Consider the following 144179-nt stretch of genomic DNA (forward strand, 5'->3'; position numbering starts at 1 on the left):
GGTTAATTTGTTTTTACTATAATACTTGCTTAATTTTTTTACTTCACACATGAATTAATGTTTATGGATTAACTTAAATCCTCTAAACTTTTAAAAAATACTCCACACAACCACTGGTTTGCATGATAGCTTAATTTTTTATCATATTTGACAGTATAGCATATTGTATATCATTTTTCAATAAATATTGCCTACATTTAAGCTCGTTTAACAAATATTAGAAGTAAAATTTTAACATTCAGAAGTAATTCAAGTGTAATCGTCCCGTCTCTCCATAATGTTTTTAAAGCAGGTAAATAAAATATTTGTTATCTATCAAAATGACGGAAAGCATTTTGAAATACTATCACTCAGTGCTAAACAAACATTTTTTGATTAAGGCAACATATGTTACATAAATAGGCATATATTATTACAGTGATATTTAACACGTCCATAATATTGCTGCACAAAAGAATCAAGCTTTTGGGGTAATTCATGGTCTGTTGTAAATAATTGTAATGCTTTTACAATTTTAAGTTTCCTTTTATTGTTCGATGGTTGAAGGGCGGGTAGAATAATGTCACTATTGTACACAGTTATTTATTATTGCATCCATAGAGCAAGCCTTTCACTGATTGTTTACAGTTTAACAGAAGTTAAAGCCATAATAATAATAATCGTGCAAAGCATCATGGGGTGTAGGAAAAGGTGGATAGTAAGTACATGTAGCTAATTGTTACTACTGAGTATTTAAATGTATAATTACACTAACAAGGACACTGGAAAATAAAGTGTAAGCGTTAATTCTAATATTATGTGAAATGTCATTTTTTCTCATAAAATCCTTACCTCATTGGAGGCCATGAAGCGACACCCTGAGGACTTCTTTAATCAAGACTGTAGAAGTGCCATCCGGATGGCTCCAAAATTAACTGAGAAGCACATTAACCTGCATAATTTCACAAATATGAGGGTGAAACCAGACACTCCGGTCTTAAGCCAGTCTATACATCATGCAACCTCGATAACAAAACAGAACAAATAACACACATATATCATAGTTGTTAAACTACTGTTTCAACTTCATCCTCAACACAGGTATTCAGTCCACGGTCCATCATCAGAAACTTCAGAGGAAGCTTTACACACTGCCAGATTTTTAGAGGAAATGGATCAACTCTTTGATATTCTGAACTTCAGGTGCAAATGTGGAAATAAACCTGGTAATTAAATGTTTTTCTCTACAACCAGCAAACCACATTGTGATTTTTGTAGATGCCTGAAAGACACCAAATGGTGGAGGAGACCACTCTCCTTTTCCAGCATCATCCGCCTGGGATCCCTGAAGAACAGCATTAGCTGGGAAAAATCCTGGAGATTTGGGTAAATAAAGATCTATTTGGGGTCAAATTAAACAATGGCAGATACAGCTCAGAGCGAAAATAACAAATACAACATTTAAATGTGTCTGTCAAAAGTGGAGACTAAAAATTAATTGATGTGCTTAAAGAAAAAACCTGATCTAAACCTAAATCTGATAAATCCATTACCAAAGTGGTCACTTACTTCCATCATTTACTTCAATCTGTAAGGTCTGGCAAAATACCAGAGTGGGCTTGTTCACAGTGTGAGGGACGTTTTGATGATGCACAAAAACCTGATGGCTGAGGGACTGAAGCACCTCCAAATTAAACCAAGATTGACTTGATGCATTTATATTTTAGTAAAAGGGTACTAATAATGAAGAAAACAGACAATTAGCAAGACTTCTATATTAACCATTTTTCTTGCTGTTACGTTTAGAACCTGTTTTCTGTTATAAGACGCAAAGCAGGGCACCGGTTTCACCCTTCAGACAGAGAACTTTCAGCTGCACTAAGAAGTGCATCAGTGGCGAAACATCATTGTTTTTAATTATAGACCCACAAACTGTGTGACAGACGACTGCTTACAGCTTCTTCAGTCTCCCACTGTGGAGTGTATTGAACAGATAATGCATAATCATATATCACTAGACTGACATGTAGAAAACTTGAACCAAATTTAAATTACTTACCTTTTCTTGCGATGCTAAAACGATTATCGATGCATCTTTTTTTGTGTGTGACTACTTGGTACTTTTAAAGCAAAGTATTTATAATGACCCATAAATAATTTACTTCCAATATCTTTTATTAATAAAACAAATGGAAGTGATTTGGCAAGTCAACTGTAAGGTTATATTTGTCAGCATATGTCCCAACATTGCAAAGAACCAACAGGAAAATAAATGTGTGCCTGTACTAGCAGCATACTTGTAGTAAATTAATACAAACTTCAGCATATTCTGAATCTCTAACATTTAATAATAGACTTCTAACCAATATCCTCCTGTTATTTACAATGAGCAATATAATCCTTCAGACAAAAAATAAATAAACATTTTGCTGTAGCAAAATCACAAACAGCTTTCATAGAAAAATAATGCGTGTTGGACTTACGCCTATTCTGAATAATTAGTAACAAACAAAGCTGCTCTTATACACAAATAATAAAGAGTCTAAGACTTATGACTTGAAATTGTTGCTGTATACCAATCAAAAACAGCTTATACTAAAAAAGTGAATGAACATCTGCAGAGAGCACAGTCAAAATGTAACTTTTTGTGACTGGCACTGCACTTATACACACTGTGACTGTGGAGGGTAGTACAGTAAACCTAAGTATAACGTCATATATCAGATCTGTTCACAGCATATTGATGTGAAAACAAAACAATACAGAAAGCAGCTCTCATACAAAAATAGAAAAAAGGCCACAATGAAATTATGCCAAAGGGTAAAAATGAAAATATGTTAGCTTTTAAAGAAGAGGGTGCCGTTCGGATTTTGCACTCAGCCATTATGCGTCTCTGTTATATGCGCGTTTGAACATATATGTGCGCAGGCGTGTAGTCCTTCTTTACAAACCATGCTAATGAAATTCCACTAATGCCAACATAATTTTCAAGTCTAATTAAAAGAATGTTGTGGTCGATAGTATCAAATGCAGCACTAAGATCAAGTAACACTAATAGAGAGATACAACCACGATCGGATGATAAGAGCAAATCATTTGTGACTCTAATGAGAGCAGTCACAGTTTATGGTACGGTCTAAATCCTGACTGAAAATCCTCGCAGATATCATTTCTTTCTAAAAAGGAACATAGTTGTGAGGATACCGCCTTTTCTAGTATCTTTGACAGAAAGGGTAGATTTGAGATCGGCCTGTAATTGACTAATTCTGTAGGATCAAGTTGCGTTTTTTTAACAAGCGGTTTAATCATAGCCAGCTTAAAATTTTTTGGTACATATCCTAGAGGCAAAGATGAATTGATGATATTAAGAAGAGGATCTATGACCTCTGGAAGCATCTCTTTCAGTAGCTTAGTCGGTATAGGGTCTAACGTACATGTTGTCGATTTAGATGATTTAACAAGTTTAGCGAATTCTTCCTCTTCTATAGCAACGAATGAATCAAATTTTCCAAATTGCTGTGCTGCTTGGAAACATCTGGGGTTAAAGATTTATTTTTCGTTAGTTTAGCCACAATTTCAAATAAATACCTAGGGTTTTGTTTATTTTCTTCTAATAGGGTTGAAAAATAAGCAGATCTAGCAGCTTTTAAAGCCTCTCTGTAAGTAATCGAGCTCTCTTTCCATGAAATGCGGAATACCTCTAGTTTTGTTTTCTTCCAGTTGCGCTCCATTTTTCTGGCTGCTCTCTTAAGGGCCCGAGTGTGCTCGTTGTACCATGGCGTTGGACTATTTTCTTTAATCTTCTTTAAGCGCAAAGGAGAAACTGTGTCTAAAGTGCTGGAAAATAAAGAGTTAAAAGTTTCTGTCGCAATAGTAGTAGTATACTTTATTGTCCTCGAAAGGAAATTTGTTGTGGACTACATGTTGCTGCATAAACATATAAAAAAGACAGTTGATTTAAGACATTACAAATTTAAAATTAACAAGATAAACAGTTATTCAATAATCGTACAGATACAGGCACAAAGGAATTCTTATACCGATTTAGTTTGCACATTGGGACTCTATATCTTCTACCAGAGGGGAGCATTTCATACTGCGAGTACAAAAAGTGAGTTTGGTCCCTCACAATTTTCTGTACCTGATTCAGAATGCAACTCTCATATAAATGTTGAAGATTCAACTGTTCTTCTTGTCCAACAGTTTTTAATGCTGTCGACACCAGGTGTACTAGTTTAGACTTAAGCTGTACATTTAGGTTCCCAAACCATACTGTAATACCATATCTAACTATACTTTCTAAAACAGCTTTGTAGAATAACATCATAATCTTCTTATTAACTCCATAAACGCAATCTACGTAAGAAGTACAGTCTCTGGTGCAGCCGAGTGCAAACCCATTCTGTGTGTGTTTTCCAAGTGAGTGAACTGTCTATATAAACACCCAAATACTTGTAAGTCTGCGTTTGGGTGATGTTTTGGTCATGTATGACCACTTGCCGATGGTCACCTATACATTTTGGGTCGAATATAATCTCCTCCGTTTTCTTTGTATTTATTATTAAATCATTTTTATCACACCAATCAACGAACCTGCTTATTTCTGGCTGGTAGATGTTTCCTATATTATCATCTCCGTAAAGTAAACTTAAAATGGCTGTGTCATCAGAATATTTAAAAATATAGTTTTGTGAATGCTTACTTGAACATTCATTTGAAAAAAGTGTAAAAAGTATTGGTGAACTGACACAGCCTTGTGGAACACCTGTGCTAATGTTGAGTTCTTCTGAGCTATCTGGGATGCTACACGTGTTGTCTTACTCCAACAGAATTAAGAATGTCTTTAAATGCCAATCCCAATGCATCTTTTTCGTTATCTACATGTATATTAAAATCACCAACAATTAGTACTTTATCTGCAACCAGTACTAACTCTGATAGAAAGTCAGCAAATTATTTGATAAAGTCTGTATGGTGCCCTGGTGGCCTGTATACAGTAGCCAACACAAATCTCAAACGTGATTTATCATTTATACTTGATAGTGTTACATTAAGCACCTAGCATGACGTTGTCATACTCAGATTCTATTCAGAATATGAGTCTGATACTGCTCCATTGGGCTGTGATTATGGGGCGTGTTTCAACCGAACCAGGAAAGAAAATACCTCTGCACTCAATTGGATAAACCTACAACCAATCAGAGCAACGGAGTAAGTGTAACATCTTTCCGATCGACAAATGCCTTGATCAAAGTTCTCTGTTCTTCTTCTAAAATGAATGCGCTATCAATATCAGACGCGACACTATAACAGACGCGATGGCGGAATCTACACATCTCAATTCTCCAATGGCAACCACCTTAGTTGTAAACAAATTCAACCCAGGCGCTCTTTGGTGACGTGGATGATTATGTTACTGTTGATCATCTGTCCATCATCATATAAAGCCCGCACTGACAATTTGATTGGTCCAAACAGCTCTGGTTCGAGCATTATAGCTCCACAACGGATCAAGTCCAGATCGAACTTCCCAACCTCAAATGTTGTGGGCGGGGATAAGTTCGGCTGGCATCCAGGCTATTAAGCACCAACACTTCAAAAGAATTTTAACACAAGACTTCTCAGTAATTCTTAAGATATTATAATAAATTTCAGCAACTCCTCCCCCTTAGCCTTTCAGACGAGGCTCACAGTAATCTCAAAACAGACTCATTTAAAGTAATGTAATTGTCTGGTTTTAGCCAGGTTTCTGTCAAACACAGCACATCCAGGTTATAATCTGTAATCATATCATAAACAATAAGTGCTTTTGAAGTAAGGGATCAAATATTTAGCAACCCGAGATTTAACATTTGTTCATCCGCATTATATCTGCTTTTTATTTGTTGAACATCAATTAAAAAAAAATTTGGAGTATTTTGTATGTCCTAATTCGGGGAACAGACACAGTCTCCATATGATGATATCTAGGTGGAAGAGTCTCTATGTGATGGGATTTATCTGATCTCAGTGACGTGAGACAGCTAGCAGACGGTCGGATTAGCCAGTCTGTCTGCTTCCTGACCTGAGCCCCAATTCATGTTATTATTAGAGAGAAGATTATTATTATTATTATTATATTTTTATAATTGTTTATTATTTATCATATTACCTTGGCTTATGTTAGCAGCAAGAGAAGTGACTCAGAAGAGTACTGGGTTTAGCCCGAATGAACTTGTTTTTGGCCATACCGTTTGGGGGCCGTTAGCTTTATTGCAAGATGGCTAGATACCTACTGAACCACCGAAAAAGTTGACTGAGTATGTTGATGGTTTTAAAAGACGAATTGTTGAAGTGGTTAAAGTGGCCAAGGTGAACCTGGAACAAGCACAAGCAAAAATTAAACGCTTGTATGATCGTAGGACGGAACATCGTTCTTTTTGTGTTGGCGATCAGGTGCTGGCCTTGTTGCCCGTTGTTTCATCTCCGTTTAAAGCTAGATTTGGTTAAGTAATTCAGAAACTTTGAGAAATTTGCCAACATTCCTTGAACATCTTCCAACTGAAAAGCATTGTGAATTGGTTGAGTTAATTCGGGAATATTCGTCCTTGTTTTCAGATGTTCCTTCTTAGACACACGTAGTACAACATGACATTGATGTGGGTGATTCCCCTTCAATACGTCAGCGCTTTTGTAGAGTGCCGTGGAAAAAAAGAAAACAGCTTGAGTCAGAGGTTAAGTATTTGATTGATAATAATCTCCCTGTTTGTTAGTAAAAAAAAGGATGGGACATTTAGGTTCTGTACAGATTATAGAAAACTAAATGCAATCACTAAACCAGACTTTTAGTTGTGTATAGTGATTCTTGGGAGGAACATTTAGTCCGAATTCAATCGCCTGAAAGACGCTCAGCTCACCGTGAACCTAGCAAATGTGTGACTTCGGGCCACGGTGACTTATTTAGGACGAAGAACACCTGCGCGCCGGTGATCCCAATCGCGCCGCAATCAACCAGTCACCTGTAAACAATGCAGACGCAACACACACACACACACACACACACACACACACACACACACACACAAAACAAGGAACGGCCGACAGTCTTTGTCTTCCTCTGCTGGTACAACACAAACACATTCAGGCACTATATTACCTCTAACAAAACTCCCAACCTTTTTGATATTATACTGTGTGTTTATACAAATAAAATGGTTTATGAATGAGAAACTGTAATTTGCTGCAGTGAAATAAAAGGTGTTTCACTGCCGCCTCATCAGGTCTTTCAGAGGAATGTTGAAATCTAAACGAAGTCTTAATTTACAACAGTAAAGTCGCTGTATCTTCAGTCTCTGTTGATTCTGATGACTGTGAGTCTCTGTAGTGGATCCTTATTCACCATCAGATGATCATCAGAAGATCAGACTGTCATCTAATACTGGCCAGTCCTAAAATAAAACACACAAACTGTCACATGCAGTATGAGACATCACATATGTCACATATTTTCATAAGAAAACTAACTAGATAAGCTATATTAATTCATTCTCAAACATTATAAAATAGCTTCTATCTGATGCTAAAAATCACTTTACAAAATTAAAAGGACATGAAAAGTCACTTTCACACAACAGACAGCTGATACAGAACCAGCAGAAATTATCATTACACTACGAATTTAATATGAGTTATTTACAAAAAAAGCAAATCTCAGGGAAAGCTGAAAATAACATTAATATTATGTTCACAATCAGTCACAACATTATAAGCACAATTAAACTCATAAAAAACAGTTTAAATTTCAGAGACCTACTGAAGCTGAATTTAAGACTCAATATCTGATGATCTCAGACAAAATATTTACACGTTACTGAACCTTAACCTTTAACTTTTATTTCTAGTGAGTAAATTTGAATTTGAAATTTGAATCAGCCATTTGAAATTTAAGTGAAAATATGATAATGAAAATCGTTAAAAACTATTCTTACCATAGTGTCTCCAGTTTATAATGTGGATCATCCTTCAGATCCTTTAGCAGCTTCACTCCTGAGTCTCCTAGTTTATTCTCAGACAGATGCAGGTCTCTCAGGTGTGAGGGGTTTGATCTCAGAGCTGAAGCCAGAGCAGCACAACCTTCATCTGTGACACCACAATCCTCCAACCTGTAGAGAACAGTGACACACATTAAGCCAATATCCAAAGATAAACATGACCACTTAAAAAAAATAATAATAACATCATAATGTCAATATGAAATATATACACATACTCATTAATTATTAGATTAGAATCATTTATGTTGTTAAAATACACCAGTTAGGATTAAGGGATTGAATACACAGTTTGTAGAGTATAAAAATCATTATTTCTATGGAAAGTCCCCATAAAACATGAGAACCTATGGTGTGTGTGTCGAAGAAGCAGTCGAACAACAGGAGAGATCATCAGTCTGTGAGTGTTTACTTTTCCCAGTAGATTTTAGCGGGGCTCTGTGTTGCTAGGAAGTTTGTTTTGTTTACTGTGTTTTTACTCTGGTAAAAACGCCCGTGTGACGTTGTTTGTGCGTCGTGACTTGTTAGTTTCGCTTGACTAAACAGGAGGGCGGGGCCTAACCAGTTAAAGTATTTATTCTAACAAACTGCTAGTACTTCTTAGAAGAAGCAGTCGAACAACAGCAGAGATCATCAGTCTGTGAGTGTTTACTTTTCCCAGTAGATTTTAGCACGGCTCTGTGTTGCTAGGAAGTTTGTTTGTTTACTGTGTTTTTACTCTGGTAAAAGCGCCCGTGTGACGTTGTTTGTGCGTCGTGACTTATTAGTTTCGCTTGACTAAACAGGAGGGCGGGACCTGCTGTATTCAATAAAGAGGTATTAGGCGTGTATAAAAAAGGTTAGTGCACCGCGGCAGCCCTCGTGTGAAGCCCTCATCGTGTGAAGACCAAAGAGTGTAAAGACCAAAGAGTGTAAAGACCAAAGAGTGTAAAGACCAAAGAGTGTAAAGACCAAAGAGTGTAAAGACCAAAGAGTGTAAAGACCAAAGAGTGTAAAGACCAACGACTCTACCTGTGCGACTCCACCGAGCAAGGACACCGACAAGGCACTTGAGTATTAATTTTCTTGTTTTTTTCCTTTCCTTTCTCTTCTACAAAACTTTTCATCTGATCTGTCTGTTTGTGACCCCTCTTACACTATGTGTTTTCAAATCCCTACTATTACTAACACACGTAAATCAAATGTCACACGTCAGAGGAAGTCCAATCCTAACAACCTGCGTACTTTTCCGGTGTCTTCTAGTACTATATTCTCTTTTCCTATTGGTCTCTGGAATTGCCAGTCCGCTGTAAACAAAGCTGATTTCATTACATCTATTTCTAGTCATTTGGGTCTCAGTCTACTGGCCCTGACTGAGACCTGGATCAGACCAGAGGACACTGCCACACCGGCTGCCCTCTCCACTAAATTCACTTTCTCACACACCCCTCGCCTTACTGGTAGGGGTGGTGGTACTGGTCTGCTCATCTCAAACGATTGGAAATTTGATCATTTACCACCTCTGTGTGACAACAGCTCATTTGAATCACATTCAATTACTATCACTAGCCCTATTAAAATCCATTTTGTAGTTGTATATCGTCCCCCAGGGCAGCTCGGAAGTTTCTTGGAAGAGCTTGATGTGCTACTCTCATCCTTCCCTGAGGATGGTACTCCTCTCATAGTTCTTGGAGACTTCAACATCCACCTAGAAAAACCTCAGGCTGCTGATTTCCACACTCTGCTTGCCTCATTCGACCTCAAGCGAGTATCTACTGCGGCTACTCACCAATCAGGTAATAAATTGGACCTTAGCTACACACGCTACTGCTCCACTGACCATACACTGGTCACTCCACTGCACACCTCAGATCACTTCCTCCTCACTCTCAACATCAACCTGCCACAGAACACAACACACACTCCTCCACAGGTCACCTTTCCGCGAAACCTACGCTCAACTCTCACCCTCTCGTCTATCCTCTCCACAGTAGTCGATTGTCGAGTTCACGCGCGTTCATAGGTAACTAAACCTATGCGCGTGAACTCGACAATCGACTACTGTGGACTTTGACCGAAAACAGGATGTAAATACAGGTATGTGCTCTGGCTGAATTATAATTATAGATTATGCACTATCTACATATTAAACCTTATTCACTCCGAGTCTTTATGGTAGAGAAGATCTTACCACAGTTCCTCCAGTTTACAGTGAGGACTCGCTAGTCCAGCAGAAAACCGCTTCACTCCTGAGTCTCCTAGTTTATTCTTATACATATACAGTTTTCTCAGGTGTGAGGGGTTTGATCTCAGAGCTGAAGCCAGAGCAGCACAACCTTCATCGGTGACACCACAATCACTCAACCTGTAGAGAACAATGACACACATTAAGCCTATATCAAAATATAAACATAACACTTAAAAAATAAAAAATAAACAATGCTGTCAATTTGAAATATATACAAATACTCATTAGTTCAAGTTGTTAAATTACATCAGTTAGTATAAGGGGATTGAATATACAGTTTGTACAGTTTAAAAATCATTATTTCTATGGAAAGTCCCAATAAAACCTAAAAAACCCAACATGTGTGTTTGTGTGTGTGAGAAAGTGTGTGTATGTGTATGTGTGTGTTAGGACTGGGAGAAAAAAATCGATTCACCTAACTATCGCAAGGTTTTGGTTTACAATTTTAATATATATATATTTTTCTATATTCCAGAATCAATATTGATTCAAATTATGCTCGTTTTTTTTTTTTTTAGCAATGCAAAATAAACTCAAAATGCTCTGTTCATTTTGATCTTTAATTTTCGTGTTATACATCAATCGATCCTGTTCAGTTTCTTTTTTTTTTCAGTTTCTATTTTTTTTCTGTATAGTCACAATAAAAATAAAGTGTTTTGCTTTTTGCCAAATAAAGAAAAATTAACATGATGCGAGTTCTGCACTCTCTCTGTCCGTGAACTCCAATTTGAAACGCATTCGAAAATGATCTATAACTCCGCGAAAATACCCACGGGCATAAAGCTTGAGATCGCATCTTTTAAATGAAGTAATTTATATAAAAAACAAATATTCTCATCTTCTGTAATCTGTATGAAAAGAGAGCGATTCCAGTCGAGCTCATTACGAGCTCATTAACTATAATTCGTTTACGCCTACTCACGGAGCGCGCTATTCACAAGATAATGTGTTAAGCCATCTATGCAAAACAGGTAAACGCCCCCAAGCAAATGCATTAAACGCTTCAAGTTTCATCATTCAGTCACCTGTGCGTTGGGAAGATGGCACGATACACTGGTGCGGAAGCCCTTCAGCTCGTCCTGGCTACTAGCGACGAAGAGTCCACATTTTCATCAGAAAAAGAGCGCGACTACTCTGATGACGACCGTTTGTATTTTGAAGAGCGACTTGATCCAGCCGTGGATAGAATTTCGGATGAGTAAGTATTTAGTCTTACTTGCATTAGTTGACAAGCTATTCAATATAAACATGTAGCTTACATATTATACTGGGTGGACTATTTTCCACTTGCCATCCAGAGTATTGACATTTGATATCTACATATATTCAACACGATCTAATTGTGCATATCTATACCATGAATTTAATATCTCGTACCATTTCAACGTCAAAAATGTTTTTTTGTTTGTTTTTTGTGCATATGCTACGCACTGTAAACCTCTTGGTTAGGAAATTTGTATTTGTATGTGTAAATGATATGTTTATATCATTATGTATGAAAGCTAGAATTTAGATTAGGTGTTTAGATTATATTTTGACTAGTTTAAATGCTGCCTCATTATCATTAACGATGCATGCTCGCAAATATCAGTTGTAAATGTGTGTAAATGTGCTGAAATGTGTAAATATACCCAGTTAATGAAGTGCGCAATTGTGTTAGGCTAATGTTTGCGGTGTGCCTCTCCGGTAATGGCCCATTGACACGCATATAGGTGTGACGTTTTGAGGTTTGAGTTCTGTTTTATGAATCTGTTTCTATGTTTTCAGTTTCTGTGATCCGTTTTCCCCTGTCTTTTGTGATTTTGGTTTAGTCCTGTTTTCCCCGGTCTGTTTTATTAGTTCATTTGTGTCAGCTGTGTCTTGTTAATCATCCTGTTTGCCTGTGTATATATACCCCAGTGTTTTACTCAGTCTTGGTCTGTCGTCGTCAGATTATGGTTGTCTTTGTATGGTTAATGTTTGATTCCTGGAGTTTTGTCTTTTGATTTTGTAATCTGAAACCATTTCAGTTCTAATAAATAAATACTTTGTTTTTGAATTACTTAAACCTCGTCTCAGCATCCTGCCTGTTACAACCCTGACAGAATGACAGACCATAACAAAAAAGAAAATGTGCTGGGATCAACTCACAGGGGTAATTAAGGAGAGCCACGACCTGCTGGAGTATACGGTGAAGTTTAGTGATATGGCTAAAGACTGGAATGTATGTGATGAAACCATTATCACAGCATATATGATCGGTGCTATAAGCGTCGATCCTCGTCCACTCCCCGATTTCTCGGGGTTGAGCTGGAGGGAAGCTGTTGCCATCTGCTGGGAAAGTTTTACCCCCCAGTACGCCTCACATCCAGCCAACCCAACCGATTTAGTTCCAGTGCCAGTTCCAGTGCCTGAGCCGTTGGTGCCAGTTCCAAGTCTTGTTCCGAAGCCTGTTCCGAGCCCAGCACATTTTAAAAAGATCACCTGGCCCAGAGCACGAAAACTTATTTCTAATAGTGCTGATCTTGGGTCTAAAATGTTTGACCCACCTTGGGTATCCGTTCGGAGAGCACGCAAGTTTTTTCCACATACCACCAGATCTACTGATCCTCTCATCAGCCCAGCCGAACCTGAGCCTGAATCTGAACCAGTGATGTCTGTTCCTGAGTCTGAGCCGGTGATGTCTGTTCCTGAATCTGAACCAGTGATGTCTGTTCTTGAGTCTGAGCCGGTGGTGTCTGTTCCTGAGCCCGAGCCAGTGGTGTCTGTTCCTGAGCCCGAGCCGGTGGTGTCTGTTCCTGTTCCTGAGCCGGTGGTGTCTGTTCCTGAGCCCGAGTCGGTGGTGTCTGTTCCTGAGTCTGAGCCGGTGATGTCTGTTCCTGAGTCTGAGCCGGTGGGGTCTGTTCCTGAGTCTGAGCCGGTGGTGTCTGTTCCTGAGACTGAACCAGTGATGTCTGTTCCTGAGTCTGAGCCGGTGGTGTCTGTTCCTGTTCCTGAGCCGGTGGTGTCTGTTCCTGAGCCCGAGTCGGTGGTGTCTGTTCCTGAACCTGAGCTGGTGGTGTCTGTTCCAGAGCAAGAGCCAGAACCTGTCAATTTCCCCATTAAAATTTGGGGGGGGGCGCATACCTGCTAGGGGAACAGCGGAGGGTTCTCTGACGCGGTTCCCAATACCACCATGGCCACCTGAAAAAATATCTCCACCATGGCCGCCTGAAGGGTCATCTCCACCATGGCCGCCTGAAGGGTCATCTCCACCATGGCCACCTGAAGGGTCATCTCCACCATGGCCACCTGAAGGGTCATCTCCACCATGGCCACCCGAAGGGTCATCTCCACCATGGCCACCCGAAGGGTCATCTCCACCATGGCCACCTGAAGGGTCATCTCCACCATGGCCACCCGAAAGGTCATCTCCACCATGGCCACCTGAAGGGTCATCTCCATCATGGCCACGCCCACAGCCTGTTCCACCATGGCCACGTCCACAGCCTGCTCCATCATGGCCACGACCACAGCATGTTCCGCCCTGGTCTCCTGACCAACCTGCATCCGTCTGGATCGTCCTGGAGTCTAGGATGCCCACCCTCCCACCCTTTTGGATGTTTTATACGGCGCGAGGACGCGCCTTTGGGGAGGGGGGAGGTACTGTGACGTTTTGAGGTTTGAGTTCTGTTTTATGAATCTGTTTCTATGTTTTCAGTTTCTGTGATCCGTCTTTTGTGATTTTGGTTTAGTCCTGTTTTCCCCGGTCTGTTTTATTAGTTCATTTGTGTCAGCTGTGTCTTGTTAATCATCCTGTTTGCCTGTGTATATATACCCCAGTGTTTTACTCAGTCTTGGTCTGTCGTCGTCAGATTATGGTTGTCTTTGTATGGTTAATGTTTGATTCCTGGAGTTTTGTCTTTTGATTTTGTAATCTGAAACCATTTCAGTTCTAATAAATAAATACTTTGTTTTTGAATTACTTAAACCTCGTCTCAGCATCCTGCCTGTTACAACCCTGACAATAGGCTTATTGCACGCGTCTAAAATTATTTACATCAATTATTCATTATAGACTAATGCTACTATAGTTATATTTATGTAATAATATTCTTCAACTTTTTTAAAAGGAATGTAGCTTCATCACTACCTCTGCCTGCAACTCGGAGTGCGCTTAGCAACACAGTCAGAAATCAGAAAGAGTAAGTACATATTTACCCACTATTTTACAGATGTTAGTTCAATTTTGTTTATACCTAGTGTTAATACAATATGAGCCTGTATGACTTTATTATTTATTTTTGGAGATTGGTTGATGATGTTACATATGTTTTGTGTTATCAGCATTGCTAAATGTCCATGTGCTGGAATAGTACTCTGTAAAATATATGATAATAATAGTTTTTAACTTTTTTTAAAAGGAATGTAGCTTGTTCACTCTCGCCTTCCACTGCAACGAGGACACGCAGCAACAAAAATCAAAAAGAGTAAGTACATATTTACCTACTATTTTACACATGTTAGTTACATTTTGTTTATATACTTAGTGATGATACAAATGTATATGTGCCTGTGTGGCTTTGCAAAAAATGTGTTGTTATGCATGCACAATATAACAATTATTGATTGGTAATGTTAATATAAAAGAGCTTAAATTGTGTTGCTTTATCAGCATTGCTAAATGTCCATCAGTTATGCATGTGCTGGAATAGTACTCTGTAAAATATATGATAATAATAGTTTTCAACTTTTTTTAAAAGGAATGTAGCTTGTTCACTCTCGCCTTCCACTGCAACTCGCAGGACACGCAGCAACGGAAATCAAAAAGAGTAAGTACATATTTATCTACTATTTTTTACCTACTACTGTGGCTTTGCAAAAAATGTGTTATGCATGCACAATATTACAATTATTGATTGGTAATGTTAATATAAAAGAGCTTTTTTTTTTTTTTTATCAACATGCTGATTGCCCTGCCCTGACATGCTGATAGACAAAGAGATCACATAAAACCTGTTTTAGAGACATTGCACTGGCTGCCTGTTAAATTTCGTGTTGATTTTAAAATTCTTATGTTGACTTACAAGGCGTTAAATGGACTTGCTCCGCAATATCTTTCTGATCTATTAGTACCCTACATTCCGACACGTAATCTTCGCTCAGCCGATGCCGGTCTTTTAGTTGTTCCGGTAACGCGCCTAAAAACAATGGGTGATAGAGCGTTTTCTTCGGTTGCCCCAAAGTTATGGAATTCACTGCCCTCACAAATTAGAAGTGCTCCATCTTTGAAATTGTTTAAGTCATTCCTTAAAATGTATTATTTTAAAGAAGCATTTGGGTGAAACGTGATCTCTGTGGTTCTCCATGTGATATATTTTACGGTTTTGCTATATGTTTTGTTTATTGATTGTAATTAGTTTTTTTTTTTTGGGGGGGGGTGTTATAATATTGTTTGTATGCATGCTCTGTAATAGTTTGTATTTTATGCTTATTTTATCTATTTTATTATTGACTATGTAAAGCGCTCTGAGAATTGACTTTTAAAAGCGCTATACAAAATAAAGTTATTATTATTATTATTATTATTACTTTGATCAACCTCAATTAACCTTTATTAATATTATTATTTTTATAGGAATGTGGCAAAGAGGGCCAAGACAAACATTCAGACGAGCTACAAGGAGTCCACTCTGTCATGGAAAACAGAGACTGACATTGATATGGTTCCACAGACTCTGAGTTTCCTGCCTGCCCGGGAACTTGGACCACAGCTGAGTTCTGCTGACACACACACTCGACAGACTCTCTTCAAAATGTTTTTTTTCTGAGAATGCAGTGTCAACTCTGTGCCACAACACCAATGCTCAGGCTGCTGGTGCAATTGCAAAGGGGTGCAAATTTAAATGGACTGATGTCAGCATCAGTGAGATGTACCGCTACATTGGGCTGGTGTTTTACATGGCCATGGTGAAGATGAGCTCCATCAAGGACTACTGGCGGCAAGACAGCCTTTTCCTGCCACAATCATGGCAAGAGAGAGATACCGCACTATTTCATGGAATGTGCACATAAGTAACCCAGATGCAGATAAGGAGAATGACAGAAAGAGGGGTACACCTGAACATGACCGTCTTTTCAGAGTCAAACCTCTCATGGACACTATCCGTCATGCTTGTAAATCCATCTATCATCCTAGAAGAAACTTAGCTGTGGATGAAAGAATGGTGGCATGCAAAGCACACACAGGCATGACACAGTACATGAAAGCTAAGCCAACCAGATGGGGTTTCAAGTTGTTTGTTTTTGCAGACTCCTCAAATGGATACACTTTGGACTTTTCTGTGTACACAGGAAAGAACAACTTTCCCACAGACCATGGACTGTCATATGATGCTGTAACATCTCTTTTAGACTGAAAAAGTTTTAGGCTCTGGGTACCATGTGTACATGATGCAAAGAACATTTGCACAGTTGGTCGCAAGATCTGTATGCTTTGCAAAGGACAGCTTGGTAAAAGGCAGGACACACCTTGGAAATGCCAGGCATGTAATGTTCACTTGTGTCTTCAGTTGAACATGAACTGTTTTCAAAAATGGCACCAAGACATGTAACTGTATTCTCAAAACAATCGGATTGCTTTGATTTCACTACTTAGATCCACCTTTCTGAACTTCCGCTACTAGCCTTAGCCCGCTAGCATAGCAGGCGTGGTCTGCGAGGATAGCGAACTGCCTTTACTTTTGTTTATTTTGCTCACATTTGATTTGCTTAGAGCCCGCATCAACGGGGCATAAGCATTTACTGTGAGATACCTGCCTTTACTTTTATTTATTTATTTATCGCTCACAATTGCTTTGTTTATAGCCGACTGATTATTTATTTTGGCCACATTTGTTTTGCTTAGAGCCCGCATCAACGGGGCATAAGCATTTACTGTGAGATACCTGCCTTTACTTTTGTTTATTTATCGCTCACAATTGCTTTGTTTATAGCCGACTGATTATTTTTTTATTTTGCTCACATTTGATTTGCTTAGAGCAAATTTAGAACATTTAGTTCCTCCACATAGAGGAATTACAATAAAACAGATTGAAAAACAAAACCTTTGAATCTCCTCTAATTCTTTGTTCAGGCTGCCTCACTTGATGGGCCATTAGCCATTGGGGGAGTGTCTATGTCACACCCCTGGTCTGAATCTCATTAATATTGACAGGCCATTACCATTCCCACGCATAAACCTCTTCTGACAAAAAAACTGTCTTACAATGTTTAAATCAATGTATTGTTTTATGTGAACGATTAGGCAGGATGATTTTCACATCATTTTGAAGCCAGAACTGGACAACATCCATTAGTCAAAAGTCTTGTGGACACATATTTAGTATGTGTTTTGTGGTCTTATTTCAGCAACTTTTATTTTTATTTTTTTCAATAACCATGCATAAACATTATTCTCTTAAAAATACAAACACGTACATACATGTTGCTCACATTTTATGGTAGCCCCGTTTGTGCTATATAGAGTAAATTTACACCTTTGCCATTAACATGTTTATAAATAACTGAAAAAAGCACAAATGTCAGGGCATTTCAAAATATCCCAAGGGCCCCAAAAACACCTTGGTCCCGAGGGTTAAACCTTTCTGACGGGATCGCCACCTTATCGTGGTGGAGCAGATTGTGCGTGTCTCCATGAACCCTAGAGCTATGTCGGCAGGATTCTTGTACTCCTGGCAAGGTCACCCAAGCCGAACAGGTCGAAGGGTAGAGACCAGACAAAGAGCGATCCCACTGGCCCTCCAGGTTGGGGGTTGGGCGATGGGCTAACTACCCGTCCCCGGAAAAATAAATTGGTTACAGAAACCGAAACTATGGAAACTCTACCTCTAACTGAACCAAGTCTAACTGACAACCCACTAGTGGGATGTATGAACCGCCTGAGCCAAACTCATCAGAGACCCCGGGGGAATGTAAGAACACTATACCAAACAGAAAAATTGGCACAACTGACCAAAAAGAGGCAGTGCTACTACCTAAGCATTGTTGGTGTATGTGAGAGCCGATGGAATACCTTTGAAGAAGTAACAACTGCCACTGGAAAGACCTTTCTTTATTCAGGCAACCCCAAAGAAGAAGACCCCCACACACACGGAGTCTCACTGAATGGGAACCAATTTCAGAACGGATCATCACAGCCAGGTTTACATCAAAGGGACTTAATATTACATTCATCCAATGCTATGCTCCTACCAACACTGCCGTTTTTGAAGAAAAAGAGGCCATTTACCAACAACTACAGGCTGTCTTTCAGAAGAATCCCAAAAGAGACATCAAGATCCTTATGGGAGATATGAATGCCAAAATTGGAAAGGATAACAGCAACTGGAGAGGAACAATGGGGATAGAAGGATTGGGGCAGATAAATGAGAATGGGCTCCTCTTTGCCAGCTTCTGTTCCCTCAATGAGCTAGTGATCGGAGGCAGTCTCTTCCCACACAAACAAACCCATAAAGCTACCTGGATATCACCAGACCACCTCACTGAAAATCAGATTGACCATCTTGCAATAGACAGGAAATGGAGGAGAGTTCTCCTTGATGTCAGAGCCAAGAGGGGTGCTGATATAGACTCTGACCACCATCTTCTCATGGGAGAACTCAGAATGATACTGGCAGTGAAGATGAAACCTGGGAGCAGGGTTCAAAGAAGGTTTGAGACAAGGAAACTAAAGGATAATAAAATATGCCGGGAAAGGGGAATCCACCTCCGCAAGCGGTTCCAAGCCCTAGCAGAAGGAGAAAACATAAACAACAAATGGGAAAGATGCAAGGTGGCTTTCACAAGCACTTGCGAATCTGTCCTGGGCTACAGTGACCCCAGAAGAAAAGATTGGGTCACAGATGCAACTTGGAGTGAGATCGAAGCCAGACAAGATATCAAAGCAAAACTCAACAGAGAGACAGACAACAACAAGAAGAAATGCCTCCAACAAGACTACCAAGAAAAAAACAGGGTGGTCCGTAAAAGCTGCAACAGGGACAAGAAAGCACAAATAGAGGAGCTGGCCAAGGAAGCAGAAGAAGCAGCCAGAGAAAGGAAAGCCAAGGAGCTGTACAGAATAACCCGCCAGTTGTCTGGGAAAAAACGGACCACAAGCCGGCCTATCAGGGATAAGCAGGGAAGCCTTCTCACCAAAGAGTCCCAGCAATTAGAGAGCTGGAAGGAACATTTCAAAGAGGTCCTGAATAGATTCCCCCCAGTCATAGAGGAAGCGGGAAAAGACCTAAACATCAATGGTGGTAGGATATCAAAAGAGAAAATAAGGAGAGCCTGCAAAAAACTGAAGCTAGGCAGGGCACTGGGGAAGGATAACATCCCACCTGATATACTGAAAGCAGATATCAACGCCTCCACTGATATCCTCCATGGGCTCCTAAATGACAACTGGGAAAAAGAGGAGATTCCCAAAGATTGGAAGGAGGGATTAATTATCACAGTCCCCAAGAAAGGAAATCTCAGCGAATGTAAAAACTGGAGAGGCATTATGCTCCTCTCAGTCCCCAACAGAATCCTCTGCCGAATAATCCTAGATAGAATACAAGAACCACTAGACAAGATTTCCAGGAGAGAACGAGCAGGTTTCTGGAAAAACAACTCCTGTACAGATCACATTGCAACACTCAGAATAATTGTCGAACAATGCATCGAATGGCAGTCATTATTATTAATAAACTTTGTTGACTTTGAAAAGGCCTTTGACAACCTACACAGAAACATTCTGTGGAAGCTGCTCCGACATTATGGAATACCCATAAAATTGGTCAACATCATTAAATGCATGTATGATGGAATCACAGGTCAAGTCACCTCAAATGGTAAACTCTCGGACACGCTCCTTATAAAAACAGGAGTACGTCAAGGCTGCCTACTGTCTCCCCTCCTCTTCCTTATCGCCATCGACTGTACAATGAAAATGTCAGTGGATGGTGAAAGGACAGGACTACAGTGGAACCCTTTTGAGCAACTGGAAGATCTCGATTTTGCTGATGACCTGGCTCTGATCTCAGAAACACATACACACATTCAATGCAAGACCACCAGATTGCATGAACAACATAAACAGATAGGTCTAAGGATAACCGTTGGGAAGACCAAGGTCATGAGACTCAACAACAAAACTCACCAACCAATCACAATTGAGGAGCAATCCCTGGAAGATGTGGTTGAGTTTGTATACCTGGGAAGCAACATCATCACAGATGGAGGAGCTGATAAAGATGTCGAGCTGCGCATCAACAAAGCAAGACATGCCTTTAGAACAGTCCGACCTGTATGTCTCTCTTCCTAGCTCTCTAGAAACACCAAAATCAGAATCTTACAATACAAACGTAAAATCTGTACTGCTATATGTCCTGGAAAACCACCAAATCAATCATCGATAAATTACAAGTGGTCATTAACAATTGTCTCAGATACATGCTGAGGATTTGGTGGCCTAACAAGATATCAAATGTAGACCTGTGGAGACGCATGAACCAGTAGCAAATCCACATTGAAATCAAAACCAGAAAGTGGGGATGGATTGGTCACACACTTAGAAAGGATCAGAGGAACATAGCAAGACAAGCTCTGGACTATAATCCCCAAGGCAAGAGGAAGCAAGGGAGACCTAAATCCAACTGGAGGTGGTCCACACTTGATGAACTGACCAAGTGGGGACCTCCTGGCAAGAAGTAAAGTCCTTAGCACAGAGGAGAGTGAGGTGGAGATCCATGGTGGACGCCCTATGCTCCCAAGGGGGCCAAGAGGATTAAAGAAGAATTAAACCCTTGACAAAATCATATCGCAATATTCAAATCTGTGCTGGCGCTGCCGCTGACCAAGAGAGAGTTGTCATGAAACAGCTTCACAAAAGGTCTTTTCAAGCTCATAACAGCAGAGCCGGCCCGAGGCATAAGCGAACTAAGGCCCCATTTACACTGCATGGTTCAAGTGACGCAATTCCGATTTTTTCTCTCATGTGGCACAGATCGGATATGACCAGTGAACGTGTAAGCAGGAAAAAACCGCATGGATTCTGATTTTCTCAGATCGGATTCAGGCCTCATTCATATGTGGTAATAAATCGGATATGAATCGGATACGTGCATTTGCGTGTGCCATATAAGCAGACAAATCGGATATTCCCCAGTAAATGCGAGTCGTACGTCATTAAAAAAGGGACGTCAACTCAGGTGGACACCACCAACTGCGATCACATGACTTATTAATGGTGCGATGGAGGACGAAGGCTCAACACAGTGGAGTATTTTTTTCTCCGCCTTTCGAGAGCAATGTTTTGCTGATTTTTGAAAATAGTGCGGAAAGCAAAACACTGAATAATTAGAGATGCGCGGATGAGCTCCAACGTCACCCGAATCCGCAGCCAAAAACAAATCATCCACCCGCACCAATAATTTTCTCTGATTTAAGTATCCGTACCCGATGGTCAAATTATGTATTCATACGTGTTGTTACGTGTGAGGATAGATGATCGTCACCTTCAACAGCGGATTCGACGGTTGATGCGCGCATCTAATATGAATGAGCGCTGCTTTTAAATGAACATTTCTTTAAAACAAAATTTATTTGACAATTTTATTTTCTTAATGGCATAAACAGGCTTTACTCCCTTGAAACTTAAACTGGAATGGAACATACTCATATTTTAGAGAATGTAGTTAATATTTTCGTTAATAATTTATCATATCCACTCGCGACCCACCCGAAATTAATCAGAATGTTATTTTTATTAGCCTACTTGACCTGCCCGATCCGCGGATTATCCACAGAGCTCCACCTGCGGATATGACCGCGATCCGCGCATCACTATAATAATTTTGTCTGCTTCTGCATCCATTGCATATCGAGCTGTTTTACTTCGTTTTCCGGGCCAGAACGTCTACATTTGGTTGTTTTGGCAGTGTATAGTGTAAATGCAAATATCGGATACAGGTCACTTTTAAAAGATGATGTAAGCGGGTCGTCAAAAAAAATCGGATATAGTCAGCAAATCTGAATTGGGCATCAAGACCTGCAGTGTAAATGCAGCCTAAGCGGCTGCTTAGGGCCCCCTCGAGTTTTGTTTTGTTTTTACTCAGCTTTTTTTTTTTTACACATTAATTAACTTAAACAAGTGACATGAATGAATTAATGACTAATTCAAGACAAGAAAATTCTGATTTCATGATCAATATACCTGCCTAGGCAAGGCAAGGCAAGGCAAGGCAAGTTTATTTATATAGCACTTTTCATACACAGTGGCAATTCAAAGTGCTTTACATAGAAGAAATTAAAATAATAAAAAGAAATAAGAATAATTAAAACAGTTTAGAAAAATAAAAAATAAAATACAGTACAGTACAAACAGTCGGACGAACATTGGCACAGTGCTCATTCATTAAATGCATAGCTAAACAGATGTGTTTTGAGTCTGGATTTGAAAGTGACTACTGTAGGAGCACGTCTGATCTCTTCTGGAAGCTGGTTCCAGCTGCGGCTGGCATAATAGCTAAAAGCAGACTCGCCATGCTTAGAGTGAACCCTTGGTATTTCTAGCTGATATGATCCTAGTGATCTGAGTGATCTGTTGGGTTTATATTCAGTGAGCATATCTGCAATATATTGAGGTCCTAGGCCATTAAATGATTTATATACCAGTAATAATACTTTAAAATCAATCCTAAATTTAACTGGGAGCCAGTGTAAAGACCTGAGGACTGGTGTGATATGTTCATATTTTCTGGTTCTGCTCAGAATCCTGGCGGCAGCGTTCTGTATGAGCTGCAACTGTCTTATGGTCTTTTTGGGAAGGCCAGTGAGGAGTCCATTACAATAATCCACCCTGCTGGTGATGAAAGCATGAACAAGTTTCTCTAAGTCTTGTCTGGAAACAAAGTATCTAATTCTTGCAATATTTTTCAGATGATAGTATGCTGATTTAGTTATTGCTTTGACATGACTACTGAAACTAAGGTCTGACTCTAGTGTCACACCAAGATTCCTGACTTGATGTTTAGTTGTTTGACCCCTAGAGTGAAGGTATGCGTTCACCTTGAGAACTTCATCTTTGTTTCCAAATGCAATGACTTCAGTTTTGTCTTTGTTTAACTGAAGAAAGTTTTGACACATCCAACTGTTGACTTCATCAATGCATTGGCACAGGGAGTCAATGGGGCTGTAATCGTTAGGCGATAGGGCTAAGTAGAGCTGTGTGTCGTCTGCATAGCTGTGGTAAGCAATTTGGTTCTTTCTCATTATTTGGCTCATTGGGAGCATATACAGGTTGAACAGGAGTGGCGCAAGAATTGAGCCTTGAGGGACTCCGCATGTCATGGATGTCCACTCAGACTTATGATCTCCTATACTCACATAATAACCTCTCCCATCTAAGTATGACCTGAACCATTTTAGGACTTTCCCAGAAAGCCCCACCCAGTTTTCCAGCCTGTCAAGAAGTATGTTATGATCGACAGTGTCAAATGCAGCACTGAGGTCGAGTAATACCAGCACTGATAATTTGCCTGAATCAGTATTTAAGCGAATATCGTTTATTATCTTTATGAGCGCTGTCTCTGTGCTGTGGTGCGGTCGGAAACCAGATTGAAAATTGTCAAAGTATCCATTCGAACATAAGAATTTGTTCAGCTGATTGAAGACAACTTTTTCAATGATCTTGCCTATGAAAGGAAGATTTGAGATCGGCCTATAGTTGCTTAATATGGTCTTATCCATATTGTTCTTTTTCAGGAGGGGCTTGACAACTGCAGTTTTCAGGGAGTTTGGAAAACTCCCAGAGAGAAGTGAGGCATTTACCACTTCTAGAAGATCTGCTTCTAAACTATTTAACACACTTTTGAAAAATGATGTGGGAAGTGTGTCAAGAGCACAGGTTGATGTTTTAAGGTGCTGTACGGTTTCTTCCAAAATTTTGCCATCAATTTCTTTGAAGTCAGACATAGTAACTACTTTCTCAGGTGGTTTGATGGTCTGTCTAACCCCAGGGCAACTCAAGGATGTGCTGATCACCTTTCTGATATTATTGATTTTCTCAGAGAAGAAAGAGGCAAACTCACTGCACTTGTTGTCTGAGAGCATTTCACTGGGAATCTGGCTTGGGGGGTTTGTCAGTCTCTCTACAGTAGCAAAAAGAGTGCGTGTGTTGTTTAAATTACTGTTTATAATATTTGAGAAGAAAGTCTGTCTAGCTTTGCCTAGTTCCATATTAAAAGCATGGATGCTGTCTTTGTAGATGTTATAATGGACTTCAAGTTTTGTCTTCCGCCACATGCGCTCTACTTTTCTGCATTGTCTTTTCATATTTTGCACTGCTGTTGAGTTTCTCCAAGGTGCTTTTTGTCTGCCACTCTTCTTCCTGACTTTAACAGGAGCAATATCATCAATTACACTTTTAACTTTTGAGTTAAAGGAATCAAGGAGAAAATCAACAGAGTCTGCAGATATGCTTGGTGTTAAGGATATAGCCTTCATAAATAGTACACTAGTGTTCTCATTTAAGCATCTCTTCTTGACAGACACAGATCTAGCTTCAGTGGCAGGAGAGATCAATATATCAAAGAAAATACAGAAATGATCAGACAGTGCTACATCCTTAATAACAATCGATGAAATGTTTAGACCCTTACTGATAAGTAAATCTAGAGTGTGTCCACGATTGTGTGTGGGTCCATGAACATGCTGAGTCAGATCAAAAGTTTTTAAAACAGTATTGATTTCTTTTGCCATATTGGTTTCTGCATTATCTATGTGGATGTTTAAATCTCCAGCAATGGCAAAACAGTCAAACTCTGATGTAATTGTTGATAACATTTCTGTAAAGTCCTCAGCAAAGGCTGGAGAGTATTTTGGAGGCCTGTAAATAATGATAAGTAAAATGCGTGGAGCACCTTTTAACACAATACCCAGATATTCGAAAGACAAGTAATTCCCAAATGATTTTTGCTTACATTGATAGATATCTTTAAAAAGAGCAGCTAGACCCCCACCTCTCTTAACAGCTCTGCAGACACTCATAAAAGTAAAGTTCGGGGGGGCTGCTTCATTGAGGATTGTTGCACTGCAGCTGTCTTCTAGCCAGGTTTCATTTAGAAGCATAAAATCCAGATTGTTTGTGGTTATTAAGTCGTTGACTAGAAGTGATTTATTTTTAAGTGAGCGAATGTTAAGGATTGCTAACTTAACAGACTTACTTTTCCCCACAGCAATATTAGTTTGACGTGTAAGAGGCACCAGATTAGTTAGGTTTGCTGTACGGCTATTGAAGGCCTTAGACTTTCTATCTTGTAATAGAACAGCAATAGAGGAAGATACAGGCACACTGGGTTCCCGTTTGTTCTGTAAACATTTGAGAAAGTTACTGTTATCAAAACGGGGACCCGACACATATCACTGAGAGCTGGTATCAGTTGTTTTCGGTTCACCTCGAGCAGATGGAGGAGGGTGTGGGCCCTGGCGTTGTGGCAGAGGCCGAAGAGCTCTCACAGGAGGAGGGGGAGGGCGAGCTGGGCCCGCAGGCTTTGGTGGTAATGGTGCCTGTCTTTTTTTGGTTGGTATTTGGGGGCTTGCAGCAAAAGAGTGGGATAGTCTGGTTCCAGCATACACCAGTTCTTCCATTTTCTGTGAGAAGCACAGGAGTGGAGTTGCTGGGGAGAGGGAGAAAGTGTCTGGTGAAAGGGGCTGTTGCTCTGGTGTTATCGGAGGTTGTGATATGCTGTCCTGGATTCCCTGGCTGTTTTCCAGGAAGTCGTCCTTGGGTGGTGAATCTTGGAGCAGTTCTGATATGTCTGTCTGTGGTGAGCTGTGTGGACAGGGCTCAGCTGATATTGTGTCCGTGAGCAGAGGTTGTTGTGGCGGAGTGGTGTTATCATGTCCATTTTGCTGCTGAAGTGAAGTCCCGTCGTCATTCATACTGTGTCCAGATGTGTGTGTGCCGTTCAGATTGAGTGGATTGGCACACACTGCAGAAGGATGATTGAGGGAGAAGTAGATATTGTCCTTTAACACTCTTGAACCAAGTTTGTTTGGGTGATGGCCATCCCGATGAAAAAGTTGTCTCTGACTCCAGAAAAGATTGAAATTGTCAATGAAGTTTACTCCTTTTATATTGCAGGTTTTTTGCAGCCACGTATTAAGCCCAAGCAACCGTGAAAACCGGTTTGTTCCTCTTGCTGGGAGTGGTCCACTGATGAATGTTTGCACTTTCAGTCTTTTAAGTGTTTCAAAAAGTTCATTGAAATCCTTTTTAAGGAGTTCTGACTGCTCTTTATGAATATCATTCTTCCCCACATGAATGATGAGTCGATTTGCAGTCTTATGTTTCATCAGAATGTTCTGAAGTTCCCTGTTTATATCAGAAGTTGTTGCTTGTGGAAGGCAGCACGTAGTTGTATCCCTGCCGCTAATGTTTCTGATTATGGAGTCCCCCACTATCAGAGTCCTGGGCTCGGCAGCGCTCTGAGCTGAGTGCCGCTGTCTGCTCGACCTTGAGCGCCAGTTAGCATCAGTGTTAGCCACTGGCCCATTCAGTCTGTGTTCGATCACATTCATCACATTTGGGGATTCCTCATTTACATTCATTAGCACTTCAAATCTGTTCTCAAGATGTATAGGCGGTGGTTGGAGACCAGTGTTTGCAATCCTTGTCAGAGCTGTATCTGGGGTAGAGGATGCTACTGCGGCAATATGTGATGCTCGTGACAATCTGATGTCTCGAGTGTCTTTGGGTCTCCCTCCCTGTTTGTGCCATCGATTAGTAAGTCGATCGGCTTGTTTCTCTACCTGTCGAGGAGCACTAGTTTCATGGGACTCACCGGTATGCTGAGGGTGTCCATGATGAAGCTCTGTTGTGTGCTCCGTCTGGTTTGGTGGTCCCGTAAGTAACTTTGTTTCAAGAACTGCAATCCTTTGTAAAAGTCTGTGGCAGTTGGTGCAGCAAGTAGATTTCAGAAGAGGCATTTTCTCTTATCCTTGTAGGCAGTTGTGTTTTCCTTTCCCGGAATGTAAGCTGGTCGGGTAAAAGAATTCTCAGTTTTTGTAGTAATCCAAACTTTGTCGTCTGAGCACTGTGCTGATTTGCTGAAGTTAAAATTAGGTGATAAAAGGAAATAAAATAAAGGAAATAAAATATAAGAAAATAGGAGATAAAATGTAAAAGCGATAGAGCAAAGCGCGGAGCAGTAAGCGAGAGCGTCCGAACAGTAGCTGAGCAGGAAGTCAAAAAAGCTACAACTGTAGCAGCCTACAACTGCTGCTGTGTCTGCCAGTGTTTGAGTCATGCGCATAACCTCGCGTGCATAGACAAATCGTGCGCAAAGTCACGGTAATGTTAAGCCATGTGACAAAAAAATTTATTTGATCAATGATTGATGATTGACATTTAAATCAATGATTTATCCTGTAAATGTAATAATATTCAGAACAGAACAAGAATAAAAAAATAACTATAAACAAGCCAAAACGAAATAATTTAAAGCGAAAGTGAAAGTAAGCGGCGTTGGGCTCACGTATCTCTCTCATTAGAATCAAAATGTTTCAACATTCGCGATGTATTTGGATGGTAAACTATTCTTTATTACTGTCATGAGCTGTAAAGACGAGGACACAAAGAATGCCAGACACAAAGGTTTATTATACACCATATGCAAATCCAGATACTGGAAAGGCTTAAAAGAAAACTCAGGAGTGCACTGGTTAAATTGAATGTCAGTGTAGATTCTTGGGACAGAATAGTCTTCAGAGTTCACACGTTGATACAAGGGCCCTGAATAATACACGATGGCAATACTTGGATCTTAGGAGATATGATGACACACGGAGCTTGATTCAGAAAACCGCGTGCACCCTGGAGATCAAAGGAACGTGGACCCAGGAGTCCTGGGAAACCACCGCTCACAGAAGCTGCTTTGAAAAACCACCGCTCACAGAAGCTGCTTGGAATTCACATATACAGAGAGGTTAATGATGATATGGAGAATACATGCGGAATAGAAAGCTTTCTTGGAACCTGATGGCTAGGCTTAGAAACCGGAAGACTCAGACATCGAGAGACGGTAATTCTCCGCAGGTAATAGGTCACACACAGTAGAATCAGACGGTAAATCTTAGTAGATGCTTGGAAAACACTCAGTAGACACTGACAGTACCTCTCTTGAATATACTCCCTCGATTCTGACGATAACTCTTAGAAGATGATTGGAAAACACTCAGTAGATACTGGCGATGCCTCACTGCAGATACTTGAATCCTAGTAGATGCTTGGGAAACACTCAGTAGACACTGACGATGCCTCTCTTGAATATACTCCCTCGATTCAGACGATAACTCTTAGAAGATGATTGGAAAACACTCAGTAGATACTGGCGATGCCTCACTGCAGATACTTGAATCTTAGTAGATGCTTGGGAAACACTCAGTAGACACTGACAATGCCTCTCTTGAATATACTCTCTCGATTAAGACGATAAGAAGAAGATGATTGGAAAACACTCAGTAGATAATGATGATGCCTCACTGTAGATACTTGAATTATATTCTTGGAATATACTGAAATCACTGAGTGAGGAAACCTGGAATCACTCACGATGATCATCAGAAACTGCAATAACACTCAGAGGGCTCGAGGGACTAACCATGAAACAGTGAACACAACATTAATACCCGGCAGTGAGTGCATGTGAGGGAGCTGAATATAAAGGCTAGTGATGAGGTAATGAGGAGATGGGATTCAACTGCAGTGATGAGGGAAGTGAGTGCAGGTGTGGATCCAGGGGAATGCTGGGAAATGTAGTATGTGACAAGACCAGGGAAAACCAGGGAAATCGTGACAATTATAGTCTTTGTACTTAACTCACGTTCCAATATCAACGGAAAAAAAATCATCCTCTTCACACGTGCAAAAAAGTGCTTGGAAACATTGCAGTGGAGCGAAGCTTACGCTGAATGGTACAAATTGTATTACTGACTATTTAAATAATTTAAATAAATTTTTATATGTTAGGTTGACTATTTTATTATTATATTTTATTACGGCTATAATGAACAGGCTGTGATGTAAAGATTACAATGCTGGAATATGTTGTGTGTGTGTGTGCGTGTGTGTGAGGCGCGGGCGCGATCGAACAGTGGAAACATAAAAACATACTCCGTCATGTTCATACAAGACATCATTCAAGCTGCAAAGTGTTGCAAAACGTTGGAGGATATTTTGCAAATAATTTATTTAATGTGTTTTGTGACAGTTTGTTTTCAGAAGTTTCAAAGAGTTAGTAAAAGAGTAAAGAAAAAGTTAAAACTTTTTATTTAAATAGGCATCTTTTTTATTAAGTATTTATTTTGTATTAATACATAACCTCATTGTATTAATTTATAATGTAACATTATAGTGTGACTCAATAATCGTCAAACAGGTGACTCCGCGTGGTGGGAGAGGGCCCCCAAATCAAATTCTGCTTAGGGACCCCAAAAGGCTTGGGCCGGCACTGCATAACAGTATCATTATTTCTGTGATGCAATAGTTCATATTATCATAGAAGTACTGGGATAAAAGTTTAAAGTTCAAATATAAACACTGATGTCTACGGTAGTGATCAAAATTGAGCAAATCAGCTTTTGTTAGAAACTTGCCGCTTAAAATAATGCATTTATCGATTACATTGTTTCACCACTAGGTGGCGACAAGTGACTGTTAAAAAATGTATTTGTAATTGAATTATTTATTCAAGAGAATGTAGTACTGTATGATACTTCTGAAATAAAACTCAGAAAGATGTGAATTGTTTTTGTACATATGACTCATCTTATTCATCATGTACAGTCTTTACAAGTGTATGAATGAACTTTTCATGTTAAAAAAATATCATTACATAACGTATCAGCACCCAAGGATCGTGATAGTATCAAATTGAGAGATAAGTGTATTGTCCCAGCCCTAGTGCTTGTGTGTGTGTGTGTGTGTGTGTGTGTGTGTGTGTGTGTGTGTGTGTGTGTGTGTGTGAGAGAGTGTGTCAGTGTGTGTGTGTGAGTATGCTTAATCTATTTGTAAAAATTTTACGGAACTCTTAATATTAATGTAATTAATGTCGAATAAAGGCTGTATTAAAGCACTTAAAGACATTTTCTGATTTTCTGTGACCTAATATTTAGTGATAAATATTTATGGGTAATACATTGTTAACAAAGCATTATCTAACTCTTTACATAATTAAACAATAACACTTTGTTAATTACAGTGACAATGAATGAAAACTCACTGGTTGTATATAGTCTCTTGATATATTAACTACAGCTTAAATACTATTATACACTATTCATTAACTAATAACTAATAGTCTGCAAATGATTTATATGCGCTGTGTTACTGTATACTTGTAATAATGTCTTACTATAATTTCAAACTGTTCGACATTAAGTGTAATTGATACTTTTGTGTGTGATGGTGTGATTTTTCCCCCCAAAATAACACATAATAAACAAACTAAAGATGAATATGACTGATAGCATTGTTTTTTTTTTTTTAAGATTTCCCAAGTTATGGCGATAAATTTTTAATTTCTGTTATTTTGGCCATGATAATCATGTAGTGATAAATCTGATATGGTGACAGTCCTGGTTCAAGTGAAACACACACCACTTCTCACTTTTCAGCTGCACACACACATTTTGAGGAAATGCTCACGCTTTTGCAAGGGTCTGTTTGCACAAGCATTACAAGGAAAGTTGATTTACACCAAACATTTGTGATTTAAAAAAACCCTCTTCACTGTAACCTGCATCTGTTGTCTGGTTTGTAGTTCGTCTGGTTAATTTAACTGTTAGTTTTACTGTCTATTGGGAGATAATAATATATTAAGTAAGGCTATAACGATTCCTCTATTAAAGTCGAGTACTCGATTTTTTAAAAATCCTTGATTGCAATTTAACCATGTCGAGTAACTGGCAAAATACCGGAAGTGGCGCATTCCACAGATGAGAATCCATGAACCGCATTATTACACCGTTTTCTAAGGCTACGCAATCTATTTAAAACCATTCACAATCATAATATAGCATAGTGCTATCATGAAATCACAAAGGCTGTGATTCAGTTAAAAATATGCTCTGACGTGCGTTCCATAGTTGCACTGTTATCATTTATATGCGCGTCTGCGTCTCGGGTTTCTCAAACTCCATCTCTGCGTGCTGTGAGTTCATCTGCACGCAGTGTGCGCTGTTTCACAAGATTCGTAACGCAACTAATTTGTAAATCTACGCCAACACAGGAGAATACATAAATATCTTTCTGAAATATATGTGAATTGTTGTTAATTGCGATTTCAAAATAAAAGTTTAACCCTTGCACTGAGTTTGCATGTTTTGATGTGCACATGTTCTTGTTCAAGAAATTACAGCAACTGTTGCATTTCTATCATACAGAAATGACCAAATATTAAAGATTAAGTTAACATTTGAATTAAATTTGTTTGGCCAATATTAAACAAGGATTTGATCATGCCTTAGTGTAACCAGGCCGTTGGCAATCTCTGCGGACATTTTTTTTACATAATGTACATAAGTTATGTTTATATCAGTTTATATCATTTATTTATTTTACATTAAGTATTTTAACAGCGTTGTTCAATAACACCCATATGATTACTTTGATACTTTATTTGAACAAATAATTGCATGTTATTATGTATTTAGTTAACACTTAACAATAAGGTTCATCAATTAACATTAATTAATGTATTAAACAACATGAACTAACAATGAACAATACATTTGTAACTGTATTTATTAATCTTTGTTAGTGCTGTCAAACGATTAAAATATTTAATTGCGATTAATCGCATTAATGTCATAGTTAACTCGCAATTAATCACACATTTTTTATCTATTCTAAATGTCCCTTGATTTCTTTTTGTCCCATTATTTTTTTCTCATTTTAATGCTCTTATCAACATGGAAAAGTGGATCGGCTTGCTTTGTGCAATTTTTTTTTATTGAAAACAACATCGGCATCGCATCAGAGAATTCACATCAGCTGTGTGCTTGACCATCAAGTGGTATTTCAGACTGGACATGCTGCGATGATAGCTCAGTTCATAACGACAAAACACACAGATCACTTTGGTCTTGTCAATGGAACCATTTGGCAACTTTTTAAAAGTAAACTTTCCATTCAGAATCTTATGGGCATCCATTTCGCCGTCTCGCGCTCGCCATCCACTCAAAACATAACGTTAGCCTACAGGGGGTCGCACACTGGACGAGAAGTGCAGCGCCGCGTCGCGCAGCACCACGTCTTTAAAATTCAAACACATTATTCTCTATCAGTGTACACACACCAGCGACGCCATTCGGCGTCTGTCCGTAGCGCCCAGCTATGGCTCAGGACCTTGTTCAAAATCCTGCCGTGTCATTTACATAGTTTTATATTAAATTTATATTTATTTGTCTCAAATCGTCGTTAATGTATACTGACTTCACCCTGTGCTGCAATATACATTTAGTTTTACATTCATCTACAGAAATCAGATGTGTGGATGAAAACTGCCGATGCTATCGGATTTTAAGGTGATATTCTCAATTCATTCAGTTAACGGACGCTCTGAGGCAAAGTGTTCAGACTGCAGACTTAGCAACGATTGTATTTAATTCTACAGTACAATCATAACATAGTACAGACATTATCTTAATTCCATAATGTCCTTAATCAAAACAATATTGCTGGCCATAAACTGAGAAAGTGCGCGTCCGGTAGGGCTGCACGATATTGGAAAAAAAATTACATTGCGATATTTTTTCCCAACGATATATATTGCGAGCCATCAATCCAGGCTATTGTCAATAATTACCATTCCATAATATTAATAATTTCACTAATAAGCAAGCTTCATTACAAGTGACAAAAAGGTCACTTTATATTTTATTCCAAAATTAGAACATAGGCTATTTCTTTCAGAATCCGGTGAACGTTCTACGCAATCCAACGTGGCGGCGCTCTTAACAGATGTTTGTTGTTCATTAGGCTATAACTCCTCAAAATAAGTAAAAAAAAATATTATTCTCTCTCTCTCTCTCTATGTTTTTGGTGCTGATGCAGTGATGCGTTCATGTAAACGGCACCTAAAAGCTGTCACAAAGAACCAGCAAAAGTAATGATTATGAATATGTAAAATATTACACTGAGACATTTTAATTGTTTATTAATAAACAAGTGTTTTCTGTAAAGATGAAGTTGAAGACTGACTCGCGATCTTCGCAGTAGTGATCGCGCAGGAGAGAAATGCACTTTTCATACGGATAACATAGTTTTATTTTGTTTTGAATGGTTCTGTTTAAAAGTAGAGATTTCTGTAGATAATAGATATATTTCTATTTTTTTTTTTTTAGGTGTGTGAGGCGAGTAGGCTACCTTATACGCCGAGTTTCGGTTCATGGATGATAGCTCTGTGCTTTCTGTTTGAGGTCTCTGTGAAAGTTTTAAAGCAGTCTTTTAGTGCCGCTTTCATAACGGTCGCGTCCGTAATGGAGAACTGTCACGTAACATTGTTTTTTCCTCATAAATGCGAACACGAAAAATAAAAGACTTTTTAAAAAAGACAACCATCCACAACTTTACAACACTCCAGCAAAGTACCTCTTTTTGGTCAACATCCTCCTTTTTGTAGACGAAATAGTCCCAAATAGCTGATTTTGACTTTCTTTTTGGTACGAAATCTTTTTTTTTTTTTGCTGCGGATCCTCTTCGTCGCCCATTTTTAGCTATAGGATTGCCAGTGAATGATAGCTGTAAGCGGTGAGTTTGCGGCACAGCGAACCAATCACTGTGCAGGCACGCGGAACGTGCATGTCACCCCAGCAAAAAGTCATACAACAAACTCATGTTTACTGTGTGCTACCGTTCTCTTAATACACCATGGGTGCTACTACCCTTCACATTGCATGTTCCGGTGATGTGACTATCGCTCATTCGCACATCGCGATGTCGATGTTAAAACAGAATATCGTTCAGCCTTAGCGTCCGGTGTGCGATACCTCGAGTAGTCCTAAACGCCATGCGGCGTAGCACTGCGTTTCTCGTCCGGTGTGTGACCCCAAAAGCACAAACAAGTGTGTGCGGCGTGCCTGTTGTTTTGTGTCCGGTCTAGTTAGATCCGGTGTGATGTTGTAGTTTTTCTAACGTTACTAGTTGTTGCAACAGAATGTGAAAAAAACTACAAAGTTTGCTAGGCCAAAACGATCGTTAATCTTGTGATAAAAAAATGTACGCCGTTAAAATGGGTTTGCGTTAACACTGTTAAAAACGTGTTTGACAGCACTAATCTTTGTTAATGTTAGTTTAATTTTTTGTTCATGTTAGTTCACAGTACATTAATGTTAACATACAACCTTTGATTTTAATAATGTATTAGTAAATGTTGAAATTAATATTAACTTTGATTAACAAATGCTGTAGAAGTATTGTTCATTATTAGTATGTTAACTAAGGTAGTTAACTAATGTTAACTAATGAACCATATTGTAAAGTGTTTCCCTATTTGTATTTTTAAGTCATTTTAAAGGCTGTTGTTCACTTGGATCTATTTCATTAACACAATTTATCCGATTACTTGATTAATCGATGGAATAATCAGTAGAATACTCGATTACTAAAATAATCGATAGCTACAGCCCTAATATTAAGTAAATGTTTCTCATCAGGGAGACTCCTCACCACTGCCTTCTACCGCCGGCAGGATCTGACGGTTCAAGGAGGAATCTGTCTCTGAACCACCGGATGGGGCTTACGCCAAAGATATATTGTATGAACTATCTACATATTAGACCTTATTCACTCCGAGTCTTTATGGTAGAGATGATCTTACCACAGTTCCTCCAGTTTACAGTGAGGATTCTCCAGTCCAGCAGAGAACAGCTTCACTCCTGAGTCTCCTAGTTTATTCCCAGACAGATACAGTTCTCTCAGGTGTGAGGGGTTTGATCTCAGAGCTGAAGCCAGAGCAGCACAACCTTCATCTGTGACACCACAATCCCACAACCTGTAGAGAACAATGACACATATTAAGCCTATATCCAAATATAAACATAACACTTAAAAAAATAAAAAAAACATAATGCTGTCAATATGAAATATATACAAATACTCATTTGTTCAAGTTATTAAATTACATCAGTTAGGATTAATTTGATTTGATTCAACTTTATTTTCATTATGCAGTCTACAAGTACAAAGCTAATGCAATGCAGTTAGCATCAACCAGAAGTCTTACTATAATTTCAAACTGTTCGACATTAAGTGTAATTGATACTTTTGTGTGTGATGGTGTGATTTTTCCCCCCAAAATAACACATAATAAACAAACTAAAGATGAATATGACTGATAGCATTGTTTGTTTTTTTTCAAGATTTCCCAAGTTATGGCGATAAATTTTTAATTTCTGTTATTTTGGCCATGATAATCATGTAGTGATAAATCTGATATGGTGACAGTCCTGGTTCAAGTGAAACACACACCACTTCTCACTTTTCAGCTGCACACACACATTTTGAGGAAATGCTCACGCTTTTGCAAGGGTCTGTTTGCACAAGCATTACAAGGAAAGTTGATTTACACCAAACATTTGTGATTTAAAAAAAACCTCTTCACTGTAACCTGCATCTGTTGTCTGGTTTGTAGTTCGTCTGGTTAATTTAACTGTTAGTTTTACTGTCTATTGGGAGATAATAATATATTAAGTAAGGCTATAACGATTCCTCTATTAAAGTCGAGTACTCGATTTTTTAAAAATCCTTGATTGCAATTTAACCATGTCGAGTAACTGGCAAAATACCGGAAGTGGCGCATTCCACAGATGAGAATCCATGAACTGCATTATTACACCGTTTTCTAAGGCTACGCAATCTATTTAAAACCATTTACAATCATAATATAGCATAGTGCTATCATGAAATCACAAAGGCTGTGATTCAGTTAAAAATATGCTCTGACGTGCGTTCCATAGTTGCACTGTTATCAATTATATGCGCGTCTGCGTCTCGGGTTTCTCAAACTCCATCTCTGCGTGCTGTGAGTTCATCTGCACGCAGTGTGCGCTGTTTCACAAGATTCGTAACGCAACTAATTTGTAAATCTACGCCAACACAGGAGAATACATAAATATCTCATGTTTACTGGTTTCCGGTGATGTGACTATCGCTCATTCGCACATCGCGATGTCGATGTTAAAACAGAATATCGTTCAGCCTTAGCGTCCGGTGTGCGATACCTCGAGTAGTCCTAAACGCCATGCGGCGTAGCACTGCGTTTCTCGTCCGGTGTGTGAGATGAGTTAGCATCAACCAGAAGTGCAGAAATATAGTGTTCTATACAGATAAGTGCAGGAACAAGTCCAACACTGAAGTGAAGCTATAGCTTACAATATGTACAGAATATATGAATATACTAAAACCAAATAGAAGAAAATGGGCAGAATTAGAAAAAGAAAAAGAGAATGAAAATGTAGGGATACATGTACAATATGAGCAGCAACAACGAAAGTACAATTAAAATATACAGATTGTTATATGTACAGTAGCAGTAGCAGTTAAACAATGTACAATCTGTGCAAAATATGAATAGTAAAAATAACATGTCCGTCAGTATTATGAGCAGTACTGAATGAATGCAAGCTGCAAATTCTTGTCCATAAAAAGTACTATGAACAGTGCAGTATGAGTGCAAGGTGCAATTAGAGAGGTGGTGTGGAATTTAGTTGGATCACAGCCTCAGGGAAGAAGCTCTTCCTAAGCCTACTGGTGCGAGAACGTAGGCTCCTGTACAATGGTACAATGGTAAAATTACCTGCTCTGATCACATGCTCTGGTAATAATAGCTTTGTGTATATATTGACTATACTTTATTTTGATAATAAGTCCAAAAAGAAATCTGTTAAATCTGAGTATGTTGCATAGAACTGAATGAAGAATAACATATTGATATATTGATGTTTAATATTTTAATATAGGGCTATTTTCTGTCCAATTTGTGTGGATTTTTTCTTTTTTTCCCTTTTTTTCTGTGTTGTGTAATTTAATTAGTGATTCTACATTTAAATATTGATGATTACAAGTTTGGGGGAAATGCGATTAATTGCAATTAATCACAGCAAATTGTGCGATTAATTAATTAATTGTTTTTATCGATTCCCAGCCCTACTATAAACTAATAATTTGAAAATGATTTATAAGCGCTGTGTTACTGTATACTTGTGATAATGCAACCAGTTTGAAATAATGGTAACCCTTCAAGTGTAACTGTTCCTTTTGTATGTGATGGAGTGATTCTTCTTATTCAAAAATAACAAAATAAACAAAGTAAAGATGAATTTCACTGATAGCATTATTATTATTTTTTTTCAAGATTTCAATAGATATGGTGATATATTGTTATCGTGTTATTTTGGCCATGATAATCATGTAGGGATAAATCTGATATGATGACAGCACTGGTTCAGGTGAAACACACACCACTTCCCTCTTTTCAGCAGCAGATTCATATTTTGAGGCAATATTCACGCTTTTGCAAGGGTCTGTTTGCACAAGCATTACAAGGCAAGTTGATTTACACCAAACAATTGGTGATTTAAAAAAGAAACTTTACATTACAGATGTAACCTGCATCTGTTGTCTGGTTTGTAGTGTGTTTGGTTTATTTAACTGTTAGTTTTACTTTCTATTGGAGGATAATAATATATGAAGATGTAAATGTTCCTCCTCAGGGAGACTCCTCACTGCTGCCTTCTACCGCCGGCAGGATCTGATGGTTCAAGCAGGAATCTGTTGCTGAACCACCGGATGGGGCTTATGCCAAAGATATATTGTATGCACTATCTACATATTAATCCTTATTCACTCAGAGTCTTTATGGTAGAGATGATCTTACCTCAGTATCTCCATTTTACAGTGAGGATTTGCCAGTACAGCAGAGAACAGCTTCACTCCTGAGTCTCCTAGTTTATTCTCAGACAGATACAGTTGTCTCAGGTGTGAGGGGTTTGATCTCAGAGCTGAAGCCAGAGCACCACAACCTTCATCTGTGACACCACAATCCCTCAACCTGTTGACAACAATGACACACATTAGGCCTATATCAAAAGATAAACATAACACTTAAAAAATAAAAAAACATAATGCTGTCAATTTGAAATATATATATATATATATATATATATATATATATATATATATATATATATATATAAATACTTTTTGAATTTACTTTGTTAAATTACATCAGGGATGTATGTAAATTTCATCCTATTAAGGGATTGGATATACAGTTTGTATAGTATAAAAATCCTTATTTCTATGGAAAGTCTCCATAAAACCGTAAATTCCAACGTGTGTGTGTATGTGTGTGTGAGTGTGTGTGTGTTCTTAATGTATTTGTAAGCATTTTAAGAAACTGGGAGAAAAAAAATCGATTCACCTAACTATCGCAATTTTTTGGTTTATGATTTTAAAATATAAAAGATTTTTTTTATTCCAGAATCAATATTGATTCAAATTAAATTGCTTTATTTTTGTCCTTGCTTATGGACAAGGTTGACAGAAGTTAGCCACTTTTGTTCCAACAGATGATGAAATGTGTCGTTATCTATGAGTGTCGTAATATCAATTTCAAGTGGACGCGTTGAAGCAACGTGAGACTGAATGCACTGAAAAGCCCTTGCGCTACTCATATGCCGAGAGAGAGATAAGACAGTAGAGCTGCACTAGTAATCTTTAAAATACTGTCAATAGTTAATACATATTTGGTGCTTAAAATAACGCATTTATCGATTACATTGTTTTGCCACTAGTGTCATGGTTCTGTCACTTCTGTCTGGTTTGTCTCTTGGTTTGGTGACGCTCCCGGTTTGTCATGTGTTTGTGTATAGTCTGGTTTGTTGTGAGCACATGGCTTGTCATGTATTTCCTTGTGCCATGTGCTCTCCTGTCAATTATCTAGCCCCTCCCATCTTGTTACCTGATTATTGATTAATTTGCCCCACCTGCCTTCTCGTTACCCTCTTTTGTTTGCTTCCCTATTTAGTCTCCCTGTGTTTGCAGTCCTGTGCTGGTTTGTTGTCAATGTTCCCTCGTGTTTCCTGTTTGATGCCATATGCCTGTCTTGTTTTCCCCCACGGGGAGTTTTGGTTTATAGTTTTGTTTTGTTTAATAAAGATCCTGAGTTTCCTGCACATGAATCCTCGCTTCATTATTTACCATTCCGTGACAACTAGGTGGCGACAGGTGACTGTTAAAAATGTATTTGTTATTGAATTATTTATTCAAGAGAATGTAGTACTATATGATGCTTCTGAAATAAAACTCAGAAAGATGTGATGAATTGTTTTTGTAAATATGACTCATCTTATACATCATATACACTCTGTATAAGTGTATGATTTAACTTTTCCCCATAGTCTAGAGTTAAAAAAAAAAATTCACAATAAGTTGTAATATCGAATCACAATATTGTAGAATTGCAATTCTTAAAAATTGCAATAAATATAGTATCAGCACGAGAGAGAGAGAGAGAGAGAGAGAGAGAGAGAGATTGATTGTGTGTGTGTTTGTGAGCTTAACCCTCTGGGGTCGGTGGCCTTTTTTTCTTATCAGTGCAAAAGAGACTCAAAATACTCGGTTGATTTTGATCCTACATATAAGTATACATTTCATCATTCAAAACTGTTAAATGTCTTCTTTTATTTGTGTACAATCATAATAAAAACAAAATGTTGTTTTTCATAAAATAAAGAAAATAAACGATGCGCGTTCTGCCTTCTCTCAATGTGAAGTTCATTCTGAAACACGACAGAAAATGATCTGTAACTCAGCGAATGTTTGTCACACAGACTTGAGACATATGTCTTTACAAAGCTTGGGGTCTCTATTTTTCAATTATGTAAATTACATCAAAAACAAATATTCTCTGTTTAAGTAATCTGTATGAAAGCAACAACATGTACAGTTTCTCAAACTCACCCTCATTAACTCTAATGTGACCACACCCATGCGCGCAGGAGCGATTGACATGCAAATAGTCCACGCGGGCCTGTAAACGCCCTCATTACCTCAAAAACAAAGAATCAGAGATTCCAGTAACGTACTCCTCTGCTTTTCATCGAGTTTGGAAGACTGTGTTTGTGCTGTGCTGTGCTGTTTACCTTGGATTTACCTCAGAGGAATTAGAAGAATGCGATTTGAAGATGAGAAGATTTTTTTAATCTTGAAATGTGAACTAGACAGGTAGGCAACCTTTCAATGCTAAATTTATATACATGTAAGACACAAGGATGTTTTTCAATAATAAAACACAGCATGATAAAAGTATTATCGAACATAAAAACATCCTTGTGTCGTACATGTATATAAATTTAGCATTGACAGGTTGCCTACCTGTCTATAGGTCATATTTCAACATGTTTCTGTTTCTAGCACCAGTTTAACTAGTAGCTACAATGTAAAGTTTATGCAACAATAACATGCTTACTATTATGAGTGGACATTTCTTACCTTAAAAATCGTTCTCATCTTCAAATCGTGTTCTTCTAATTCTTCTAAGGTAAATCCAAGGCAAACAGCACAGCACAAAAACAGTCTTCCAAACTCGATGAAAAGCAGAGGAGTACTAAAGTCTCTGATTCTTTGTTTAGAGGTAATGACGGCGTTTACAGGTCTGCATTCCTTCATGTAGACTATTTGCATGTCAATTGCTCTTGCGCACGTGGGTGTGGTCGCATTAGAGCTAATGAGCACGGGCTGGAGAAACTGTACATGTCGTTACTTTCATATGGATTACTTAAACAGAGAATATTTATTTTTGATATAATTTACATAATTTATAAATAGAGACTTCAAGCTTTGTAACGACATATGTCTCATGTCAGTGTGACAAGCATTCGCTGAGTTACAGATAATTTTCTGTCGCGTTTCAAAATGAATTTCACATTGAGAGAGATGGCAGAACGTGCATCATGTTTATTTTCTTTATTTTACGAAAAACACGTTTTTTTCATTATGAGTGTACACAAATAAAAGAAGACATTTAACAGTTTTGAATGATGTATAACACTTATATGTAAAATAAAAACAAAGTATTTTGAGTCTCTTTTGCACAGATAAGAAAAAAAGTGAGCTGGTCTCACAGGCCCCAGAGGGTTAAAAAACCTCTTCACTGTATCCTGCATCTGTTGTCTGGTTTGTAGTTCGTCCGGTTTATCTAACTGTTGGTTTTACTTTCTTTTGGGCGATAATCAGGGCCGCATTAACACTATAAGGGGCTCCTGGGCTTTACCTCTTGAGGGGCCCTTCATCCATCAGAACTATTACCTACATTCACTCAATCACAATCAAATCACTTCTTAATCACAAAGTGCAAGTCATTTAAATAATATATAGGCCTTTACAAATATCTATGCATGAACTACTTATTGGCATATAGTCTGAACAGTTTTGCTGGCCAGGCAGGGAACAGGCAGAAGCCAGCAACCAGTCTGGGGTAAAACAGAAATCTCTTTATTTCAACATAAAAATTAGTTTGACTATATAGTGGACTGTTTTAGTGCCTACAACACAACCAAATACAATTCATTTGTCATTGTAAATGAGAAAGTAGTGAATTAGATCATTCAATACTGAGGGAATTTGACATTTTTTTTTATATTCCTCACCTCCAGGCATATTAATAAAGGGGCTCACAACCTATATAGCTAACGTTCAACTTGTTTAGTTAGCTTGGTTCTGGTTCTAAAACTTTTAAACTTTTGCCTGTTTGGTGTAGATTTAGCGGTTTTTGGACTGCTGTCTTAAACTGAAAGTGCTGCTTAGGTTACACCAAAGATATATTGTATGCACTATACAATACAATACAATATTTATTTATAACGCACATTTTATAAACCACCAAGGCTGACCAAAGTGCTGTACAGAACAGAAAAATAAATAAAGATAAAACAACCAATAAAGAAACACAAAACAATAGATAAACAATAATCGTACCTAAATCAAGGAGAAATAAAAGCCAAAGAAAATAAATAAGTCTTTAAAGAAGATTTGAAGGTGGAAACAGAGGGAGCTAATCTAATGTAGAGAGGTAGACTGTTCCAAAGTTTTGGGCCTGCAGTCGCAAAAGCATGATCGCCTTGTTTTTTAAGACTGGATGTAGGTACAATGAGTAGACAGTGATCACTGGATCTCAGAGTTCTAGAAGTAGTGTACGGACAGAGCAGATCAGTCAGGTACTGAGGGGCCAATTTGTTTTGGGCTTTATAAACAAACTATCTACATATTTATCCTTATTCACTCCGAGTCTTTATGGTAGAGATGATCTTACCCCAGTATCTCCAATTTACAGTTAGGATTCTCCAGTACAGCAGAAAACAGCTTCACTCCTGAGTCTCCTAGTTTGTTCTCAGACAGATCCAGTTCTCTCAGGTGTGAGGGGTTTGATCTCAGTGCTGAAGCCAGAGCAGCACAACCTTCATCTGTGACACCACAATCACTCAACCTGTAGAGAACAATGACACACTCTTCACTCTCCCAGATCAGACACACAGATCGAATCAACAGACTTCATCATTTAAAAAAAAAGCACAGATCACCATGTTTGATGTCAGTGAGATTCACCATGTTATTTGTGTGTGTTTGTGTGAGAGGTAAAGCTTATATAAAAACATATATAAACTATGTATATCACATTAAATAATGTGTAAAGATGATCACAGAAAAAGATGGATGTGATGGTCATTAAGGATGAATTCATCTTGTTCTTCATGTACTAAAGTCCTGACTGTGCTAAAGTAAAGTAAAGAGTGTTAAATGTTGATCGTATCAGGTTACTGAGGAGCAGCTCATGTGTTCAATCATTTACAGATCAATCACTCAATCACCTCAACTCAACACAGAAAAATATTATTTCTTACTCTTCATTTACACAATTGTGATATTAAAATAATTAATGGTAATCATGTCAACTCCCAATTGTTTTAATGAATGTAATTAGGACTGTCAAGATTCCTCTATAAAATTCAAGTACTCAACTTAAAAAAATCTCTGATTGCAATTCACCCATGTCGAGTAACCGGCAATATACCGGAATTGACTCATTACACAGACGAGAATCCATAAACCGCATTATTAGACTGTTTTCTAAGGCTACACGATATATTAAAAACATTTAAAAACCAAACAATACTGTAAATCCAATACTGTAATCACAGGGCTTCTGTAAATTAACAAAGCCTGCGATTCAGTTAAATAAATACAGTATATGCCCTGCGGGTTCTATATTTCTCATCATCCAGAGCGGCTCCGTTCACAGTAAATGCTGCTTTGCTGACATGAACTGTTATCATTTACATGAGTGAAGTCGTTTATTGCTTCAAACCAAATGGCATTTTTTTCTTCCGTGCAAACCACGTGACCGCTCACATCATCAAGGCTTGGTTTGAGAATTTTCTGATTACTACATAAAATGTATGTTTATATGATATTAAAGTCAGCATTAACAGATTAATGCATGTGTTTTGTTGAGTATTTGTTTTATTCTTAAAGGCTGGTCAGAGACCTCAGACCTCTTGTAACTATCTAAAAAAAAATTTTTAAACATTGAAAATAACAATAAATGTTTTTGAGCATCAAATCATCATATCAGAATGATTTCTGAAGGATCATATGACACTGAAGACTGGTACTCTGGAAATCCAGAGTTCTCCCGAGAGCACAAATTGAAATTGTCACTCTGGCATTGAGTAATGATGCTCATTAAATATGCCCTTGTATCCGAGCTGCACCAATCACATCAGGTTATCTGATATAGGCGGGCCAGAGGCTAGCTAAACAGATGACGACAGCGCTGCGACATCAAAGTCATTAGTAAACATTGCAAGATGGCTATGGATGAACACCAGTTGTTTGAAACAGTTTTGGCCGCTACAATGAACGAGTTAGACTTGGCTTTTTATCTAAAAGAGGAACAGAAGACGCCGCTCGAATCGTGCCTTTGCAAAAAGGACGTTTTTGCTGTTTTGCTGACTGGGTACGGCAAGAGTCTAATCTACCAGTTAGCTCCGCTAGCATTGTGACTGGTCTTAGTGTTATCCAATTGTGTGCAGTGAGATTTTCAGGGTTCTGTTTATTTTTGTTCCAGGGTTAGTTTATTTCAGAGTTGTTCAGCGCATTGACCCTATTGATGATGCTCCAGTGGGCCTGAGAGTTATATCTACATAAAGCGCTGTTAAAACAAGGTAATGTTCATTCATTTTATTATAATATATAGCTAATTCTCATCTCCCACATCGTTTAACTGTATTCAGACCTTGTTGTTTTTTTTGCAACAGGACGTTTTCTATGCAATAATGTATTTCCTTTCAAGCAATGTGGAAGCAAAATGACAAAAAAAGAAACTTATAGAGCCATGTTATCTTTATTTAAAGAGGTCATGAACTGGCTTTTTAAAAAAATTTATATTTTTGTCTGAGGTCAACTTATGACGTCCTCTTGGTTTTTACATTCAAAAACATCAAAATGAATAAGTAATAGGCTATTTTCTACCCTGGTTTTGAGCCTAGCTCCTGAAACGCTCGGTGTTTATGGGCGTGCCGCATTAAAGACTTTGAAGTAAATGCCCACTGCTATGATGGATAACAGTTTTGCATATTATAATGAGTTTCATGTAATGTGCGAATCGGTGGTCGGGGCTAAACAGGCAGTGTTGAAGTAGGCGTTGATCTTCTTCTGTGGAGGCGGTGTTTGATACCCTCTGACCTCATAGATGCCCACTTTGAAAACCTGTCGTTCGCTGTGTCTGGTGTCAATAAAAGCTTTTATTGGACTAACAAGGAAGTTTTCAGTTCTGAAACTTACAGGATATTCTTATAGATGACCTCTTATATGTCAAAAGCTCAAGGAAAATGTTATTTCTCAGTTCATCACCCCTTTAATTATTCACACTGTGAATTTAACGTATTTCTTTGACATTTAAATAACCTATAAAAGGTCTTTTGCAATGACACAATGACGAAAATGTGACTCATGTAACTCTAACATAATTCTGTCAGGACCACTATTGTCGAATACGATTGACAATTAGCATACAGTTTGGATTGGCGGTATGCGTACACTCTGTCACCTGTCAATGACATCATAACCTTGTTATACTTGGTTGTAGTTTACTTCTGTAGAAACAGGGAAAATATGAATTTTTTACACACTACCCCCACAACGACTGAGGCTGATAGAATGGTTACATCCTTATGTTAGCGGCATATGTTGAGCATTATAGATACAATCCAATGTGGGAAGCATCACACCAAGCTGGAGCAAGCGAGGACACATTGCAGCAAGCATGTTGCTGTAGCCAATTTAACAATTGTATGGGATCTATTGGGGAAAGCTTACAACCCTAGCGGCAGCAAATTCTGATACAACAAGCATGTTGTATAATGCTGAACTATTGCTAAAACTAGTGTAGTTTGGCAGGGGAAGCATACACCCTACAGCAATAGCTCCAGCGGAAACAAAACTGATACAACTAGCATGTTTGTATAACCATAAGACTAGTATTAAAACTAATGTAGTCCGGTCGGGGAAGCATACACCCTACAGCTCTGAGTCAAATGCAGTGTGCAGCTAAGCTATGAATACAGTGTGCTTCCTCAATTCATGAACATGATTTCTGCTCACCGTCCTGTGGAGGTGAAGATGACGACTCCCATGATTCCACACTCCTTCACAGGATCATCAAGCTACGATGTTGTTAGTGTTGAATACCAGACCTTTGCGGTAAATGTACTGTGTACTAAGAATGTTACCGATATCTAGATAGCTTTAGCCACAAGCATGTGGTAACTTTAACACAGCATGTTGCAATAATCGAAAAAATAAAGAACGAGCATTTTTCCAATGCAACCAGATAAGCATAAAACAATGTTTAATTACTACAGCATGTTGCTGAGAACAGTATGCGCAAAAAACACTAGAAGCCGAAGTAACAAGCATATATTCAATAACATTGCACTAACAACCACCATACAGGACTGATACCAATGTTGCTGAAATGACAGCATATTGCTGATACCTGATAAGCTTAGCAGAGCATGTGACAATGACATCAGGTATAAGCCTAAAACTCAACCATGTTCCAAATAACGACTGGGCTAAATAACAATGTATTAAAATGCAAGCATGGTATACAATACACTATAGCTTTAAGAACGCCGTGTTTCCAAGAACTAGATAGACCAAGCGTGTCCGATAACGCTGAAGTGACTCAACTGAATAGTGACTGTTTACTATGTCTTTTTTAGAGCTGTGACACAGCAGAAATGATTCCGTTTGCAGTTTGCACCATGAATTGTTAATTCCTATCACCGCAAGCTGCTTGAATATGTGCTGCAAAGTACTAAAAGCACAGTGTGTGCAACGTGATCAGTTTCCAATGACAACACATAGTAACGCACATAGCCAATATGATCATATAAGCCTAGCAAGAGCATTTTAATGAAAACGACTATGTTAGATAAACCCAAGACACACGGATAGTATTAGCAACAAGCATGTTGCCAATACCCTGATAGCTTTTAGCAATGAGCATTAAAAAGAAACTTAGCTTCGTGAAGACTTTCAGAGATGAATGGAGAGTGAATCACATCGAGTCTTGTGTCAATAATGCAGCGATGCGAGCAGCAATGCAGACTGAGGTCACTTACAAATCAGGCAGCTTATGATCAGTGCGGCGAAACTCATGTTCAAGTTCACGAATTTGAATTAATCTAAGGTGAAATCCTTGTGGGGAACGAATTCCTCTTGCTAAATTCCCGATTGCACGATTCCTTGTGAGATGATGTGGTTTGCCTGCCTAATTTTTCCATTTAATTACCTCCTGAGAAACGCGATAGCTGCTGAAAATATAGAAAAAGAGCTTATATATTAGGGTTGGGCGATGTCCCCTAAATTGGCAGTTGACGATGTTTAAAGTAAAACATCTCAAGTTTCATCTCTTTACATACATTTTTTTTATACTTAAAAACTGTAATTTCATTATTTTACTAACCCAACTAATTACTCATCTGGGCTTTTGAATAGGTTGCACGTACGGGGGGAAAAAAGTAGCATGATTCTTTCTGCCAGTCGGGCTGCAGCAGAGAAGCTGTATACAGCTTTGCAAGAATCGCCGAAAATGCTGTGATGGGCCCACGGAAGATTTCCGTGAAATGAACACGGCCCCTTAAGTTAAGGAAAAGTTATTTATATCTTTTGCTGTAGTGTGTCAGTAGGAAATATCAGTTTACATTTCCAAACATTCTTTTTGCCATTAATTGTAATAATCCAGTGAGATTTCTGTATGCACAAGGAATCTGACAACAGCCAGGATGATCTGATCTCACCATCATCGAGTCCGTCTGTGATTACATGAAGAAACAGAAAAAACTGAGACAAACTAAATCCAGAAGAACTGCGGGAACTGCGGGGGATATTAACATGCCTAAGACTTCTGCACAGTACTGTATATTCAATGCGAGAAACTGGTTTATTTATATAAATAAGATGCCAAAACGAAAAATGAAAACTAAAAACTAATTGAGCGGTGTAACATTTTATATGTTTGGTAACTGTACTTTTATTTAAATAATGAACAGGCTGCGATATCATGTTAGCAATTCAAGATTTTTCTGTGTGTGTGTGTGAGGCGGAGGCGCGACCACTGGATTTTTTCCTTCCAAGAGAGTAAATTCTTACTCCGTAATTTATGGTCATACAGATAAAAGCAAACATAATTCATAAATGTACTAAAGATATTCAGATTTAGTAAAATAACAAAAACAAACGGAATGTCTCAGTTTCCTTTATAGATCTTTGGAGCGTGCCACAATGAACTGAAACGCATTTTCTTTCATTTTTTAATCTCCAATATAAAGTGAAATATATTTCAGCCTTTTTTAGAAGAATCTGCTAATATTTATTAATCATGTAAAAAACATTTGGTTCAAAGAGTATTTTTAGTTTCAACTGACCATAGAAATTTGATTTGTTCAAACTCACTTGAGAAAAAGTCAATCAATTACTTGTAATAAGTTGAAGTAATTTTTTTACTTTGATCCGACACATTTTTTTTGAGTGATTATATAAAAGCTGATATAACAAATTAAAACTGTATATCACATACAAATATAGAAAAATTGTAACAGAAGAGGTTAATGTAATGAACAATAAAGAGTCATGAAAACTGGAGGATTTTATAGCTGTTAAATTCAGTACGAAATCATTGAACACAATATGTATTTTCCTTTCAACGGTATAAATGTTTATATACATTCACTATAAATATTGTGAATATTAAATATTTTATAAATAAAAATTTGATAATAATTTTCTAAAAATTAAAAATGTCTACAGCATCCAGTTTTCTCCTAAAATTAAAATGAATGGACTGTATTAATCCTGACTGTGCTGAACTTGAGTGTGTTTAAAGTAAAGGGTGTTCAAACACATGAACTCACAGCAGCAGGAGAAATAGAGCAAACGCTTCAAACAGAAAAATATTAATCCTCTTACATCATATGAACAGACGTGAAATTAATTTGATGAATTTGATCATGTTGTTTCAATAGCTTTGCTTGTAATTAATCTAATAATGGTTATTTCCCTGCATTTTATTCCATTTTGATAATACTTTATGAATTTACAGTGACAGTTTCATGTGAGAGTCATGTATGATCTTACCTCAGTATCTCCAGTTTACTGTGAGGATTCTCCAGTCCAGCAGAGAGCAGCTTCACTCCTGAGTCTAGTTTATTAAATGACAAATTCAGTTTTCTCAGGTGTGAGGGGTTTGATCTCAGAGCTGAAGCCAGAGCAGCACAACCTTCATCTGTGACACCACAATCACACAACCTGTAGAGAACAATGACACACTATTCACTCTCTCAGATCAAAACAGAAATCTTAGTTTTTCTTAATTGTGTTCTTAATTGTGCAATATCTCTTTTTAAACAATTAATTCAATATATCAGTAAGTTTAACTGTTATTCTAAGAGATTATGTCTCTATTATGTCTGTTTTTTCCCTAAATATAAATGCATTAACATTTAAATAAATTAAATTAAAATGAATATAAACAAGTCTAAATATAAATGTTTATATACATACAATATAAATGCATATATTTGAAAATACATTTCTCACAGAAATATCATAAAACATTATTAAAGTAGATCACAAATCAGTTCAGATAGGTGGAGGGTTTAAAAGCTTTAAAAGCATATTTTTCATTTAAATTTTTTTTTTTTAAAAGGTATAGCTACATAGAGGACAAAAATGTCCATGTAAAAAAACTTTCATAAAATTTGAAACTTTGGTATCTTTTTAAAGAAGACCCTTTGGAAGATTATTGCTGAAGTAAAAAAAAAAAAAAAAAAAGTTAGTAAGGTTTAAGTTTATGAAAATTATTTATGAACATTATATTATATAAAATATATATTTTATGAAATATTTGGAACTCTATAACTGATATAAATTCAAAGCCATAAATCTAAACAAGTTGTGTTCCAAATTTGAGGTTGATATCTCAAAAAATTAGCTTTTAGTAAGATTTTGTTTGGGTGCAGTAACAGACTTTCCCCATTGGGTGCCAGCAAAACTACACTTGTAGACACAGTGATTGGATTTTAGATTTGCAGTTGAGTTTTTCTCTCTCAAATATTACAAGCACACACACACTTTTTTTTATTACACACAAACCACACTCAGACATCCATACCAACACACCCACACAATTATCATTGCATAATTTATCCAAATGGCTCTATAATATGCCGAAGCAGATAAACACGAGTATTTGCTTTATAGGCTAAACCTGAAAAAAATAGCACCATCTGATAATTTTTTTTTAAGCCTTGCCAACAGAATGAAAGCTTCTTAAAAAAGATTGCATCATTTTATAGTTAAACGGCCCTGGGATTAAAAAATGCAGTTTTAAGGGGTTTCAATGGGGACATTTTTGTCCAAAAGGCGCTGCGAGGAAATATTTTGTGTACCTAGTGCAAAAAAGATTTTTTAATCATGGAAATAGGGCTGAAATAGTAAAATACCGATAAAAATACACACCTGAGGCAAATTTTATGCAGTTAGCATTAACACAGGCAAAGTGATAAAAAAAACAAAACTGAAAAGGACAAAAATGTCCATAAGGATGCACAAGGGTTAAACCATTAATTTACAATGTTTAAGAAAGAAATGTTATAATGTTTTAACAGTGATGCTTGTTCTCAGTCTTACTTACTGAGCTGATCTAGTTGCTGAAACCACAGGCAGCAGCTTCTGAAGAACTTCATCTGCAGTGTTTTGTGTGTTACTATTTGAAAAATAAAAAATAAATAAGTTAATTATTAATGCTAATGCAAATAATAATAATTCATATCACAAGTAAATAATACATTATACCTTCCTAAATACCCTCAAATATTTATAAGAAAAAAAAAGTATTTTTGTACCTGCATCAGCAAATTATCCGCTATTATCCGCTAAAATACTATTAAAACTTAATTTTGGAAAAATACTTTCTATTAAATATCTTTATATTAAAGGAGACATATCATGCTTTTAAATCGTTCCTTTTTACATATAAATCATACATTTGTAGTCTATATAAAGCGGAACTGCAATGCTTGGGTCTGAATTCCTCATTATTATAGCTCCACAGGCCCCTTTTCTACCCCTTTTCTGATGTGCGTCTGAGAGCAACTCGTTTGGTGCGGTCTCTTTAAATACAATTGAGACACTTCATACCCCGCCCCCTCTCCAGTTTGCAGAGGTGACCCTCGGTTCAACTCCACCCCATTTGGCCATTTTTGTAGTTTGATAGCAGAGATACGATTATCTAGCGGCACAGAAACTTTTTATTCACACGTTATTAACAAAATGTCAACAACGGAAGACTTGTCCAGCCAGCCTTACATGTTCGAGCCAGAGTCGGAGCCGGAGCGAGATGAAAATGAAGACGACGAACCTGCAGAACAACGTCTTCATATGGATGTATCGCAATGGTGTGTTACTGTATTTACACATGAAACTTTGGTCTTCCGACCTTTTACCACCGTGTCGATTTATTTTGATTAATATGTGCGAGGGAGAGAGAGCAAGACAGCGTCTAGTTTGGAGACGGTGTCTTGTTTACATTTTCGCCTGGCTCCGAAGAGAGAGAGAGTGCGTGCGCGCGACCGGGTCTCTCTCTCTCTGCTCGTTCTTTCAGTTAAACATGCGCCCTGTCACAAGCGCGGCAGTTCATCTACATTAGACGGTGTAATGAAGCGTGTGGGTTACTACATCCAACAACCGAACATTTTAACTTACCCTCTCGTAACTTCTGCATCTTTTAGCTTGGACTACAAAATTGCAGCGAGAAATAAAAATGGCGGATTGCTCGAAGTGTTGGGCTGGAAGTCAATGTCCTTATTTGGCAGTTCCGCTGCAAATACTGTGACGTAATAGTTCACAAAACGTCATATATAACAGAAAAATCGGAACAGGTTGAAAAATAAGGCCAAAACAGAATATAAAGATATCAACGAAGCACCTGAAGAGAATAATTTCAACTTTTCTGTACTTCTAAAAATACAACAAAATGCATTTAAGGGCTAAAAACAAAGCCACGGTTTGTGAACACACGCAAATTATATGTCATATCCCAGAAATCCTCTAAGATATTGTATGTAATTTGCGGGAGAAACAGGGCAAAGCAGAATCAATCTGTGCCCTGCGATTTAAATCCTTCTTAGTTTCTTTGTTTCTAAAGTTTTAGACTGTAATGATTGTACTCAGTGTTACTTACCGATCATTTCTGTCTCCAATTAAGCTCTTCAGGTTAAACTCCTGCAGTGCCTGCTCTGAGGACAAAAACACGAAAACTAAAGCTGACCACTGAGACGAGGAGAGTTTCACATCACGTAATCCTCTGCTCATATGAGGTTGAGCTTCGTTCACTAGAGAAAGATCACCCAGTTCATTCAGACAGTGAAACAGATTGATGTATTTATCTGGAGAGGGATTCTCACTGATCTTTTCTTTAATATAGTCAACTGTTTTCTCATTGTTGTGAGAGCTGCTTGCTGTCTGTGTCTTTAGTTCTTGTAAAAGACTCTGATTAGACTCCACTGACAGACCCAGAAGGAAACGAAGGAAAAGGTCCAGATGCCCATTTTTACTGTCTAAAGCTTCATCCACAGCTCTCTGATGGAGATCAGAAAAATCAGCAAATTTGTCTCCATTAGTTGGTTTGGTAATCTGGTCAAACACATTGATGTTATTGTTGATAAAGGAGAGATGCACATATAGAGCTGCTAGATGTTCCTGAATGCTCAGATGAACAAAGCAGAAGACTTTCCCCTGATATAAGCCCAACTCCTCTCTGAAGATCTGAGTGCACAATCCTGAGTAAACTGATGCTTCTGTCACATCAATGCCACACTCTCTCAGGTCTTCCTCATAGAAGATCAGGTTGCCTTTCACAAGCTGCTGATAAGACAGTTTACCCAGTTTGAGAATCATGTCTTCATCTTTCACTTTCTTCTTGTAGTCCTTCTCATGTTTGATGTCGGTCTGAATGAGCAGGAAGTGTGTGTACATTTGAGTGAGAGTCTTGGGAATCTCTCCTTTCTCTGCTTCACTCAACATGTTCTCTAGAACAGTGGCTGAGATCCAGCAGAACACTGGGATTTGGCACATAATAAAGAGACTCCTTGATGACTTCAGGTGTGAGATGATCCTGTGAGCCAGACTCTGATCACGGATTTTCTTCTTGAAGTATTCCTCCTTCTGTGGGTCACTGAAGCCTCGTACCTCTGTCACTCGATGGACACACTCAGAGGGGACGAGATCCGCTGCTGCTGGTCTGGAGGTGATCCAGATGAGAGCAGAGGGAAGCAGATTCCCCACAATGAGGTTCGTCAGCAGCTCGTCCACTGAGGCTGATTCAGTCACATCACACAACCTCACATCACTCTGAAAATTCAGAGACAGACGACACTCATCCAGACCATCAAAGATGAACAACACTTTATACTCATCACTGGATATGTCCATTTCTTTTGTTTCAGGGAAAAAGAGATGAAGAAGATCTGAAAGACTGAGTGTTTTGTCCTTCATCAAGTTGAGATCTCTGAAAGCAAGTGGAAATATGAGCTGGACGTCCTGATTCTCTTTCCCTTCAGCCCAGTCCAGGATGATCTTCTGCACAGAGACTGTTTTTCCAATGCCAGCAACTCCCTTTGTCAGCACAGTTCTGATGGGTTTGTCTTGTCCAGGTAAAGGTCTAAAGATGTCACTGCATTTGATCGGTGTGTCCTCTGTTTCTGCTCTCCTGGACTGTGTCTCAATCTGTCTCACCTCATGCTCATTATTGATCACTCCACTTTCACTCTCTGTGATGTAGAGCTCTGTGTAGATCTCATTCAGGAGTGTTGGGTTTCCCTGCTTTGATATTCCCTCATACAAACACTCAAACTTCTCTCTCAGATTTGATCTCAATGTGTTGAGGACTTCAGTGGGTTTAGAGTCATGGCTGTAAGATTAAAATACCACATTTTTACAGAAGTCAAAGAATTAAATAACCATAAATTACAAAATGTATTTTTGTTTGCTGTATTATGGGAAACAGAACATCATTAGGTTTCGCAAGCCTAATGCAAATGCAAGCATTCGCAGGACCACTTAAATTCAGCAAAGCGAAGGAGATATCAAGACGATTACATTCAGTATGGATTTACGTGTCTCCTGGTTGATGGGGATGCACGTCCACAATGTGTAATGTGTACGGAGGTACTAGCAAATGACAGTTTGAAGCCGGAGAAAATTAAGAGACATTTACACACCAAACACCCAACACACATTGATAAAACAATAGATTTTTTCCATCGCAAAGAGCAAGATTTGCGTGGTCAAAAGCAAGTATTTACTACACAGACTACAACAACTACCAAACTCCATGCTGCATCTTATGAAGTTTCATACCTCATTGCAAAATCTATGAAGCCACACACAATTGGCGAGACGCTCATTCTCCCTGCAGCAATAGCCATGTGTCAAGCTATGGATAATGAAAAAATAGCGAGTCAGCTTAAACAGGTCCCACTGTCAGATAACACAGTTGCCCGACGAATAGATGACATGGCAAACGACATAAAGATTCAGCTTATTGATCGTATAAAAAAATCCGGAAAATTTTCCCTACAACTTGATGAATCGACAGATATATCAAATGCAGCACAGCTGCTCATATTTGTCAGATACTGCTATGAGGGGAAACTACACGAAGATATGTTATTTTGCACTACGCTGGATGGGACATGCACAGGACAGGATATATTCAACAAACTTGATAGTAAGATGCAGGAAGCGGGGCTGAGTTTCGATAACTGTGTGGGCGTGTGTACGGATGGAGCTGGTTCTATGATGGGCAAACATAAGAGTCTAAAGGCGAAGATCAAGTCAAGTCAAGTCAAGTTTATTTATATAGCACTTTTCACAATACAGATTGTATCAAAGCAGCTTCACAGTATTAAATTAAAACAATACATCAATGTTTGTTTCTAGTGGAACGTCCACGTTTGATAATGCTGATCAATAGTATCGTTGATTGATTAATTAAATTAAATATCCCCAAATATCCCCAACTGAGCAAGCCAAAGGCAACAGTGGCAAGGAACCGAAAAACTCCATCAGGTGACCTAATGGAGAAAAAAAAAACCTTGGGAGAACCCAGGCTCAGTCGGGGGCCAGTTCTCCTCTGGCGTTTATGAACTAGAGGTTGGATTTAACTGTAAGATTAAAAGTATTATATGAATGCCTGGCTGAAGAGATGCGTCTTTAATCTAGTTTTAAACTGGGAGAGCGAGTCTGAGCAACGAACAGTATCAGGAAGACTATTCCAGAGTTTTGGAGCTAAATGTGAAAATGCTCTCCCTCCTTTGGTGGACCTAGATATCCTAGGTATGACCAAAAGCCTCGAATTTAGTGATCTTAAAGAGCGCGATGGATTATAGGGCGATAGAAGATCGGTTAAATAGACTGGAGCTAAGCCGTTTAGGGCTTTATAAGTCAGTAGCAATACCTTGTAATTAATACGGAACTTTATAGGTAACCAATGTAGTGATGATAAAATTGGTGTTATATGATCATATTTTCTTGATCTAGTTAGAACTCTAGCGGCGGCATTTTGGACTAACTGTATCTTCTTTATTGAGGTTGCAGGACAACCAGCTAATAAAGCATTACAGTAATCTAGTCTCGAGGTCATGAATGCATGAACTAACTTTTCTGCGTCAGAAACTGATAGCATGTTACGTAGCTTAGCAATGTTTCTAAGGTGGAAAAAGGCTGTTCTTGTAACATATGAAATATGATTTTCAAAAGACAGGTTGCAGTCTAATATAACACCCAGGTCTTTTACTGTAGAGGATAAAGTAACAGGACATCCTACTATGTTAAAGTTGTATTGTGAGAGGTTTTGTGGGTGGTTTTTTGAACCGATGATTAGTACCTCTGTCTTGTCTGGATTTAATAAAAGAAAATTGCGCGTCATCCAATCTTTTATATCTTTAACACACTCTGTCAATTTGGATAATTTAGCGTTTTCATCTGGCCGTGATGAAATATAGATTTGAGTGTCATCAGCATAACAATGAAAACTAATTCCATGTTTCCTTATAATATTTCCAAGTGGCAGCATATATATTGAGAATAACAGAGGGCCTAACACAGATCCCTGTGGCCCTCCATAGTTTACTGGAGTTATGATCGATTTTTCTCCATTTAAATGGGGACAAAATGGTAGCGGTCAGATAAATATGATCTAAACCAGCTTAATGCATGTCCTTGAACACCAGTATAATTTTGTAGTTGATCTAAGAGTATTGTGTAATCTATAGTATCGAACGCAGCACTAAGATCAAGTAAAACTAATATTGAGATACAGCCTTGGTCAGAAGCTAAAAGTAAATCATTTGTGATTTTAACGAGCGCAGTTTCAGTGCTATGATGCGGACTGAATCCTGACTGAAACTTTTCATAGATGTCATTTTCATGCAAGAAAGAGCCCAGTTGGGCGGACACAACTTTTTCTAGTATTTTAGACATAAAAGGTAGATTTTAAATGGGTCTACAATTTGCTAGATTATGTGGATCTAATTGTGGTTTCTTAATGAGAGGTTTTATAACTGCCAGTTTAAATGTTCTTGGAACATGACCTAAAGATAAAGATGAGTTAACCCTCTGGGGACCAAAAACGCGCCCGCGCGTTTTGCTCGTTTTTTTTTTTTTTAGCAATGTAAATTAAGTTCATAATGCTCTGTTAATTTTGAACTTTCATTCTCGTGTTATACATCAATCGATCCTGTTCAGTTTCAATTTTTTTTCTGTGTACTCACAATAAAAATAAAGTGTTTTGCTTTTTGCCAAATAAAGAAAAATTAACATGATGCGAGTTCTGCACTCTCTCTGTCCGTGAACTCCAATTTGAAACGCGTTTGAAAATGATCTGTAACTCCGCGAAAATTCAGTCAAACAGGCAAACAAACCCACGGGCATAAAGCTTGAGATCTCATCTTTTAAATGAAGTAATTTATATAAAAAACAAATATTATCAGCTTCTGTAATCTGTATGAAAAGAGAGTGATTCCAGTCGAGCTCATTACGAGCTCATTCACTTTAATTCATTCACGCCTACTCACGGAGCGTCCTATTCACAAGATAATGTGTTAAGCCATGTATGCAAAACAGGTAAACGCCCCCAAGCAAATGCATTAAACGCTTCAAGTTTCATCATTCAGTCACCTGCGCGTTGGGAAGATGACACGATACACCGGTGCAGAAGCCCTTCAGCTCGTCCTGGATACTAGTGACGAAGAGTCCACATTTGTGACCCGTCACGGAAACCAGGGACACAAGTCGGCAGCACAACTTTCGAGCAAAATGAGAAATAAGCGTTTTATTTCATAATTGGTGATTTTCGTTTTTTTGCAGAATCTGTTAGTTGAGATCATGAAGAAGCCTCTCCATGTTTGAGATAGCAGTATTGGTATATTTAAAAGCGTACATTTTATGTACAGTCTATGTCACACCCCTGGACTGAATCTCATTAATATTGATGGGCCATTACCACTCCCATGCATAAACCTCTTCTGACAAAAAAACTGTCTTACAATGTTTAAATCAATGTATTGTTTTATGAGAACGATTAGGCAGGATGATTTTCACATCATTTTGAAGCCAGAACTCAAAGCGACAAAATCCATTAGTCAAAAGTCTTGTGGACACATATTTAGTATGTGTTTTGTGGTCTTATTTCAGCAACTTTCATTTTTATTTTTTTCAATAACCACGCATAAACATTATTCTCTTAAAAATACAAACATGTACATACTTGTTACTTACATATTATGGTAGCCCTGTTTGTGCTATATAGAGTGAATTTACACCTTTGCCATTAACATGTTTATAAATAACTGAAAAAAGCACAAATGTCAGGGCATGTCAAAACATCCCAAGGGCCCCAAAAACACCTTGGTCCCCAGAGGGTTAATAATATTGAGGAAAGGCTCTTCCACTATAGGTAACACTTCCTTCAGTAGTTTAGTTGGTATAGGATCTAATAAACATGTTGTTTTAGATGAAGTGATAAGTTTATTTAACTCTTTTTGTTCTATAGTTGTAAAGCACTGTAATTGTTCTTGCGGGGTGATAATTGAGGCTGAATTATAAGGCGCGATTGAGGATTGAACGTTTACAATTGTGGTTCTGATGTTTTCTATTTTCTCAGTGAAGAACTTCATGAAATCATTACTACTAAACTGTAACGGAATATTTTGTTCAGGAGATATCTGTTTATTTGTTAGTCTAGCCACGGTGTTAAATAAGAACCTAGGATTGTTTTGGTTGTTTTCTATTAGTTTGCGGAGATGCTCAGCCCTGGCCGCTTTTAGGGCCTTTTTATAACGTGACATACTGTCTTTCCATGCGATTCTAAAGACCTCTAAGTTAGTTTTTTTCCATTTACGCTCTAAATTACGGGTTTCTCTCTTTAGAACATGCGTAGTATTGTTGTACCATGGTGCTTTACTTTTCTCTCTGACCTTTTTTAATCTAATGGGTGCAACAATATCCAATGTTCCAGAGAGAATGGTGCTCATAGTGCTAGTTAATTCCTCAAGTTCATCTGTTTGTTTGGGTTCACTGAGCAGCTGAGACAGGTCAGATAAGCAATTTGAAAAATTATCTATGGTGGATGGAAGGATTGTTCTGCCTAATCGATAACGCGGCGCAGCATGATATATTACAGGAGTACGTAATATGCAAGTTACCATGTAATGGTCAGTGACATCGTCACTTTGTGGAATGATATCTATATCGGTTGGATCGGTTCCATGTGATATAATTAAATCGAGTGTATGATTAAAACGATGAGTTGGTCCGGTAACGTTTTGCTTGACCCCAAAGGAGTTTAATAAATCTGTAAACGCAGCCCCTAACGCATCATTTGGATTATCTACGTGGATATTAAAGTCTCCAACAATTAATGCTTTATCGACATTAACTAATAGGTCTGAGAGAAAATCTGCAAACTCTTTTAGGAAATCAGCGTAAGGCCCAGGCGGTCTATATACGGTAGCCAAGGCTAGAGATAATAGGGATGTTTTTCGAACATCTAAGAGCGTAACATTTAGTACAAGTACTTCAAACGAAATAAACTTATAGCCCGTTTTCTGAGTAACATTGAGAATATCTCTATAGATTGTGGCAACACCGCCGCCACGACCAGTCAGACAGGGCTCATGCTTATAACAGTATCCTGATGGAGTAGACTCATTTAGACCGAAATAATCATTTGGTTTAAGCCAGGTTTCAGTAAGGCAAAGTACATCGAAGCTATTATCTGTGACTATTTCATTTACAATAACTACCTTAGGTGTGAGTGATCTAATGTTTAGAAGACTTAGCTTTAGAAATTGTTTTTGATTACTAATAGCAACATTTTCTGGTTTAATAACAATTAGATTTTTTCTAGATCCTGCAGTAGATTTATTATTTGATCTCACTAAACGAGGAATAGACACAGTTTCTATGCAATGTTCAACACTAGTATTTATATCAGTTAAATTGGTGCAGCAGAGACTATGATTTGAACTTTTGGTTACTAGTCAAAAGGTATTTAACATTTTGGAGATGCTATCTGACAGAAGATCCGATCCGAATCTGCTTGGGTGTAAGCCATCAGCACGGTAAAGCCTAGGACGCTCCCAAAACAGATTCCAATTATTTACAAAGAGCAGTTTCTGCTCATTGCACCATGACATTAACCATTCATTTAGCGCGAATAATCTACTAAACTTTTCATGACCTAGTCGGTACGTGGGAAGCGGTCCTGACACAATGATCGTTATTTCAGGCGATGTGGTGTGTACCGTATCGATCAGATTCCTGAAGTCTTTCTTCAGAACCTCCGTCTGGCGCAGCCTGATGTCGTTCACTCCCGCGTGCAGGACCACAGTTCCGACGTGCTCGTTCATAATCTCGGGAACGCGAGCAGCGATTTCAGAAACACGAGCACCAGGAAAGCAGTGACTATGCACCTTACTTTTATTTAACGTAGCGTGTATGTGTCAAACGATGGAATCGCCGATGATCACAACATCGCGTTCTGTTTCGCGAAGAGGGGAGAAGTGGTTTTGTGTGGATATCTCGAAAACCGGGAGGGTCGGAGAGAGTTTTCTTGGTCTAGACCTGACTCACGTCTTCCGCTGCGGAACCATCCAGGCTTTGTGGTGGCGTGTTGGAGCCGGAGTGAACGAGACCATGGCTGATCGCGACCTCAACGCTCGGGACCGATGTTGAGAAATGCACGGAGTAGACGAGGTCGGAGTCAGTGGGTTAGTAACGTTAATCACTGATTTGTGTGCATCGGCGCGTGATGTTTCAAGAGCCAAACGCCGGTCTATCAGCTCGGCCTGTCTCACTAAAAGGCCGTGGATCTGTTTCTCAACAGCTTCCAGCTCAGACTGCACCGCGTGCAGCTCAAATGTGTCCTCACCTGCACCAAAAGGTAGACTACTTACATCTGATATATTCGCCATTTTAACAGATGGACAGTAACGTTAAGTTAGCAACGACGCTACCAGTGATGCTATCAATATTAATACTAATTTATGGCTGAAGTCTTGGATATAATCCGTCTTTTTAGTGGTACGGGTGTAGAGTAGACGCACGATAGGCGAAAAAATGTTTGTTTGTAAGTGAGTGTGGAGAAGTTCAGCCGTGATCCAAGGGAGTAACCTTTAAGAGTATCCGGCATTGGATCACTAATAGGCTTGAGACGCGTCTGCTCAACAGTCCGCGTTGTAACTATGAGGTGAGGAAAAGTAGAAAATGTTTGTTGTAAGTGAGTTTAAAGAGAAAATCAAGAATTATAAATCAATCGATGGAGCTCCAAAGACAACAGCGCGTTCAGACGCGACGCATGCGCATTCGAAACAGATACAAGCAGTTGCACCACACGTAAGATTCACCCATTGTTTTATACACAGGGAAGCTCTTGCTTCCAAGGCCCTTGATAATGAGCTGAGTTGCGTGCTTCAAACAGTAATTAAAATTGTTAACGTAATAAAAGCACGTCCCATCAATACAAGACTGTTTGCTGTTATGTGCAAAGAAATGGGATCTGAACATGAATCTTTACTGTTGCACACTGAGGTAAAGTATTGCAGTGTCTTTTTGAAATGAGAGATGAAGTGCGACTATTCTTATTGGATATACAGTCTCCCTATGCAGAAAGTCTGACAGATCCTACATTTCTAACAAACCTGGCCTACTTGGCAGATATTTTTGATAGACTGAATAGACTTAACATGTCACTGCAAGGCCCCAATACCAACATTATGCCATTAGCCGACAAAGTAATCGGATTTGTAAAGAAGATGGAGCGATGGACAGCACGAATAGAAAAAGGAAGTGTGGAGATGTTTGATGGACTACATGAATTTATTGAGGAGAATGAGCTGCTTCTGGATGACAGGACAAAAACATTGATAACTAATCATTTACGCAGACTTATTGGACATTTCAAGCGATACTTTCAGGAAGAGAAAAATGAAAACAACGAATGGATCCGACAGCCGTTTATTGCCACCACCACTGGCAACAACCTGTCATCGGGACTACAGGACTCACTGCTGGACCTATCCAGTGACAGGACCCTGTGAGCAGCCTTTGTCTCAACTCCGTTGGATGAATTCTGGCTGTCAGTTGCAGGGGAATACCCGGGATTATCTGAAATCGCTTTGGATGAACTGATTCCCTTTGCCTCGACCTATCTCTGTGAAGCTACATTTTCTTCGCTTACTTGCATTAAAAACAAACAACGGTCACGACTTACGAGAGTTGAAGATGAACTACGTTTATCAGTATCAAGCATAAAGCCCAGAATACAAATGTTGTGTTACCAGCATCAGGCTCATCCATCTCATTAATTGGAGTGAGTGCAACAACTAATAACACTGTATGTTTAAAGGGATACTCCACTTTTTTCGGAAATATTCTCATTTTACAACTCCCCCAGAGTTAAACAGTTGAGTTTTACCGTTTTAGAATCCATTCAGCCGAACTCCGGGTCTGACGGTACCACTTTTAGCATAGCTTAGCATAGATCATTGATTCTGATGAGTCCAGTAGCATTTCTTTCAAAATGACCAACGAGTTTCAATATTTTTCCTATTTAAAACTTGACTCTTCTGTAGTTAAACCGTGTACTAAGATCGACGGAAAATGAAAAGTTGCGATTTTCTAAGCCTATATGGCTAGGAACTATACTCTCATTCTGGCGTAATAATCAAGGAACTGTGCGGCCGTATCATGGGTGCAGCAGGCGTAATGATATGACACATCGCCTGATAATAGTCCCCAGCTCGGTAGCCTATTATCAGGCGGCAGGCGCTGCGTCATATTATTACGCCTGCTGCACCCATGGTACGGCCGCACAGTTCCTTGATTATTACGCCGGAATGAGAGTATAGTTCCTAGCCATATAGGCTTAGAAAATCGCAACTTTTCATTTTCCGTCGATCTTAGTACACGGTTTAACTACAGAAGAGTCAAGTTTTAAATAGGAAAAATATTGAAACTCGTTGGTCATTTTGAAAGAAATGCTACTGGACTCATCAGAATCAATGATCTATGCTAAGCTATGCTAAAAGTGGTACCGTCAGACCCGGAGTTCGGCTGAATGGATTCTAAAATGGCAAAACTCAACTGTTTAACTCTGGGGGAGTTGTAAAATGAGCATATTAACCTGTTAACCGTTGCCAGAGCGCGGACGCACTGAAGCGGTTTTATTTATATATAGTTCAAAGTTACTATCAGATTTAATGTTATACCTTGACAAACTATACATCATTAAAAAGATATAAGACTCAAGTTTCAGAATTTGACCACTATTGTATTCTGAGAAACTTATAGCGACAGTTATTTCTTAATTTGTGTCAGGAGTTATGAAATGAAAAAATTAGTCGATACCTTTGATATGAATTATGCGCGTCAGCCGCTTTCATTCATAAAAAAACTCCCGTGCCGTCGTCATGACAGCGATACACAAAACAACGTGCCTCAGGGCTTTAGCTAAAAAATGTGCAGATTTGGAGAAATATTGATATATTCTCATAGGTTTACATCAGATTTCTATAGACAGGAATAATATTTATTGAATTTATACCCAAATGCGTCGATGTAATCATTATGAGCGTTTGCATAACTCTGATACTGTGTTTTCAATTCATACCAATAGCCTGAGGGCGCCCTCGCCGCCCTGTGCACAGTATTAGAACATGAAGAAGTGCCATAATCATGTGACAATCCAGGAAGCCTCGAACACACACAAAGCTAACGAGATCGCGCTGTAACTATGGCTGTAACATGCAGTTTTGAAGACAATAAACATGTTTGCTATGATATTTGAGTTACCTGTGTTTTTCAATCCATGCCAGGTATTTCCATAATAATAGATTATATTTATAATGTAATGCTAATCTATATAGAATCGTTGTGCAGAACACTATCCAATAGTATATTTTCTGTCTGATTTTTTATCTGAAGCCAAATTAGATCACAAAAAATTATTTAAAATACTCGATTTGCTTTATAAAGTAAGTTTATAAGCACAAACATGGTTTTAATCTCATAAATTGTCGTGTATTGATGGTGTGCTAAGCTAACATGCTAGCTAGCCCTAGGTGCACCTGCCACCTAGAAGTTATATTTTTATTATTTTTTGAATGCTTACTGAAATGTTTCTTTATTCAAGAAATGCATTTGATACAGTTTAAAATGTAAGGGTGAACTTTAAGAAAAGAAATTAGTGACTGAAACCATATGAATAGCCTGTGAATAGCCAGTCGTTAGTAACTATAATGCAGACAAAAGAAATGCATATTTAGAGCCATAACCGGGCTGGAGAGGTGTGAATGTGTGCAGGGGGAGACTGAGACTGAATGGGGATCGTTTGCACCACAAAACAATAAAGACAATATACTGGATAGATGGTTAGAAGATGACAATAAACATCAGTAGCATTTTAGCGTCAAATCAAAATAAAGTCACATGACATGGTCTTGAAAAACATTTCACTAAATACAGAGTTTTGGACTTATTATCTTAAGATTTTAAACATAAAATGTTTAGACATGTGGCATTAGCTGTAGTGCATTTCTAGATTGCTCCAGTGCCAACTTCAATTTTTTTTTTTATGAGGATGTTTCATAAAAAATAATTTCTAATAACTTTACAAAACTTTGAAGCTATTTATAACAATTTTTGTCATTATGACAATAATTAATTCTACATTTACAATAAACTGCCAGGTGTCAGCTTTCAAATGAGATCATACTTGTGCTTTTAGTACAAAGGGTTCATGAACTGTATCTGTTTCAGTTTGGGTATGTCATTTCTGGGGATTTTTCAAAAGTGGGGTTGCAGCTTAACAGGTTAAGATATTCTGGTATGTAAGCCTTTAAGATATTCTGGTATGTAAGCTACTGTATTCCGTACATAGTTAAATGAAGTAATCGCGAAAGCGATGTGACCCATATGTATGGGGGGGCAAAAAGTTTGGGAACCTCTGGTCTAAGAGGCAGGGCCGGAGCACTTAGTGTCGATGCCTCTCCAGCCGCAAACATCTCGTCAATTGGGGCATCGACACATACCCGTATTCACGCATCCCCTCAACACTGATGGTGATGAAAGTGTTCTGAATACGGGTTCTTTCATGCCTTTCCGATTTCATTGTGTAGATCTGGCAAGAATGGAGGGCTCACGAGAGCTGGAGATTTATGGCTGGAAAGAAACCATTCATGAAGTCTGTCACGAGCTGTTTCTTCCCTCACGCGCTCCAACAACAGCTTCTTTGTAGAAGCCTTGTTGAAGCGCTCAACAGCTTAACATACGCGGTGCAGGGTGGCTGTGAGGGTTTGGGTTGTATATCCTCTTCACCCTTATCAGCCATCTCAGGTTGGGCTTGTTGTTTTTATACACAGCAGAGCACTCGCTGCTGGATCAGAGGATGTTAGTGACAATACACATCCTCATCCTGCAGCTCACTCTCACGAGTCTCTGAAGGGCGTGAGAGATTAAAAACTCTCTCAACCTCCTCAGCGAGCTCCCTCTGAAAAACCCCACAATTCTATTCTCTGCTCTGCCTCAGCGCGAATGGGACCGGAACCGCATGGTACAGATGTCTGTCCCAGAGCAGACGAGAGTGGAGTTTTCTCAAGGGAACACACTCACAGTGGCACAAAAAGATCCCTCAGGAACTGATCGTGCATGCTCTGAGCCCAAACAATAAACACACAAGTTGTGTGTCATCAAGTATCAATATCTTAGACACGGATGCACACACTTCCTGAAGCGTTTTTCACAAGCCATGATAACCTTTTTGAAGTTTCAGATTGAAGCATACAAACAAAACAGTCCCTGAAGATGAAAAAGTTGTTGACATGTTCTCCAGGCTCCCCTTCTATACTTCCGGGTCACAATGGTGATGATGTCATAGGCTGTCGCTGGCAAATAGGATTGCCGTGATTAGATAAGTGTTTCAGACACCAGTTTACGCAAAGGCGTTCCCCTAGCGCTTTGACGCAGTGCGAGTTCCCTTTCGAAAGGGAACATGGTGTGTGTGAGAGCAGAATGGCTTGTCGGACATAGCAATAGTAACTAAAGGGGTCTTTACGAATGGTCAATTATTAATCATTTGTTTGAGTGATATGTTATGTGAATTGTAGCACCTAAAATTATTCAAAAACAACAAAAGTCCTGCATTTTACCTGAAATCAGGATGCATGCTTTCATTAAAGTCTTGAGGTTGAATCACAGGCTTGTACACAGTTTTGTTTTTAACTGGTCTGGATAGAAGATTTGACCTTAAATGAGAATAAAGAGGGTAAAGAATCAGACACACTGATATTGATGTAATTGTGTCATTAACTGAGTAACAGACCAATAGCTTTTACCGTGTGTGAATGTATTAATAATACAATACATAGAGCTTTACACAAGAACACAATGATCATTATTAATAGACTGAAACTTGCAGGATTGTAACTCATTCAATTATATTAATAACAATTTCATAAAAATCCAGTACAATAAGCATAACTTTTATAGAAATTATATACCTGAGATCAGGCCGTTCGTCTCCACTCTTAAACTTTAGTGGCTGCTCCATAGAGCAGTTGCTCTTCATAGACACACAGCTGGGCTCTGGTTTTGAGCTCTTCTCCTGGACTGAACTGGTTTTCAAACTAAGTAAAATATAAAGCATACAGACTTATAAATGTTGTGTACTTTTGCTTTAATGTCTGTAAGTGTTTTGCACTGTGTTTCAAACTTTGATTACAATTATTTTGTAACTGGTTTGCAAATGTTAAACATGATTCAACAATTGTACCAAAGCAACTGAGAAAACTGGTAATATTAGGAATTAGGAATTCAAAACAAATAAATTGAAATCAACTATAGAATTATAGATTGATTCAACTCAGGTGAACATCAACCGCGATCACATGACTCTTTTCAAAGGCACAATGGAGGACGAAGGCTCAACCGACTAAAGAGACTAATGTTTTGCTGACCTTTAAAAATAAACCACCTTACTGTACTCTTGCAACGGTACTCTTGCAACGGTACTCTTGCAACGGTACTCTTGCAACGGTACTCTTGCAACGGTACTCTTGCAACGGTACTCTTGCAACGGTACTCTTGCAATGAAACATCACTGTTCTGACCAGACACTGTGAAGCTTTCAACAAATCTGTGCCGTATTTATCAAGCCTTTGAGAATTACTAACAAGAACACTGCTAAGAATGTACTTAAGAGTAAAACAATTCTTGGCTCAAAACTGCACTTAGAAGTTATTTGTCAAGCATCTCAGTCGTAATTTAAGTGAAGTGTAGGACTAAATCTTAAATGTCAGTCTTAGTCAAGTCAAGTCACCTTCATTTATATAGTGCTTTTAACAATATAGATTGTTTCAAAGCAGCTTTACAGTGATAATAGGAAATTAAAGTAACTGAGATTGTTTTGGCTTTACAGCAGCTCTAGAATAAAGTTATTGTTCAGCTAAAGTTAGTTTTGATTGATTCACTTCTGTCGCAACGATCATTAGTTGTTAACTTAGGGACTGCTAACACAACACCGTTCTAACAGAAAACCCTCAATGCTATCCGGCCGCTCATTTGCACAAAACAGTGCCTGGTGGCTGGAGAACGCAAACCTTGAAATAGGTTCCAAGGTACAAGCCTTAAAAAATGTATAATACAGAATTTTTTTATCGCTTCCGCGTAGCCACGTGAACCGGAATTATCCCGACAATGTTTCATCTGTACAGAGGTAAAGGGAAGGGAAGGAGGCCTTCACAGGGGAGAGATAGTTAGCGTAGACACCATTCCTCAAAATTACATTGAATTATAGAAGTCTATAATCTGTTATGTGTATGCTAGGCCAAAGAGATGTGTTTTTAGTCTAGATTTGAACTGACAAAGTGTGTCTGCTTCCCGGACAATCACGGGCGGACTGGCCATCTGGCATACCGGGCACTTTCCCGGTGGGCCGACGTGCTTTTTGGGCCGACCGCCGAAACTTTTTTTTTTTTTTTTTTTTTTTTTCCTCCGGCCCATGAACCGGTCCATAAAAGTGGTAGGCCTAGATCGGCGGCCCAATATTTTTTTAATTGACACTGCTGGCCCAAAACACTTTTGTCAAAAATATCACATAGTTTTTTTCCTTCTGACTGTCGCGGCCCATGAAACACGTAGCTCAGCGGCCCATTGGTTCTTTTCTTGATTGACACTGGGCTGGGCCAATCACATCTTTAAACACGTCCCCCTTAGGGCTCTGAGCGAGCGTGCAGTGTAAGTGTGTATCTGTCAAAATAGTCTGAGAGATGGAGAAGAAAGAAACGCATGGAATGTACAGATAAATAGCGTGAAGAATAGATACAGGCCCTTCAAGCAGACGCTGTAAAATGTGTCAAAATATAGCTTTGTTTTCTGCAGTAGCAGGAACTTAATCAGCTCCAGTGATGATGATGATAGTGAAGAGGATCAGGAGAGAGATGAGAAAGTCTGTGATAAGAAGAACTACCTTCAAAACACTTAGGCTATGTCAAGAGTGTAGGAACCCATTACCCAGTTACACATTATTTCCACATCTGCATAGTTGACGATTACCGCAATTTACTAGAAATTTAATGAGACGCGTTTGTAAATAATTTTTTCTACCAAAATAAAAGCTTGATGCAGTTTCCGTCAAAATAAAAAATCATGTGCTTATCTATTTCCAAGTATAGAAATTAGTACAAAACTAATTATGAAAGTTTCCTTTATTTTTCAGTGCATTGTTTTAAAATACATGGCTATTACTGTCATAGGATTAATATTATAACTATTATTATGTAGTAGTGTAATGTAGACAGACACTATAACAAAGAGGTTTGAATTTTTCTTTGTTTAATTTGCACACTGAAAATGGGTTGGAGCTTTTAATTTTGAACTCTCAAAGTGCACCATATTGATGAATTTAACATTAAAATGCACAAAATTTTCTTACGGGGGGCATGCCCCCGAACCCTCCTAGAGGAACAGAGCAGAGGTCCACTCACCACAGCTTTACCAAAAATCCTGTGGGAAACACTGGTATTGCAATGCCAATGCAGTTTACAGCTTGTTTTATGGATTCATCACTGTGGAGTATAGTTCAATTGTATTAACCCTCTGGGGTCTGAGCTGTTTTCTGGGCCCTAGAGTTGTTCTGACATGCTCTGACATTTGTGGTTATTTCTGTTACTTGTGACATTTTCATGGCTAAAGTCTAATTACACTGTATTCAGCACAAACTCTGCTACAATAATATATCAGCAGCATGTATGTAAAAGTTTGTAGTTTTGAGATAATGACATTTATGCGTGGTTTGTGAAAATACAAAAAAAAATTCTCACTGAAATAAGGCCATGAAACCCATACTGATTATTTCTTCACAAGACTTTTGAAAATTGTATGACGTAGCCTAGAATATTTGCTCTAAAACTATGTGAAAATCACCCTGACTGCTCATTCAGAGAAGACAATATATTGATTTAAAATTTTTACGACGTGTTTTGTGTGAGAAAGCTTTATGCGGAGGTCATTAATATGTAAGCTTTTCACACCTGAGAAAGACAAAGACCCTCCCCTAACGGCCCTATTAGGAGCTATCAGGCCCTGTCATTCTGAGCAACCTTTCACAAAGAATGAGGAGATTTAAAAAAGAATGGCTTTTAGATTGTTTGGATTTATTTACAACACAACATAATCCAAAGATACACAACAAATGACAAAAAAGCACTTATTGAAAACAATGATCCAAAGACAGAGACCTTTCTGCCATTCCTAAAAACATTGTACATACCTTTCATTTCCAAGGTGTTTGATTTTCACTTTACCATGTTCATGTACAGAGACTCGTGTGAATGTTGAAGTCAGCAGGACTCAGTGGCATCTGGGCCCTGAAAGAAAAAAAAAAGTGAACATACTGATATCAAGAGAAAGGCCTGCACGATTTTTGGGAATAAATCTTAGATTTTTCTGGTTAAAATTGCTTTTTAAAATTCACAGAATACACACACACACACACACATGTTTCCAACAATATATAATATAATGAACACCAGGTTTGTTGTGCCTTGTAGGCATAGGCTATGCGCAGTGCTGCATAAAATAATAACAATAACCTATAGCAGCCTATAAATATTCCAAAAGATTTCAGTAACAACTAAGCTAAAGAAAAATATATTGATTATCATGTTACTTCAAATGTTTCCATTCGTTATGATGATATGAAATTAGATAATAGTAAAAACATGAAGCCGTTTGGTGCGTTTTGCTTTTCAAACGCGATCGCACTCAACTATAAAACATTATGGTTACCATATAGCCTACATATCTACGTTTGAGCAGATATCCACAAACACAGTAACAGTAAACATGGGTCTAAATATTATAATATTCACCATATATCTAGCAACAGTTCAACTGCAATGTGAAATTTATGCAACAATAACAAACTAATATGTAAGAATTTCTTACCTTACATCTTTCTTGTCTTCAAATCGCGTTCTTCTTCTTCTGATGTAAATCCAACGTAAGCTCACGGCGCGTCTTTCAAACTCGATGAAAAGCAGAGACTTGTGAAGTGTTTTGTTTTTGAGGTAATGAGCGTGTTCGCGTTCCATGTGGAAATTTGCATGTGAATCTCTTTTGCGCGAGTGGGCGTGGTCAAATTAAAAATAATTAGAAAGCGTTTGAGAAGCTGGACATCTTGTTGGTTTTATACAAATTACTTAAACAGAGAATATTTGTTTTCAGTTTGAATCCGATCATTTAAAAGTACACACTTAAATGTTTATAATGGTATATGGCTCATAAATGTGTGACAAGTATTCGCTGAGTTTTGTTTCAGTTTATAGACGTGCTCAAGAAAAAAAAGTTCACCGCGACGGAGAGGCAGAACGCACACCCTGTTTATTTTCTTTATTTTACAAAAGCACAATGTTTTGATTTGATTGTAAGTGGACACATACAAAAGTAGAAATATCACAGATTCTTTTTTTATATTTCTTTTTTCTGTATGACTATAAATGACGGAGAAATTTAAGTTTATAGTGCTACAATGTGAAGAAAATCCAGCAAAACGCGCCGGCGTGTTTGCCGACCTCAGAGGGTTAATAAATTACAATTTTGTACTTATTTCATCTGCTAACTCTCACTCGTTCCTACTCACTCATTACATGGCATTAGTGATTTTAAGGAATAGGAGTTGGTATACATATTTAAGGGCGTGCACAGATGGGTGGTGTTTATGATCATATGTAGTGGGCCAGTCTGGGCCAAAATGCCAGGGCCGATTTTTTGTCCCAGTCCACCCCTGCGGACAATGTTAGGAAGACTGTTCCAGAGTTTTGGTGCTAAATAGGAAAAGGATCTACCGCCAGCAGGTGATTTTGATATTCTAGGTATTTTCAACTGGCCAGAATTTTGAGATCGCAATAGACGTGAAGGACTAAAATGCGTTAAGAGCTCGCTCAAGTACTGCGGAGCTAAACCATTTAGTGCTTTGTAAGTAATCAGCAATATTTTAAAATGTATACGATGTTTAATAGGGAGCCAATGCAGTGTTGACAGAAATGGGCTAATATGGTCATACTTCCTGGTTCGGGTAAGAACTCGAGCTGCTGCGTTTTGGACCAACTGTAGTTTGTTTATTAAGCGTGCAGGGCAACCACCAAGTAGAGCATTACAATAATCTAGCTTTGAGGTCATGAACGCATGAACTAACTGTTCCGCATTTGTCATGGAGAGCATATGATGTAATTTAGATATATTTTTAAGATGGAAAAATGCTGTTTAACAGATACTAAACACGTAACTTTCAAATGAAAGATTAGTATCAAAGAGCACACCCAGGTTCCTAACCGATGACGAAGACTTGACAGAGCAGCCATCAAGTGTTAGACAGTATTCTAGGTTAGTATGTGAGAAAGTTTTTTGTCCAATAATCAGAATCTCTGTTTTTTCTGAATTAAGAAGTAGGAAATTACTAGTCATCCAGTTTTTTATATCAGCTATGCATTCCGTTAATTTTGTTAATTGGTAAGTTTCGTCAGGGCGTTAAGAAATATAGAGCTGCGTATCATCAGCATAACAGTGAAAACTAATGCCATGCTTCATAATGAAATCTCCTAAGGGTAGTTCTCTTAGAGATGATTCACAACACTGTGCTGTGCCACAAACGGGATTTTGTATGATGACATGGACCAAACACAAAATAGATTTCCTTATTTAAGAATATTCTCAGATAAAGAATATTATAGAGTTCACACCACAACTATAATGATAAAGATATGAGGAACGGTTGGGATCACTTTCAGGATGATTTTTTTCTCGTGCTTTTAAAATGGCAGACGACAAGTTGAGAAGTTAATCGCAGAGGTCCAGAAAAATCCACCACTGTTTGACAAGTTAAGCCCCTTTTCAAGAAAATTGATATGGAAAACAATCGTTCATAGCCTCTGAGAAGTAGGCTATTACCTCAGGTATCCAGTGCTCGTTTTGACAACATTGTCTTACTTCCTTTGAAGTTGTGGTGAAAAAGGTGTTTTTATTCCACTATATTGACTACATCAGCTAAATTCACTGTTAAATTATTAGATCGATTACACTAGCTTCACTCAAAACATAGCATGCTGAGGACATCGGCTGGTTAAAGCTGTGTAAATGCAACAAGAACAGCAAAAACATGTTCACTGACGTTATACACATTTTGAAACCGCAGTGCGCGAGAGCAGAGCTTAGAATAAACAGACAGTAATCATTCGTTGGTGTGGACGCAAATATAGTTATCGTTCTAGTTATCTTTATAGTTATCGTTCTTGGTGTAAACGGGCCTTAGCGATTAGCGAAGTGATTCTTAGCTTAAAGAAATTTGATAACTCACTTTTATTCTTAAGATTGAAAGTAGTAGTACATTTTATGAATTCTCAGCATTTAAGATTATAATGGCACTTTGAGAAGCTTGATAAATGCGGACCGTCCTGATCCAGCAGTTAAAAAAATCCACTCAATTTTTCACCTACTCCATTATATAAAGGTGGAAAAAATCTGAACTTACATTTACTTGATGTCATTGCTAGTATTAGACTGACTGACTAAGAAAAATTATGCTTCTAATTAAAAAGTGTCATACTATAAGCACATCTTTTATAGAAATGATATACCTGGGATCAGGACATGTGTCTCCACTCTTAAACGTTAGTGGCTTCTCCATAGACCAGTTACTCTTCATAGACACACAGCTGGACTCTGAACTGTAACAGAGAACAGATTCAGTTTAATCCTTTAGGTTACTGTGTTCATTCTTTATGAGAGGAACCATATTAATATAAACATTCATCTTGCATCAAAAAGTACTTTGAAGAAAACATAATCTTTTTATTTAATATTTCATGTTAGTTTCAAAACAAAAATGTTACATTTTTGCAACGTTTCACACAGAAACAACTGTTTCTGTGATGTAATGTTTGTTGAAAGTACCTGCATCCTGGAGAAAAATCTTCATCTCTGGATCCTTGTGAATCAGCCATGATGAAGCTGCAGGAGAATCTGATGAGTTTGATCACCTCCACTGACTCTGAATGAAGAAACATTGAGACACTAAATTAGATGATAAAATTAAACAACCTTCATAATTTAGCTGAACACAGCTGACACCGAGAAACGCTGATGAACATGTCCAGTCGGTGAAAAAGAAAACAAACCCCGAGCCACATCGACAGACACTGATCCGATAAAATAAAATAAAAACGTGTTTGTTGGCGTTTGTGTGAATTGGCCTATGAATGTTTACACATAAGCCAAACTTATGAAGAGTCACAGACATCACGAAACACAAAGGAAACTCGGACGGGACTAGTTTCACAGGGGGACGTTAGAGAAATTTCTGTTTCACAGACGTACTTTGAGATTTTAATCCTGTCAGAATCTGCCATGTCTGTCTTTTTCTCACACGACCTCTGTAAAAAATTCCAGAGCAAATTACCTACTGTTTTTCGTCAAACTCGGCGGTCCTCAGAGAAATCTAATCCCGTCCGAATGCGAATGTCTGTGATTGCAGAAAATGTTTTTTTCCAAAACGCTTTTTCTTGTTTGTTTTGGTCAACGTGAACTGCCATACAATCTCTCGCTATCGCGCCGGTATTCAAGTTTCTGCTTTTTGCGCACTGATAATGGATGTAGATGTGTTCGGTACACTGCGAAGAAATAAAAAAATGAAATCAACAAGAAAGAGCCAAATCACGTAAACTGTTAAGACTGGCTACTGTAATATCAGTTTCAGGTAAGATTACTTTCATTTCTGCACTTAATTACATAACGTGTAAATTATATAAGTTAAAACTTTTTATTCCAGTGGGTTTATTATAAGAACCCAGTTCTATAAAATCATGATGATAATGTATGTTTACTTTTTTTATACTACAATTTTTATAAAATGTTTACAAAACACTAAATACGTTAGGACGTTTTACTTTAAATATTTCAAAGTGCTTAATTTTAAAAGTACTTAATTTCAAAATACATTTGATACATTTGACCATACGCAATCCACGCATTCTGAACACGTGATCTTCTGCAACGCCCACATGTAAAACACAGACACTCCTACCTCGGTAATAAACACGGTAATGTTAGTCCCGTCCGAATCCGTACATGAAATCACAGACGTAGGTTGATAAGAATTGTAACTCAAACGTCGTTTGGAAAACTAGTCCCGTCCGAAAGTGAACGAAACCCTTTATAGGTTTCATATCAAACCATCACGTAAAATGTGTTTTGGCCAATTATTCATAGTCTATGAATATTAATATGAGAAAGTCACACATGAACACCCACCTTGATCAAACATTTACGAGATAGGCTACAGGATCTTCCAGCTTTAACATCATAAAACTATACGTAAATTCCTTCTTAAACGTTGATAAACACTTTGATGCTCTGTTTTTTCTGTATCGTATTTTACCTGCTTAAAATGGCGACAGGAGAACTTACTTTCACTTTCCATGTGTGACGAGAGAGAGAGAGAGAGAGAGAGAGAGAAGATGGTGGGGGGGTTAACAGAGCTGCGCGTTCACGAGAGCACCACGACGCATGCGTACGAGAGCAGACGTTGTTGAACGCGCGTTGGAGATTAATATTTAAGTGGTAAATTATGTTTTTTTCGCCAACAAAGCACCCGCGTCTTTTCAGTTTGTTTTTATCTGTTACTTTATTTTTTTAGATTCTTTAGTTAATTGAATTTTTTTTAATCTCTTTTCTATTTAGTTTGTTAATTCTTTCACTAGTTTTTAGCGCAATTTTCCACCGGACAAAATTGCGATTGTTAACTCATGATTTCTGTTCTGTCTGTGTGCACCAATCTTGCACTTCTATCTACTCCTCAACCAGACCACCTAGAGACTTCGGGTTTTCGGCATTATGTTAAGGAAGGTCTAATCTCGAGAACGCACAAAAAAAAATCCAGGAAAAGATTTACTATCTCTTATTGTTGTGATCCCATGACGTCAGAAAATTGCGCTAAAACACTCACTGAGTTTTTATTACTTGTTTTGTTTGTTCATCAGTTTTTCTTCATTATTTCTGTTTTGTTGTCTTTCACTCGTTCATTTTTTTTATTTGTTCATCCTTGCCTTCATTTGTTCAGTTTTGTCTTACATTTATCTTTCTGCAGAACGCAGAGTTCCTGATAATAAATCATAAAGATGACTTTGTTTGATCACATCTGTATGATATGAAATAAGTTTGTCATCATCCAATCATGTATATAATTACATTTAGCAGATGATTTTTTCAAAGCGATCTACAAATGTGGAACAATGCAAGTGACAAACATGAAAGAATCAGATCAATTAAAACCATACTGTAAAAAATACTATATTGTAAACTTTTTAACAGTTTAATGGTTGGTTTAAATAATTTTTTTCCTGCACTGATAACTTTATTGCACTTTGGACCACTTTTAATTTAATTTCTGAAATGGTCAAAAGTCATTAAGAGGAAAGGACAGAAATTATGGAGAAATATTAAATAATGAATAAATCCTGTTCCCTATCAATACGGTGTACTTCGTCACTAGAAGCAAAGGGAAAACTCCTTTTTCCTCTGATTACTGAAGCCTTATAGAATCACGCAGTGAAAAAATAAAATTTTTCTTTGATTTGTCCAGCGCTTTCAACACGATGCAGCCGTCACTGCTCAGGGAGAAGCTATTAAAGGTGATGATAGACTTTCGTAGGAAGGCACCCCAGATTGCTCCTGTGAAAATCCAGGGTTTGGACATTGAGATGGTGACAACATACAAATTCCTGGGTGTTCACCTCAACAATAAACTGGACTGGTGTAACAATACAGAAGTTCTGTACAAGAAGGGCCAAAGTCGCCTTCACTTGAGGAGACGGAGGTGCTTTGGTGTGTGCAGGTCATTGCTGAAGTCTTTCTATGACACTGGTGGCTTCTGCGCTCAGTGTGTTGGGCAGCTAGAAGCACTGAGAGGGAGAGAAAGAGACTTAATAAACTGGTAAAGAGGGCCAGCTCTATCCTGGATTGTCCTCTGGACACCATCGAGGAGATGTTAGCTAAGCTGACTTCATCATAGACAACATCTCTCACCCGCTGCATGAGACTCTGGGTCCCTGACCAGTTCCTTTGATCAACTTTATTAATCCCCAGGGGGAAATTTACATTTCACAGCAGCACAACAATAAAATGACTAAATAGAAAACTTAAACAACATTCACAACAGCAACAAGACTTATTCTCCTGTATTAATTTCGCAAAGCTTTATGATTATATAAAACCAAGTAATCCTAGAATATAGTCTATCATCTTGTATAAAGCTGGTTGTACAATCAAAAGCGGGGATGCATTAATCTTGAGCTGTGAGTACTCACAAGAGTCCAAACTGTTTCATTTAGGGGATGACCATCATGATTCATCATAAAAATAAAAAAAATTCCCAATCATTCAGCAACAGACTGGTGTTCCCTCAGTGCAAGATGGAGCGCTAACGCAGGTCCTTCCTTCCAACAGCAGTGAGACTCTTTAAATGCAGCAACAACACTATTGTATGTAGCACTTATTATATATATATTACTTCTATCTAGTACTTTTATTCAGTGTTTTTCCATACTTGTTTTCAGAGGTGGAAAGTAATGAATTACATTTACTCACGTTACTGTAATTGAGTATTTTTTTGTGTATTTCTACTTTTTTAAGTAGTTTTTAAAATCTGTAATTTTACTTTTACTTGAGTATGTTTTGTTTAAAGTATTGTAATTCGCTACATTTTAAATCATATCCATTACGGAGTAAAAAAAAAAAAAGAAAAAAAAAAAGAAATACTAGTGGGTAAAACATCGCACTCCGGAAACTGCGCAATGTTTTTTTTGTGATTTTACTGTGTCTGTTCTCCCACCCTTCAATCACACGCTAAAATGACAAAAAAATATGGAGACGGACAAGACAGATTCTTTACACACACACACGTGAGGCGAACCCCTGGTCAGTATGGGAATACTTTGGATATAGAAAAACGAACGCGTGGTTGTCCTGGAGCATATTCAATTTGCAAAAATTGTGGACGCAAAGTGACTGCAAAAGGAGGAAACACATAGAACATGTTCAGAAACACCATCCCTCCGTGCAGATTAAGATATGTCCCGTTTATAATTTAAGGCCGAAGGATTTCTGTGATGCAGAGGGAATCCCGGAATCCAGTCATGAAAATGGAATTTACAGTAACTCAGATGTCACGTAAAACACACGAAAGCTGTACAATAAATCAAATTGCGACATGGTCTGTATATTAAAGCACAAGAGACTCGCTATATAAATGTATAATCTGCGTATCTGTGTGAATCAGTGCGAATGAGATGAGCCGTTTCGTCTACTACATACTCAAGTACGCGACGCGCTCATGGTGTTTTCAGCATCTCCCCGCTGCCGTGTAACAAAGGCCTTCTGAAGCAAAGCGATACGTTTTTGTGTAAGAAATATATTCCTATTTACAAAGTAAAATTCTAGCTTTCGGCCATACGCAGTCTACTTACACCTAAAACCCCTGCAAACATGCCCCTGCGGGGCCCATGCTGGCTTTTTGCGGGCACAGTGGGCTAGGGCCAGCCCACACCAAACCTAAACAGGCCCAGTGCGGGCTTGCCCAGGCGAGGCCCACAGCTTTGGGCTCACCGCGGGCTATCTGTGAGCAGCCCACACTAGCGGGCTGCCCACATTAAGCCCATGATGGCCCATTGTGGGCCAGCCCATTCGGGCCCAGAGCAGCTTTTGTACCTTTGGGCCCATGCAGGTTTTGTTTAGGTAGCCCACTTTCATTACATTTTGGCTGCTTTTTAAAATTGAATGTGAAATTCAATAAGACCTTCCATTTATAACTCTGCTTAGAAGGAATAAAAAGAAAAAATCTATTATTTGCATTGGATTGTGTCTACAAGACAACGCATGATCCCTTAAAAACTCTAAGAACAAATATAACTTTAAAAAGACTATTATTTTTTACTGGATATGATGTTTGTAATGTATAGTATTCTACCAGAAACAGGATTTTTATTCTTGTCATCTTAATTTATTAAATCTCTTAGGGTATAAAAAGGATGTGCACATATTTTATTACAACTATTATAATCTGCCAACTATAGCACAGCGAGTGTGAGAATTAAACAAATTAAACAAATAATAATAATACATAGGTTATTTAGGCTATTCAAAACACTTTGCCCTCGTTGTTTAAATAAAGTTTAAATACGCTATCTACTGATTTGAAATCACAGAATAATTTGTCTAATGAAATATCTATTTGAGTATCTATTTTTCTATCATTAACTCGGCATTACTGTTTAAATTACATTAAATAAAAGATTAATATATGCGTGTTAAAAGTATCCAATTCCGCGCATGCGTCGAACATCAACTACGTATTTGATTAATCAACGTCATCGCGTCATCGCGCTAGTGCTGCTGCAGCCTGCAGTCGTCGTCACTTGCCGCCTTCCTGCCTTCCTAACGGATGTTTCTGGCTTCACAGTGGAATTCTCCTGACTCTGAGGTGAGTTTTAATTGTAAATTGAGTATTATCTTTAACAGTAAATATTTGCCATAGTGTGTGTGTTTTCTGCTATTATTGTATTTCAGTACCTATTGTTTTTTTTGTTAATCCAGACCATGTTTTTGTCGAGTGACAACGGAGTAACGTTAGGTTGTCAGTTAACTTAAGTTGTCAATTAACTAACGTTAGTTTGCTTCTATAGGCTAAATATTGTCCTTTTCACCCCGTTTACCATATTATGTATGTTACCACGTGAGATTGTCACAGTAAACTGCTAAAGTCTAAGGAAAAAAAGTTCTTAAGTTATAACTAACGTTACGTTTGTCTAACGGCTCTGCTCTGAGCACACGAATTTTGATCGTGGACAATTAAAATGGCTCCACGATCTGTTTTTAAAGAAATATCCTAGTATCGTGCTACAGTGCATTCAGTTGGTTATGTGATATGTCTATAGTGAAAGAGAGAATTTGAGAGAACACTACTATCGTAACCTCAGTTTCCTGAGAGTAGGGAACGAGTTTTTCTCGGTTTACTGAAGCCTATAATGTAAAACGCATTTTGCAGCTGCACAGCTAGCAACAGTGAGTGTCTGGCTCACTCATTGGCTGTGCTGCGGCAACTGCACATCCAATGGCGCGGGCGCCTCTGACGTGTGCGCCAATGAGATAGCATCACGCCAGAGCCGTTGAAAAACATCACGCCATTACACGTCAGAGCCCGCCAAGGGGGCGCGGCCTTAGTCCCCGAAAAACGCCATTTTAGCAGAAAACATTTGAGAGAAAACTGGATGTGTGGCTGTAGATAGAGCATACAGGTCTTAAAATGAGAGCATCCTAATATTAAACATGCTGCCACTTGTCCTTAAAGGGATAGTTCATCCAAAAATGTAAATTGTCATTATTTACTCACTGTAATGTTGTTTCAAACCTGTATTAATTTCTTTATTGTGCAGGACACAACATTTTGCAGAACACAAAATAAGATATTTTGAAGAATGTGGGTAACCAAACAGTTGCTGGTCCCCATTGACTTCCAATGTAGAAAAAACATATACTAGTCACTGTGGACCAGCAACTGTCTGGTTACCCACATTCTTCAAAATAACTTTTTTCAACAGAAGAAAATCATTAGGGTTTAAAACAACTTGAGAGAGTAAATGATAACAGATTTTTTGGGGTAACAGTTAACTATCCCTAATATAACAAAACACAAAGAGAAAATCACCCACTGCTCTTGACTAAGAACTTTAACACAGTAGCTTTATTAAGAATCATTGTATAATTTATACAGTGAAGTCTAGTGTTTTATTGTTATATTTGTATTAGTGTTATATTTAATTTTGTACTTGACTGCTACTGTTAAATACACCTAAGTTAGCTGAAAAAAATAAAGCACTGTTGATTACATTTGTATAATGTGTAGCCAGGGTTTTATAATTATAGAGGTCCCAAATTTGAGGTTTTTTGAGGGTTTTTAAGACATTAGAAGGCCAAAAAATGGATAAGAAATAGCTTCAAAACCATGTCAGTGTTTTGTCAATATCTGCCCTCTCATCTCCACCACTCTTTACAAGAATCGTGTATTTGACAGTTTAAAAAACAACAAAAAATATGAACGAAGTTACTCACAATGACAGCCAGTATGTGTGTGTGTTTGTGTGTGTGTTTGTGCTTCAGATAAGTGCACTCAGAAAACGATCTATTAGAAGTTTAAACATATAGCTTTAAAACATGTGGAAATAAAAACTTTAATGATGAAAGAACTATGAAAATAATAATTGACACGCATTATTATTATTATTATTATTTTGTCAGCTTTTGATGGATAGCCTATTCATGTTTTAAAGGAGAACTCATCTTCCACCAGCGAGCCGCCTTCAACCAGCGAGCCACCTTCCACCAGCGAGTCAACTTTCACCTGAGAGCCGCCTTCCACCTGAGAGCCGCCTTCAACCAGCAAGCTGCCTTCAACCAGCGAGCCGCCTTCCACCAGCGAGCCACCTTCCACCAGCGAGCCACCTTCCACCTGAGAGCCGCCTTCAACCAGCAAGCCGCCTTCAACCAGCGAGCCACCTTCCACCAGCGAGTCAACTTTCACCTGAGAGAAGCCTTCCACCTGAGAGCCGCCTTCAACCAGCAAGCTGCCTTCAACCAGCGAGCCGCCTTCAACCAGCGAGTCAACTTTCACCAGTGAGTCAACTTCCACCAGCGAGCCACCTTCCACCAGCGAGCCACCTTCCACCAGTGAGTCAACTTCCACCTGAGAGCCGCCTTCAACCAGCGAGCCACCTTCCACCAGCGAGTCAACTTTCACCTGAGAGCCGCCTTCCACCTGAGAGCCGCCTTCAACCAGCAAGCTGCCTTCAACCAGCGAGCCACCTTCCACCAGCGAGTCAACTTTCACCAGCGAGTCAACTTTAACCTGAGAGCTGCCTTCCACCTGAGAGCCACCTTCCACCAGCGAGCCACCTTCCACCAGCGAGTCAGCTTTCACCTGAGAGCCGCCTTCCACCAGCGAGCCGCCTTCAACCAGCGAGCCACCTTCAACCAGCGAGCCACCTTCCACCAGCGAGCCACCTTCCACCAGCGAGCCACCTTCCACCTGAGAGCCGCCTTCAACCAGCAAGCTGCCTTCAACCAGCGAGCCGCCTTCAACCAGCGAGCCACCTTCCACCAGCGAGCCACCTTCCACCTGAGAGCCGCCTTCAACCAGCAAGCCGCCTTCAACCAGCGAGCCACCTTCCACCAGCGAGTCAACTTTCACCTGAGAGAAGCCTTCCACCTGAGAGCCGCCTTCAACCAGCAAGCTGCCTTCAACCAGCGAGCCACCTTCCACCAGCGAGTCAACTTTCACCTGAGAGCCGCCTTCCACCTGAGAGCCGCCTTCAACCAGCGAGCCACCTTCCACCAGCGAGTCAACTTTCACCTGAGAGCCGCCTTCCACCTGAGAGCCGCCTTCAACCAGCAAGCTGCCTTCAACCAGCGAGCCGCCTTCAACCAGCGAGCCACCTTCCACCAGTGAGTCAACTTCCACCAGCGAGCCACCTTCCACCAGCGAGCCACCTTCCACCAGTGAGTCAACTTCCACCTGAGAGCCGCCTTCAACCAGCGAGCCACCTTCCACCAGCGAGTCAACTTTCACCTGAGAGCCGCCTTCCACCTGAGAGCCGCCTTCAACCAGCAAGCTGCCTTCAACCAGCGAGCCACCTTCCACCAGCGAGTCAACTTTCACCAGCGAGTCAACTTTAACCTGAGAGCTGCCTTCCACCTGAGAGCCACCTTCCACCAGCGAGCCACCTTCCACCAGCGAGTCAGCTTTCACCTGAGAGCCGCCTTCCACCAGCGAGCCGCCTTCAACCAGCGAGCCACCTTCAACCAGCGAGCCACCTTCCACCAGCGAGCCACCTTCCACCAGCGAGCCACCTTCCACCTGAGAGCCGCCTTCAACCAGCAAGCCGCCTTCAACCAGCGAGCCACCTTCCACCAGCGAGCCACCTTCCACCAGCGAGTCAACTTTCACCTGAGAGCCGCCTTCCACCTGAGAGCCGCCTTCAACCAGCAAGCTGCCTTCAACCAGCGAGCCGCCTTCAACCAGCGAGCCACCTTCCACCAGCGAGCCACCTTCCACCAGTGAGCCACCTTCCACCAGCGAGCCACCTTCCACCAGCGAGCCACCTTCCACCAGCGAGCCACCTTCCACCAGTGAGTCAACTTCCACCTGAGAGCCGCCTTCAACCAGCGAGCCACCTTCCACCAGCGAGTCAACTTTCACCTGAGAGCCGCCTTCCACCTGAGAGCCGCCTTCAACCAGCGAGCCACCTTCCACCAGCGAGTCAACTTTCACCAGCGAGTCAACTTTAACCTGAGAGCTGCCTTCCACCTGAGAGCCACCTTCCACCAGCGAGCCACCTTCCACCAGCGATCTCAACTTTCACCTGAGAGCCGCCTTCCACCAGCGAGCCACCTTCAACCAGCGAGCCACCTTCAACCAGTGAGTCTTCATGCCTATTTGCTTTTCAGAGGCTGTAAGAAAATGTTCCTTTCAGCCAAGTCCTCCTGATTCTGAAATTGAGAGTGAGATAAAGGTGTGGCTGCGGAATTCAAGAGACAGAGCGGGTGGAAGAGCGCTACCACCGTCTGCTGACTAGTCAAGAGACCTCGGGGGAAGAGTGACCTTTGCCAATGAATAATTAGCACACCAAACATATTTTCGGCAACGGTCAAAAACATTCATAAATGATTAGCAAATGATATACTAACATTTTATATATGTTTTGTAAATTCCGTTACAAGTCATTTACAAGTGATTAGTAAATGATTAACTAATTATTTATGAAACATGACTATGCGTTCATAAATGATTAATAAGTGATATGTTCATTATTTTATGTATGTTTTTTCGATTCAGTTATGTCATATACATTTGATTAGTTAATGATTACTAATCATTTACAAAACATGACTGCGTTTCATAAATGTTTAATAAATTGTTACATTTTTGTGTATGTTTTGCTCACATCAGGTGCACAGTGGTTAAAGACTCCATGTGTTTCAGAGAAGACAGCTGTCTATACCCTGCAGTACACACTCTACACTGGACTACACACTACAGTGTTCAACGCCTGTTATAGATGATGTGTAAACGCATGAATAAATCATTTACAACACTTTCTGCATCCCCTAATCTAAAGTGTTAACTGTTCATCACTTGTAAATGTGTTACACATCATCTATGCGATTCGATGATCTTATGCCTTAATGATTCTTGAAGTGGTAATCTACGAATAATGTGTAACACATTTACAAGTGATGAATAGTTTACACTTTAGATGAGGGGATGCAGAAAGTGTTGTAAATGATTTCTTCATGCGTTTACACATCATTGTGTTGAACACTGTTACTTACCTGTTACAAATGATCTGTATGTGTATACAAGGCATTTACAACACTTTCTGCTCCCTCTAATTGCTACATACATACAAAAAAATAACATAATTTATTAAACATTTATGAAACGCATATACATGCTTTGTAAATGATTAGCTAATCACTAACTAATCAAATGTAAAGGAAAACATAAACAGGTGTGCCAGGGTTACAAAAAATTTTTTTTTCTCTGTGCGTTCCCAAAAAAAAGAAAAAACATTACCGTGCAACAAGTACGTGCTTAAGTCGCTGCCTGTTCAAGGAGTGCTGAAATCAGTTACGTAATTATTCAAACACCACCTACAACTTCCTTGTCTAATGTGACATTTATTTGAACATCTTCTGGTCAGGTATGACAACTTTATGCCAAAAGTTATAAGCCATAATGAAGCCAAAATGAATGAGTGAGGCATTTATATATGACTTATATATTTATACAATTTCAGAAAATGATTTTAATGATGAGTATCTTATTTAGCTGAGGTAAATTAAACGCAATTCTCTTTTATCCTTGCTCGATAAAGAATGAGACGGCCCAACAGGCGGTTGAAATTTAAAAGGCTGTTTCGCGCTTCAAGGCAGTGACGAGTACATGTCGTCCAGTGGTTGTCCAGACACCCTAGGCACAACCTTAAGCAATGGCCCTGAACGGTGGTTCAATATCAACATTGTGACAACGCTGTAACAACCTTCACCACACAACGTAGTTATAGCAACCTTTAGGCCATGTTGTTAAAATGTTGTTAGAAGGTTGGGTACCTTGTGCCAATGTTCTGTGTTTGCTGGGAAGTGGCGAACGCCTCTTCCAGGGCCTGTTTTGTGCGTACGCAACGGTTATAAATGAGGCCACAGAGCTGGAGACGACTTGACGCTGGCAGTTGTCAGACCATTTTGAAACGGGTATATGACTGTGGAAGACTGGTGTGTGGGTGTGTGTGTGTGTGTGAATGTGTTTGTGTGAGAGAAAGCCAAGGCGACAGTGGCAAGGAACCAAAACTCCATCAGTGGCAGAATAGAGACAAAAACCTTAAAAACAGGCTCAGTCGGGGGCCAGTTCTCCTCTGGTCAATGAACGAACAGTGTATGATTATGATTCGGGCAGCATTACAGGTCAGAAGTCAGATTGGATCAGAACATTCAACACAGTATTTATCCATTTCCATCTGCTTGGAAGTCGGAGACATCACGCTGGTATGGAGACGAGTTTGTTGAGGACAGTAGTGGTTTTTGGCACGGGCGAACCGGGCAATCGCCTGGGGTGGCATTTTTGGGGGGGCGGCGCCGCCGGCACGAGCAGAAAAAAATAAAAAATAAATCTGCTTCGCAAAGCAGTTTTCTATTATCTATCATTTCACTGTGTGGGGAATTGGCAAATTTGCGCCCCCTGCAGCTGCAGGCGCCCCTGCTTGCTGAGAAGATGCCGTGCACAGAAGCTGTTTGTTTGAGAAGGGGAAAGGGGAGGGGGCGTGGAGGCGCGGGCGCGGATGACAGTTCACCTCTGGGTCTCTCCCAAATGGAACGGACAAGGGGAGGGACGGGGGATCCATATAGTTATCTAAGTCACTTTCTTCCAAATAACACATTTCATTCAGAATATTATAAATACAGGCCTCTATATTTCCTGAACATTTTTGTTTTTCTGAATTGTCTGAATGGCTAATAAAAATAGGATAATAGGAAATAACAAAACGATTACGTGGTCACCACCACCAAGGTGAATTGGTTTAGTCTTGACTTCTGGTCGTGACTCGTCGTGAGTGACAGTTGGTATGGGGGGGGGGTCAGGGGAAATCTGTTGATTGTTGTCGATGTTGAGTGCCAAATAAGAGATGGACAAGAAAGGTCAAAGCCATCAGGTGCCCAATTTAGAAACGAGCGAAAGATAAAGGTATGCAAATATGTTTTCTCTGTATGATTACGGTATCCATGTCATGAATGAAGGGGCAATATTAATTGGTGGGTATAACTCTTATTTGTTAGCCTTTTTGCTATGATTCTTGCTATGCTTAACAATAATTCGGTTTTAACTCAAACACGAGATCTAATTTCACCATAATATTGTGCTTTGCAACAAAACTGTTACAAGTTCAGTTATTACACTGCAAAAAATGCTTTTCTTACTTAGTATTTTTGTCTTGTTTCCAGTCCAAATATCAAACATTTCTTAAATAAAGATGCATAACGTTATATTACTAAAGTAATAAAATGACATAAGATATTAAGTCTTGTTTTCTGGGGAATAAATAAAAATTGAGTTTTTCCTTAAAACAAGCAAAACATGATCTGCCAATGGGGTAAGAAAAATTATGTCCAAATTGGGGGGATTGGGGGTGCGCTCGAAGGGGGTCTCGCCCAGGGTGGATTTCAATGTAGAACCGCCACTGGTTGAGGATCAGTGCCGATGGCTGTCGTGTCGATGAGCCCTTCACATGGCTGATGAGGCTGGCACATCAAGATGCGTTGGGATGGGTCCAGGCGCAGGTCCACCATATAGGGGAGAGACTAGTGTCACGTTAACTAAAGAAAACGAAGGGAGGACTCAAATGCAAAGGAATAATGATATTTATTACAAAAGAAACACTAAACACAAAACAAAACCCACGAGGGGGAAAACATAACTTAATACAAAACAACAACAACTTCAAAAACGAACATACCAAAAGGGTCACGGGAGAACAGGAGACGTGTACAAGACAACGATCCGACACAGACTGCAAACACAAAGGAACTTATAAAAGGGACAAATCAGGTGATGAGGGAACAACAGGTGGGGCAAATGAAACCAATAATGAGATAACAAGGAGGGTGGGGTCAAAACAGAGACAAACACAAACACCACATGTGCTACACGAGACAGGACAGGCATGTGACAACTAGTTGACACTTCAGGACTGCGTTGTCGTAGCGTCCAGGCGCAGGTCCTTCATCAGATCTGGATACCGCCTGGATCCGGCGGACTGCGATAAACCTCGGATAAACAGAGAGACTAATATTAGCGTAGACACCATTGTTCTTATGATTTAACGAGTACATCAGGATTTATGGGAAGTGTTCCCGGTCCCGGCTGATCTAAACTATGCAGCACATTGAATTATAAAAGTCTATAATGTGTTAAGTGTATGCTAGGTCAAAGAGATGTGTTTTTAGTCTAGCTTTGAACTGACAGAGTGTGTCCACTTCCCGGACAATGTTGGGAAGATTGTTCCAAAGTTTTGGTGCTAAATAGGAGAAGGATCTACCGCCAGCAGTCGATTTTGATATTCTAGGTATTATAAACTGGCCGGAATTTTGAGATCGCAATAGACGTGAAGGACTATAATGCGTTAAGAGCTCGCTCAAGTACTGCGGAGATAAACCATTTAGTGCTTTGTAAGTAATCAGCAATATTTTAAAATCTATACGATATTTAATAGGGAGCCATCTGTGAGAGAGAGTTAGTGTGTGCGTGTGTGAGAGTAAGTGTGTGTGTGTGTGTGTATGAGTGAGTGTGTGTATGAGAGACAGTAAGTGTGTGTTTGTGTGTGTGAGAGGGAGAGAGAGAGAGAGTGTGTGTGTATGCAAGCGTCTGTGAGAGTTAGTGTGTGCGTGTATGAGTGAGTGTGTGTATGAGAGAACGTAAGTGTGTGTTTGTGTGTGTGAAAGGGAGAGGGGGAGAGAGAGAGAGAGAGAGAGAGAATTTTAACAAAACATTTATTTACAATTCTTATACATTACAACACGACTCCAATATAAATATAACCACAACAACACACATCACATTAGTGATACTTATTTTAGCACACAAGAAAAAATTAAAAGATCATCTACAACAAAACAAACTGCATCATCACACCACTGATTTGAAAAAAACGTCAAGTCCTTCATCATCTTATAAAATTTAAAATCAATCCACAATCCACTTACTTTTTTAAAATAGACACAACTTCACATCCTTCTGACCCTTCAGTTTTGTTCTTCCTGCTTAAATATATTGCCATTTTTGCTTCACCTATAATGAAGTTTAAAAGTTGACATTTTATTCTTTTTTTTGCTACATACCGGTAACCAAGAATAAAACTCTGAACAGTAAAACCTTCATTTAACTTGTTAAACAACAATTTAAGAAAATCAAAAAAATAACCCAACCTTGAACACTCCATAAAACAATGAAAGATTGTCTCCCTTTTTTTTACAAAAAGGACACCCATTAGACACATTAGGATTAATAACACTTATAAAAGCATTGACAGCAACTGCCCCGTGTAAAATCCTCCATTGAAGATCCCCCACTCTTTTTCCCAAAGGAGGTTTATACAACACTCTCCACACAGGTTTTATACTCTGATCCAAGCCAAATTTGTCTCTCCAAACAGTGTCTACTCTTCCATTTAAAACTTTCTTATTTAAAACTTTAACACAGTTTCGATACAATTTCTTACGGCCAGCCTCGTGAATACTTAACTCTTCCAAGTTCTCCAACATCCCCCCATTAGCTCCTTTAAGATCAGGAGTAAAGAAAACTTCAGGAAAAGGATCTTTATTGTTTGGAGAAACTTTCCCTTCCCCATAAATCACAAGTAGAAACTTTTCTTCCATCGTAAGTCTCTGTTTTAAAACCTCCAAAAATGTTCTTGCCAATCTTTCCGACTTTAATTTTAGACCAGATGCTACCCCTTGCGAGTTATTTAACTCAGTACCCCCCTCAGCTATCAGATCACACAACTTAACCTTTTTTGAAGTACACATTACATTTTCAAATCCACATGCAATTTCATTAGATACATCCAGCCTGGCTCCAAACACAATCGGTTCTTCTAATAACCAAAATAAAGATGACTCAGAAACCCCTCTTCTCTTTTTAAAAAAGCTCCACACTCTAAAAATCCCCTTATAAAAAGGTGTCAGTCCATTCAGTGGAATCTTGTTAGAATCCATTAAAAACAAAGTAAAGTCCAAACCCAGACCTCCAGCTTGTCTTAAAATAGATCCAGCAACGTTTCTCCAAACCAGATCATCTGGACCTGTTAAAAGTCTTTGAATGAACTGTAAGCGAAAGGTTGCTCCTCTGCTGACCAGGTGTATCAGTCCTTGTCCCCCTTCCTCTCTAGGTCTAGGACAGGGTAGCTGCACAATTTTTAAAGTCAAATTTAAGGCTTTTTAAGACCTTTTTAAGACCTGAAGAAATCAAAATTAATACCGTACATTAGGGGTGCGCAATATTGACAAAAATATGTCTCGATATTTTCAAAGTTTTGTTGATAATAATTAGATGATATTTTACTGATTGTGTTTTTGTACTGGTACCCTGGCTGGTTTAGGCCTGTTGTTGACAGCAGACCCACGAAGATATTCATATTTTTTATATTCTATGCAGTGGTCAGTTCACAGTAGTGACCGAAATTAACATTTTTATTAAGGGGCAATATTTTCCACCTTAAATTGATTTCCAGGGGCATTTTCACCTATATATGGACATTTTTTCTAAACGTATTTCGAGGTATGCATCACCTTTTATGTCAAATTCTAACATTCAAATTAAATTATATTAGAATAACACAGTACCAATGTCAAAATAAATCATTAAATTAAAATCCATCCTTGCAGTGCAGAGGTGACACAGAAGCGGCATCAAAACTGGCATTAGCCTTCTATATTTACACTTCATTTACAATTGCATAAATAAAGCTATTCAATATTTAAATATGAAATGATTTATAATTTTAACGTTTTAATTAAAGGATAGCCTACTTTAAATGTGAAACTAAAACCACCAGTTGGTGGCGGCAAGTCACTGTCTTAATAAGCGAGTTGTTGGAGTCATTTATTCAACCGATTTGTTCAAACGGCTGATTCATTCAGAAAAACAAGTGATTGTTCATTGAATCGTTAAAATGATTCGTTCAAAACGCGGATTTCAGTAAAAAAACAACAACAACAACAAAAAAATCATCGCTGTCTGTTGGACCACGGCTTCATTATGAAATTCTCGTCGGCGATATAAAGTGAAAATTGACAATATTGTGTCCAAAAAGTAACTCACAATGTTAACTTTATTGTTAATTTAACTGTTGTATAAAATAAATAGCACATTTGCAATTGTGCACAGGAAAACGGCACTCTTGCTCATGTGATATTCTAATATGACAACATAATATGATATAAATATAAGACAAAAACTCATTTGGGGACATCTATAACTGCACTGACACATCACGCAGTGAAAGCAAGCATGAGAGACAAACGCGATGTCAGCTCGCACTCGCAGTGCCTCGTACATAGTTAAAACAATGATTACAATATCATCATAGTTCATAGACAACATCGCACACTCCTAAGCACATAAAGACTGAACTTACAATTGAACTGACATTTACTCGTTTTCTTCTCTCCTCTCGCATGCAGGAGACAGACGTAGGCTAATATGTTGCCGTAAGTGACGCGAATTGTCACGTGAACAAGCAAATCCACAAAGATAGAATTAAAAAAATAATACGTAGGCCTACGCTAATTAGATAGTTTTCATTTCGAAAGCATTTAGATAAGTCTAAGTCAAAGTGTCATCTAAAATTTAAGACCTTTCATACGTAAAAATAAGACTTTTTAAGACTTTTTATGGCCTTAAATTTAAAAAATCTAATTTAAGACTTTCCGCGGGGAATCCGCGGGGACCCTGTAGGAAGATAGAGCTCTGCGGTATCCAGTGAAGTTTAGTCCAGAAAAAATACACTATTACAGCCTGCAGTTTTGCGAGAAGTCCACTTGGCGGCTCAGTAGGCCTACATGCCAAACGATGCCAGAACGTTGAAGCCACCAGATTATTAATAATTGTCACACGTCCTCTAAAGGACATTTTTGGCCACAACCATCTCCATTTTTCCAGACGTCCTTTTATTTTTTCCAAAACCCCTTCCCAGTTTTTTTTGCAACATTGAATCATCTCCAAGATAAACACCCAAATATTTAAAACCACTTTTCTTCCACTCAAGTCCAGCTGGTAGTTTAGGAAGGCATCTACCTTCCCATTTTCCGCCTACAATGGCTTCACTCTTACACCAGTTTACTTTAGCTGAAGACAATTGACCAAACTCATTTAAAATTACCTGTAAAGTGTCTTCTACTTCTTGATTTTTTTTATCATAACCACAATATTGTCAGCATAAGCTGATAACTTAATCTTACACACCGATTGCAGTATACTCCACCCATCAATGTTTGCCCTAATCCTTAACAGCAGAGGTTCAATGGCTAAAGCATACAACATGCCAGAAAGTGCACACCCTTGTCTAATACCTCTTGTAATTTTAAAAGGAACACTCAACCCTCCATTAATTTTAAGTATACTCTCAATGTTTGCATACAACACCCCAATCATTTTGATAAAACTCGGGCTGAAACCAAACTCACTCAGAGTCTTCCAGAGGTACTTATGCTCAACCCGGTCAAAGGCTTTTTCCTGGTCTAAGAAAATAAGGCCAAAATCTAAACCCAATGATCCAGAGACGTCCAAAACATCTCTAATTAAATGAATGTTGTCAAAGATTGATCTATTGGGAACACAGTATGTCTGGTCTATATGTATGACCCCACCAATCACTTCTCTCAACCTAACTGCTAAGGCTTTAGATAGGATTTTTATATCAGAGCATAAGAGTGACACAGGTCGCCAGTTCTTTATGTTTCTGAGGTCTCCTTTTTTCGGTAACAGGGTGATCACTGCTCTCCGGCAGCTTGTCGGCAGCGACCCTCTGGTCAAGCTGTCATTAATCACCTCCAGAAGATCATCACCCAAAACTGCCCAGAGTGATTTATAAAACTCAACAGGAATTCCGTCGATCCCTGGAGCTTTCCCGCACTCCATACTCTTTAGGGCGTTATACAGCTCACCTTTCGTAAAAGGTTTTTCCAGCTCAGTGTTTGCTTCATCCGGAACTTTAGGCAGACTCACATAAAACTTACTGGCTATATCCTTCACCTCCACGTGACCACTCTCATATAACTCGGAATAAAAACCTACCGCTCTTTTTCTTATTTCCTTAGCCTCTATAATTTCTGTGCCTGATTCAGATAACAAGGAATGCATGATTCTATTTTGGCCATTTTTCTTTTCAAGTCCAAAAAAGAAACTGGTTGGGCCATCCATCTGTGCTACACTCTGAAAACGCGAGCGTACCAGAGCACCCTGTGCTTTAACCCCCAACAAATCATCTAAAATTTTCTTTTTATCCTTTAAAACTTTGACACATTCTCTGTCTCTAACGGATTCCATTAAATTTTGCATTTCAATTATCTCTCCCTCTAGATCTTTCAGGGATCGGGAAATGTCTCTCGAGGCATTGAAAGTATACATACGGCACAGTTGCTGTATCTCTATTTTTGCAATGTCCCACCATTGTTGCAAAGAATCAAAGGATGACTTCTTATTCTTAAACTGTTGCCAAAAATGGCCAAACACCTCACAAAAAAAATTATCTTGCAATAAAACCGTATTAAAATGCCAATAAGCACTTCTTGGCTTTACATTAGTGATAAAAACATTACAACTGACTAAACCATGATCTGAGAAGCCCACAGGAGAAATTACACATTCCATCATCCATTCACTTTCATTTTTTATATCACTATGTGTTTCTTGAAGAAACATAACATCAATCTTTTTTTGTCTTATCAACTCATAAAGTATTGCTCTTTTCCTAAAATCCCTTGCACCATTCATGTTCAGGCTGCCCAGTCTTAAATTACTCATAAATAAATGAGAAAAAAAAAGAAACTGTGCAAAACAAAAACAAGAAATTGACAAAGAAAAAAGAAAAATTAAAACACTTCCTTTTCATCATTTAATCTATTGGATCTCACCTTTTGAACTAATTTCTTTAACCTATATACTTCATGTTCTGTGAGACCCCCTAAACCAATTTCTTTCATTGACATTCTTGTAGCCTCTATGAACATTTCAGTATCAGGAAAAAACTCTTGTACTTGAACTCCCTTCATGCCTTTTGTGTTCTGCAAAAAAGATTTAATTTTTTCAAGGGTGTAAGCACTCCTCCCAGATCTTCTTTGAGAGACTGAGTCAACTGAACTTACGGATTCACACTCACTTCCTGTCACAGAATCATCTGAGTTACTGTGTTCAATGTCAGACATGGTTTCTTGAACCATCTTTTCCTTTGTCTGGTCTTCTTGAACCTGCTCTTTCCTAGCTTTTTTTCCTCTACTTTTTCCACTTGTTTTTCTCTTAAAAGTCGGTGTTTTAAACAGATTGTCATCCTCCGCCATATCAATGTCTCCTGAGACTTCTACATTCACATAAGGGCCAGCAGCATCATTTGCTTTTTCAATTTCCCCTTCTCCTACTTCTTCCTCATTACTCCTATTTACAGTTTCTTTTTGATTAGTTTGTTCACCATTCTCAAGCACCTACCCTCCTTTTTCCTGATTTCCATTCTCCACATTATCTTTCTGTCCCTCACCTTCAATATTATTCCGTACTGCATCGTGTTCCACATTCTCAGGACACGCACGAGCAAGATGTCCTCCTTGTCCACATTTAAAACACTTCATTGTCTCCGATGTAACGTAAATCACATAGTCAAAATCATCAATTCTAAACTTTATTGCGAGATTCAACTCCGCACTCTCATTGTTCAGAATCATATACACCTGCCGTTGGAAAGAGACAACATGCTTCAACTGCGCCGATTTGCAATTTAAGGTGATTTTTTTAAACTGCGAAACAACTTTTCCGTGCCTGACCAGTTCTCTTTGGATCACTTCATCCTTTATAAAAGGTGGAACATTCGACAACAAGATCTTTTCGCCGGTTGAATCAAAGGCATTACCGGTGTGTACGAATAATTCAACACAATTCCACTAGCGACTATCTCATTAACCTTGTTCACGTCATCTAGGAACAAAACAAATGCACTGTTCATCCTAGATGCCGACAAGATACTCCTATATCCCACAACTTGAGCAACTGCTATGCTGCAGTCCTCTATAGAGCAGCGAGTGAGTGAGTGTGTATGCGAGCGTCTGTGAGAGTGTGTGTGTGTGAGTGAGTGTGTCTGTGAGAGTGTGTGTGTGTGTATGTGTGTGTATGAGTGAGTGAGAGAGTGAGTGTGAGGTGTGGTCAGAGTGAGCGGGGCCTGTTTGTGGGTCAGTGAACCCAAAGCTCCTAAAACAGAATTGATCTGACCTGAGATCAGCTGCAGAGAGTCACGACTGCTGCACCTTCACTGGAACTGACAGACGTTCGTACTACGATGAACATTTTAGAACATCACTCATATGAGGAAAAGGCGTCATGCCTCAAACTAATAGGGTTCAGGTCTCAGGAAAAACAACATGCTCATGAAACAGCCCAAAATCATACAGTGTGTACCGGGCATTAGATATAATAAATCTTCTTGTAGGTGACTTTGAGCTTTGTAAGTTTGCAGATCTTATACATGCACAAACAGCTACATAACACACTAAAGAAAAAGGAAAACATGAAAATGCATCATATGACCCCTTTAATACATTAATACAAATGTAATACATCTATTATTAAAAACATGATGTATACACTCAAGCTTCCATTGTTTGTTTTCCAAAAGTGAGCTTGAACTGTTTTTTCCCTAATAATTATGAAAAATGAATCTTTCATTAGTCTTTGTCTCCCTCTGATGGTACAACACAAACACATTCAGGCTCTATATTTTCTCTGTAACAAAACTCCAACCTTTTTGAGTTTATACTATGTGTTTATACAAATAAAAAGGTTAATATATGAATGAGAAACTGTAATTTGCTGCGGTGAAATAAAAGGTGTTTCACTGCTGCCTCATCAGGTCTGTCAGAGGATTGTTGAAATCTAAATTTTTTATTTCATCTTTATTTAACCAGGTAAGTCAGTTGAGAACAAGTTCTCATTTACAACTGTGACATGGCCAAGACAAAGCAGTGCGACAAAAACAATAACACAGAGATACACACGGGGAATAAACAAACGTACAGTCAATAACACAATAGAAAATCTATATACAAAATGCAAATGTAGTGCAAAATGCAGTAAGGTTAGAAAGATAGGACAGTAAATAGGCCATAGTGGCGAAATAAATTACAGATTAGCATTAACACTGGAATGATGGAATGTGCAAGTAATGATGTGCAAGTAGAAATACTGGAGTGCAACATGAGCTGAAGTTTAAAAAAAATACAAATTAAAAATTAAAAAAAATATGGGGACAAGGTAGTAGGGTGGGCTATTTACAAAAGGGCTATATACAGGTGCAGTGATCGATAAGCAGCTTTGACAGCAGATACTTAAAGTTAGTGAGGGAGATAGGAACCTCTAGCTTCAAGGATTTTTGCAATTCGTTCCAGTCACTGGCAGCAGAAAACTGGAAGGAATGGCGGCCAAAGGAGGTGTTGGCTTTGGGGCTGGCCAGTGAAATATACCTGCTGGAGCGCATGCTATGGGTAGATGTTCCTATGGAGACCAGCAAGCTGAGATAAGGCAGTGATTTACCTAATAAAGACTTATAGATGACCTGGAGCCAATGAGTTTGGCGATGAGTGAGGGCCAGCCAATGAGAGAATACAGGTCGCAGTGGTGGGTAGTATATGGGGCTTTGGTAACAAAACGGATGGCACTGTGATAGACTACATCCAATTTTCTCAGTAGAGTGTTGGAGGATATTTTGTAAAAGACATCGCCGAAGTCAAGGATCGGTAGGATGGTAAGATTTACAAGGGCATGTTTGGCAGCATGAGTGAAAGAGGCTTTGTTGCAAAATAGGAAGCTGATTCAAGATTTAATTTTGGATTGGAGATGGTTAATGTGAGTCTGGAAGTTGAGTTTACAGTCTAACCAGACACCTAGGTATTTGTAGGTGTCCACGTATTCTAAGTCAGACCCGTCAAGAGTAGTGATGATAGTCTGGTGGGCGGGTGCGGGCAACGTTCGAATGAAAAGCATGCATTCAGTCTTACTAGCATTTAAGAGCAGTTAGAGGCCACGGAAGGAGTGTTGTTTGGCATTGAAACTTGTTTGAAGGTTAGTTAACACAGTGTCCAAATGTATACAGAATGGTGTCGTCTGCGTAGAGATGGATCAGAGAGTCACCAGCAGCGACAGTGACATTGTTGATGTATATAGAGAACAGAGTTGGCCCAAGAATTGAACCCTGTGGCACCCCCATAGAGACTGCCAGGGGACCGGACAGCAAGGCCTCTGATTTTACAAACTGAACTCTGTCTGAGAAGCAGTTGGAGAACCAGTTGAGGCAGTTACTTGAGAAACCAAGGCTGTTGAGCCTGCCAATAAGAATGCGGTGATTGACAGAGTCGAAAGCCTTGGCCAGGTCGATGAAGACGGCTGCACAGTACTGTCTTCTATCGATGGCAGTTATGATATCGTTAAGTACCTTGAGCGTAGCTGAGGTGCACCCATAACCAGCTCGGAAACCAGATTGCATAGAAGAGAAGATACGGTGGGATTCGAAGTAGTCAGTGATCTGTTTATTAACTTGGCTTTCGAAGACTTTAGAAAGGCAGTGCAGGATGGATATAGGTTGATAACAGTTTGGGTCTAGAGTGTCTCCCCCTTTGAAGACGGGGATGACCGCGGCAGCTTTCCAATCTCTAGGGATCTCAGACGATACAAAAGAGAGGTTGAACATGCTGGTAATAGGGGTTGCAACAATTTTGGCTGATAGTTTTCAAAAGAAAGGGTCCAGATTGTCTAGCCCAGCAGATTTGTAGGGGTCCAGATTTAGCAGTTCTTTCAGAACATCAGCTGTCTGGATTTGGGTGAAGGAAAAATGGGCGGGGCTTAGGCAGGTTGCTGCGGGGGGGGGGGGGGGGGGGGCGGGGGTACAGAGCTGTTAAAGCAGGTGAGGTCTCCGCATGTGTGGGGGGTTAGACAAAGGAGCTATCAGAGACATGTTGAGTGGGACTGGGGGCTCTGCAGTAAAATAAAACAATAATAGCTAAACTAAACAGCAGCAGACAAAGCATATTGAAATAAGAAAGGGGCATAAAAACAAACACAGTTAATCAAAAGACAACGGTGGGTAATGGCGATATATGGACAAAAAGGGTCAGATAGAGAAATGTGATGTGCTACATACAGGACCTGGGGCCTAGCAAATAAACAGAATGAAATACCATATAACCAAACAGTCCCTCAGGCATCAGCTGTGAAGCCGAGTAATCAGGATCCGATGAGCAGCAAAGAGGTGAGCTAGGGAGCAGTTCAATGGGCGCGGCACTAGGCGAGCGGAAGGCACGGCGTTCAGTACTAACAGGCCGGGGCTAGCGGATGCAACTTCGGCAACATCACAGAGGAAAAGCCCATTGAGACCATGTCGGACAATTACGCCGGCAGACCAGTCGCGGTGTGGCTCGGCGCGGAAATAAATATATGGAAAGACAGACTAATTACAAACTATTACAAACTATTTACACTGGACAAACAAAAACACGTCTGCACTGTTACGCCATTTTGGAAGTTACCACGACAACAGTGAAGTTATAACAGTGAAGTCACTGTATCTTCAGTCTCTGTTGATTCTATTGACTGTGAGTCTCTGTAGTGGATCCTTATTCACCATCAGATGATCATCAGAAGATCAGACTGCCATCTTATACCTAAAATAAAACACACAAACATATGCAGTATGAGATATTGCGTATGTCACATCTTTTCATTGGCAAGACAAGGGAAGTTTATTTATATAGCACATTTCATACACTATGGCAATTCAAAGTGCTCTACAGAAAGGACTTAAAATAATCACAAAATAAAAACATGGAAAATTAAAACAGTTATAAAAGAAATTAAAAGAGATATATGATACAGTTCTAAAATGAATTAAAAGAGTAAAAAGATGATACATAGATAAACTTCTCATCTGGCAAAACACCGGTATATCATATTTTCCACAACTCCCAGTTTTACTCTGAGATTTTCCCATGGTGATTACACTGTGTCTGTGGTGATCTTTTGGCGCGCCTAAGAAATCTATTGGACGTCTCCGATGGACCCGATTTTCCCACAAAATCAGACAGGAGGAGCTCTATGTCTGACTCACGGGGTAACCTCAGGTTCACTGCTTCTTCAGTCCGCACCCCAAAAACGTATTTGTTCGGAAGCTCTAGGAATGGAGTCGATTCAGTCCGCACCCCACAGAACCTCGAGTTTAATTACACATCAAACTCACTACTCCACCCCAGACCCTGGTCATCAGCATTATTTCATTTCTCAAGTTCCCCAATTAAGTAATTTATGTTTGTCTCTTACCCAATTCTCAGTGCCATTTGAGTTCAGTTTAGAATCAAAGGGAGGAATACAGTGCAATCAGTCAGACATACAGTGGATACAGTTATAAAAAGAAGTAATAAGATTATACATAAATAAACTTCTCATCTGGCAAAACACCGGTGTATCATATTTTGCACAGCTGCTTGTTTTACTGTGAGATTTTCCCATGTGGATTGTACTGTGTCTGTGGTGTTCTTTCAACGCGCCCAAAAAATCTATTGGACGTCTCCAATAGACCCGATTTTTCCCTAAAATTGGACAGGAGGAGCTCTAGGACTGACTCACGGGGTAACCTCGGGTTCACTGCTTCTTCAGTCCACACCCCAAAAACCCATTTGTTCGGAAGCTCTAGGAATGGAATCAATCCAGTCCGCACCCCACAGAACCTCAGGTTTAATCACGTCAAACTCACTACTCCAACACAGACCCAGGCCATCAGCATGGTTTCATCTCTCTTACCCAATTCTCAGTGCCATTTGAGTTCAGCTTAGAATAAAAAGGAGGATGCAAACTAAAATACAGTATAATCAGTCGGACGTACAGTGGCACAGTACTCATTCAGTAAATGCACAGCTAAACAGATGTGTTTTGAGTCTGGATTTGAAGGCCAGTGAGGAGTCCATTACAATAATCCACCCTGCTGGTGATGAAAGCATGAACAAGTTTTTCTAAATCTTGTCTGGAAACAAAGCATCTAATTCTTGCAAAAAAAATTAGATGATAGTATGCTGATTTAGTTATTGCTTTGACATGACTACTGAAACTAAGGTCTGAATTTCAAAATCACACAGAGATTCCTGACTTGATTTTTGGTAGTTAGACCCCTAACGTCAAGGTATGCGTTCACCTTGAGAACTTCATCTTTGTTTCCAAACGCAACAACTTAAGCTTTGTCTTTGTTTAACTGAAGAAAGTTTTGCTACATCCAACTGTTGACTTCATCTGGTTCTAATCTGTCACAGTCTGTCTGTGGTGAGCTCTGTGGGCAGGGCTCAGCTGAGATTGTGTCTGTGAGCAGAGGTTGTTTTGACTGCATGGTGTTATTATTGTCCTTGTGTGATATGTCAATCACATGTCCATTCAGGTGCTGAAGTGAAGTCCTGTGTTCATTTATACTCTGTCCAGGTGTGTGTGTGTGACATTCAGGTTGAGTGGATTGGCACACACTGCTGAAGTGTGATGGAGGGAGAAGTTAATGTTGTCTTTTAGCACTCTTGCACCAAGTTTGTTTGGGTGGAGGCCATCCTGTTTGAACAGTTGTCTCTGACTCCAGAAAAGATTGAAGTTTTCAATGAAGTTTACTCGTTTTATATTGCAGTTTTTTTGCAGCCATGTATTAAGCCCAAGCAACCGTGAAAACTGATTTATTCCTCTCGCTGGAAGTGGTCCACTGATGAACGTCTGAACTTTCAGCCTTCTAATTGTTTCAAAAGGTTAATTGAAATCCCTCTTGAGCAGTTCTGACTGCTCTTTCTGAGTATCATTCTTCCCCACATGAATGATAAGTCGATTTGCAGTCTTTTGTTTCATCAGAATGATCAGAAATTGTTGCTTGTGGAAGGCAGCACATAGTAGTTTCCCTGCTGCTAATGTTTCTGATTATGGAGTCCCCCACTATCAGAGTCCTGTGCTCGGCTGCGCTCTGAGCTGAGTGCCGCTGTCTGCTCGACCTTGAGCGCCAGTTAGCATCATTGTAGGCTACTGGCTGATTCAGTCTGTGTTCGATCACATTCATCTCGTTTGGGGATTCCTCATCTACATTCATTAATACTTCAAATCTGTTCTCAAGATGTATAGGCGATGGTAGGAAACCAGTGTTTGCAAGCCTTGTCAGAGCTGTATCTGGGGTAGAGGATGCTACTGCAGAAATATGTGATGCTCGTGACAATCTGATGTCTCGAGTGCCTTTGGGTCTCGCTCCGTTTGTGCCATCGATTAGAGTGTTGATCGGCTTGTTTATCTACTCTCAGTATGGCCTGTCAAGGAACACTAGATTCATGGGACTCACCGGCTGAATGCTGAGGGCGTCCATGTCGAAGCTTTGTTGTGTGTTCCGTCTGGTTTGGTAGTCCCGTAAGTAACTTTGTTTCAAGAACTGCAATCCTTTGTAAAAGTCTGTGGCAGTTTGTGCAGCAAGTAGATTCTAGAACCAGAAGAGGCATTTTCTTTCTTATCCTTTTGGATGTAGGCAGCTGTGTTTTCTCTTCTCAGGAATGTAAGCTGATGGCAGTGGGAGGCTGGTCGGATAGGAAAACCTCTTTTTTGTAGTAATCTTCCGGTCATAAAAGTTTCTAGTTTTAACGTTGATGCCAAGCTATGTCGATTTAGCAATGTGCTGATTTGCTTAAGTTAAAATTAGGAAATAAAATATAAAAGAGATAGAGCAAAGTGCGGAGCAGTGAGCAAGAGCGTCCGAACAGTAGCTAAGCAGGAAGCAGGAATAAGAATAAGAAATAAGAAATTTCTTTTCATAAGAAAACTGACTAGATAATTTTTATCAATTCATTCTCAAACATGATAATATAGCTTCTATCTGATGCTCAAAGTCACTTTACAAAATCAAAAGCACATGAAAGGTCACTTTCACACAATGGATAGCTGATACAGAAAAAGCAGAAATTATCATTACACTACAAATTTAATATCAGTAAATAAACAACCCAAATCTCAGATTATCACACACTTAGAGACAGTTAAAGGGGGAAAGCTGTCAGACACAACACTATGAGCAGAATTAAACTCATATTAACACAGTTTAATGTTCAGAGACCTACAGAAACTGAAGATGAATTTAAGACTCATTATCTGATGATCTCAGACAAAATATTCACACACACACACACGCACACACACACACACACACACACACACACGGTGTTACTGAACCTGGTACAATTTCTTTTTATTTCAAGCGAGTAAAACAGCCATTTCAACTTTAAATGAAAATATGACGATGAAAATCGTCAAAAACTATTCTTACTCTAGTGTCTCCAGTTTATAATGTGGATCATCCTTCAGATCCTTCAGTAGCTTCACTTCTGAGTCTCCTAGTTTATTCCCAAACAGATACAGTTCTCTCAGGTGTGAGGGGTTTGATCTCAGAGCTGAAGCCAGAGCAGCACAACCTTCATCTGTGACACCACAATAACTCAACCTGTAGAGAACAAAGACACACATTAAGCCTATATCCAAAGATAAACATAACACTTAAAAAATAAATAACATAATGCTGTCAATATGAAATATATACAAATACTCATTAGTTCACATTGTTAAAATACATTAGGGATTGTAGATTATACAGTTTGTACAGTATAAAAATCCTTATTTCTATGGCAAGTCTCCATAATACATGTGTGTGTGTGCCTAATGTATTTGTAAACATTTTAAGGAACGCGTGTGTGTGTTAGACACAGGAGAAAAAAATCATTGATATTGATTCAAATTAAATTGCTTTATTTTTGTCCTTGCTTATAGACGAGGTTGACAGAAGTTAGCCACTTTAGTTCCAACAGAGGAAGAAATGTGTTGTTATCTATGAATGTCATAATATCCATTTCAAGTGGATGCATGGAAGCGACGTGAGACTGAATGCACTGAAAAGCCCTCGCGCTACTCATAGAGAGAGATAAGACAGTAGAGCTGCATGATTAATCTTTAAAATACTGTGATTCCCATTCAAACACCCACACAATATTCTTCAAATTCGTCTATCTATTAAACCTTTGACAAAATCATATCGGAACATTTTAAATCTGTGTTGGCGCTGCTGCAGACCCAGAGAGAGTTGTCATGAAACAGCTTCACAAAAGGTCTTTTCAACATAATAATAGTATCATTATTTATGTGATACAATAGTTAAACTGATCATAGAAGTACTGGGATAAAATTTTAAAGTTCAAATATAAACACTGATGTCTATGATAGCGATCAAAATAGAGTAAATCAGCTTTTGATAGAAACTTGGTGCTTGCAATAACGCATTTATCGATTAAATTGTTTCGCCACTAGGTGGCGACAAGTAACTGTCAAAAAACTGTATTTGTTATTGAATTATTTATTCAAGAGAATGTAGTTGTATGTAGTTGCTTCTGAAATAAAACTCAAAAAGATGTGATGAATTGTTTTTGTAAATATGACTCATACATTATGTACAGAGTTCACCTCTGGTGCGTAAATTTTCTGGTGCGTAAAAAGCTAGCAGTAGTTTGTGGCCTGATTGGAGGTAGCTAGCCAAGGGGCCGTTCACATATCGTGTCTTTTTAATTGAAGCGACACGCTCATTTTTTCCAGGCACAATGAGATGAAAAACTCTCAACTTCCCAGAATGCCGCAAACGCACCGCAGGTCATGTGACAAGAACCAACCAATCAGCGTCACCCTTTCCGTAACAACACTGAAAGCTCAGTCATGAAGGATGGGGGTGCACCCAAACACTACGGGTGTTTATCTCTTTTCCGTAAATAAATCGTGTAGCAGAGCTACAACATATGTTTTTTGGTGGTGGAAATCCATTAGCTACTAAAACGTCTTTGTCGTTGTGGAGAGCGCAGTTCATGGTTGCATAGCAACGACAGATGCCAAATTTGACTATTATTAATAAAAGATAAGCTAATGTGCATTGTACATGTCAGTAATTTATGTTTTTTTTTATTAATTCTTTTTATAAAAAATTATTTAAAGGCTGAAATATGTGAGGTTTATCTTTTTATTAAAAAAAATTGTCAAAAATGATTTGAACTTGTACATGTTAGTAGATAACATGTTGCAAGACACTTTTAAAATCTGGCCATCATTTTTAATGTTATTATTTTAATGTTTATGTAAACAAAAAGTGCATATTGATACTAATTTTATTTGTTATTTGTTATTTGTTTGCTAGTTTTCGACATAAAACTTGTGTAGTAGTACTTTTTGAACAGGATTCTGTGATAACTGTGATCATGTTTGTGATCACCTCGACTTTCTTCCAAATAACTCACATTTCATTCATAATATTATAAATACAGGGGGGCACTTATGTTGTTATAATAAAATATAACTGTTTGTGCAGAATTTTGTGTGTTTTTTTTTTTTTGGGGGGGGGGGTCATTCAAAGGGGGTCTCGCCCAGGGTGTAATTCAATGTAGAACCGCAACTGCTTCAGGATGGGGATGGATGTCTGGATGAGTAATGGTCTTATCTGTTACAGGTTCTGTAACAGTACAGTATCTGTAACCTACATCTGTTGTCTGGTTTGTAGTTTGTCCGGTTTATTTAACTGTTAGTTTTACTTTCTTTTGGGGGATAATAATATATTAAGATGTAAATGCTCCTCTTCAGGGAGACTCCTCACCGCTGCACTATAGTATGCACTATCTACATATTAATCCTTATTCACTCCGAATCTTTATGGTAGAAATTAGGGCTGGGCGATATATCGCATGACATTGTTATGTGCATCTTGTCAGTAAAGCCGGTTCCTTGATAAGTAGTAAATCGCCATCACCTGCTTTCATATGGAGCGGCATTTACTACACAGAGCCATAGTTCACTGACAAGCTGAGCCATATCGCATTAATTATGTCCGTGATAATTAATGCGATATGGCTCAGCTTGTCAGTGAACTATGGCTCTGTGTAGTAAATGCCGCTCCATCTGAAAGCAGGTGATGGCGATTTACTACTAATCAAGGAACCGGCTTTACTGATGAGATGCGCATAACAATGTCATGCGATATATCGCCCAGCCCTAGTAGAGATGATCTTACCCCAGATCCTCCAGTTTACAGTGAGGATTCGCCAGAACAGCAGAGAACAGCTTCACTCCTGAGTCTCCTAGTTTATTATGTGACAGATCCAGTTTTCTCAGGTGTGAGGGGTTTGATCTCAGAGCTGAAGCCAGAGCAGCACAACCTTCATCTGTGACACCACAATCACTCAACCTGTAGAGAACAATCACACTCTTCACTCTCTCAGATCAGACACACAGATCGAATCAACAGACTTCATTATTTTAAAAAAAGCACAGATCACAATGTTTGATGTAAGTGAGATTCACCATGTTATTTGTGTGTGTTTGTGTGAGAGGGAAAGCTTATATAAAACGTATATAAATTATGTCACATTAAATAATGTGTAAAGACAATCCTAGAAAAAAAGATAGATGTGATGGTCATTAAGGTTGAATTCATCTTGTTCTTCATGTACTAAAGTCCTGACTGTGCTGAGATTGTGTTTAAAGTAAAGAGTGTTAAATGTGGATTGTATCAAGTTACTGAGGAGCAGCTCATGTGTTCAATAATTTGCAGATCAATCACTCAATCACCTCAACTCAAAAAAGAGCGATTGAACACTTGGACACAGAAAAGTATTATTTCTTACAATTAATTTACACAGATGGTAAATGGTAAATGGACTGCATTTATATAACGCTTTCACAGACCTATGGCCACCAAAGCGCTTTACATATAGCCTCACATTCACCCATTCATACACCGATGGCGGTGTCAGCCATGCAAGGCGCCATCCAGCTCGCCATCCAGCTCATCAACCAACATGAACCACTGAGCCACTGCCGCCCCAAGATTTGATATTCAAATAAATAATGAATAGTAATCATGTCGACTCCCAATTGTTTTAATGAATATAATTAGGACTGTCACGATTCCTCAATAAATTTCAAGAACTCAATTCTTTAAAAAAATCTTTGATTGCAATTTACCCCTGTCGAGTAACCAGCAAAATACTGGAAGTGGCTCATTCCACAGACGAGAATCAATGAACCTCATTATTAGACTGTTTTCTAAGGCTGCACGATATATTAAAAACATTTAAAAACCAGCATAGTGCTACTGTGAATTCACAAAGGCTACGATTCAATTGAATAAATCAGTGGTTCCCAAACTTTTAACAGGCATGTACCCCCTGAGACATTATAGATCTTCCGGAGTACCCCCAACACCACCAATTGTTAACAACAAGTTTTTTTTATTTTTTATTAATATTTATTTTGATCAATTTTGTCGAGAATAGTGAATAGAATCATAAACATATGATACAAATCTCATCAAAAGTCAACATATGATACAAATGTGCTGAATATAATGATTTTAAACAGATATGCACCCAGTCTCACACACAATCTCCTACAACACATATCCAACATCTCATTTAAGCTATTGTTACACTGTAAAAAAAATCCCGTAGTTTTTACGGAAAAAAACTGGCAGCTGGGGTTACCAGAACAATTCCGTAAAATATACAACAAAACAGTAATTGCTTTTAGCGAATAACATGTACATTTTACAGTTTAAACCAGCATATAACACACTGGAGTTCTGTTATATTTACTGGTTTAAACTGTAAAATGTACGTGCTATTCTGAACAACATGTCAATTTTACAGTATAATCCAGTAAATATAACAGTAAATTTCAGTAATATGATATAAAGTTAATTTACCGTCCTATTGAAGTATTAATATCTGTTTTGTACACTGATAACCACCAATCACAGCAGTGATGAGAGTCACATGATCAATCAAAGCTCAACACAAGCAGTTCTTCCACAAGAAAGTTAATACTAATATATATAGAAGCTGCACAGTGTCATTCACACAAACATTAAACACCATCATGGTAACACATGAAATTTTAAAAATGCAATAAACATTAATTTAACAACATTAAATGTAACATAAACCCCTAATGTACATAACTGATTAGAAAAAACGAAGAAAACTATGAAGAAACAAACATAGTTATTTCAACAAAAATACATCAAATGTGAAGTGTCACAGGGAATTGTGGGAATGTCAATTTACGGTTTTTCACTGTAAATTATACAATGAGTTGTTTTTTCACTTTCAAAAACTGTAAATTTAACGGTATGTTACAGTAAAATTACATTAAATGTACCGTTAGATCTATCACAGTTATTTACCGTATATAGTACGGAAACTTTCTGTTAACCAATTAACAGTTTTTCACTGTAGCATTTTTACAGTCTTTTACCGTTAAAATTACGATCATTTTTTACAGTGTAACTTTTCACATACTGATAAGTATTGCTTTTCACATATGATAACATTGTATATTTTCTTAACTTCTCTGCTGTAAAATAATAATAAAAAAGAGAACACATTAACAATAGTAAACTAAATAGTAAACAGTAAACTAAATTGTAGTAAACCACACAGAATAGGCCTACCACCTCTCCATCCACATCACCAGTTTAATCAATGTGAGGGATGTGCCTGGATGTTCTTACATATTGCAGCGATGTTAGACCGAATTGGGGACAGTTTCAGTCTTAGATCATTTTCCACAAACAGTCTGTACCTATACTTGGTCTTAAGGCAGACCAAAGCTGAGAATCCAGTCTCGCATAAATACGTTGTAGCAAATGGCATCAACATCTTAATCGCTCGGTTTGCCAGGTCTGGATACTCTGCCCGCAAACTAATCCAGAAATCTGTCAGTGTCTTCTGACCGAACTCGATTCTGACCGACCCGTTCGTGGATATTTCAATGAGGCTCTCTCTCTCAAGCATAGGAAGCTGGCATGTGTTGGGTGACAAAAAAGGATTACGAATCCATGTGTCGTGGTTGTCTGTTTCGGGGAAGTATTTGCATAATTGCGCTGCCAAGTCGCCAAGGTGTTTCCGTTTTTAATCGTGGCCTCTACCTTGTCTCGCACATTGAATATTGTCACAGAGCGACCTTGCAGCCCGAGATTGAGCTCATTTAGACGACCAAAGATATCTCCCAAATAGGCCAGTCTTGTGAGCCACTCATCATCATGCAACCTATCTGACAAGCGAAAAGGATTGTCGATGAAAAACAGTTGCAGCTGCAGTTACAGTTACAGTTGCGGCAAGCGCTTCCCTATGTATGCTACAGTGGACCCAAGTGGCATCTGGAGCCACTGCTTGTACACGGGTGACCACTCCGCTGTGCCTCCCCGTCATTGCTTTGGCACCATCTGTGCATATACCAACACATTTAGTCCAGGTTATTCTGTGTGATCGTATGAAACTGTCTATGAGTCCAAAAATGTCCTGCCCCATTGTCCTCGTCGGTAACGGTTTGCAAAAGAAGATGTCCTCATGGATTGACCCTCCATATATGTACCTGACGTACACCAACAACTGAGCCAGGCCTGCTACATCTGTTGACTCATCTAGCTGTAATGCATAGAATTCACTGGCATGTATGCGACATAGTAACTGTCTCAAAACGTCTGCTGACATATCACTGATCCGTCGGGACACGGTATTGTCTGATGAAGGCATTTTCTGGAAAGTATGTTTAGCCTTTTCCCCCAACATTTTCTCAGCCATGTCCATAGCAGCAGGGACAATCAGTTCCTCCACAATAGTATGAGGCTTGCCTGCCTTAGCCACTCTGTAACTGACCATGTAAGACACTTCTACTCCTGCCTTATTTACAGCATCTGGCGCGATCAGACATTTCTTGGTGTTAGAAAGCAGTCTCAATTGTCGCTCAAAAAACTCCCGTGGCTTATTTTTCAAATTGCCATGTTTCGTTTCTAAATGTCTTTGTAAGAGTGAAGGCTTCAACGAGTTATTAGACAGAACCTGCGCACATATGACACACTGTGGCTGAGGGAAATTTGCATTGTCTGTGTATGTGAAGCCCAGAGTTATATAATCTTCGTTATATCTTCTTATCTTTGAGTGTGCCTCCCTACCATCGTCTTGTTGTCTCATTCATAATCATTACTTTTCCCAGTTCTTTGTGACAGCTTTTAGGTGCGTTATTGGCAGCGCCACCCTTACACATGAACGCGTCCCCACCGCTCAATAGTTAATATTATTCTTTGGTGTTCAGTTTATACAGGTTTTCTAATTGTTATTTAATATATAAATATAATTTTTTTTTTTTTTATCAAAATCTCTCTTTTTTTTTCTCGACACCTCTTTAACTTGGCACGAAATTCTGTCAGTGAAGTCCCGATATGCAAATTAGTTTAAATTCATACCTACGTAATCACCATGACCAAAATTGTACTTTTTTTTTTTACATTGAATCTTGAAAAAAAATATATAGTTCAACCTACCGATCCTTTTTTTTTTTTTGGCTGTTACGGCAAACCAAAATATTTTTAAGGATGGCCTAAGAAGTTACCACCGTGGGACAGAGAAAACGTTTGAAAAGGCATATGACTTAGATCTTTTTTCGCGTACCCCCTGAAATCAGTCCACGTACCTCTGGTGGTACGCGTACCCCAGTTTGACAACCGTGGGAATAAATACAGTATGTGCCCTGTGGGTTTATTATTTCTCAGAACTGCTATATTTCTCATCATCTCAGAGCGGCTCCACTCACAGTAAATGCTGCTCGACATGAACTGTTATCATTTACATGATGGAGCGTCTCAAACTCCATCTCTGCATGTGCTGTAAGATTAGGTTGCTTATAGCGGTCATCTGGGAACACAACGTGTACCATTTCCTCAGATTTGTAATCGTTTCTAAACCTATGCCAACACAGGAGAATCGAGCATTATCTTTCGAAATATGTGAACTGTTAATCGCAATATCTCTTTTTTAAAAACAATTATTTCAATAGCTCAGTGAGTTTAACTGTTATTCTAAGTGTATATGTCTATGTGTGAGAGAGAAAGATCACTGAAAAAATTGTATATGCCTCAACATTACTATAAAGAACTTTGTTATATTTGATCTGACTCAGCAGATCTGACTTTCTACAAAACTTTTCTGCTGTCATTGGTCTAACGTATATTAGTTTACTTGACTGGAAGTAAAATGCAGTTTTGTTGGTGTAATTTAAACCTATTGCTTCAAACCAAAAAAAAAAAAAATTCTTCCGTGCAAACCACGTGACCACTCACGTCATCAAGGCTTGGTTTGAGAATTTTCTGATCGACGATCTTGTTTTTTTTCTACATTGTTGCTACATAAAATGTATATTAAAATATGATATTAAATTCAGCATTAACAGATTAATGCATGTGATTTGTCGAGTATTTGTTTTATTCTTAAAGGCTGGCCAGAGACCTCAGAGCTTTACCGCTTTATTTCAGTAAATGATGGATGCTCTGCTTTTGGGCGAATTGTTAAAAGTTATTGAAACTTTAGAGTGATCAAGAATCACGGAAAAATGAACAATAAGGAAGGGACGTGCACAATGGCTTATGTGCGCTCAGCCGCCTGTCAGTGTGTTCCGCTTTGTGATGTTTGAATGGTCAAATACACACAAAATTACATAAAAATACACCCATCTTGCATAGTATTCACAAACACAGTCGGTTATGTCTTAAGCGAACGTATGAGAAAATCAAACGTGTATCAGAATTAGATCCATGCATTCTGTCTTAAAGTGACGGCAGTAAAATAAACCTGCTGTCGTCTGTCATTAATGTTAATCAAACAACAGAGAAAATCTCTCACTGCTCTTGACTAAATAGCTTTTTTTAGCTTTAAAAAGAGTCAGTGTATGTTTAATTCATGAAGTAAATTGACTTATTTTTGCATTGGTTGCATTTTACTAATTGATTGTCTATGCTTTTAGTTTATTTATTTATTTATTTTTCATGCCAGTTGGTAATGGCTCTCATTGTCTTTTTAAGGAAATCGATTTTTTGAATGCCTTTCACAACAGTTTGGAAATGTTTTAATGGAGTCACATGACAATGGTACGTGCTTACGATCTTGTATATTAAGATATTCAGTATTTCTTATGGCCAGTTAGATTGGTATATGCTGTACTTCATGGATTTATGTATTAAGTCTGAGTTGTTTTTATCTGCACCATCATATTAGAGACAACTGCTGGTGTAATTATGCAGTTGGGCAAAGACGAATGATGATTCCAAAGCAATACATACATGTACACTACCAGTCAAAAGTTTTGGATCGGTAATATTTTTAAGGTTTTTAAAAGAAGTCTCTTCTGCTCACCAAGGCTGCATTTATTTGATTAAAAAAACAAAACAAAAAAACATTAATATTGTGAAATATTATTCCAATGTAAAAAAGCTGTTTTATATTTGAATATATAGTAAAGTGTAATTTATTCCTGTGATCAAAGCTGAATTTTCAGCATCATTACTCCAGTCTTCAGTGTCACATGATCCTTCAGAAATCACTCTAATATGATGACTGGATGCTCAAAAAACATTTATGATTATTATTATATTATATTATGTTATGTTGTGTATATTTTTATTTCAGGATTCTTTGATGTATAAAAAGTTCAAAAGAACAGCATTTACCTGAAATAGAACGCTTTTGTAACATGAAAACACTACCATTCAAACGTTTATGGTCAGTAAGAATATTAATTTTATTTTTTGGGGGAAATAAATAAAAGAAATCAATACTTTTATTCATCATGGATTAATTAAATTGATCAAAAGTTACAGTAAAGACATTTATAATGTTACAAAAGATTCTATTTTAAATAAATGCTGTTCTTTTGAACTTTATATTCTTTAAAGAATCCTGAAAAAAAAAATTGTACACAACTGTTTTCAACATTGATAATAATAATTAATGAATAATAAAAATTGCACTACGAAAGATCTCCAAAATCGTTGTTGTTAAAACAACATATTTTTCTCATAATAACAAGATGTTATGTCATTAAAACGATATATTTTCTAGGCCTAATAAGGACATGTGTAGGCATGTACAAAATATGCCTTTATCCACATAACATGTATATAGCTTTTCCTGCCTTTATCATACTTCCACGATCGAAAAGCTAAAGCAAATAGTAGTAGCTCCCAATACAGGACATTAATGCTTATAGCGTCAAAAACGCTTAACATGGCTTAATGTACAAAGACAGTCATGTTAAAAGATCAAATTCTATACACACATTATTAATAAAGCATATGTAGCCTACAGAATAGCAGATAAGCCCAGAATACGAACACACTGCGTTTAATTACATGTTAAGCGTTTTCCTCAAAACCCTTATTATAAAGAAAACGCTTAACGTGGCTTAATAGGCTACCAAGACAGTAATATTAAAGGGGTGGTATAATGCCTATTTTTACAAGATGTAAAATAAGTCTCTGATATCCGCAGAGTGTGTGTGTGTGTGTGTGTGTGTGTGTGTGTGTGTGTGAAGTTTTAGCTTTAAAAGGCTACTAAGACAGTAATATTAAAAGATCAGATTCTGTACACACCATATTAATAATCCATATGTACAGGAAAAGAAACGCTTAACGTGGCTTTCTATGGGAGGATGGCATTGCGGTTTCCACAACAACTCCTTTAAATGGTATTCAATGCAAAACAAAAATGAAAAATATAAGTAGCCTATAAAATAAACAAATTATTGTGGCATTAATTAACCCATAAACAATATTTATTTTAAAGCCTAAACAAATTTATTTAATGCAAAACTGAAACCAGCGTTGGGTGATTATCTGTAATGGGCTAAGTGTTGTATTTGTTTATATTATTATTATTATTATTATTATTATTATTATTACTACTACTATGTGCATTTTTATATTTTTTTTATTTATGATCTATCCGTATGTCTGCTCTTCTCTTTTCCCCAGACATTTAAATTTAACATTTTATGAGACATACATCAAGCATACCAACCCCCTTTTAGATCAGCAAGTTACAATTCAAATAGTATATAATGCTTTTAACGTCAAATAGCTATACACACGAAAAAGTAGACACTTACATTATTTTCTAAATGTATTTCTCATGTATGTGCTTCATGTATTCGCTGCCTTTTGGTTCATTTTTGTGAAGTGCTCCAGAAAGAATTTCACTGAGACGGCAGAAAACTAATACTGTTGTTTTCTTTATTTTACAAAAGAAAAACGTGTTGTTGTTATAATGAATGTACACAAAAAAAATCGACCCTTTACAGTTTTGAACGATTTCTTATTCTTATTTGTATGACCATATGTGTTGGCATTTCATATTAAGCCCTTGATTCAGGGAACAGTGATTATTTTACACGCATTCCACTCCAAACATCCTCTTCAATAAAAAAAAAAAATATTTAGTTTATTAAACGCAAAGTTTTTAATTTCAAAAGCATTTCTAAATTCAGTTCAAATTTCCAACAAACGAAACTCCGAGCCAAAATAAGGAAGTGGTCTTGTCCCTTCCTTCCCCCGTCCATAAGCGGTGATATACATAAATAAAATTCATAAATAAAATTATAAAAATGCACATAGTAATAGTAGTAATAATTTAAACCAATACAACATTTTAGTTTTTGAAAAAAAAAAAAAAAAAAAAAAGTGTGTGTGGATGGCTGGGAGAAGAAGAGAGGAAGTGTGTGGGGTAGTGACAGTTTGACAGTTTTTCAACAGTTTCATGTGAGAGTCACGTATGATCTTACCCCAGTTTCTCCAGTTTACAGTGAGGATTCTCCAGTCCAGCAGAGAACAGCTTCACTCCTGAGTCTCCTAGTTTATTATATGACAGATATAGTTCTCTCAGGTGTAAAGGGTTTGATCTCAGAGCTGAAGTCAGAGCAGCACAACCTTCATCTGTCACACCACAATTTATCAACCTGTAGAGAACAATGACACACTCTTCACTCTCTCAGGTCAGATAGGTGGAGGGTTTAAAAGGTGAAGTGTGACACTCATTTTTTATTAAACCATTAATTTATAATGTTTAAGTAAGAAATATTATAATGTTTTAACAGTGATGCTTGTTCTCAGTGTTACTTACACAGCTGATCTAGTTGCTGTAACCACAGGCAGCAGCTTCTGAAGAACTTCAACTGCTGTGTTTTGTGTGTTACTAATTGAAAATAAAAAAATAAATAAGTTATTTATTAATTCTAATAATAATAATAAATATAGCTGCAAGCAGCAATCCGGGGCCAATCCCCTGAAAGGCATTGCAAGCACAGCAAGCACAGCAAGTACAGCAAGCAAAAAGTACTGTAAGCACAGCAGCGCAGCAAGCATTTAAGCACCAACAGCAGTGAAGAGCCAGAAGAACAAAAACAGCAGAAATTGAAATTAAAATTAAAAAGAGCAGGTTCAGAAGTATAGATGAAAATTAACTCAAAATGAACAGAAGTTCAGATGAGAATGAACACAGAATGAACAAGACATACTTATTTCTAATCCAAGAGGAAGAACTGGGCCCTCATTAAATTATGGAATAATTAAAAAAAAAAAAAAAAAAAAACATTTTCTGTTTAGATCAATGAGCCTTTAAATGCCCGTTATAAATGCTTTACAAGGCATAACTTGTCCTCACTTTAGATGAGCTCACAAAAATAGTTAACTGACCACTACTAAATGCTTTATAACTACCTGCATTTACTACATTTACTTACACTTAAGTGATCTTATGAATCACTGACAACTCCCAAATAACTGGTTTGTAAATAATGCTATACTTCATTTAGAAATGATAAATTGATCATTAATAAAGTATGAAAATACAATTATTAAACATTATAGATATGCTTCTATTCAATAATAAAGCATGTATAGCTGTGATACTTCCTGCTCAGCTACTGTTCGGACGCTCTCGCTTACTGCTCCGCGCTTTGCTCTATCGCTTTTACATTTTATCTCCTATTTTCTTATATTTTATTTCCTTTATTTTATTTCCTTTTATCACCTAATTTTAACTTCAGCAAATCAGCACAGTGCTCAGACGACAAAGTTTGGATTACTACAAAAACTGAGAATTCTTTTACCCGACCAGCTTACATTCCGGGAAAGGAAAACACAACTGCCTACAAGGATAAGAGAAAATGCCTCTTCTGAAATCTACTTGCTGCACCAACTGCCACAGACTTTTACAAAGGATTGCAGTTCTTGAAACAAAGTTACTTACGGGACCACCAAACCAGACGGAGCACACAACAGAGCTTCATCATGGACACCCTCAGCATACCGGTGAGTCCCATGAAACTAGTGCTCCTCGACAGGTAGAGAAACAAGCCGATCGACTTACTAATCGATGGCACAAACAGGGAGGGAGACCCAAAGGCACTCGAGACATCAGAGTGTCACGAGCATCACATATTGCCGCAGTAGCATCCTCTACCCCAGATACAGCTCTGACAAGGACTGCAAACACTGGTCTACTACCACCGCCTATACATCTTGAGAACAGATTTGAAGTGCTAATGAATGTAAATGAGGAATCCCCAAATGTGATGAATGTGATCGAACACAGACTGAATGGGCCAGTGGCTAACACTGATGCTAACTGGTGCTCAAGGTCGAGCAGACAGCGGCACTCAGCTCAGAGCGCAGCCGAGCCCAGGACTCTGATAGTGGGGGACTCCATAATCAGAAACATTAGCGGCAGGGATACAACTACGTGCTGCCTTCCACAAGCAACAACTTCTGATGTAAACAGGGAACTTCATAACATTCTGATGAAACATAAGACTGCAAATCGACTCATCATTCATGTGGGGAAGAATGATATTCATAAAGAGCAGTCAGAACTCCTTAAGAAGGATTTCAATGAACTTTTTGAAACACTTAAAAGACTGAAAGTGCAAACATTCATCAGTGGACCACTCCCAGCAAGAGGAACAAACCGGTTTTCACGGTTGCTTGGGCTTAATACGTGGCTGCAAAAAACCTGCAATATAAAAGGAGTAAACTTCATTGACAATTTCAATCTTTTCTGGAGTCAGAGACAACTTTTTCATCGGGATGGCCATCACCCAAACAAACTTGGTTCAAGAGTGTTAAAGGACAATATCTACTTCTCCCTCAATCATCCTTCTGCAGTGTGTGCCAATCCACTCAATCTGAACGGCACACACACATCTGGACACAGTATGAATGACCACGGGACTTCACTTCAACAGCAAAATGGACATGATAACACCACTCCGCCACAACAACCTCTGCTCACGGACACAATATCAGCTGAGCCCTGTCCACACAGCTCACCACAGACAGACATATCAGAACTGCTCCAAGATTCACCACCCAAGGACGACTTCCTGGAAAACAGCCAGGGAATCCAGGACAGCATATTACAACCTCCGATAACACCAGAGCAACAGCCCCTCTCACCAGACACTTTCTCCCTCTCCCCAGCAACTCCACTCCTGTGCTTCTCACAGAAAATGGAAGAACTGGTGTATGCTGGAACCAGACTATCCCACTCTTTTGCTGCAAGCCCCCAAATACCAACCAAAAAAAGACAGGCACCATTACCACCAAAGCCTGCGGGCCCAGCTCGCCCTCCCCCTCCTGTGAGAGCTCTTTGGCCTCTGCCACAACGCCAGGGCCCACACCCTCCTCCATCTGCTCGAGGTGAACCGAAAACAACTGATACCAGCTCTCAGTGATATGTGTCGGGTCCCCGTTTTGATAACAGTAACTTTCTCAAATGTTTACAGAACAAACGGGAACCCAGTGTGCCTGTATCTTCCTCTATTGCTGTTCTATTACAAGATAGAAAGTCTAAGGCCTTCAATAGCCGTACAGCAAACCTAACTAATCTGGTGCCTCTTACACGTCAAACTAATATTGCTGTGGGGAAAAGTAAGTCTGTTAAGTTAGCACTCCTTAACATTCGCTCACTTAAAAATAAATCGCTTCTAGTCAACGACTTAATAACCACAAACAATCTGGATTTTATGCTTCTAAATGAAACCTGGCTAGAAGACAGCTGCAGTGCAACAATCCTCAATGAAGCAGCCCCCCCGAACTTTACTTTTATGAGTGTCTGCAGAGCTGTTAAGAGAGGTGGGGGTCTAGCTGCTCTTTTTAAAGATATCTATCAATGTAAGCAAAAATCATTTGGGAATTACTTGTCTTTCGAATATCTGGGTATTGTGTTAAAAGGTGCTCCACGCATTTTACTTATCATTATTTACAGGCCTCCAAAATACTCTCCAGCCTTTGCTGAGGACTTTACAGAACTGTTATCAACAATTACATCAGAGTTTGACTGTTTTGCCATTGCTGGAGATTTAAACATCCACATAGATAATGCAGAAACCAATATGGCAAAAGAAATCAATACTGTTTTAAAAACTTTTGATCTGACTCAGCATGTTCATGGACCCACACACAATCGTGGACACACTCTAGATTTACTTATCAGTAAGGGTCTAAACATTTCATCGATTGTTATTAAGGATGTAGCACTGTCTGATCATTTCTGTATTTTCTTTGATATATTGATCTCTCCTGCCACTGAAGCTAGATCTGTGTCTGTCAAGAAGAGATGCTTAAATGAGAACACTAGTGTACTATTTATGAAGGCTATATCCTTAACACCAAGCATATCTGCAGACTCTGTTGACTTTCTCCTTGATTCCTTTAACTCAAAAGTTAAAAGTGTAATTGATGATATTGCTCCTGTTAAAGTCAGGAAGAAGAGTGGCAGACAAAAAGCACCTTGGAGAAACTCAACAGCAGTGCAAAATATGAAAAGACAATGCAGAAAAGTAGAGCGCATATGGCGGAAGACAAAACTTGTAGTCCATTATAACATCTACAAAGACTGCATCCATGCTTTTAATATGGAACTAGGCAAAGCTAGACAGACTTTCTTCTCAAATATTATAAACAGTAATTTAAACAACACACGCACTCTTTTTGCTACTGTAGAGAGACTGACAAACCCCCCAAGCCAGATTCCCAGTGAAATGCTCTCAGACAACAAGTGCAGTGAGTTTGCCTCTTTCTTCTCTGAGAAAATCAATAATATCAGAAAGGCGATCAGCACATCTTTGAGTTGCCCTGGGGTTAGACAGACCATCAAACCACCTGAGAAAGTAGTTACTATGTCTGACTTCAAAGAAATTGATGGCAAAATTTTGGAAGAAACCGTACAGCACCTTAAAACATCAACCTGTGCTCTTGACACACTTCCCACATCATTTTTCAAAAGTGTGTTAAACAGTTTAGAAGCAGATCTTCTAGAAGTGGTAAATGCCTCACTTCTCTCTGGGAGTTTTCCAAACTCCCTGAAAACTGCAGTTGTCAAGCCCCTCCTGAAAAAGAACAATATGGATAAGACCATATTAAGCAACTATAGGCCGATCTCAAATCTTCCTTTCATAGGCAAGATCATTGAAAAAGTTGTCTTCAATCAGCTGAACAAATTCTTATGCTCGAATGGATACTTTGACAATTTTCAATCTGGTTTCCGACCGCACCACAGCACAGAGACAGCGCTCATAAAGATAATAAACGATATTCGCTTAAATACTGATTCAGGCAAATTATCAGTGCTGGTACTACTCGACCTCAGTGCTGCATTTGACACTGTCGATCATAACATACTTCTTGACAGGCTGGAAAACTGGGTGGGGCTTTCTGGGAAAGTCCTAAAATGGTTCAGGTCATACTTAGATGGGAGAGGTTATTATGTGAGTATAGGAGATCATAAGTCTGAGTGGACATCCATGACATGCGGAGTCCCTCAAGGCTCAATTCTTGCGCCACTCCTGTTCAACCTGTATATGCTCCCAATGAGCCAAATAATGAGAAAGAACCAAATTGCTTACCACAGCTATGCAGACGACACACAGCTCTACTTAGCCCTATCGCCTAACGATTACAGCCCCATTGACTCCCTGTGCCAATGCATCGATGAAGTCAACAGTTGGATGTGTCAAAACTTTCTTCAGTTAAACAAAGACAAAACTGAAGTCATTGCATTTGGAAACAAAGATGAAGTTCTCAAGGTGAACGCATACCTTCACTCTAGGGGTCAAACAACTAAACATCAAGTCAGGAATCTTGGTGTGACACTAGAGTCAGACCTTAGTTTCAGTAGTCATGTCAAAGCAATAACTAAATCAGCATACTATCATCTAAAAAATATTGCAAGAATTAGATACTTTGTTTCCAGACAAGACTTAGAGAAACTTGTTCATGCTTTCATCACCAGCAGGGTGGATTATTGTAATGGACTCCTCACTGGCCTTCCCAAAAAGACAATAAGACAGTTGCAGCTCATACAGAACGCTGCTGCCAGGATTCTGAGCAGAACCAGAAAATATGAACATATCACACCAGTCCTCAGGTCTTTACACTGGCTCCCAGTTAAATTTAGGATTGATTTTAAAGTATTATTACTGGTATATAAATCATTTAATGGCCTAGGACCTCAATATATTGCAGATATGCTCACTGAATATAAACCCAACAGATCACTCAGATCATTAGGATCATATCAGCTAGAAATACCAAGGGTTCACTCTAAGCATGGCGAGTCCGCTTTTAGCTATTATGCCAGCCGCAGCTGGAACCAGCTTCCAGAAGAGATCAGATGTGCTCCTACAGTAGTGACTTTCAAATCCAGACTCAAAACACATCTGTTTAGCTATGCATTTAATGAATGAGCACTGTGCCAATGTTCGTCCGACTGTTTGTACTGTTACTGTATTTTATTTTTTATTTTTCTAAACTGTTTTAATTATTCTTATTTCTTTTTATTATGTAAAGCACTTTGAATTGCCACTGTGTATGAAAAGTGCTATATAAATAAACTTGCCTTGCCTTGCCTGCCTTGCCTATTTATAAACTGCTTATTAATGTCTATTAATGCTTTATTAATTATGAATTAATTGTTTACTAATGCTTAACTAATGATTAATAGTGTGCAGTTATTATAAAGTGTTACCTAATTCATATCACAAGTAAATAATACATTATACCTTCCTAAATACCATTAAATATTTTATTAATTCAACACTGCTTTATAAAGGACATGTGAAAAAGTTGTTTTAGTATTTAACTGTAGAAGCCTCGTATTCAGCCAACACAGATTTGTTTTTCTTTTTCTTGTCAAAGTTGCTGTGGCAGTGTTTTTGTACCTGCATCAGCAAATATTTCACAGAAATTTTAAGCACACAAGTTTGTTTGCTTGTTACTTTTTTATTTACCTACTTGTTCATTTAATAATTTACTTAGTTTTATTGTCATGGGAAATAACGAACAAAATGTGAATCGTTGTTTATCATTTTGCGAGCAACTGTTGATTATGATGAGAAAAATTATGATGAGACATTAGTCTAATTTATTTTCTTAATACTTCTCTTGTGGCCCATAGAGAAAAAAATTGTATTTTCATGAATCAATAAGTATTTTGTGTTAAACAAGTTGTCTTTGAAATGAGAAGTAAGCTAATCTAATCTTTTATCTTCACAGCGCGTCAGTTATGCGGTGATGCGCTATGAAATTATTGCGGGGCAAATTAACTGTAATTTAATGATAAACGTTTTTTTAAGATAATTTAATATGCTCTGCGTGCCCGTCCGCTACGCCACTGTGAAGAGCTAAACGCCACCAGGAACGCCATCAAGGCGATTAACTGTTTTATCAAGTTTACTTTGGCCGTCCGCGTGACGTGATTCTCATCATCAGGAGGATCCGCTTGCAGCCCAATTTTTGTGATTGCGCAGACGGTGCGCACACAACGGTCAAATGAGTTTCCTTTGAAAGCCTTGCGCACTCAACTGGAAAATGAAGTTACACGGGTCCTTCTGAGTCTTGTAGACTCAAGTCCTCAGCATTAAACACTAGAATGAGACGCTCTAGTAAGTGTGCATGGCTACGTCACACATGTTCCCGCCCGACTGTCACGGCACAAAAATACTATTAAAACTTATTTTCTGAAAAATACTTTATATTAAATATTTTTATATTAACTGGCTTTTATATTAATGTACTACAGTGAATGACAGCCGTCTGTGTCTCTGTTACAGGAGAGGCTTCCACTCTGCTTCCTCCAGATCACCAGAGGGAGCTCTCACCAGAATATTGACTTGCTATTTGGACTACAAATCCCATAGGCCCTCATACCTGGGACTGATTACACACACCTGCAGTTCATCACACAAACACTATTTAAACACTCCACACACACACCACCGTTGCAAAGTCTTGATTTGCCGTGGTGATCATTTCTGAGCGTTTCTACTGTGGACTATATTCTGTGTTTGATCTTGGACTGTTTCTTGTTGTTTGACTACTTGCCGCCTGCCCCGACCTTTGCCTGTCTTTTGGATTGTGATTGTCAGCTACCTGCCCAGACCTCTCGCCTGTCCTTTGTACTGTGAATGTTTGCTGCCTGCCTCGACCTTGCTTGTACCTGTTTTCGACTCTGAGTTAATAAAGCTGCAGATGGATTCTCAATCCGATGACTCCTCATTACAGTCTCCCAGTGTCTTACGTTATCTTCAGTTTAGTGTTCATTGATTCATTTACACAGAAACAAAAGATAACATGTATGCCTTCATCTCTGAATACATTTTTGTGTCTTACTAGAGCTGGGTATCAAGTTCAATACTTTTTAGGCACAAACCGAATTGCCTTGATACCATCGAGAATCAAAAAATTTTCTTGCCAAATTTAATCTTGTCAGTGAAAAAATCAGCATGCAGCATGTATGATGTGCACAAATCAAATGCTGGCTGTGGCGAGGCATCAAGGAAAAACACTAGTTTACGTCGGCTTGATGGCAACAGCACGCGATGCAATGAATGGTGCAGACAAGCACCGCGTGCGTCACACATGCTGCGTAGTAAAGGGAACCGCATGTCTGGGCCATTCATTGACGCAGAACATCCAGGATTCATATTTAAATAATCCCTTTGCGGTTTAATATTCTCACGTTGCCAACATTTAATTTGAGAGAAACTATAGTCACATCACAGAAGAAGGTCTAGACGGCAACCTGTCAAAAAAAAGGTTGGTTTAACTTAAAGAAACTGCGATAGAAATGTATTACTCTTGTACAGTATAATGTTCATCTTAAATGTAATACTACTACTACTAATACTAATAATAATAACACAAATATTATTAAAACAATTTTCTTCCATGTTATAATTTTAACAGTAAACCTCTGTTGTGGTTATATGCCTTCATTTGATTACCAGAAAAATAAATTAAATACACAAAAAAAATAACAAAAAAAAAATTCATAGGGCCCTATTATTTTATACAAATTAATAAATTAAGTTGTTTTTATAAAATTCAATTAATTAGATATGTTTTGATTAAACCATTAAAATAGAATATAGACAAAATTAAATGGAAAGCGCAGAACTGGGTAAAAATAAAATGGAATTTGGAAAAAAAAACATTATGAATGTATTTTTTGTTAAACTTAATAAATTGCTGTTAAATTAACAAGTTTCATGGTTTAAATTAATTACACATGCTTTTTGATTAATACAATTTAATTTAACTTAAATTTTAAGTTAAATGAAATTAAGTTAAATTAAATTTAAAACGGAATTAACTCACATTAAACTAGCCATCTTGTAAAGTGTTCTTATCCTTAAGGTTAGCTGCATTAACAGTTTAGCTTTCTTGTTTTTTTCCCCCTCTTCACATTAATGTTACAGCCTCTGCTATAACATTATCTGTTCATAAAATTGGTATTGAAAAAAAGTATCGTTCAGGAACTGGTATCGGTATCTAAAATTTTTGAACGATACCCAGCCCTATGTCTTACATTTCATAATGAACTCAGATAAACTCAGTGCCGACTCGTTTTCCATCAGTTCTTTTACATTAATTGGAATGTGTGCAAAGGATTGTGGGAGATCGAAGAACACGAAGAATATACTTGATGTATCCTTCAAAATGAGCAGAATTAAAGACACTAAATGAAGTCTGTCTTCAAAAGATCCTTCAAACTGAGAAGGCCTTCAGAGGCACTTGATGACGTGGCAGTCGAGATATGCAGCCTTACTAAGACACAGCCACGGTTTGAGAAACACCCGCAAATTATGTACAATATCCCAGAAATCAATCTGTGCCCCGTGATTTAAACACCTCTGATCTCTTAGTTTCTCTTTGTTCATAATGTTTTAGATTGTTATGATTACACTCAGTGTTACTTACTGATCGTTTCTGACTCCAATTAATCTGTACAGGTCAAACTTCTGCAGTGTCTCCTCTGAGGACAACAACACAAACACTAAAGCTGACCACTGAGATGAGGAGAGTTTCACATCACGTAATCCTCCACGGCTCATATGAGGTTGAGCTTCGTTCACCAGAGAAAGATCACCCAGTTCATTCAGACAGTGAAACAGATTGATGTATTTATCTGGAGAGGGATTCTCACTGATCTTTTCTTTAATATAGTCAACTGTTTTCTCATTGTTGTGAGAGCTGTTTGATGTCTGTGTCTTTAGTTCTTGTAAGAGACTCTGATTAGACTCCACTGACAGACCCAGAAGGAAACGAAGGAAAAGGTCCAGATGCCCATTTTTACTGTCTAAAGCCTCATCCACAGCTCTCTGATGGAGATCCGATAGGGAAACTGTGTCTCCATTAGTTGGTTTGGTAATCTGGTCAAACACATTGATGTTATTGTTGATAAAGGAGAGATACACATATAGAGCTGCTAGATGTTCCTGAATGCTCAGATGAACAAAGCAGAAGACTTTCCCCTGACACAAGCCCAACTCCTCTCTGAAGATCTGAGTGCACAATCCTGAGTAAACTGATGCTTCTGTCTCATCAATGCCACACTCGCTCAGGTCTTCCTCATAGAAGATCAGATTGCCTTTCACAAGCTGCCGATAAGCCAGTTTCCCCAGTTTGACAATCATGTCTTCATCATTCACTTTCTTCTCATAGTCCTTCTCATGTTTGATGTTGGTCTGAATGAGCAGGAAGTGTGTGTACATCTGAGTGAGAGTCTTGGGAATCTCTCCTCTCTCTGCTTCACTCAACATCTTCTCTAGAACAGTGGCTGAGATCCAGCAGAACACTGGGATGTGACACATAATAAAGAGGCTCCTTGATGACTTCAGGTGTGAGATGATCCTGTGGGCCAGACTCTGATCACTGATTCTCTTCCTGAAGTATTCCTCCTTCTGTGTGTCACTGAAGCCTCGTACCTCTGTCACTCGATGGACACGCTCAGAGGGGACGAGATCCGCTGCTGCTGGTCTGGAGGTGATCCAGATGAGAGCAGAGGGAAGCAGATTCCCCACAATGAGGTTCGTCAGCAGCTCGTCCACTGAGGCTGATTCAGTCACATCACACAACCTCACATCGCTCTGAAAATCCAGAGACAGACGACACTCATCCAGACCATCAAAGATGAACAACACTTTATACTCATTACTGAATATGTCCATTTCTTTGGTTTCAGGGAAAAAGCGATGAAGAAGATCTGAAAGACTGAGTGTTTTGTCCTTCATCAAGTTGAGCTCTCTGAAAGCAAGTGGAAATATGAGCTGGACGTCCTGATTCTCTTTCCCTTCAGCCCAGTCCAGGATGAACTTCTGCACAGAGACTGTTTTTCCAATGCCAGCGACTCCCTTTGTCAGCACAGTTCTGATGGGTTTGTCTTGTCCAGGTAAAGGTCTAAAGATGTCACTGCATTTGATCGGTGTGTCCTCTGTTTCTGCTCTCCTGGACTGTGTCTCAATCTGTCTCACCTCATGCTCATTATTGATCCCTCCACTTTCACTCTCTGTGATGTAGAGCTCTGTGTAGATCTCATTCAGGAGTGTTGGGTTTCCCTGCTTTGATATTCCCTCATGCAAACATTCAAACTTCTGTCTCATATTTGATTTCAATGTGTTGAGGACTTCAGCAGGTTTAGAGTCATCGCTGTAAGATTAAAATACCACATTATTACACAAGTCAGAGCAGTAAATAGCCATAAATTACAAAACTATTTATGGGACACAGAACATCATTAGATTTCTAAAATGTTTTAATCATTAATCATGTGTTTGAGTGATTTGTGATGTGAATTGCAGCACCTAAAATTAAATAACAACAAACGTCCTACATTTTACCTGAAACCAGGATACATGCTTTCATTAAAGTCTTGTGGTTGAATCACAGGCTTGTACGCAAACTTAAACACTTCTGGTGGATCCATAGAGCGGTTACTCTTCATAGACACACAGCTGGACTCTGGTTTTGATCTCTTCTGCTGGACTGAACTGGTTTTAAAACTAAGTGAAAATAAAAAGCATACAGACTTATAAATGTTGTGCACTTTTACAGGAATCATCTGCCTTAGGAAAGACCAGGGAGTGTTGTCACACTTTTGCTTTAACGTCTGGAAATCAGTGGTGTTTTGCACTGTCTCAAACTTTAATAGTAATTATTTTGAGAAATTAACTCTTTTCAAAGGCACAATGGATGACGAAGGCTCAATCGACTAAAGAAGCCAATGTTTTGCTGACCTTTAAAGATAAACCACCTTACTGTACTCTAGTAACGGTGCTCTTGCTATGAAACATCACTGTTCTGACCAGACACTGAAGGTTTCAATAAATCTGAACGAACGGTTAGAAAAATATGCTCAATTTTACACCAACTCCATTATATAAAGGTGGAAAAAATCTCATCTTACATTTAGTTGATGTCATTGATAATATTAGACTGACTGAGATAAATTATGCATCTAATTCAAAAGTGTCATACTATAAACATAACTTTTATAGAAATGATATACCTGAGATTAGGCCGTTTGTCTCCACTCTTAAACACTTCTGGTGGATCCATAGAGCGGTTACTCTTCATAGACACACAGCTGGACTCTGGGTTTGAGCTCTTCTGCTGGACTGAACTGGTTTAATAAAAAATAAAAAAAATAAAAAAAAGGAAAGACCAGGGTGTGTTGTAACACTTTTGGCTTTAACATCTGTAACTCAGTGGTGTGACTAGCTCAAACTTTGATTATAATTATTTTGAGAAATTAACTTGGAAATGAACTTGTTTGCTTTAAACACATTCTCCTTTAAACACATTCAAATTAACAAACGACCCCAACACATATTGTCCCAAAAACTACATTTCCCATAATTCCCAACCGAAGATATAAAGGACACCAGGAAATGCCACGCCCTTTAAATTCCAAGCCTTTGTTCCTTATTATAATTATCATCATTATCTATTATCATTATTGGCTTTGTCGCTCTTTGATCTTTAACGTGTGCATAAAGAGACAACGTAGCACATCCAGTACAAATGTTCTGGGTAAATAATATTTAAGAAATAAACTAAATACATAGAAATTTATAAATAAGCAGACACAAAAAAATGAATCCCTTAAAGCAAACGAAATATCAATTTGTCATGCAAAAAATAAAAAGAGAAAACTAGAACCATTTAAATAAATTATTTGTTAAGTGTGGCCTTTGCCATCACAACGACGATCACATGACTCTTTTCAAAGGCACAATGGAGGATGAAGGCTCAACCGACTAAAGAGACCAATGTTTTGCTGACCTTTAAAGATAAACCACCTTACTGTACTCTAGTAACAGTGCTCTTGCTGTGAAACATCACTGTTCTGACCAGACACTGTGAAGCTTTCAACAAATCTGAACCAGCGGTTAGAAAAATCCACTCAATTTTACACCTACTCCATTATATAAAGGTGGAAACTTATATCATCAACTTACACTTACGTGATGTCATTGCTAGTATTAGACTGACTGAGATAAATGATGCATCTAATTCAAAAGTGTCATACAATAAGCACATCTTTTATAAAAATTATATACCTGAGATTAGGCTGTGTGTCTCCACTCTTAAACACTTCTGGCGGATCCATAGAGCGGTTACTCTTCATAGACACACAGCTGGACTCTGGGTTTGAGCTCTTCTGCTGGACTGAACTGGAATAGAGAACAGATTCAGTTTAATCCTTTAGATTACTGTGTTTGTTCTTTATGAGAGGAACCATATTAATATAAACACTTTCATCTTAAATCACTTTGAGGAAACTTTATGATCTTTTTATTTAATATTTCATGTTAGTTAGTCAAAAACTGGTCTTTTTCTGTAATGCAATACAATATTTGACAGTGTTTGTTGAAAGTACCTGCATCCTGGAGAAAAATCTTCCTCTCTTGATCCTTGTGAATCAGCCATGATGAGGCTGCAGGAGAATCTGATGAGTTTGATCTCCTCCACTGACTCTGAATGAAGAAACATTCACACACTAAATTAAATGATTAAACAACCTTCATAATTTTGTGTGGGAGAAAAAGGATCATGTGACTGTGTTAACTCAAACTCCCCGATCACACTAAATGTGTCTCTATAGCACGCATTGTGTTTATCGTGCAATGTATACGCCAAAATGAGTTTTTACGTGCATATGATACGCATGCACTCAAAAAAATAATTCATTGGATGAACATGATTTAATCATGCCACCTATATTCCATCTAAACAAACCAAGTTAAGTCAACCAACCTTTATCATGTTATTTGAACACAAAATAGATGTGTTGGTTAAACATGATATTAATATTTCCATTTAACTCATTTGCATCTTTTTTGAGTTACATGTTCATTCTTACTCAAAAAAATAACTCTTTGATTTTCCACATGATTAACTTGCTTTATTTCAGCATTATGCTATTCTGTTATTCCAATTTAATGTACTTACGTTGGGTCAACTTAATTTATTAAGGTTGATTCAACTTATTTACTATGGTTGGACACAGCTTAATTTAATAGTGTCAGCCCAACTAATTTACTTAATTTGCATTCAACTTATGTGTTTGTTATTTTCATTCACCCATTCATATTTTATTTATTTTAGTGACACATAATTAAATGAATAGACTATAGCTAGCTATTTGCTAGCAGTAGCACATATTAGCATCTTAAATGCTAAGATTTACATGCTCCTTCAACCAAAGCAGTTAAAAGTAACCAAATCAGTCCACAGCCAAACAAAATGCTCCACACTTCTCCACAATGGTAACCCACTGTATTTTAAATGGTTCTAATAATTCCAACGTAATTGAACATTAAACACAATTACACACTATCAAGTCTTCCCCTTTTCTCATTTTCTCAAAAAAAACAAAACATAAAATAACACTTAATTTTAACATTTATTCTCTCTTAATTCAACCATATGCAAAGCATGCTGGGAATTAACAAGCACTGCCCAGTTTCAGTTAATGCAACACAAATCATTCATGTAATCCAACACAAACGGATTAAGTAAACTTAAATTTTACATATTAAGCAGATTGAACACAATCAAATTAAGTTAGGGCAAAATGGCAGTTGGCGTCGCACTATACTGCCACCCTCTGGATGTAAGAATTTTTTTACTTAACATAAATGGTTTGTGTTTAGACAACACATTAGGATTTTGTACTGTTAAGTTGAGACATAATTACGTGGACCTTACAAGTCAACAAACACAATTATTATAAGTAAACTAAATATAAATATATTATGTAAAGTGTACAACCTTCCTAGTTCATTTTTTTGAGTGGTAGGTTTAGTAGTGGTAGGGTACGTGCATATTATACGCCAGGGCCGTGCACAGGGGGGTGGCCCGGTGGCTAGAGCCACTGCCCTTCTGCCCTCATCAGCTGAGGTGCCCCTCTCGCCCCCCTCCCTAACCCTCCAGAAGATTCCCATAAAAACGTTCTGTTATCGCTCCGCTAAAGATCCACTGATTCCGCTGATCCGTTCCGTGTTTTCCTGCTCGCTCCGCAGCGTCACTCATAGACAAGCATGTGCCCGCTCTTCGACGACAGATTCAGAATAGAATTTCGTCCCATTCACAGGTAGATTACAAATTACATTCCACATTACAGACAGTAGTCGATCCACAAAATTAGTATTTTGGTAATATGTTTTTGTATTTCTGTCGCAAAATGTTTTGCTCCTGGTCTTCAAATAGTGCTAACAAGTTACAACTCGTGCAACATCCATGTTCTTGGAAGAAAAGCAAATGTGTTTTGTGCCGTTAGCCACCTTGTAACCTACTATACTAAGGTACTATTCATTTAGATTAGAACACATTTAGATAATATATAGTATATTACCTTTTTATTATGTATAATGTTAATATGGTCTCATTAAAATATTATAAATATGATGTATGTTATAGATAGATACTATATCAACTAAGGCAACTGATTATAATGGGAAATATATTTACAGGAGTTAAAGTGTGAAAAACTGTCTGCTAAATATTCTATACATAATGATTTACCCTCTGGCTTTCTAGAACTTTGATTCAATTTTTGCCATGTTGAATAGGCTTTGTCTTTGCTCTTTTTTCACTCCGTTCTTCTAATTTTGTGAAGGCATTGTTTTTTTGTCTACAAAATCTGCAAACAACAGAAAATGTTATTTATTCGTGATTTATTTATTAGTGTTATTTATATTAGATTAGATCAGGTTAAATAATTTGATTGAACAAGAATTCTAATTTTCACTACTCCCAGTGTATGATTGCAGAACAATATATGTTTGAAAATTTATGGAGCAACAGATTTTGTGTGAAAATAAATCAGAAAGGTGGTTTGTTTAAAAATCTTATTAATGTATGAGGTGGCAAGGAGGTACACACGGGGTAAAACCAGCATGGTAAGACACAGTATTGATAAAAATACTTAAGCTAAATTAATATGCTTTTAATAATGTCTAAGTTGATACTTGTTCAAACCAATCACTTTAGTAAGGTTTATAACAATTTTGGAGTTATTTTGATAAATTAAATAATAAATGTTTGTTCAATAAATATAGGCTATCTGTCATAATTTTCATTTTAAAAATACAGAAACAAGATTCTTGAGATCTTTGTATTTAAATTGCTACATAAGTCTAAAACATTAAAAAATATATATAAAATAGTAGATTAAATTAGCACAGAATCAACTTTGATCAAGTCAATGATCAGCCAAATTTCCAAGTCCATCATCAAAAGCGTTTATGAAAAAAAGTGCTGAGCAGAATTTGTGCCATTGAGTGGTATAAAAGAGAATTAAGTCAAATGCGCATTTTACCCTGGTGTGACTTTATAACTGTTGTAACCTGTATATCATTTCAATTTATACTTTAAGTGTATAATATTAAATTAAATGTCTATACTACTTCCATAGGATGAGGCAGCTCAGAGAGTGAGAGCCCACTGAGCATCAGACAGTTAAACTGGCATTGACATTGAATTATTTAATTGGAAGAGTAATTATAACAACATAACTTGATTTTGCACTAAATCCTAATTGTAATCTTATTGCCCATATAAAAGAGTTGTTTTTAATTTTCTGTATTAAGATGATACTGCCTCATTCAAACTCCTTATAGTGCCCCCTTTTTTGGTTTAAGCCACTGCCCCTCAAAATGTCTGTGCACGGCCCTGTTATACGCATGGGTAGGATTAGTCGTGTGTGGGGTGCGTGTGTATAACACGCAATAAAGTGCGTATCAAATGCACGCGAAAACTGCGTATCATATGCACGTAAAAACTCATTTTCGCGTATAAATTGCACGATAAACACAATGCGTGCGATAGAGACGCATTTTCATGAGATCAGGCTGGCCTATTCACAGACAAACGATTAAATAACTGAAACCGAGTAACGCTGATTGAACATGTTCAGTCGGGTGAAAAAGAAAACAAATCCCTACCCGCCAAACACAAAAGAAACACTGAAGTGAAAGAAACCCTTTAAGATTTCATATCACACAAACAATCACTTAAAATGTCAAATGCCAGAGATTCATATTAATATGAGGAAGTCACCACAAATAAACACTCACCTTGATCAAACTTTTACAAGATACAGGATCTCAAATCCTCCAGCTTTAACATCATAAAATTCCTTCTTAAACGTTGATAAACACCTGCTCGGTTTTTTCCGTATAGTATACGTATACGTATTTTACCTGCTCAAAATGGCGACAGGATAACTTACTTTCACTTTCTATGAGTGACGACAGAGACAGAGAGAGAGAGAGAGAGAGAGAGAGACGCGCATTCACGAGAGCACCGCGACGCATGCGTATGAGAGCAGACTTTGTAAATAAAGTGGTAAATTGTGTTTTTTGCGCAAAAAAAGCACTCGCGTATTTTTCAGTTTGTTTTTATCTGTTAATTATTTTTTTATATTTTGTCGTTCATTCAATTTTGTTTTTCTCTCTTCTCTTAAGATTTTCGTTAGTTTTCTTAACTATAGAACGTTCCTATCATGTCCAAACTTTGTCCAAAATTCTAACCTTTCATTGAAGTAAAAGAATTGAAAGTGGGGGGGAAATCACATTATGAAATAAATGTTTATCTCCAAAACACGTCGGCCACAATTATTGGCCCCCCTAGAATTTTTTATGAGTAAAATATCTCTGAAGTATATTCTCATTAATATTTACCTTTATTTAGCACACCAGGGTGACTAGGAACATTAAATTGTCCAGCTATGACTTCTTGTTTCACAGGAGTTTAAATATTACGAATACACAAAGGCCAAACTCCCTTAATCATCCATCACCATGAGTAAAACCAAAGAATATAGTTCTGATGTGCATCAAAAGATTGAGGAGCATCACAAAATAGAAAGTGGCTGTAAGAAAATAGCTAAAGAATTGAAAATCCCCATTTTGACCATCAGGGCAATAATTAAGAAGTTATAATCAACTAAAGATGTTACGAATCTGCCAGGAAGAGGACGTGTGTCTGTATTGTCTTAATGGACAGTGAGGAGGAAAGTTTGAGTGGCCAAAGACTCTTCAATAATCACAGATGGAGAATTGCAGAGATTACTTGAGTCTTGGGGTCAGAAAGCCTAAAAAAAAAAAATTATCAAACAACCCCTAGATACCCACATGTTGTTTGGGAGGGTTTCAAGAAAAATCCTCCTTGCTCCTCCAAAAATAAACTCCAGCATATTCAGTGGTCAGACACGACTGGATCTTCAAAAGGGACTGGATTCTGTGGTCAGATGAAACAAAAAAAGGGCTTTTTGGCAGCAAACCCACCAGATGTGTTTGGTGCAAACAGGGATAAAAAGTATCCCATGCCTACGGTTAAATAAACTGCTGGATCTTATATGTTGTGGGCCTTTTTTTTTTGCTGGAGATCCTGGACATCTTGTTCAGATACATGGTATTATGGATTCTAGCAAATACCAACAGATAAAAAATCAAAACCTGTCTGCCTCTGCTAGAAATCTTATAATGGGCCGTGGTTGGATCTTCCATCAGGACAACGGTCCAAAACAAACATCAAAATCAACACAAAAATGGGTAACTGAGCACAAAATGAAGCTTCTGCCATGACCGTCCCAGTCCTCTAAACTGAACCCTATAGACGAATCCGGCGAAACTACCGGAAGTAGGCGGGCGCCATTACTGAGCTGTTGCTGGGTAGGGTTGCGTCATTGCCTCCTATTGGTTTGGTTGCGTCCACTGGAATAAACAGCCCGCGATTTACGACTGTCACTAACCTTACATCTACAACTTTCCTATTCTTCCTCTGCAGAGTTATTTGTACAGTATGAGTGTTGTTAATGGTCTGTGAAAATCGTACAGGTCCTTTTAGAACTATGTGTTTATCATCTGGTAGAGTGTAGTGTAGTAGAGTGACCAACCCATCCGGAGCTCAGATAATTTTTTTGACCCTCTATCAGTGACCTGTAGCTGGCATTTTGTTGATCATCGGATGCCAGGTGAAGGAGAAAATACTCTTGAATACCTTTAAAACAACATAAGGGCGCGTTGGGGCAGTAGTAACATTACTGTTAGGCTATGTCTGTTGTTAATGTTTGATTTGCTTGACTGTGACTCTCACTCTGAGAACCAACAACGCTAGCAGTTAGCTGTACCTTACCCTTTCCTTTTGAAATGTGAAAATAAATAATGGCCACATATGAAAAACATGAATTCGTTTATTTTATATCATTCATTTATTTTTTGTTGCCCAATGGACAGATCTTTTTGTAGTTTCCTCGTTAGCTAGCATAGCTATTGCCAAGCTATTTTCATAAATAATCTGTAAAATCGTTTGTACCTTCATCTGTGACTGGAGGCCACTGTCTAACATCATCAACCCAACAAGTCATACTGCCTGGCTGTAGCTGTCATCGAGGGTGCGTTATCACGGAGGTTTGTTTACATACCAGTAACAGCTCAGTAATGGCGTCGCCACAAGATGGCAGCCTACACAGAACGCTCGTCGGATTCGTCTATAGAAAATGAGTGGGGTGAACTGAAGAGAAGAAGCACCAACATGAACTTGTGAATCTGGAGAGATTCTGTATGGAGGAATGATCGCTGATCTCTTGTCAGTTATTCTCCAAACTCATCAGGCATTATAGGAGAAGACTCAGATCTGTTATCTTGGCAAAAGGAGATTGCAAAAAGTATTTAATAACAGGGTGCCAATAATTATGGCCAGCGTGTTTTAGACAAAAACATTTATTTTATAATGTGATTTACCCCCACTTTCAATTCTTTTACTTCAATGAAAGGTTTGATTTTTGCGAATTTTTTGAATGAAAGATCAAAAGGATAAACGATGCAGATTTATTTTTTACAGCCATTTTTAATCATAATTACCAGGGGTGTCATTAATTCTGACCACCACTATATATACACCCCTTAACTCGTTGATTGGGTTGATTAACTAAGTGTTTAATTAAGTTTGATTATCAGAATGTGCTCCACAGGTGTTTAATTAGGTTTAATTATCCGAACGTGTTCCTCCCGAACTTTGTTAAATAAAACATCATATAATGAGCGAGTTCATCATAAATCCATCTTCCAACCTGTGTTTTTGGTCTTATCCTGAATCACTACGGTTCGCCTATAATAAGTGTTTATTCAGAGTAGCACAGTACCTGCGTGACTCGCAATAGACAAACTATGGCGACAAATCAATGACAAAATGAACGGAGCGCACAACTGATTCTGGCGCGCGCAGTAAATGACTTTCGCGAGAGGATAACAGGGGCACGTTCAAGTTCAAAACGGTGCGCAACGTTTTGCTATGGTTTCCGGGTTGAACGTCATGTTTCCTGGAAACGGCGTGCACCGGTGTGCAACAGGGTTTGAGATACGTTTTCTCTTGTTTGGTGGGTGTGTCAGAACTGCAGTCCAATCAGCAGCAACATGTATATAAAGCACGCCGTATTAAAGTGAACTCGCACAATGGGTTCAAGGAAAGTAATTTACAAATGTGTTCGATGCAGCTCGGTATACGCAACAACTGAGGATATTACAAGACATGTTTGTCGTAAGTTTTCTTGTAAAAATATAGGATTTAGATAGGTGGGCAAATGCATTTTTGGCTCAGTGCATGCATTGTTTTAGTTTGACAGGGTCGGCGCTAGCTTAGCTTAGCATAATGAATGGAATCCTTTGTTGCCAGCTAGCATGTCCTGAGTAAAAGTGATATAAAAAATAAAAAAAACCCACTTAATTACTTCTTGTGGCCTGCATATTCACAACGAGTACAAATAGCGATGCAGGTTAACACTAGGCGATTTCCTAGGCAGATATTGACTTATATATTAAGGACTATATTAAGGGGAAGCACAGGCAAAGCACTGCTACTTGGGCATGATATCTCTGCGCCCAAGTAGCAGTGCTTCGCCTGTGCTTCCCCCTAATATAGTCCCAAGTCAATATCTGCATAGGAAATCGCCTAGTGTTAATCTGCATCGCTATTTGTACTCGTTGTGAATACGCAGGCCACAAGAAGTAATTAGGTGGGGGTTTTTTTGTTTTTTTTTGTTTTTTATATCACTTTTACTCAGGACATGCTAGCTGGCAACAAAGGATTCCATTCATTATGCTAAGCTAAGCTAGCGCCGACCCTGTCAAACTAAAACAATGCATGCACTGAGACAAAAATGCATTTGCCCACCTATCTAAATGTAGGAAAGAAGGTGAATAAGCCCTATTTCAAAAAACGGTGGAGTGTTCCTTTAAAAAACGTTGTGCAACGTTTTGTTGGGGCTGAACGCAGCCGATGTTACAGTTACTGCACTTGCCGCCCAGAACAAAAGAGAACATCCCGAGTGAAGGGATTGCTGAAACTGAAATGGAAGCACACATCTTACCAAATTCAGACTAAAACACATCTATTTAGCCTCACATACTGACTTTATTTGTAGTTCATACTGTTTTAATACCCTGTATTTTCTTTCTCATTTTTAGGAAAAGCACTTAATTACCATTGTTTATTTCTATACCAAATGTCATTTGCAATGAAGCTAAAAATATAAACAACTACATCATTATGTTGATATCCTATATTTTTACAATAAAACTTACGACAAACATGTCTTGTAATATCCTCAGTTGTTGCGTATACCGAGCTGCATCGAACACATTTGTAAATTACTTTCCTTGAACCCATTGTGCGAGTTCACTTTAATACGGCGTGCTTTACATACATGTTGCTGCTGATTGGACTGCAGTTCTGACACACCCACCAAACAAGAGAAAACGTATCTCAAACCCCGTTGCACACCGGTGCACGCCGTTTCCAGGAAACATGGCGTTCAACCCGGAAACCGTAGCAAAACGTTGCGCACCGTTTTGAACTTGAACGTGCCCCAGATCTACACGCGAGGAAACAGGAACTCGCGAGCTCATTCAAACCCTGCGCGCGCGCGTGACATCTCCTCTGCACGCAATATAAGCCCTCGCGCGCGCGCGCATGATCATTCCCCACGCTCTCACGCTTGATCTCCTCTCGCCTGCTGCTTTTGCTCGCTCGAACCAGAGAAAATATTGAAAATATCATATTTATCGGTTCTGGCTGGCTCGAACACTTTTATTTTTGGCATTCGAGAGGCGGGACTTACTGTTTTAATAACCTCAAATGTCATTGGTTACAATGTCATTGGACGCCTGTCCTTGACTTCAGACATGAGACATCACTTAATTTGTTTTATTTATTTATATTAAAGTGTAATGTGATTTAATGCATTGATAATATAGAATAGATTCTTACCAGATACTTTATTAACAGGAAGTCTTACTAGTGATTGCATTGTGTTGTTAAGATATGTTTACAGACTGTAATGATGCATTTCCATGGCTATTAGCATTGTAAATCTACCAAAATTCTTATACATTTTTACATTTTATATTTACAACACTATGATTTGTGTTATTTAACACTCTATGTTAAATGTAGGCTAATGTAATAATCTATAAGCCAAGGCATATTTAATTTCACTCATTCACTTCACCTTGAAAGGAAATATGATCCATGTGTCCCAGTGCACTGAAATATTTCATGAAAGTACTTACTATTTTGATGTTGGTTCTTCGTTAATATATCATGTTTTCTCCTTCACGGCACAGCCTGAAAAACACCTTCAGTTGAACTGAACTTTGTGTTCAGAAAAGAGTATGTAATCTAGCAGGTTTTTCTGGATTTGGCACATGACCTACTTTGACTGGAGAGAGAAAAAATAAATCACAGAACAGCATCAGTCCCTGAAAATCACATGAATCCTGCGGAAAAATTCTTATTCATGTCTCAAATCAAAACATACATATACTCTGTAAAATACAGGATAAGATTAAGTGAGATCCCCTGGAGTGAGATGATTTTTAATGCTTGAAGAAACATACAAAATTCCAAACAAACCCTGAAAAAGACAAATATTAATACAATTCCAAGAAGTCCAAATGGCAGCAAACAGAATAAATAAACAACATAAACCTAAAGAGATGTAAAGAACACATGTTCATAAATACATAAAATATTATCATCAGAAAATACCTTCAGAAGATTACATAGTTTAAGGGCTTTTTTGTTACACATGAGTCTTAAAGATTAGAAGTCTGAACCAAACCATCAGGAACAGCTTTTGACAAAGACATATACATTCAGAGTAATATTGTATTTTTCATTGGAAATTTCGTTCCCCATCCATAATGTGTGCAATGGATCAGACACCTTTATCCATCCAGTCCTGAAAGTCCTTTCTTTTTGCCAAAGAAATTTAAACTGAATTTGATTAATATCCTTTATCCACCTGTCAGAGATACCTAAAGAATATGTAGGGTAAATCAGCCTGGAAAGTACTTCGATTTTTCTTCGAGCCAAAAATGGTGATATCACTTTGTAACCACACATTTTAAAAAAAATCTCTAATTTTAGTGTCTTTAGTAATAACAATAATAATTGCCAAATATTTTACCTCATTTTTTAATGGAATATTAAACAATTGAGATTCAGTCCGATTATGCACTGCCATCAACTCGTACTTTTTAAAATGTAATTTCAGACCAAAGGCTTTGGGCAGCTGGGATCTGCTCTGCATCACGAAGAAACAGAGTAGCATCGTTTGATAATTGACCCTTCGCTAAGCCACGCCCGAAAACCGCCACAGGCTAATCGTGGCTTAGCAACCGTAACTAAGCGCGGGAGGTCTGGCAAGCTTTCGAGCGAGAGGGAAACATGCCGAAGCGTTGTGCGTATGGATTGTGCAAATCTGATACCCGGTATCCTAAAAGTTTGGACGGGGTGGTGGATTTTGTTCCCTTCCCGAAACCTAAAACCCAAGGGGAGAAATGCCGGGCGTCATCTTCATTTATATAGCGCTTTTATCAATGTAGATTGTTCCAAAGCAGCTTTACATTGATAATAGGAAATGTTTTGGCTTTATAGCAGCTCTAGAATAAAGTTATTGTCCAGCTCGTGGATTAAGCAGTGTGATTAAAGACAAGACGGAGGCTCACTGACATAACTTAACGTTACTTAAAAATATATTTCAGCATTTTGTTAATCGACGGCCAAACTAGTAACGTTTCCCCCAATCCGATCGCGACTCTCCCGGTGTTAGTTCTAGTAAAAGTAAAAGGTAACGTTAGTTAGTAAAAGCAGGGAACATCACGGGGCTTGCCGGAGATCTCCAAGGAAAAGGTTGGTATGCAAACTTAATCAGTTCATAACAGTAGTCACTAATGTGACCCACGACGTGTGAGCAGTAACGTTAGCCTGGCGCGCTAAAATAAGCGGGAGAATGTTATCATTGCAAAGTGGTCAGGCTAATGTCTTGTGTTTATTCCACAATACTTATGGATAAGCTGTTTGATTTATAAATATTAGAATGTTAAAATTTTCACATTTCACTTACCCTGCTGTGCATGCACAGAGCTGTTCCTCAATTTGTGTGTTTCCCATTTGAATGGTCAGCGTATGAGGCGGCTGCTGCTTGCGCTGGGACCTAACATTATAGACTTTAGCTTCAATTTTGATGAAATTATTCTCTAATCGTTTGCATATTATGTCGTGGATATAGCCCTCGAATGCATACTGCAGTCTTGCTCTCTCATATTTTCACCTGTTCGCCAAAAATGACTAATTATCTCCTTGGGAATGTCTGAAACCAGTGCATACATACTGTAATAGACGTGCCAGGCACAAAAGCTTGACAGGCATAGCAACAGTAACTAAGGAGGGCGGGGCTTAGTGAAGGGTCAATTGGCTTATTAATAGCTGACTCCCCAAGCCATTCAAGGACCTAATATCTTTACTATTTCAGTCTTATCTTACAAGTTCAGCTATTAAAATAAACAAATACGGACTTGTCGGATCACTTTGTCTAATACCTCTGTTGATGTTAAAATGTGTTTTCTGTGTTTTCTGTTTTCTCTCGCTCCCTGTCATTTTCTTAGGCTCCACCTCTAATCTTCTGTTGGTTTGGAAAGCTGTCATTCTTTATCAATGGTGTGATGTCAACTCCTCCGCAGCCAATCAAGTCCCGCCAGCAGTTAAAAGGAAGCCAAAACAAACGCGAGGAGGCAACTTCTTTTGTACGCTAATTTTGTTTTGTGAATGTCTTAACCTTGTTGCTTTTAGTTTGCCATCTCGTTTTTGAATATTGTTTTGATACTTTTTCCCTTTAGTTCTCTTTCTGTCTTTTGATGCCGTTGTTTGCCCTATAAAGTGGACAGGTTATATGTCACGTGACTTACATAAAGAAACACCTAGGTAACTCACTGTATATATACCCCAGGTAAGAAAGTGAACGCCACCCTCTGTATGTTTTGTATTTGTTAGAGTAAATAAGTTAGGGCGTTTGATGCTGAAGATTTGATTTATTTTCCTTTATTTTTGTTAAATAGTTTAGAGGTTTAATTACAAGTTAGAATTAGTTTTGTTTTGTTCTTTTCATTTCTTTGGCTTCACTAATTGCGTCACTTTTTTCTCTTAGGTTATTTATTTATCTGTTATCTATTTTTGATCTGTAAATATTTTGCTTATTTTTCCTTACTTATTTTCACCATTATTATTATTACTATTATCCACTTCTTTGCATAATTATTTTCACTTATGTATAATAAATTATTTTTCTTTCGCATCACTTTGTTATGTGTTGTCTCCTGCCACCACAATCACTCCAAATTTGATCATGACCTCAATGCTACCTCTTCTGACCCTAGAGAATAAGAGGTCATAACAACAAGATGATTGTAACCTGTTTGGCCATTCAATACAAGTAAATGAGGAGAAGCAGATTACAAGCAAATTATGAGGAAAGGCATTTATGTGGTCCGAGAGCAACACATTAAGGTAAATGTTAATAGGCAGTAAATGTCATTTTCTGTCATAAACAGTTTGTACACTGTAAAAACAAACCTATAGTATCTACCCAATAAAATTGAGGTAACAATTTGCACTCACTTTGTTTGGGTAGATTTCATCCCATATTTTTGAATAAAGAGTACCTACATTTAAAGGGATACTTCACATCTGGAAAGATGAATGTGTATTTAAAATAGGTCATTTATGCAGAAGAAATGTGAAATTATTTTAGAATTTGGAGCTTTCTAGACTAAGAAAAGCCAGAAAATGTATTTTTGGCTTATGTGGATGAAAGACAACAACTCCCAGAATGCACTTGCTTCGCTTAAATACACAGATTTATATCCATTCAAGACCGGGCCAGCAAGTGGACGTTGTGCATCTTCGAACTGTATTGCTGAGATTAAGATCTGGATGTCCAACAATTTTCTGTCTTTAAATGGCTCAAAAACAGAAGTTATGCTCCTTGGCTCTCCTCATCAACTACGAAAGGTTGGGTCTCCTACTCTGTATGTTGATGGTGTTGCCTTGGAGTTTCAGAGCAAATTAAAAAATCTTGGTGTCATATTTGATGCCACACTGTCTTTTGAGCCTTTTGTGCAGAATACGGTTAAGACATCCTTTTATCACCTCAGAAATATAGCACGCTTATGTCCTATGTTGTCCTTCTCAGTTGCTGAGAAGTTGATAAATTCTTTTGTCTTTTCATGTATTGACTACTGTAACGGTCTTCTAGCTGGGGTATCTAAATCATCAATTGACAAACTGCAATATCTACAGAATTCGGCTGCTAGAGTGTTGTCTGGGGTCAGGGCTCGGGATCATATAACCCCTGTCCTGGAGTCTCTACACTGGCTACCTGTCAGGTACCGTATTGATTTTAAAATTCTTATGCTGGCATTTAAATCTCTGCACAATCTGGCTCCTCAGTACTTGACTGACTTATTAATGCCTTACACACCTTGTAATCTGCGTTCCTCGCAGAGTGGTTTCTTGGTTGTTCCCAAGACACGGCTTCGGTCCAGGGGTGATCGAGCATTTTCTGTCTATGCTCCCAAGCTTTGGAACTCTCTCCCGGCCGACATCAGGGAAGCAAATACATTAGTGACTTTTAAATCTCTTCTTAAAACATTTTATTTTAGGATTGCTTTTACTTGATTTTCATTTTTTGTGGTTATTTTTTGTATTCAAAGTGTGTAGTTTCTCTGTTATGTTTGCTTGTAAAGCGCTTTGAGAAAGCAACTTTTAAAGACGCTATACAAAATAAATGTATTATTATTATTATGCTTTAATACACAAGTTAATTTGATTCAGATGTACTGATAATATGTTATATTTAACCCCTGTTTAGAAGCTTTTTCCTCTAATTACACAACATTGTTGTAAAAAAAATCGTTTAATTGGAGTGAATAGAGTTGTCGCGATTCTCTCTCTCTATATATGGCTCTGGCCTTTATGTGGAACAGGCAGCTTTCTCGACCAATGAGAAACCATTCATGTTGCATTTTTTTTGGTTAGTCAATATATATAAGTCATAGCAGCAAACACACTGTGAGATGATCATGACACTTAAAATTATCACAGGCTATCTTTGTATCGAAGCTTATGTGTAGCAATATTCAATTTGAAATGTAATATGCAAAATGACAATGCAATATGTAAAATGGCAATGCATTTCTGTATTTTAATTTTAATTTTCCCATCATTTGTGCAATGTTTGGTGCAAAATGAAAATGAAAATTAAATTATAAAATTTACATTTGCCATTTCATACACTAGTTTTAATATTTTAATGTTCAAGCAAAAACTGTGGCAAAATTGTAATTTAAATGTTATTTTTTCTTAATTGCATTTACACTCACAGTTAAGACACTTGCGATTGCATTTCCATTAAGTGTCACGCAATGAATGTAGCAAAAATCAATGTGCAATTTGAAAATGCATTCTGAGCCGTGCCTGCTCAATCACTGCGTGAAGTTGGCCCCGCCCCCAACCAATGCAAAACGTCGGCAAAATAGGCCACATTCACCCAAAATAGACTCATGTTTGTTCTAATTTGCGCCGATAAACGTTTATTTTGTGCTGCTTCGGTTTCTTAAATATTAAAATATTATTTATTGGTCATTCTGAGGTCACTCAGCCCCCCTACCTGCTCCACATTGACCCAAAATAGTCTTGTTTGTGCCGGTTAAAGTTTCGTGTGCTGCTTCGTTGTTTAACCTGCTCCACATTCACCCAAAAAAGGCTATAGGTCGATGAATTTGACCCGTCAGATTCCGTGACCATGTACATATGTATTAATACCTTATCAATATGCTTTATAAAATGGAAAGGGACTCGCATATGTCTGCCTCATATTTTATGATTATACAGCTGAATAAACAGAGATGGTCACACATCACATTTGTCACTTTATTGAACATTACAGTCAGTTATAAATAAATAAAGAGCGGTCACATTTATTTTTCGGTAGCTATTAATACCGAATACCAATGGAGCTTTGTCATATTATGTGATCACAGGGTAATAGGCCTATGCATTTGTAAGGAAAAACTATAGGTTCTCCAACATTATTGGGTATTACAGTTAATAGTAGGCTAATAAGAATAAAGATAAGCATGTATCAGACAATGACAATATCTTATACAAAACAAAACCATCAACACAGTCCAGCATCAGACAACAGCAGCGCAGCATATTGACATGGGTGTCGATGACGCTTGATAGGCAGAACACTCTCCCAGACCCAGACGGTCCAACATCGTACTGGTTCTATCACCTGCAGACGCGTAATAATCTTCGGAAACACTACCATTCTCTGTCCATGCTCCACTTCATCTGCTAGTGAATTTAACGCACGTATCAGCTCTGCCACCGCCCTGTTTCCTTCCAACACCTCTAAATACGCACCAAAGCCTATGTTTACCTGTTGCCGAGGTAACGGGCACGTGATCGGCTCAGAATGCATTTTCAAATTGCACATTGAATTCTGCTATATTCATTACGTGACACTTAATGGAAATGCAATCGCAAGTGTCTTAACTGTGAGTGTAGATGCAATTAAGAAAAAATTACATTTAAATGACAATTTTGCCACAGTTTTTGCTTGAACATGTTAAACATATCTAATCATTTCTGTAATACATTTTAATTTTAATTTTGCTACTTATAAAGCGTTAAAATGTATTCAATTTACATATTAAAACTAGTGTATGAAATGGCAAATGTAAATTATATAATTGAATTTTCATTTTCATTTTGCACCAAACATTGCACAAATGTATGGGGAAATTAAAATTTAAAATCAGAAATGCATTGCCATTTTACATATTGCATTGTCATTTTGCATATTACATTTCAAATTGAATATTGCTAAACATAAACTTCCATATTCTTTGATCACAAGACCGTGACAATGGCGTCTGTGAACCGCTTTCACTGTACGACATTTAGGAGCCATGACCCCAGAAATCACCACGATTGTTTCACAATGCTCGTCTTTTGTCTGGGACAGCCCAAAATCGCACAGTGTGTATCGGGCATTAGATAGAATAAATCTTTTTGTAGGAGTCTTTGAGCGTTGTAAGTATGCAGCTATTATACATGTAAAAACAGCTACATAGCAGACTAAAGAAAAACAAGAAAATGCATCATATGACCCCTTTAATACATTAATACAAATGTAATAAAACTATTATTAAAAATATGATGTATAAACTCAAGCTTCCATCGTTTGTTTTCCAAAAGTAAGCTTGAACTGTTTTTTTTTTCTCATAATTGTGAAAAATTAATCTTTCATTAGTCTTTGTCTCCCTCTGCTGGTACAACACAAACACATTCAGGCTCTCTATTTATTCTAACAAAACTCCAACCTTTTTGAGTTTATACTGTGTGTTTATTCAAATAAAATGGTGAATCTATGAATGTGAAACTGTATTTTGCTGCTGTGAAATAAAAGGTGTTTCACTGCCGCCTCATCAGGTCTTTCAGAGGATCATTGAAATCTAAATGAAGTCTTAATTTATAACAATGAAGTCACTGTATCTTCAGTCTCTGTTGATTCCGTTGACTGTGAGTCTCTGTAGTGGATCCTTATTCACCACCAGATGATCATCAGAAGATGAGACTGTCATCTAATACCTCAAATAAAATACACAGTCACATATACTGTACAGTATGAAACATCTTTTCATAAGAAAACTAACTAGATAATCTATATTAATTAATTCTCAAACATGATAATATAGCTTCTATCTGATGCTCAGAGTCACTTTACAATATCAAAAGCACATAAAAGGTCACTTTCACACAATGGACAGCTGATACAGAACCAGCAGAAATGATCATTACACTTAATATCAGTTAATAACAAACAACTCAAATATCAGATTATCACACACATAGAAAAACTTGAAGGGAAAAAGCTGAAAATAACATTAATATTATTTTCACAATCACTATGAGAAGCATTAAACTCATATTAAACACAGTTGAAAGTAAAGAGACCTACAGAAATTGAAGCCTAATTTAAGACTCATTATCTGATGATCTCAGACAAAATATTCACACACACACACACACACACACACACACACACACACACACACACGTGAACTGAACCTGGTACAACCTGATACAAATTACTTGATGAAAATTGTTAAGAACTATCCTTACCATATAGTATCTGCAGTTTATAATGTGGATCATCCTTCAGATCCTTCAGTAGCTTCACTCCTGAGTCTCCTAGTTCATTCTTAGACAGATCCAGTTGTCTCAGGTGTGAGGGGTTTGATCTCAGAGCTGAAGCCAGAGCAGCACAACCTTCATCTGTGACACCACAATCCTCCAAACTTTAGAGAACAATGACACACAAAACATTTATTTCCAAAGCTAAACATGGCAACTTAAAAAATAACAACATAATGCTGTCAAAATGAAATATATGCAAATACTGATGTGTGTGTGTGTGTGTGCGTGTGTGTGTGTGCGTGTGTGTTTGAGCTTGATGTATTTGTAAAAAGTTTAAGAAACTCTTAATACTAATGTAGTTAATGTCCAATAAAGGCTGTATTAAAGCACTTAGTGACATTTTCAGATTTTCCGTGAACTAATCTAAAGTGAGAACTATTTATGGTTAATAAGTTCTCTTATGAACCACTGACAACTCCTAAAGAACCGGTTTGTAAATAATGCAATACTTCATTTAGAAATGATAAATTGATCATTGTAACGACAATGAGAAGAAATCAACCACAGACTAATTTTCTTCCAGAAAATTAATTCAAACTCTCTACTTCCTGCCGAACAAAACAGAAGATTGGTTCAGAACGTCAAATGATCCTCATCACTCTGGCTATTTAAAAGAGCCTCCCCCAACACTAACTAAATAACTGGTCAATGGCTAGCTTTGTGGCCAACTACGGACTGGTTAAGATAAAGACAGTGTCCTCACAGTCCAGAGCCATAAGTCACCCATCCTGGCGCCACAGAGTCTGCAAAAGACCCTTCTAATGACCAAACCAACGAAAACCCCCCAACTAAGAACCTTTATGAGCCCAGCTAAAGGAAGAACTTGTCAATATGAGGGGGTTTTTAAAAGACAAATTGGTTCAGAAATGACACCACAGCATTCCTGACCCCTCCTCCTTAAGACCTCTGAACAGAACAAACAGTGTTCTGTCTCTTCAAACCAGAGAACTGATTCTTACCAATAAACTACATAAAATCATTTAAGAACAATTCTCAATGGACTTACAATCAAACAATCACGCAACTACATAATCCTGTGTGTTTCCACCACTTATATGCATATTCTAATAAGATATGCTTTAATCCCATATAATTCATGTAATTGTTATAATTATTAGGTGTGTGAATGACAGTGTGTACTGTTTCATATCAATGCTATCTTACGAACACAACTAGCAAGATGGCTTGAATGATATCGGTGTAATATGTTTTGATCTTCTTTTAATTAGAAATCATGTCTAAACTGTGGCCTCTGTCCTCTCTGCTTAAAAGTTAGAGAACACACCAACACTCCAGATTTACGATGAGACAAAGCCAGTGTCTAATTGGTCCGCTCTCTTCAGGAGGGGGGACAAACTTTTAGTTAAATCCTTAGACCCCAAAAACTAAGCTCTCTCTCTCGCTGCTCTCAAAGCTCTAAGCTCTCTAAGTTCCGGCAGACTAGTACCATGTAA

The 144179-nt window shown here is 38.3% G+C and overlaps 2 protein-coding genes and 1 long non-coding RNA gene across 6 annotated transcripts; 1 reads left to right on the forward strand and 2 right to left on the reverse strand.

Moving 5' to 3' along the window:
• Positions 1-3847: 3847 nt before the first annotated feature.
• Positions 3848-74455, reverse strand: LOC311091352 (NLR family CARD domain-containing protein 3-like). Of its 3 annotated transcripts, XR_014608056.1 has the most exons (15): positions 74273-74455; positions 72917-73013; positions 72601-72690; positions 65968-66093; positions 65617-65712; positions 52092-53819; positions 50544-50615; positions 48986-49156; positions 42597-42770; positions 38160-38333; positions 35103-35276; positions 10180-10353; positions 7947-8120; positions 6876-7406; positions 3848-6646 (listed from the first exon to the last, which is right to left on the reverse strand). XR_014608056.1 is itself a non-coding variant. In XM_084127264.1 (14 exons), exons 1-14 carry the CDS (start codon positions 74283-74285, stop codon positions 7391-7393), a joined length of 3279 nt encoding a protein of 1092 aa, XP_083983390.1. In that variant the 5' UTR covers positions 74286-74455; the 3' UTR covers positions 3848-7390. The 3 variants fall into 3 exon arrangements, 2 of the variants coding, with proteins under 2 accessions (XP_083983390.1, XP_083983391.1); XM_084127264.1 differs by having other exon boundaries at positions 3848-7406; XM_084127265.1 differs by having other exon boundaries at positions 3848-7406; positions 74429-74451.
• Positions 14326-15969, forward strand: LOC311091414. Its single transcript, XR_014608082.1, has 4 exons — positions 14326-14399; positions 14619-14684; positions 14958-15026; positions 15833-15969. It is a non-coding gene; the product is annotated as an uncharacterized lncRNA (long non-coding RNA).
• Positions 74456-93792: 19337 nt separating the features above from the next.
• LOC311091359 (protein NLRC3-like) lies at positions 93793-129334 on the reverse strand. 2 transcript variants are annotated; one of them, XM_084127279.1, is made up of 11 exons: positions 129192-129334; positions 125492-125588; positions 125172-125285; positions 124118-124231; positions 123450-123611; positions 121531-123258; positions 112394-112465; positions 112056-112229; positions 103459-103632; positions 100690-100863; positions 93793-97036 (listed from the first exon to the last, which is right to left on the reverse strand). In XM_084127279.1, the coding sequence occupies exons 2-11, from the start codon at positions 125539-125541 to the stop codon at positions 97018-97020; spliced, it is 2781 nt and encodes a 926-aa protein (XP_083983405.1). In that variant the 5' UTR covers positions 125542-125588; positions 129192-129334; the 3' UTR covers positions 93793-97017. The 2 variants fall into 2 exon arrangements, with proteins under 2 accessions (XP_083983405.1, XP_083983404.1); XM_084127278.1 differs by having other exon boundaries at positions 125492-125611; positions 129192-129304.
• Between the last annotated feature and the right edge of the window lie 14845 nt (positions 129335-144179).

Source organism: Abramis brama, assembly GCF_963993115.1.
Source record: "Abramis brama genome assembly, chromosome: 10".
Lineage (NCBI taxonomy): Eukaryota > Metazoa > Chordata > Actinopteri > Cypriniformes > Leuciscidae > Abramis > Abramis brama.

Bases quoted from the DNA above. Each gene is read 5' to 3' on its own strand.
- LOC311091352 (XM_084127264.1), bottom strand. The intron at 72,691-72,916 runs GTACTTTCAACA...TCTCTGTTACAG, and splicing joins GATTTTTCTCCAGGATGCAG to TTCAGAGTCCAGCTGTGTGT. The intron at 65,713-65,967 runs GTATATAATTTC...TTCTCATTTAAG, and splicing joins GACGAACGGCCTGATCTCAG to GTCAAATCTTCTATCCAGAC.
- LOC311091359 (XM_084127278.1), bottom strand. From the start codon at position 125,604: ATGTTTCTTCATTCAGAGTCAGTGGAGGAGATCAAACTCATCAGATTC. The intron at 112,466-121,530 runs GTAAGTAACACT...ATTTTCAATTAG, and splicing joins ATTGGAGTCAGAAACGATCA to TAACACACAAAACACAGCAG. The intron at 112,230-112,393 runs GTAAGTAACACT...TGTTCTCTACAG, and splicing joins ACAGCAACTAGATCAGCTGT to GTTGATAAATTGTGGTGTGA.